Source organism: Xiphophorus maculatus, chromosome 15, assembly GCF_002775205.1.
Source record: "Xiphophorus maculatus strain JP 163 A chromosome 15, X_maculatus-5.0-male, whole genome shotgun sequence".
Taxonomy (NCBI): domain Eukaryota; kingdom Metazoa; phylum Chordata; class Actinopteri; order Cyprinodontiformes; family Poeciliidae; genus Xiphophorus; species Xiphophorus maculatus.
Window position 1 is genome coordinate 7,607,551 of NC_036457.1, and position 139,855 is coordinate 7,747,405.

General features: G+C 38.2%; 13 protein-coding genes across 18 annotated transcripts in view; 6 read left to right on the forward strand and 7 right to left on the reverse strand.

Moving 5' to 3' along the window:
• Positions 1-4,109: 4,109 nt before the first annotated feature.
• On the forward strand, positions 4,110-21,456 carry mpp5 (membrane palmitoylated protein 5). Its single transcript, XM_005803147.2, has 14 exons — positions 4,110-4,385; positions 7,107-7,576; positions 8,654-8,862; positions 12,183-12,260; positions 13,689-13,808; positions 13,981-14,142; positions 14,577-14,654; positions 14,745-14,928; positions 17,299-17,367; positions 17,443-17,514; positions 18,069-18,230; positions 18,789-18,991; positions 19,115-19,225; positions 19,361-21,456. The coding sequence occupies exons 2-14, from the start codon at positions 7,249-7,251 to the stop codon at positions 19,535-19,537; spliced, it is 1,953 nt and encodes a 650-aa protein (XP_005803204.1). The 5' UTR covers positions 4,110-4,385; positions 7,107-7,248; the 3' UTR covers positions 19,538-21,456.
• atp6v1d (ATPase H+ transporting V1 subunit D) lies at positions 21,270-25,486 on the reverse strand. Its single transcript, XM_005803115.2, has 9 exons — positions 25,237-25,486; positions 23,452-23,569; positions 23,285-23,364; positions 23,141-23,208; positions 23,018-23,062; positions 22,834-22,937; positions 22,645-22,711; positions 22,479-22,557; positions 21,270-21,927 (listed from the first exon to the last, which is right to left on the reverse strand). The coding sequence occupies exons 1-9, from the start codon at positions 25,275-25,277 to the stop codon at positions 21,783-21,785; spliced, it is 747 nt and encodes a 248-aa protein (XP_005803172.1). The 5' UTR covers positions 25,278-25,486; the 3' UTR covers positions 21,270-21,782.
• A 34-nt stretch (positions 25,487-25,520) lies between these two features.
• On the forward strand, positions 25,521-31,142 carry eif2s1 (eukaryotic translation initiation factor 2 subunit alpha). Its single transcript, XM_005803116.2, has 8 exons — positions 25,521-25,689; positions 26,939-27,181; positions 28,318-28,397; positions 28,504-28,655; positions 28,740-28,846; positions 28,916-29,013; positions 29,093-29,236; positions 30,597-31,142. Exons 2-8 carry the CDS (start codon positions 26,941-26,943, stop codon positions 30,720-30,722), a joined length of 948 nt encoding a protein of 315 aa, XP_005803173.1. The 5' UTR covers positions 25,521-25,689; positions 26,939-26,940; the 3' UTR covers positions 30,723-31,142.
• Positions 31,143-32,035: 893 nt separating this feature from the next.
• Positions 32,036-42,931, reverse strand: LOC102219056 (RNA-binding protein 25-like). 2 transcript variants are annotated; one of them, XM_023347977.1, is made up of 17 exons: positions 42,790-42,931; positions 42,197-42,293; positions 41,077-41,291; positions 40,892-40,949; positions 40,133-40,293; positions 39,757-39,945; positions 39,577-39,660; positions 36,543-36,814; positions 35,858-35,999; positions 35,531-35,620; positions 35,253-35,326; positions 34,230-34,380; positions 33,605-34,040; positions 33,030-33,328; positions 32,804-32,902; positions 32,244-32,291; positions 32,036-32,165 (listed from the first exon to the last, which is right to left on the reverse strand). In XM_023347977.1, the coding sequence occupies exons 2-17, from the start codon at positions 42,273-42,275 to the stop codon at positions 32,073-32,075; spliced, it is 2,490 nt and encodes an 829-aa protein (XP_023203745.1). In that variant the 5' UTR covers positions 42,276-42,293; positions 42,790-42,931; the 3' UTR covers positions 32,036-32,072. The 2 variants fall into 2 exon arrangements, with proteins under 2 accessions (XP_023203745.1, XP_014325759.1); XM_014470273.2 differs by having other exon boundaries at positions 32,073-32,165; positions 33,030-33,325.
• A 1,695-nt stretch (positions 42,932-44,626) lies between these two features.
• On the forward strand, positions 44,627-50,048 carry LOC102219317 (heat shock protein HSP 90-beta). Its single transcript, XM_005803118.2, has 12 exons — positions 44,627-44,734; positions 46,570-46,713; positions 46,835-47,041; positions 47,132-47,291; positions 47,373-47,506; positions 47,587-47,892; positions 47,971-48,136; positions 48,235-48,425; positions 48,541-48,688; positions 48,776-49,044; positions 49,129-49,462; positions 49,546-50,048. The coding sequence occupies exons 2-12, from the start codon at positions 46,570-46,572 to the stop codon at positions 49,656-49,658; spliced, it is 2,172 nt and encodes a 723-aa protein (XP_005803175.1). The 5' UTR covers positions 44,627-44,734; the 3' UTR covers positions 49,659-50,048.
• Positions 50,049-58,925: 8,877 nt separating this feature from the next.
• On the reverse strand, positions 58,926-64,334 carry slc35b2 (solute carrier family 35 member B2). Its single transcript, XM_005803119.2, has 4 exons — positions 64,095-64,334; positions 61,364-61,551; positions 61,113-61,273; positions 58,926-60,796 (listed from the first exon to the last, which is right to left on the reverse strand). Exons 1-4 carry the CDS (start codon positions 64,112-64,114, stop codon positions 59,870-59,872), a joined length of 1,296 nt encoding a protein of 431 aa, XP_005803176.1. The 5' UTR covers positions 64,115-64,334; the 3' UTR covers positions 58,926-59,869.
• Positions 64,335-67,212: 2,878 nt separating this feature from the next.
• nfkbie (NFKB inhibitor epsilon) lies at positions 67,213-76,202 on the reverse strand. The gene is made up of 6 exons (XM_005803148.3): positions 75,442-76,202; positions 72,637-72,739; positions 70,735-70,945; positions 69,968-70,056; positions 69,071-69,319; positions 67,213-67,978 (listed from the first exon to the last, which is right to left on the reverse strand). The coding sequence occupies exons 1-6, from the start codon at positions 75,756-75,758 to the stop codon at positions 67,916-67,918; spliced, it is 1,032 nt and encodes a 343-aa protein (XP_005803205.1). The 5' UTR covers positions 75,759-76,202; the 3' UTR covers positions 67,213-67,915.
• A 3,799-nt stretch (positions 76,203-80,001) lies between these two features.
• tmem151b (transmembrane protein 151B) lies at positions 80,002-92,822 on the forward strand. Its single transcript, XM_005803149.2, has 2 exons — positions 80,002-80,567; positions 87,228-92,822. Exons 1-2 carry the CDS (start codon positions 80,484-80,486, stop codon positions 88,668-88,670), a joined length of 1,527 nt encoding a protein of 508 aa, XP_005803206.1. The 5' UTR covers positions 80,002-80,483; the 3' UTR covers positions 88,671-92,822.
• A 435-nt stretch (positions 92,823-93,257) lies between these two features.
• On the reverse strand, positions 93,258-97,392 carry tcte1 (t-complex-associated-testis-expressed 1). Its single transcript, XM_005803150.2, has 4 exons — positions 97,266-97,392; positions 96,558-97,135; positions 95,377-95,826; positions 93,258-93,972 (listed from the first exon to the last, which is right to left on the reverse strand). The coding sequence occupies exons 1-4, from the start codon at positions 97,360-97,362 to the stop codon at positions 93,790-93,792; spliced, it is 1,308 nt and encodes a 435-aa protein (XP_005803207.1). The 5' UTR covers positions 97,363-97,392; the 3' UTR covers positions 93,258-93,789.
• A 4,764-nt stretch (positions 97,393-102,156) lies between these two features.
• rnf8 (ring finger protein 8) lies at positions 102,157-108,139 on the reverse strand. 4 transcript variants are annotated; one of them, XM_023347197.1, is made up of 9 exons: positions 107,883-108,139; positions 107,528-107,656; positions 106,189-106,640; positions 104,971-105,178; positions 104,682-104,744; positions 104,408-104,497; positions 104,227-104,334; positions 103,825-104,029; positions 102,157-102,540 (listed from the first exon to the last, which is right to left on the reverse strand). In XM_023347197.1, the coding sequence occupies exons 1-9, from the start codon at positions 108,003-108,005 to the stop codon at positions 102,377-102,379; spliced, it is 1,542 nt and encodes a 513-aa protein (XP_023202965.1). In that variant the 5' UTR covers positions 108,006-108,139; the 3' UTR covers positions 102,157-102,376. The 4 variants fall into 4 exon arrangements, with proteins under 4 accessions (XP_023202965.1, XP_005803177.1, XP_023202967.1 ...); XM_005803120.3 differs by having other exon boundaries at positions 102,157-102,543; XM_023347199.1 differs by having other exon boundaries at positions 102,264-102,540; positions 103,818-104,029.
• A 1,094-nt stretch (positions 108,140-109,233) lies between these two features.
• aida (axin interactor, dorsalization associated) lies at positions 109,234-116,838 on the forward strand. The gene is made up of 10 exons (XM_023347379.1): positions 109,234-109,589; positions 110,972-111,038; positions 111,140-111,193; positions 112,517-112,571; positions 112,652-112,715; positions 113,246-113,349; positions 113,799-113,921; positions 114,048-114,170; positions 114,896-115,013; positions 115,104-116,838. The coding sequence occupies exons 1-10, from the start codon at positions 109,483-109,485 to the stop codon at positions 115,201-115,203; spliced, it is 915 nt and encodes a 304-aa protein (XP_023203147.1). The 5' UTR covers positions 109,234-109,482; the 3' UTR covers positions 115,204-116,838.
• A 99-nt stretch (positions 116,839-116,937) lies between these two features.
• mia3 (MIA family member 3, ER export factor) lies at positions 116,938-133,540 on the reverse strand. Of its 2 annotated transcripts, XM_023347377.1 has the most exons (28): positions 133,223-133,540; positions 131,510-131,643; positions 131,345-131,431; positions 129,154-131,248; positions 128,342-128,629; positions 128,037-128,167; positions 125,297-125,428; positions 125,079-125,100; positions 124,908-124,996; positions 124,749-124,826; positions 124,429-124,539; positions 124,254-124,325; positions 124,064-124,168; positions 123,859-123,981; positions 123,681-123,768; positions 123,500-123,555; positions 123,311-123,401; positions 123,067-123,205; positions 122,754-122,916; positions 122,622-122,657; positions 122,174-122,241; positions 121,866-121,951; positions 121,546-121,659; positions 120,307-120,369; positions 120,180-120,226; positions 120,012-120,080; positions 119,237-119,633; positions 116,938-117,661 (listed from the first exon to the last, which is right to left on the reverse strand). In XM_023347377.1, the coding sequence occupies exons 1-28, from the start codon at positions 133,392-133,394 to the stop codon at positions 117,405-117,407; spliced, it is 5,313 nt and encodes a 1,770-aa protein (XP_023203145.1). In that variant the 5' UTR covers positions 133,395-133,540; the 3' UTR covers positions 116,938-117,404. The 2 variants fall into 2 exon arrangements, with proteins under 2 accessions (XP_023203145.1, XP_023203146.1); XM_023347378.1 differs by lacking the exon at positions 120,012-120,080.
• A 1,441-nt stretch (positions 133,541-134,981) lies between these two features.
• taf1a (TATA-box binding protein associated factor, RNA polymerase I subunit A) overlaps positions 134,982-139,855 on the forward strand; it is a 5,450-nt gene continuing 576 nt past the window's right edge. The window contains exons 1-10 of the mRNA XM_014475060.2: positions 134,982-135,206; positions 136,196-136,340; positions 137,075-137,238; positions 137,344-137,457; positions 137,540-137,738; positions 137,937-138,055; positions 138,412-138,570; positions 138,672-138,738; positions 138,892-139,015; positions 139,103-139,257. Coding sequence (XP_014330546.1) covers positions 136,217-136,340; positions 137,075-137,238; positions 137,344-137,457; positions 137,540-137,738; positions 137,937-138,055; positions 138,412-138,570; positions 138,672-138,738; positions 138,892-139,015; positions 139,103-139,257 — 1,225 coding nt within the window. The 5' untranslated portion in view covers positions 134,982-135,206; positions 136,196-136,216. The remainder of the gene's footprint in view (positions 135,207-136,195; positions 136,341-137,074; positions 137,239-137,343; positions 137,458-137,539; positions 137,739-137,936; positions 138,056-138,411; positions 138,571-138,671; positions 138,739-138,891; positions 139,016-139,102; positions 139,258-139,855) is intronic.

The window sequence follows — 139,855 nt, forward strand, 5'->3', positions numbered from 1 at the left end:
AATTATTATTTTCTCATCTTTAGTGGAAAAAAAAATCAGTTTTTTGAAAGTGAAGAAAACATGGAAAGCTCCAGATTTCCTACGGTGCTCAGTTTAGAGGAAAGAGGCTGCATATCAAGGCCACCTCCTCCTCTGAGGGCCCATCAAGGTGACACTTCTGTTTTTTCCCTCATTAGTATGCATCATAATGGCTTCACAAAGAGCTTTGCTTGTTGTTTATCTTGTGAGTCTTGTTTATGTGCGCAGTGCCAAATGCCTGGACAGGAAGGAGGCGATATCGGGAGGGTGAGGTGTGTGAGTGTGTGTGGGGTGGGTAGGAGGGTGGAGGGTGGTTTGGGGGTATTAGGGGCACACCCACGCCAGCCAGGCCCAGACCCTGAAGCTTCCTTATATTCACTTAAACTCCAAACCCCACCAAGGTGACAAGCTGAGCCGGGGAGAAATTATCATTTTTGTTTTGTTTTTCGTTTTCTTTTTGATCAACTATTTAAGAAAAAGATTAAAGAAAAGAAACAGCTTCTTTAAGTGCTGACAGCCTTTTTAACCAACTTCACAAGAAATGTACAGAAAAAAAATAACCATATTGTACAGATATATGTGACCAGCACTCCTAAGGAAATTATTAAGCAATGAGGAGACATTGATCAACGCTGTACAATAACATTTTCTGTAATGATATGAAACTGATGAAAGAGACTAAGATAATAAATCCTTGATCATTATGTAAAAAAGGGTTCTTGTTGGCTTTCGTTTTTTAATAAAATATATCTATGGAAAAAGTGGGAGGTTTTGTCATTGGTGCTGAAGGTTTTACAGCTGATAAATCAGAGTCTGTGAAGAGTCTTTGTTAGACTCTTCAACAGGAAGAGTCTAACAAAGACGCAATTGATCTGTAATGAAACTGGTAAAAAGTTTACCAGTTTGAGAAAGCATATCTGACTGCAATAAGTGGTTGATTTTGAAGCAATTCTTCATGCTAACTATTTTGCTCTATCAAAGAAAGAATGACAGTGCAAGGAGTACTTTCGATGGGAAATTAAAACCAAAGATAACACAAAGTTAATGACATGAACAGCTTGGTCAATGATTCCAAGAAAGAGATGCAGAATCACTGGCTAATAGTACTTTCTACGGGAAAGAAAAGCAAACAGAACACAGAGATAATGGCATCAATAACTTGATCATATAGGAAAGATACAGTTGAGCACCAAAGCATTGAGTCTTGGCTACTTTATATGAAAAAGAAATACCAAGAGACATAGTACGAATAACTACGTCCATAACTACAACCAGGAAAGCTGCTACTGGACCAAGAGTACTTTCTTTGCTTTTTTTGAAAGAAAATCAAAACGGAGAACATGGCCAGTGACTCCATCCCAGAAAGAAACACAGCTAAACACAGAAGCACCTAGCTAAGAGAACATCCAGGAAAGAGTAACGTTAAACATAGTGACACTGGATACAGAGTAATTTCTCTGTGGAAGCTTGAGCAATGATTCCTTTCAAGAAAGTGACACAGTTTAGAAATCCTATGCCAAAATTACTTTCTATGGTGGGATAAGAGAAAAGAGCATAGATTTAATGGGAGACATCGTTCATTCATTGGCTAAACCCCCTATTCCTGCAGAGACCTTTTTGGTTCTATGTTGCAGAATTCAGCATGAAACCAAACAGGTCCCCAAGGGACAGAAGCAAAGGGCCGGGCACACAAATGCATCAGAAAGCACTTCAGATCTGTGGAGACCCTAACTGGAGGCATCCTGAATTTCAAGGAAACACTCAATTCAGTCCACAGACGGAGAAATGAAAACGCAGAAGAACACTGAGTGGCTGCAGTATCTGAGAAATTAAAAAGGATACCTTCTAAGCATAATGTCCCAGTGCATTTTAACTAGTTTGAAGACAGCAATGTGCACATTTTGGACTGGGCTGCAGGATGGTTTGAGATAGGAGTGTTAATATCTGTTTTTGAACTGTTAGAGGACGTCAAAGCGCCAGGAAAACATCCTTGTAGGGAGAACATACAACCTCTTAGCTTAAAGTGTCAGCCAATATTTAAACCAGATGTAAACCTTTTTACTTTAAGATAAGAATCCTCTTTGGCTAAACTCTTAAGCTGAGATAATACTAGAGTGTTGATCCTGGTGTGAGCAAGTTGTGGCTGTGTGAAGGAATGTGTGTGAAAGGGACATTTTCTGTCACTGCTCCCCAAGTCAGGAAGGTATTTTATGTGTTTGCCATTAATGTGGTTGTTGTTTTGAAGGCTGCCTTATCAGAATTAATTATGTAATATACATATTAATAAGGAAGGCATACAAAAATGAGGGCTAGGAATAGTTTCAAGGCTTTTTAAAGTCAGCAAAAAGTGAAGGGACACAGTTTTCAGTCTGATGACTCCACCCGTAACATGAGGTCAGCACTAGATTGTAGACAGTAAGAACGTAGTAATCAGATGGCCCACAAACAGTCATTTGTAGCTTCACTGTCCCAATTATATGTTCTTAGAACTGAATGGCTTACTTTTTAAGACAAGTTAATGGTACTGGCAGGATCAGACAGGTAGCCACCTGTACGTGGAAAGGGTCTGTCAAAGGTAATGAACATGCAGCTAGGCCGTGTGTCTCGTCAGCTTCTTGAGAAACATTGTACTGCCGACTTTTGAGAAAAGGATTTCACTGGAAGCCAGTAAGGGCAAATCTATATTGACCATAAGGAATGGAGCTGTGGAAATTAATACTAGGGACCATCTTAGACCTTCCAACAGCAAAGCACCCACAAAAGTAGTTCATAATTGTTTAGTTAAAAGAAAGTTATGCATCGTTTTAAGTCAATAGTTGGTGGACTGTCCCTTTTAATTCTATAAAATTCTATTTTTAATGCCATTTTGTAAAATATTGTCTATTAAAGGAAGCCTAGCCAATTGCATTGAGCTTTCTATGTGATAAAATTCTCACTGTAGATAAGATTGTCAGTTCAGTGTTGTTTATGGTTGGTGTCCTGCTGGAAGGTGAACCTCTCCTCCAATTTAAAGTCTTCATCAGCTGTTCTCTCAGAACTGCACTGTATTTTCTGGATACATTCTCCCATCTACTCAGACCAAGCTCTTTGTTCCTAGTAGGGTCTCCACATTTTGCTATTGTTTTGATTACTGCAGTGCAGTCTTAGCTTTCATCTACAGGTAATGTTAGCCAGAAAGTTTTATTTTTTTCTCAGATAATGAGAGCACCTTTCCAATGTGTTTTGCTGTGTTTTACACATGCCTGATGCCAAACGTAAGAGGTTCTGTGAATATTTTTGCAAGTCATTTTCTTAAACATTGACTAAATTACCTTTTTGTCATCTTTTTTTGTGCTGTATAGCAGCATAATTGAGCTGCACTGAAATCAATAGCTACAAACCACATGAACCTTTTCAGGAAAGAAAGTATTTAAGAATCAAAAACTGGCAAGAATGAATCTCACAAGGAAACGAGGTTGAAAGCAGGGCTGTCAGAAAAGATTACTCTAACAACAAAATGCAACTGGGGAAAAAGGCAGCTCTGGTCTTCTTCCGTTTTCTTTTTTTTTTTTCTCCAAGAAGTGGCCTAAGATTAGATTATTTCACCTCACCTCTTCCTTGCAAGATGAAATGAAAGCACATCCTATTAGGTGGAGATTGTTAATGTCATGACAAGAAAGCAGACATTTGACTATGATGATGAATAAAAATGGGGTAAATGTAAGAGGATCAATAAGATAATGACAGTCAGAAATGAAGAGTAATTCTTTTACACTACCAAATGAACCAAGTCTTTATGTATTATAGGAAACCATGTGTGTCTAATATTCTTGAATATACTGAGCAATTGAGATAAAAAAGATAAATGAAGTGATGTGACTAGTTAAAGCAGGCCTGTGAATATATGCATGCATATATTCGCTTTTAATAAAAACTATGTGCCATGCCATGTATATATTCAGCAGTGTTTGCTTTATCTAACCATTTGCAATATAACTACCATATTATTTATTTTTGTTTATGTTTAATTTTCTTCTCATATTTTTCAAAAGCGAAATTTTATGGTCTGGCGTATTTGTCATTTAAATTGTAATCTCAATTTTTTTTTTTTTTAACAAAGCGGGGTTATTACGTGGTTGACCTGTAGGAGGCGCTGTGGTGCTATGGTGTTGCCAAGGAAACGACTCACAACAACCGGCGCAGCTCCACCAACGGCAGCAGCAGCCACAAATGTCCTGTCTGCGCTCGTAGCTGTTGGACGCGTCGCGTTCAGACTGAGTTAGGAAGTTGAGGAAGTTTTTCAGTTTGTTTCTGCATGAACAGAGCTGGACAATTAAACAACGACTTTGTCTTACTACAAGCTCAAGAAGCTCGCTGGTATTCGGGAGGTGAGTAACCCAATCTTAACCATCTTTACGGGACAATTGCCGTCCTGTCGAGCAGAGTTAGCGGGACAATGCTAGGTCTCCTCCGCTATGCTAGGTCCCACGTTGGCGCAGAAAAGTAAAAAATAAATCTAAACATACGTTTAGAATAACAGCTTGTTCTCAGCGTCTTTCAGTGAGTGTTTTTATATGCTTCCCAAAATACAAGTTTACCTCAGGTCGTATTTTATAACAATTACTCCAACAAGCAACTAGTTGTTAAAGCACAGAACAATTTCAGATGAAGCAATATTACAAGAACAGAAAGTTTGTCACAAGAACTCGAAGGGTAAACAAGAGTATAAAAAACAGAAAATTATTGTGATGTCAAAGTTTAGTTTCTTCTCTCATAGTAATGATTGTTTACACAGCCTACCTTTAATATAATTAATAACAATATTATAGATGGTGTCAGTTATCTTTTTATTACTACTATTTTTTTCCATCGATTTTAATTTCTAACGTCTCTCTGCTGGTATGTCATTACGTTTCTTATTTACTTTATTTATTATTTATTTACTTTACTTACTTTATTTATTTGTTAATCTCTTTTTTACTAAGAGATTATCATTATTTAATAAATCAATCAAAACGTATAACAGTTTTTTACAGAGATTGAAAGCAGACGGAAAGAAAAACTGGAGATGATCAAACTAAGATAAATAGAACAGTAACATAAAACAGATGAGTACACAATTCTGTGTTTTAGGAGGAAAACATTGGAAATTAGTATTCTAAAAAAACTTTATAAAAAGAGTAAGGTTAACAATTCCAAAATAATCTAAAGTAATCACAAATATGATCAAATTAAGTATTTGCTCTTCTTGTGCATGTAAATAAGGTGAATAAAAACAGTGGTTTGTATTAGGAATTTAAATGTTTGTCATTTGATTCTGGTCTCATATAATGAGAGCACCTTTTCCCATGTGTTTTGCTGTGTTTCCCACATGCCTGATGCCAAGGGCATGTGGAAAACGTGCCTTGATATGATATTTTAGTCTCATACAAGACTAAAATGTGTAGTCTTGTATGAGCTCATGCAAACAGATTTTATTTACATTTTTATTAGCTTTTGTTATTTCATTCCATACACTTTGTGATACTAGTTGGCCACTTCACATATGTCATGACAATTTCTTATTGTATTTCACAAACATTTATTATAATTTCTGAAATTCTGCACAGGACTCATTGTTTCTGGCCCAAATCTTTCTTCGCAGTGTGTGTTTTTTGCCTGTGTCACATGTGCTACTTTTCTACCTTGGCAGATTTCTCTCTCTCTCCCTTCGCAGCATCCCTCCCAGTCCTTCTGTGGCCACCGAAATCCCAAGCTTAATTAAGCCCACGAGAACAGATGGCCTCCTGGCAGTCTCTGCTGTTTGTCAGCAGTACCTGGCCACACTAACTACTGCTAAATGCCTCTGTAGGGGAGAGATTTAGTAGATGCGGTGACAGACGTACCCGACGTTATTAGCTCTAAAGACTTGGTGTAAAATGAAGCCATTTAATTTTGGGGAATGTCAGCAATTTTGGCAAATGAGCTAACCAGTCACAAGATAATTCTGGTTTCTTCTTCTTTGCACAAATTGACCTAAGAGACGCCTCACATCAACGTGCCTTAGTCAGACTCTCAAATCCAGATTTGTGTGTAGTATCCCTCAAAATAGGCCCTAATCTATAAAAGTCACAACAGTGGTCAGTCAAGTACTGATAACTACAATGTGATGGAAAGTTGGGAACAAGCATGGTAAAACAAATGGCTGGATAAGGTTACATAGGAGAGAATTAAATGTGATGGAGGCCAGAAAGCACTGTCTGTTCTTACCTTGATTAGTGGACAGATAAGAGCAAATAGGAGTAAGACTTGATCTTACTTAGTTGTGGGACTTTATTCAAATTTTTAATCAAGGTAATAAGAGGGTCTGTAATGTAACCCCTACAGGGCCAAAAGGAGCACCATTTTGTTTATTGCTGTTGTGGATGTTGCTTGTGTGCCACAGGCATACTATAAACACATAAATGCAAAGATTTGGCTCAAGACTTTTGCAGGTATATAAAAATGTGACTAATTGCATTTAAAAAATGATTTACTTGTTAAAATTGAATCAAAATTAACAACTGCCCTTTTTAGGACACCAACAGCACTCTAGACAACATTATATTTTTTATATATATTTCCTTTATTTAACCAGGTAAACCCCGTTGAGATCTAGAGCTCATTTTCAAGAGGGACCTGGGCAAAAAAATTTGCAATACATAGCAACCTGGTTACAAGATAAAAACAATAATACATACATTGAATCCTCTTCAAACACAGCCGATATCTGCCCAACCATTTCTGTTTTTAAAAGTCTTCAATCTGACCGATCCTTGCATTAGGCCCGCCTCACTTTTTAAATATGCTTCCATCAAACCTTTTCTTAAAAAGCTTCGACTCCTCTCAGCCAAATAAAGAAAATATAGAAAAATTTGTGGCTTACTGTCTGAGTTTCAACATAAAACATTTAATGAATACCAATCTGATTTTCTCTTGCCCTCATGCTTAAGTTGGAGAGAGAAAGTTGTAGCAGCCTTTTATAAATAAACCTTAGATACTTACTTAGTAATGTATTCCTGAAGTTTCAGTCGGAATATGTTGTGTAAACTGTGTTAAAGCAAAAATCTTTTTCTGTGTTTGTATACCAGGATATCACAGGAACAGAACAAAAGGACAATATTCCACAATGGGGGTCTTGTGACTCTTAAGTTCAGCAGCAGTTCCTCATAAAGCTCCAGCAGACCTCAGGAAAGGCTGGGGTGGTTTGAACTGTACCCTGGTGCAACAGGGATGATTGCATCCCGTACAAATGGTTATGTGCAAGAAGCCTCCGCTCTGGCCGTGAGCCACAGGGAGCGGGCTGTGGACTGTCCGGGGCAGGAAGGTAGCCTCAACAAATCTCCACACTGCAGCTCCCACATGGAGAGGATCCAGCATTACCAGGAGGAGCTGAGGAAGCGGAAGGAGGAGGATGGAAAGGGGAGGCATGACATCGATCCCAACGCTTCGCTGAGGCTCAAGAAGCTGTCACAGAACCCAAAGATCGGCATTGACAATCCCACCTTTGAGGGGAAGGAAAAGGCTACCAATAAAGTGACGTGCCTAGATCCTGTGTTGGGTGAGTACCGTAAGTTAGAGCAGCAGGGATTGTTGAGATGTTTTCAAGAGGATTGTAGAAGTTAAATGGAGGAAGGAAGGGTTGAAAGGAAAAGAGACACGCAGGTCAGGGAAGAAAAGAGGCTTTACAAAAAATCTGGGAATACAAAAGGAGTCAAAACAATAACCAGTGAAAAGGCAGAGCAGAGGCGGGGGAGGGGGTCTGTGTTTTATTGGCTATCTGAGATTCCCACTCTTTTTTTAAACCACGTTGTTCTAGGACAATAAAGGATGGAGGAGTCATATATTTAGGAATAACCTTTTAGGCTGAGCCACTCCAATGGTTTTTTTCATGAATATCTCTTTCTTTGGTTTAATATGACGATAATTTGATGAGAAGCAGCTTAGATTCTCACTGAATAATCAAGTCATTTAACAGCTAAACTTGGTTTTTTCAATCTAACAAATAAAAAAAAGTTTAGAAAGAATCTGGTGTAAATTCTTAAATTTATTTTAAAAACTTGAAGAATATTCAACATATATTCAACTGTGTAAAGCAGTGGTGCCCAAAGTCAGTCCTCGAGGGCCGGCTTCCTGCACGATGTCACACATGTTTTAGTTCTCGCCCTGGTGGTAATAACAACTTTTTCAGCATGTCAATGTGTTTCTTAGGGCTTCTAATGAGCTATCATTTGATCCAGGTGTGTTAAACCAGGGAGAGAACTAAAGCATGCAGGATGCCGGACCTCGAAGACAGACAGTGTAACGTCTTTTAAGCTTCTGAACTGGAAATACTGATATAACCATCTAACTTTCTAGAAAACCCCTTTCTTTGGAGATACACAGATCAGGGTTTTTTTTTTTACTGATTTACGGGCTTTTCCTAACATGCTGCTCAAAATTGTGAAAAATCTCAGGTTTTGTAAATAACAGTTTTAGAATCAAAGTCAACTAGCCCCCTGATAAAATTAAACTGGTTGTCACTCTATTATTTTACTTGTAGAAAATATTTTTATAGATACCTTGTTATTTCTGATTTTTGTTATTATTCTGTCTCTCCAAACATCATCTGGTTCCTTTCTCTGTACCTGTTTGTCAGAACTGGATGAACTACTACAGGTTCTGAAGTGGGTCCAGCACAGCTTGAGTGACTCTCAGAGCCAGCAGGATGTGGAAGTGACAATGCAACTCCTTGCTAAGGAGGAATTCAGGAATGCCTACACAATCTACAGCGTTCTGTCCCAGCAGACAAGCAGGATCAGTCCCACCTCACCTCTGACAGTACAAGCACAGGATCTCTGCCAGGAGGTATTCAACTATCCATGTTGCAGATTTATTTAGGCTTTGCAATTCAATGTAACTGGGTCCAAAATATTGAATCCAGAACTTTTTGTAGATTATAAAAAGTTCTGGGTCTCAGCTGATGAGACAATTTTGCATCTGGTCTGGTACCTGTTAGTTTGACTTTGAAGCTTTTTTGTTAGTGTGTCTGCTGGCAAAAAAGTGACGCAAAAGAAGGAAAATAGGCAGAAAATTGGAGCCACATGGCAAGAATGAAGATATGTTTCACTGTGATTGCTGTCAGTTGCTGTTTTCTTTTCGGATCCCATCATTAGCACAGAAAATGACAATGAAGTGAGCCATGCTGTATGGGAGTTGTTCAAAAATAACCACAGCACAGTTATAGTTGAAAAACAGAAATTATGATGTGAATTGTTAGGAGTAACACAGTAGATCCATTATATGCTCCAGCTACGTATGGCTATTTTAACACACCAGGCAAATGCCAAACAAATCCGATTTTTTTTGTTTTGCCCATATGCTTAATCTGACTTTTTATGACAATTTGAACTTCCCAATTAATATGTTTTTCACCTAGAAAAAATCCGATGTGATACTAAAACGGATACGTGTCTGATTGTTTTCAAAGAGTCGGCAGTCTGAACGGTCATATCAAGTTTTATTTGACTTTTACGTCACTGACATGACTTTGGTACAAAATTATGGTACAAAATCATAATTTTGTACCAGGAGAAGCCAGATCGGACATAAATAATTCCATAATTATGGAATTATGAATGACGTCTATTCCACTGAAGCACGTCGTATTACATATTGCACCACTCCCGATTCTAACATCACATCCAAACAAACTTCTCTACAGAACGTTGCTGTCAACGCTTTACAAAATGGCACCGCTTTCTTTCTATCTATTAATTTTGTTGGTCTTGTTATGATTGTGTGACAATCCCGTCGGCTGCCATTGCTGAATAAAATTTAAAAGTGATCCATAGACGGCAGTATTCATTATTACTTTTGTAAACAGTACGCTGCCATGTGATGTCAGAATTCTACTTCTGCACATGTGGTATGTTTGGGGACTTTCACACAGAAGTGTGATTATGATTACATCATTCAGTAGTATGAGGGACCACGCAAAAAAAAAAAATCGATTTCAGCAAAAAGATCAGATTTTTTTACTTTCAATCTCTGTTTTTTACAGGTTCTTTTTTTAATGTAAGACTTCTGTAGAAAAATCTGAATTAAAATAAAACTGGACTTATGTTTACATTTTAAAAATAGGCTAAAAATCTGAATTAAAATAAAAGTGAAATTTTGTTTACATTTTAAAAATAGGCTAAAAATCTGTAAATCTGGAGGAAAAGTCTGGCATTTCGACATGAAAAATATGAATGACCAGTGGTAATACAGAGTCTTCAATGCAGCCAGCTTGTTGCAGTTTATTTCCAGTTTCCAGCTAGACTTGTAGTAATTTTGACTCATTTTGACTTTCAGCCAGAGCAGTCAGCAGTGGTACATGACTGTTAGCTCAGTCATCACAGGACTGATTTCAAGATAAACAGCCTGCACACCCATGCAGAGACTAAGCATGAACTCACACATCAGACACAGAGTGTTTCAGCTGCAGTGAAACTAAACTAACTGCCTGCGTTCTGTGATACTCACACTGACCATTATGTAAACTAATCTCCCAGCAGCCCTCTGTGTTGGCTGAGCAATGGAGCACAACGCAGGATGAGGGCCAGGATCTGCGCAGCCAGAAAAAGAAACTCCAGCAGCTTACAGCAGGCTGGGCTGAGGTGCAGCTCTGCTGCTGGGGGAGGGGGAAGTGCGTCACCTTGTTAGTGAGAGCTTTGATTAGTGTAATGGATGAACTAAGCTCTGAACAGGAGATGAAGAGGCCGAAGGGCAGAGTAAGAAAAGACCAATTTGCCTGACGACACAAAAACCGTATGATCTAAAATAGAAACACACAGCATAGTGGACAAATAAAAAAACATCCCAGATCCACTGGACAGACTTTTAAAGCTAAAAATGGTAAATAATATAATTCAGAAGGGATTGTAACATTAACATTTGCAGCATTGTTCATGAACACACATGAACAACAAGAATTGATACATCTTTTTTGTTTTGTTTTGTTTTGTTTTGTTTTGTTTATTCAAGAGAAAGATCCAGCTTTGGTGCAGCTGGAATGTGGAAATCCTACTGTGAACTATTAGAGTGTAGCCAAGTGAATAATCTGTGACTGCACATGTTCTTACAAAGCAGTGAGACAGACCTGTTTCCCACAAACGTTACCGGCACATGGCTAAAATGGCCAGGAATGGATGTTTTTATTTTTAATTTTTAATTTTGAATATTTATCAGTAGAGTCAAGAATGTTAGGCAGGACCAATCAAATTAAACAAATGATGTGAGATCAATAGTTGGTGAAAAAAAATCATATTTAGGCGGTGTGTATGGAAGACTTCTCCTGCCAAAATTTGCAATAAGTAACAGTTGATAAAATAATTAATGTGTCAGATATTGTATCCAAATAAAATAATTTTCCCAACTTATTTGATTGTACATTGAGGCATTAATTACTATTTGTTTATCATACTCAACAGTATTAATTTTACATTACTACATTTATTATCCATTTTATTGCTAAATAAAAGGACAACGGAGAAAACAGGAGAGGAGAAAATGCAAAGATTAAATATTAAAGAGAATAAATCAATTTCTGCTAAAAAAAAAAAAAGCCATACACAGTGCTGTATACAGTGTATGAAAAACTCAGAAAAAAAATAAATGATAAAATAAAAATGAAACTAATAAATAAAATTAAACATTGGACATGAAATGGAAGACTAAATAGTAGGGATAATGTAAAAATAAATATAAAATTAAGTCACACTGAATAATCAAACATGCTGGAAAAGTTATTCTTTTCTGGATTAAATGTTTGTCACGTTAACTACTTTAACAAGCCATATTTTAATTTTAATTTTATATTTATTATGATCATTATTGTCGGCAAACTATGTTTTCCCACCTCTGCTTTCAGATCTTCTTACATTTCAAAAATGTAATGATTTCAATCTCATTAAATACAGAGATTTTAGAGCTGTATGTAATTATATTTTTACATTTAAACCATCTTAGACTTAAATCTGAACGAAACAAAAGAAAAATGTTTAGAGCTTCCTTTTTTCATTTTTTTGGTAAGACCTAAGTAATACATGGAAGCAGTTTAAAATAGTAGTTTATTATTTTCTGTGATCTGCATGTTTACACGTCTCAGTGGCAGATTTATCTGACTGTACTGTGTCTTTGCTCAGGTCCAAAAGATCCTCCAGACAAGTCAACAAAAGGAAGGTTTGGAGCTCAGCGCGCTGCTCACCAATCCCCATCTCCAGGTCAGAGATCAGCGACCCTTTCTTGACATATAATATGATTAAAAGGCAACATAAGTGTGTCTGCAGAGCCTCTTAGGCCAGCTCATTTATTTAGTTAATATTCTAATAATTAAACTGCTGGAAATATAATTAATGTTATACACGGCTGTCTCCAAAAGGGTAATTGTTTCTCCTGCACCTTCCACTGGGAAGGCAAAGGTCAGGGTTTAGCAAATTAACATTTTGATGCCTGAAAGGCAGCTGTGAAGTTTTAAATGTTCTCCTCTCCTTTCTTGTTCTTGACAAGGAGAGTGATGAGGTAATATTACTTATCATCGTTTGGATGAAATTCATTCATATGCTCCAGAACATTTAAACATACAGAATAATTATTTTGTATATTTGTATTACTTGACTTGTATAGGCGCAGTTGGCAGCACTGTTGCCTTGCAGCAAGTAGGTCCTGGGTTCGATTCCCGGCCCGGGGTCTTTCTGCACGGAGTTTGTATGTTCTCCCTGGGTTCTCTCCGGGTACTCCAGCTTCCTCCCACAGTCCAAAATTCTTCCTAGGTGTGAGTGTGTGTGTGTGTGTGCATGGTTGTTTGTCCTATGTCTGTTTCTGTGTTGCCCTGCGACAGACTGGCAACCTGTCCAGGGTGTACCTGGACATTCCAGACAGCTAACATTCTCGTCTGGAATGTTAGCTGGAGATAGGCACCAGCACCCCTCTGGACCCCGCAAGGGACAACAGTGTTAGAAAATGGATGATTTGATTGTAGTTGGTTTTAGAAAAGGCAGGTTCTGCATAAGATGTTTTGTTAAACATCTTTTACTACTTTTACTACTACTAAACAGTGAGCTCTGGTGAGGTGTGAAACCCTCTCATTGTGTTGAAATTAGAACACATTATGTCAATTTCTTCAGGAAGCAGAAGATTTTATGAACAGCGTCACATCTAAAATAGTTTAGGCATCTAGTGAAGGATGGAGGTTCTGGCTAGACCACTTCTCTTCTTTCCTTTGGTTTCTAAATCTGAAGCACCTTGTTTTTAAGCATATGAAATCACCAGTGTTCATTGATGTCTGATGTTGCCTTTTGACACCTAAATGCTGCGGGTAATTAAGACGAATTGTGCGTACGCCTAAACTGCATCTGCTCTCTCTGTGTCCCTCTGCTGCAAGACAAAGAAACTGCGTAATTTTCTGTGATGTATATTAATTGTGGTGCATAAAAAAGTGTGTCACATTAAATAACCTAAAAGCGCAATCTCTGTCCTGATCTTGGCTTGGAAAGCTCTGCATAAAAAGGATGGCAAGGGTTGAAGTAGAATTGAATCACTCCTTTAAACTTCCTGCAGCTTGTGTGATGACTGCTTTTAAAGCTAGCTTATGACTTTTCTTGTATTTTAAAGGGAACCTTTCATTGTCTCTCTGTGTGTTCATATGGCAGGCACTGATGCAAGCTCATGACAGCGTAGCGGTGCAGGAAATTGCAGAGGAAAGCGTGACCCAGTACCTCGGAGAGACAGTTAAATTAGTGCGGCTGCAGAAGGCCAGAGACACTCCACTGGTGAGATATGATGTGTTTGAGTTCCTGTTACTGTCTGACTTTTGATCTTTTATTTCCTTATTGCCCTGTACTGTATCTGTCAAACGTTTACTGTGCGTCCATTCTGTTTAGAATGGAGTAATCATTTAGTGTCCTCTAACAGCACTTATGTGATTGGATGTGTTGCTATCAGGGTGCAACAGTGCGTAATGACATGGACAATGTGGTGGTGAGTCGTGTAGTGAAAGGCGGCGCAGCAGAACGGAGCGGACTCCTCAGTGAGGGAGACGAGATCCTGGAGATCAACGGTATTCCTATTCGTGGAAAACACATCAACGAAGTGCACGACTTACTGGTAACCATTACTGTCAGAATGATGTCAAGCAACAAGCACTTTTCACTTACTTCAATCCATGGTATCATTAAAAGCACTCACAAGTTAAGACAAGTTTATTCATTTATCACATGTCAGCAACAAGATGACTAAAGATAAACGAATGGATGAGTTTTTCTAGATCTTTCTAAGACATTAGTCCTTTAATTCTGGAAATGTTCTTCACGTGATAGAGGACCGACTTTGTAATTGTCTTTATGTGTCTTTGAACGTTTAAGTCTTGAGTCCATCACTATACCCAGATCATTCACACATTACAATTCCATTTCTTAACCCACCTAAAAATATACAACCACTAACCTCTCTATCACATCAACATGACAAATGTGAAAGGTTTTTGGGGTGTGAGTACTATAAAGTTGTGCTTTACTCAATCATTTGTATGCTTTCAACAGCAAGAAATGCAGGGAACTCTGACCTTCCTCCTCATCCCGAGCTCTCACAATAAACCTGCTCCCCACAGACAAACTGTGGTAAGTCTATTAAGATGAGAGAGTGTGCGTGAGAACTGTCGCTAGCATGCAAACAAACACTAAACTTGTTGTTGTAAACCATCTCCTCAGATGCATGTGCGCGCTTACTTTGACTACGATCCCTCTGATGACCCCTTCATGCCGTGTCGGGAGCTGGGTCTGTCCTTCCAGAAAGGAGATATACTCCATGTCATTAGCCAGGATGACCCCAACTGGTGGCAGGCCTACAGGGATGGAGACGAGGACAACCAGCCTCTGGCTGGCCTCATTCCTGGTAATCTCTCTGTGGCATTCTTTATAAAAATAAAAATAAAAAACATGTTTTTTTTCCAGTTAACAAGGTCATATTCATTGTTTAGTATTTCAGTAACAACAAATTTAAATTCTCATGATAAAAAGACACACATAATTAGTTTACAAGTAACTTTTCAGCAAGACATAGGAGTTTGTTTTTATTGAATAATTCCATAATTTTGGTGAAAAAATGTTAGTTCCACTGGCACTTTATTTCACTTATAGCAAGATATTTTTCCCAAGTTATAAGTGCTATAATCTGCCAGTAGAACTAGAACTTTATGAATACTGAGAAATTATTTACTTAAAACAAGCAAAGTTACTCATAAGTTTAGTCTTCCTTCAAGTGTGCTAAGATATTTGCACTAGAAACTAGACCAAAAATACTTGGTATAAAAAAAAAAGGTTTAATTGTTTTTTGCAATGGAGAGTGCTTGAAAATCATGACAACCATCTGGCAGTGTGAGTGCTGCTTTGACATTGATCCTCCAACCAGATGATGAAACGGTTGTATGGAATTATGACAAGTTAGCTTGACACTAGTGCCAAAGTAAAAAGAGGAATAACATCACATCTAACTCTCGCGCAGTAAACTAGGGTACCGAAAAAAGCTCTTTTGGATGCTAATAAGCTATACATTTTTGCATGTTTTCATATTTATCCTCCAACTCGTGTAAATATGCTAATAAAGCACAGAGGGAAAAACAGAGATCATTCAAGAGAGTGTATTTAGCAGAGAGAAATACATGAAACATGATTAGCTTTTATTAGATCAGTGTCGCACAGGTGGCTTGCTGTGAACCTAATAGGATAGTGGAGATCTCTCTGTCTGTAGGCGTGTAAAGACAAGATGTTAACTTAGGGCACCTTTAGCAGCACAGGATAATATGTTCAGTGAAAAACTGGTCTTTGCCTTCTTGTCAGGGAACCATGTTGGTTAGAATGTCGCTGTTTGTAAAGTACTAGTACAAATTACTGGAGTAAACTTGCCTTTTAAAAGTTGTGTTTAAGTTGGCGGTTTCTAAAGTACCACAACTTACTTGAAATAAAATAAACATGATATCTGCAAATGCATTCTAATAGCTCAATACCTGAGCTGCAAATGACATATTATTTTAGTGTATTGATTATTCACTCCTCCTTCTCTCACTTGAAATTCAGTCACAAATGAGTTTGAAGAGACAAATGGTTAACCTGGCTCTGCTTTACTGGAAAGATTTGTCTACCATCTGTTGCATCCAGCAGATTAAAACAAACACCTAGGAATTCATTGTAATTACACTCTGACCTAGAGACTGTTGGGGGTCTAAGTAAACAAAGCTTAGTGCTAAAAATGGAAAGTTAGCCATCTTTTGTTTTTGTTTCTTTACTTGGACGTTTAGAAAGTACAAATCCGAGCCTTCCAAACAACTTCTAATGTTAGCTTGTTCACTTTCAGTGCAATGTTTTCCAAAGTTATTTATACCTCTTCACTTTTTCACATTTTTTCACATTACAGCCACAAACTTTCATTGGGATTTTATGTAGTAGATCAGAATAAATTTTGTGCGTAATTGTGAAGAGAAAGAGAAATATTCATTGTTCAAAATATAAAACATGCCACTGCTGGTTGCTGCACCTAACAATTATTTTAGTATTCAATGATTATATTGATTAATCAGTTTTGTTTTGTTTTTATTGGTTGCAAATTTCTGAAGATTTTTCATTTAACCATGTAAGCCTTTTTATGTAATATTAGAAATGTGTTAAAACAAATAATTCAATTGCTTTTTAAAATAAGCAAATAAAAATTTTAATGCCTAAAATGCAATAATATAACATTCCTTTAGTGAATTTGAACCAGGTGAAGCAAAAACTATGCCACTTGAGGAGCATTGGGTAGAACATTCAAAAACACTATGACTATAGTAAACATAGTGGTGTCAGCATCATGATGTAAGGTTGTTTATCTTCAGCAGAAACGTGGAAGCTGGCCCCAGTTGATGGGAAGATGGGCAATCCTATTACAAACTCTGTTAGAGGGTGCAATAAGCTTGGGACTGGGCAACAGTTCACCATTAACAACCCTAAATGGGTTAGAATGGACCAGTCAAAGTTTACAGATTTACAGACCTGAATCTTAACTGGGAATCTTTTTTAGGACTTGATTAATGCTCAATGTATGTCCAGTTTGAGGTTCTTTTTTTTTTTTAGCAAAAGCTTCACTTTCCAGACAGTTAAAGCTGGAAGAGATACAGTATGTTTTTGATTATTGGTAACAAACATAATAATAATAATGTATATATATGAATACTTTTCCAAATTCACTGGATATTTAATTTCTGTGGATTTCTTTCTTGTCTTACTTCAGGTAAAAGTTTCCAGCAACAGAGAGAGAGTTTAAAGAAAACGACACCAGACAAAAGTCGAGAGCAGCAAGGTAACAACTGCAAACTTAAACATTTCCAGCAATCTACCAATGTGAAATGAAAATGTGTATTTATATCCGAATTAGGGAAGATTTGGTGTTCAAAGAAAAGCAAGAAACTGAGAAGAAGGAACACATCAACCTTGAACAGAAACACTGGTAAGACTTTATTTCTTTTAGCGGTTTGAGGTGTGAACTTGTTTTGGACCGAGCGCTGTCTGCACACTTAGCTCCCTATCAGTCCTCATTAAGCACGTATAAAAGAGGGTTTCAGCGCTGGCCAGCAGCCAAACATCCACCGCTGTTAGCATTACGCCCACACATAAGCTGAAGTTGACACACCTCGTCTTTCTTACAGCAGCTTGTCCAGACTTGTCGTGTCACAAGTCAGATTAGACTTGCCTTCACAGACCGGATCAGCGGGAGCTTAAATGGCTTTGAGGGACGTGCAGTTTTAGGGTTCACACATACAGCAGAGACACCTTTAAAACAAGGAAACACACACCTGAAGTTGCTCATCTTTAAATAAAACACTTTCATTGAACAACAATATTGTAAACAATGTGATCTTTTACCTTTACTCTCTGTTTTTCCCGCCATCGGCAAGATTTCAAGGTTGAAAGTAGTTGCAGAGCAGGGGGTTAAAAGCACAAGGTGCATGTTGGGTCAGTGTTGCTTCTGACCCAACATGCCTTCCTGAACTGTCTCCTCAGACTATGATGATGTCCTGACCTACGAGGAAATGTCCCTGTACCACCAGCCCGCTAATCGGAAACGCCCCGTAGCTCTGGTTGGCCCGGCCAACAGCGGCCATGACGAGCTGCGGCGGAGACTTTTATCCATCGAGCCGGATAAGTTTGCCGTTGCTGTTCCACGTAAGTCCACACTCAGACAGACAGTTTTTTCTGATTTCAGAGGATAAACACAACACACAAGCAAGAAAAAAAACAAAAACAAGATTTACTATCGAAGCTTATTGTGTTCCTATAAAGTTTGGAAACATCTGGAATATATGGGATTAGATTTCAGTATTTTCCAGGTCTGGATAAGTATGAAAAAAGAAAATATTCCCTTTCTGGTTTTTGTTTCCTCTCATCCTCCTTGCTTCTTTCCTTCCTTCCTTCACTCTTTCTTTCTTTATTCCCTTCTTAGTTCTTTTCTTCCTTCTAACTTTATATCTCTCCTTAGATCTGTTCTTATGTCCTCATTTCCTTATTTCATCTCCTTCTTTATGTCCTTCCTTTCTCTTTTTTTCTCCTGTATCCTTTCTTCCTTCCAGTTGTTTGTTTTTTCATGTTTCATACTGAAAGCCTACCAATAGTATCAACTATAAATTGCCTTTAAGACTTTAGGACAGAGATCTGAAAAGCTGAACCTGGAAAAGTCTGGAACCAGTTTTAATTTTAACAGATCTCTCACTTTTTAACTCTTAGACACAACCAGAAGCCCAAGGATACATGAGCGAAATGGACGCGAGTACCACTTTGTCAGTCGCTCGTCCTTCGAGGCTGACTTGGCTGCAGGGAAGTTCATTGAGTCAGGGGAGTATGAGAAGAACCTGTACGGCACCAGCACTGACTCTGTCCGACACGTCGTCAACTCCGGACGCATCTGTTTGCTCTGCCTTCACACAAGGGTGAAAATTTGTTTCTAATGTATAAATCACCGTAGAGTGTTACAATAGCTTCATATATTTCAAATTTGTGTATTTTAGTAAGATCTAATTTAATATTCTCTGCCCTTCATTTTTCCCTCCCAGTCTTTGCAAGTACTGAGGTCGTCCAACCTCAAGCCATATGTCGTCTTCATTGCTCCTCCTTCTCAAGAACGACTACGCACCCTGCTGGCCACAGAGGGGAAAACACTAAAAGTAAGCTGACCTTCACACACTTCTGCCTGGTTGCCTCTGGAGTCCATTATCAGAGCAGAAAAAGTGAAAATCTCATGCACACTTTCAACTTTCACACCAGTTGTTTTAAGTGTCAGTTCTGACATCTTTTCCCAGCCGGAGGAGCTAAAGGAGGTCACTGAAAAAGCCCGAGAGATGGAGCTGAATTACAGCCACTTCTTCGACGCGACCATCGTTAACTTTGATCCAGACCAGGCGTTCCAGGAGTTTCGGAGATTAGTAGATAAACTGGACACTGAGCCGCAGTGGGTGCCGTCGTCTTGGCTCTGCTAGAGGTGGCCGTGTCCAGACACAAAGAATCTCAGTGAACGAGAAGGTAAAGAGGAGACGGACAGTATTACAGTGACACTGAATTTTCACTTGCACATTTTTATTTTTTATTTTTTGGAGCTTAATTGCTACAGGATGCTGCAGAGACAGACACTGTTGTATTTGATTGTCTTTTGTAGATTGTTTTCTTCTATTTTTGTGATGGCTGTTCAAGGTCTTAGTTTTATGCAGAATCTTTTGTTTTCCAGATAGACACATTTCTATGCTATTTCTTTGACTTATTTATAATTGTAAATATATATTCTTTAGACAGAGAGGTGAAATATTTTATTGTTACGCCAGAAATTGCGCATTTGACACATTTTTAAAGACATTCTGGTGAAACATCGAGCCAAAACATCATCAGGCAAAGAACTGAGTAGAAATAGATTCATTGGATTTAGTGTGAAGTCTCCCATCTGCTGTTGATGTCTCAGTGTCAGTATTGTCTCATATGCCTTACAAAGGTACTTATACTTATCAAACTTTTTACCATTTTGTCACATTTCACGTTAAATGTCAAATAACTTCCTTGGATTTCTTGAGACAGATAAACACGAATTAGAAAATAACCATGAAGTAGATGAAAAGAGTTATTTATCATTTGCCAAAAAAAAAAATCAAATCAATAGGAGATTCTCTGTGAATATGAATTTTAAAGTCTTGCCGCAGATTCTGAAATGTATTTAGGTCTGCATACGTTAAATTAAAGTAAGGCTGCAACAAACAATTGTTTTAGTAATTGATTATTCTATCAATTATGCTGATGATTAATCTAATAAAAAAATTGGCATATTCTGCAGATTTTTCATGTAACCACTTAAACCTTTTTATACAATATTAGAAATTTTATTGCAAAAAAAAAAAAAAAGAAACTAAGAATTTTAAAATAAGAAAATAAACATTTTATTGCCTAAAATACAGCATTCCTTCATGAGAATGTGAACCGGGCGAAACTAAGCCTATGCCATTCAAAGAGTTCTGGGTAAAACATATTTATAGACAAAGATGTTTTTATCTTAATTGCAAAATCTATATTTCTTTTATATAATTTTGGCTTAATTACTGCTCTGAATAAGTTGTTTTTTCCCCTAGCTAATAGCATTTAAGTCTGTACATTCCAGTTAACAATTAATCAATTACTGAATTAGTTGACAATTATTTCAATAAAGGATTTATCACAATTATTCCCATTAATGGATTCACTCCCACATCATAATGCTACCACAATCATGGTTACCATAACAACAGTGTTTTCTACCAGATGCAGCATTTCCTCTGTAGCGCAGAAACTTCTGTTTTGGTCTGATCTGACCAGCGAAAAGTCTTCTGGCAAATTTAAAACAAGAGTTCCTTTTATGATACATAAAATCTAAATGACACACAGTGACGTGTGTGGTAACGTGACAAAATATAAAGTTTAATTAGTATAAATGCATTTGCACGGCACCATATACTTTAGTAGTGCCCAACTACATTATCTGTGTAATGCTGCGTAATATTGTTGAGATGGTCTTCATCAGTATTGTACAATTGTGACTTATTATTGAATCTTTAAAAATTTGGGTAATTCTTAAGCACAACTTTTCAAAAGTGTTAATAAATTAAGATTTGAAAAGATATTTTGTTGTATTTTTATTCTACTAAGCGATTTGTTTTTTTCCTTTTTTGTTCATGTTGACGCAGAACTCAGATGGACTGTTTAGAACATCTTTAATTATATGAAGTGCCTGGCTTTGTTGACTCACGCACATTTTACAGTGTTACATTACAGGGAATCTGTGTGATGATAAACACCCTGATATGAGGTCAGGAGCTCAACAGACTCTGACACTCTGAAGTCTTCAACCACCTCAAGACTTACGGCATGCAGCGGTTCAAAACATATCTACAGCTGATCCAGTCACAAGGATTGCTTCTTGCCTCATGTAAACATACTTAATATTTTCTTCGGCTGTTAGACTCTCTGTTGGATAAGGATTTTTTATTTTTTTGGAGAGGGGGGAAGGGGGCAACACTTGGGCTCCTGTACAGAGACACACGTGGAAACGTCTCATATTTTCCAACACAAAAACAGCAGAACATATAATCACAGACGTGAACACACACAAAAAAAACTTTCATCACTTGTCTGAGAAGACATAAACACGGCCAGAGAGGCACAGAATAAATAGCATGATGATGAGTGTCGGACTGCAGAGGGGGGGCTTCACTCGAACAGCAGGTCTTCGTCCGTCTCCTCCGTCAGCATGTTGGAGGGCTCGGCGATGGGTCCGAGGGCGGCCAGCCGGGCGGCGATCTCCAGCTCCGTCCTTTCCCTCAGCTGCTTCTTCTTCTCTTGGATTTTCTTCAGCCTGTCGGGTAAGAAGAGTCAGGTGCAGGTTGGTAGTAAGCTGGGGCATAAATCTGATAGAAAAGGGAAATACCTGGCAACACAACCACCACAACCTTTAATGTACTTATGAGATAGACTAACAAAGGCGTGTATAACTGAACTGAAAGAAAGGGATACATGGTTTTCAAAATAAAATGAAATATTTGGCAAGAACAAGGGGCAAAAAAATTTGTAGACTTGCCCCATAAAACTGGCAGCTATGAAATGTAGAAAGGTGGTTTTAAAAAGTATGAATCCAACTCCACGCCATACTTCTCAGATTTTTATCTTTAATGCTTTTGGAAACCATGTATCGTTTTTCTTCCACTTAACAATTATCCACTACTTTGTGTTATTTTATTATATAAAATCCCAATAAAACATGTTCATGTTTGTGGTTCTAACATAATATTTGAAAATTTCAAGAGACATGTACAGTTTGCGTGTCTCAGGTCTGACCAAACTGATTTTCCACTTTTGCAATGCTTTAATTAATATTTAAAAACATGTTAGACTATGACATGGTTTCACCTGTAGAACTCCTCTCTTTCTCGCTCATCCAGCTCTGTGATGATGTAAGTGAGAGTGCGGTCAATCCTCGGAATAATCACTGCAGAGTGGAAATAAAATCACACAAGCAATAAATAATCTGATATTCTTCTGAAGTCCCTGATGCGACCATTGGGTTTGAGCTTACCATGCTCGATAGCATTCACACGGCGGTTGGTGATCTTTATGGCTTCATCCAGAGTGACAAAAGATGTCTGCAAACACAAATATGGACATGTGTCTTTGTTTTCTTAAAATGCAGCTGGAATTTAACGATATTGCAGAAATGGAAGAAACCCAGGCAATATGATTCTATATTTGCAACAGCGCCCTCTACCTGTAAGGATGCTAACTCCACCAGCAGCTCCACCGCTCTGGCATAGTTCCTCTTCAGCCTGGACAGCTGCTCTCCACCCCTGGCCAGACCGGTGAGTTCATAACCTGACAGAGACACGCAGGAAGGAACAGTGTCCAAAAGCTGATCGTGACAAACCCGAACTGACAAACTGGACTCCACTTACTGTCTCCGCCTTCTTGGTAGTGTTCAAAAACAGGAAGGGTGACACCTGGGAGGATAAAATCAGAACGGATGAGTGTGTCCCAGCTCACAGCGACGATTTAAATGAAACACTTCTGAAGCTAACCTGCCACGTTGTCCTTTTTGGCTCGGACCTTCACCTGGGCTTTGTTGACATTCTGGATGACGGTTGTGCTGCGAACAGGTGACACTTTCTCAACACATCTGCTCCGAACTGAGCACAACCGTGAAATCTCGTAGCACTCCTTACCTGAAGTCTCCAGCTGTAAATTTGGCCTCAGCCAAGGAGAAAGCCGCCTCTCTCATCACTTCTCCCATCTTGGTTTTGGTCTAAAGGAAGCGACAAAAAGAATTTTAGGAACTGGAGGCTCTTTACCCGAAAGAAGCAAATATACTGGAATCTGAGACACGACTGACTTCAATAATTTTACGGAGGATCTGACGGAAGCGCATGGAGAGGGCGTCGGATTTCTTCTTGAGCAGGCTGCGGCCAGTCTGCGCTCCTTTCAGCCGGGCCTTCATGATGGTCTGAGCCCTGCACGCACAACGACAACACACACCTATAATGATGGACTGGCTGATAAATTGCTGATTTTAGCCACTGCAGCTGCTGAAGACAAATAGTTTCTTTGTCAAATTTATACCAGACTGATGCCATGTTGAACGTAGCTCAATCATTTCCTATTTTTAGTAATTTTATAATTTTTCCCACAGATTTTGAACAAAAATTTGATGGAAAACTAGGATGAGAACAGAAAGTTTAGTTTGGATTTTAATGAGCTTTTCCGGTCTCAGCCTTATGGATGTTCTGTACTTGTGTGCTGTCTAAATAAAGTGTATTTTAGTGTGAATCCATACAACTTGGAACATAGTTTCTAGAAAGTCTTCTGAGATGTTAATATTGTCGAAGCTTTGTATACCCCTTCAGCCTGTCGCAATATTTATGCTACGATAAATGAAAATGAGCTTGATCATTTCTAAAGATTAATATTTTTTTAAGGGCAATTTTGTTTAGAGACACCACCATAATCAATTTCATTTATGGTTATGAGTTTTTTCCACTGCTTTATTTATGTGTTTTATTTTGGATATTTAAAATGTCTTCCAGTTCCAGTAAGTGTTCTTCGCAAAATCGAAGTTTATTGGTCTTTGGGAGGAAAAATATGCATAATTCTGCCTTTATCAATATATTACTTGAAAATTGTCTCAAAAATAACAATACTATTGTTTATTGCAATGATTAATTCATCATCCAGCAAAATTTGCTAACATGACAGTCCTTGTAGCTCTTCTTGAAACACACCTAAACATTTAAATTATTACATATATTTGCCTTCCTTTTTGAGGGAGGGTAAGATAAAAAAAAGTCTAAATATGAACAGAGATTAGTGGTCCATACAGACAACATTAAACATGGACTTCTACGTGTCTTTGAAGCAAGTCTGACGATTATCCATCCAAGAATTGAGATACATCTTCCAATAGTTGTAAGATTTGCTCTTTTTTTCTTGAAATCTTATTTGGAGAGAACACCAACACTCCCATGCCGAATCAAATGTGCCAATTTAATATTTCCATTTACCCCCAGTATTACAATATCTTCCTAAAGTATTTGTGTCTTAAACCTTTTGACATTTTGTCAGATCACAGTAACAACCTTCAGTGTATTTTATGCATAGTGGTGGAGTGAAAGGAAAAGGTGAGTCTCACTTTTTTCTCTTTTTTACACATAGAAATCCTAAGTGTCATACTCATATTTATTTATCTATTTATATAAGATAACTGTGGAGTAGGTGCAGAACTCCACAGCTCAGGACCAGAGTCAGGGTGAAATGAAAATATGGAAGAAAAAGACAGTTATGTGCTGATCTGTGTTCATCTTTCACATAAAATACATTGACGTTTGAAGCTGCAGGGTGACACTGTAGTCCAGACGGAAATCTCAGATGGACACTTCACACTTAGACGCTTTGTTAGAAACATCACATGACCACAGAAGGACTCTTCCTCTTTCAAACAGCTATCTGAATCGTATATAAACTATGACTGCATTTGAGTCACCGTGCAAAACAAAATGTCCTCCCGTTTTAGGAGAAACGTGCAGATAATCACCAATCTCGGTTGAGCAGAAGCAAAACAAAAACAAAGAATTAAATCATTTAGTTTACGTTGTAATGACAAGCTACGAAACGGGTAGCTTACATTCTGGAGGGGAATATGTCGATCCTGTCCTTTCCAGACATCTTCTCGTCTTTTAGTCGACTACGGCTGTCTTCTGTTTACTTCCTCGGTTTGAACTCGATCCTGTCGATGTACTTTTAGTATCTATTTACAATTCTACTAGTAAATTATGACAAAAACGCGTTCATGTAGGATTAAGTGCACAGATGAAAGCTAATGGTCGTGATCTTGTCCGTCCGTGATGATCAGCTGGCCCCTGGTCATGTGACTACACCACAACTCGCTCTGCACATGCGCGCGTCGTGAAGCTCCACGAATCCTTTCCGGGTCGCAAGAAGCTAAGCACATCCATGAACGTGAGCTAGCGGGCCCGATTTGTCGTCTCAAAAACACAAGAAAGCGTCTTCAACGACACATTTGAACGCGTCCAGCGCAGAAATTCCCAGTTTATCGTCGTGTAACCACATGACACCGGTGAGTTTCTATTGATGGCTAAGATGTTCGGAGCCGTTCGGAGACGTGTGCCGCTAACAGCTAGCCCGGGCAGGAGGCGCATGTGATTTGGGAACCGGGTTGTTAGCATCGCAGCTAACAGATGTTAAAGTAGCCCTTTTCCCCCCACTTTAGTAAGCCATCAGTGTTCTTTTCGCTTTGGCGCTACAGATTTAATCACAAAATCTGCTTGAGTGAACTCTCCCCGGAATTGATAGAATCATTTTGAAATGCTGTTTTTTTTTTCGTCCAAGTAAATGTTCATGTCAGTTACTTTAAACGATTTGCCAGCGTTGCATCATCCCATTCAAACACAAAACTGCGTATAAAATAAAATATTTGAGCCTGAGCGTCAAAGTAGGCAATTATTCCGATAACCGTCTTTACATGTGAATGCATCACATGTAAAGACGGGGATCATTTTTGTCTATGTTAGATTGCAGAGATGACTGTCTTCTGTAGCCACAAATACTGGTTCCATACGCCCCCCATGGATTTTGGTGGATATTTTATAGTATTTCTAATTGTAGGGACAAACACACACTTCTTTTTGCTGCTTAATGCAAATCTACTAATATGTGGCTTTTTACTGCATCACACTAGCTGTAAACGTCTCATATTTACAGCTCAAAAACATCTTTCTGTAAGGTATTGGTTGCTGGTTCTCGCCACTTATTTTTGTAGCACAATTGAAGCAGTAATTAAGTCAGTAACTTAACTTACTTATGTCCAGGTAACCCAATTAAAAGTAAATGGTAAATTGTAGTACTGAACTAGAATTTTAAGCCAATGAATGAAATGTGTTCTGTTCCAAAGATGTCTCCACTAACAGTCTGGTGGCGCAACCAAGAAACCTATAAACGGTTTAAACTGGATGCTGAAATCAGCGAGATGCCTGCACAAGTGTAATTATATCTTTAAGCTAATTTAATCCCCATACCTGCTTGTAGATCTCAGACGTTACTGTGAGGCCTTAAGGGGATCATAACAGTTTCCTGAGGTGGATTTAAAGGAAACAAGTGTTTTGACACAAAGTTAAGTATTACATATCAAGAAGATGGAGCCTAAGTTGTCTTTTCCTGTTTTTTAAGCAACTGTTCAGCTCAGATAAGAATTACTGCCGCCTTTAACTACTTTGTGCATCCATTCAGATATACTTTCTACTGTTTTTTTTTTTTTTTTTGCTGTAGCAACCTAATTGTGAACATTTCTTCCGTTTCTTTCCTCGCAGCGATGCCGGGTCTAAGCTGTAGGTTTTACCAGCACCGGTTCCCAGAGGTGGAGGACGTCGTCATGGTGAACGTGCGGTCAATCGCCGAGATGGGGGCCTACGTCAGCCTCCTGGAGTACAACAACATCGAGGGCATGATCCTCCTGAGCGAGTTGTCGCGGCGACGTATCCGCTCCATCAACAAGCTCATCCGCATCGGCCGCAACGAGTGCGTCGTCGTCATCCGAGTCGACAAAGAGAAAGGTGAGCGCGGACGGGCGGAGAGAAATGAAAATTAAGAGCATTTTAAATGCACAAATAATCACATGGACGCTAATCGTACTGACCTTTGACATCATCAACTGACCATTTAATTAATCCTATTAATCTCTTGTTCCACCTCTGAATCTTCTTCAGAGCATTTTGGTTACTGTACTCCAAAGAAGTTTTGTCCAAATGTATTTATTTGTCAACATATATTTTATTTTAATAATTCGATGTTGCCTTTCAGCCAATCTTTGATCAGTTAAATAGTTTTGTCAGTGTGTTTAGCTCTGAAATGCAAGCAAGTCTGAGAGATAAGTTTACTTCGATGGTGATTTTCCAACCTTGGTAGTTTTAAATAACGTAGCAGAAAAAATTGATGAAATCCTTTTTGTATTTGTTGTATAACATGACATTGCCTCTTATTTTTATGGTTGGCTGATTAGCATCGCACTAGTATAACCGCCCTGCCAAATATTTGCTATTATGACTCAAAATAATATTTAAGTTGATCCTATAATTAACTCATATTATTTTGTGCATTGTTCAAATGCTCAAAATAAACTACTTAGTTGTTTATGTAGTGTATAATCAGTGCTAGACTTTTGTTTTAAGCTGCTTTTGTCTTTTATTCAATAAAATCAGCAGGTAATTGCCTCCAATGTGAATAAAACATCTAATCCTGGACTTTCAGTTGTTTTTTTAAACGATGATAAATGTTAATTTTGTTAACCACCCACACTCTGCTTTCCTTTCCTGTCTAATGGAATCGTTCCCAGATTTTTGGGAGGTTTTTTATTTCTATTTTAGCATTCATCTTTGTTTTATTTTTTTTTGGTTGTTTGCCTATAAGCCTGCAGGTTGAAATTTATGTTGACTTACATCAGTCATCCATTCACATCTTGCTGTTGGTCTGTTGACAGGACCTAGAGAACAGGAAATGTAAAACTCCAGTTCTGGCTTCACTAAACTGAATGTTGTTTATGTATTTACTTTTTAAATATTGCTACTGGTTTCTACAGTTTATGCACACTAATAAATCACTTCAAAATTTAGCAGATTTGCTCTATGAAAATGAAGGATAAAGGTTTCTCTGTAAGAGTGACCCTGCGCTTTTGTCAACGTTTCCTGTCCAGGATACATCGACTTATCAAAAAGAAGAGTTTCACCAGAGGAGGCCATCAAGTGTGAAGATAAATTTACCAAATCTAAAACTGTGAGTTGTATAATTTATCCTCGTTGTCCTGCTTTAAATTATTTCTTTACTTGTGCGAGGAGGATTAGGGAGTCAGCTGACGTTTGCACTGCGCCGATTCCTGCAGGTTTACAGCATCCTGCGGCACGTGGCGGAGGTTCTGGAGTACACCAAGGACGAGCAGCTAGAAAGCTTGTACCAGCGCACCGCCTGGGTCTTCGACGAGAAATACAAGCGTCCAGGATACGGCGCTTACGACGTCTTCAAACAGGCCGTGTCGTGAGTCCCACGCAAGATTCCACCCAGAGTCTGAATTCAATCAGCTTCCTGTTGGTTTTTACAGCAAATGCTCCACTTTAACAGAGATCCCACCATCCTGGACGGTTTGGATTTAACGGAGGAGGAGCGCAGCGTGCTGATCGATAACATCAACAGGCGGCTAACGCCACAGGCTGTCAAAATCAGAGCAGGTTTGTTAATTCTCGGATGAATCGCGCAGGACGCAGAAGAACGGATGAGTAGTTTATTTTCCTCTGCAGATATTGAAGTTGCATGCTATGGCTATGAGGGCATTGATGCAGTGAAAGAAGCTCTGAGGGCCGGACTCGCCTGCTCCACAGAGGTCATGCCCATCAAGGTGATACCTCCGCCGTCTTTTCTATTATTAATGTTTAATTACCACCACCGTAGCTAACTGTGGTTTCTGTTTGTTTTAGATCAACCTGATCGCCCCCCCTCGATACGTGATGACCACGACCACCCTGGAGCGGACAGAAGGCCTGTCTGTCCTCAACCAGGCCATGGCTGCTATCAAGGAGAAGATAGAAGAGAAGAGAGGCGTCTTTAACATCCAGATGGAGGTGAGGAATTCCCACTGCCTCTAGGAACCAAATATTTTATCAAAGTTTCCACAATGTTCTCTTTAAGTTACTGCAGTATGGAGGGAAAATGCTACCTTTGATTTTTCTCTAAAGCAGATAATCCACCCCTGTAAAGAAACGTCATCAAAACAGCCGATTGTAGGAAATCAAAGATGAGTTTACATACATTTGGTTGAGACATCCACCAAGTCTTTTAGTGGATCTCTGTACCCAATGTAAACACCGTGAGACTAAATTATACATTCTTGTTGCGAATGAAGCTCAACCTGAGTTGGATTTGATGGAGAGCATCTATAGAACATTAGGCCATTCTAGCGCATGAATAGCTTGGATCTAAGCCATTTCATTGTTTCTAGCGTTGTGACTTTTGTTCTGCTGGAAGATAAATCTCTGTTAAAGTAGTTTTTGGAGCCTCAAAATGGTTTTCTCTTTGGATTGCCCTGTAATTGGCTCCATTATTTTTCCCATAAAGCTTGACAATCTTTGGTTTTGCTACTGAAAAAACATTTTTTCTCAACAAAGGTTTGCATATAGGGCAGAAAGTTCAATTGACCAGATCATCTTGTTCCACATGCTTGCTGTGTCCCCCTACCCGGCTTATAGTAAACTAGAAAAATGGATCTTTTATGGACTTTTTTTTTTCTCACCTTACTTCTATAAAGTAAGGCGAGAACATAACTCTACTCCTTAACAACCAATCCTGACTAGTTACCATGGGCCTCTTGGCCGCTTCTCTGATTAAAGATCTACTAACCAACTGCGATTTTCTCCACTTTGTTCATCTCCTGTGCTCTTCATGTTCTCTAATAAACCTCTGATTCCTCCTGAGGCATCAGCAGAACGGGGGATGAATATAAATGCACACCGCACTTACCAGATTTTTATTTTTGTAAAATCCCTTTCTTTTAACTTCCCAATAACATATTACTTTGGGTTGGTCCATTAAACTAAGTAATGAATAAAAATACTAGAAGTTTGTGGACCTGTAAAACTATAATTTAAGGATACCCTGATAAGACAAAATTATGAACTCCAGTCATGTGGGTTTTTATTATCCATGACATCTGGACATTTCTAAAGATGTGGCTAAGCAGCCTGAATTTTATAGTTTTTTTACACACATGCTCTGCACAACTTTAGGATTGCTGCAAAATAAATGTGTTTTACCCCATTAATAGTTGAAGTACCTTTGGGAAAAGAAAAAAAAATCAGGCTTTGTGTCAAATTTCTTCCTGAACCCAACTGCCTTTCTCTTCATATTTAATGTTGTTACGTTACATGTTCAAAGGTTTACATGTTGTGCACTTGAATAAGACGTTATTATTTTTGTTCCTGACAGCCCAAGGTGGTGACAGACACGGATGAGACTGAGCTCGCCCGGCAGCTGGAGAGGTTAGAAAGGGAGAACGCTGAGGTGGACGGAGACGACGACGCTGAAGAGATGGAGGCCAAAACTGAGGACTAAAGAGACGAAGAATCAAAGGAAAAGTCGTGGACAGGCCTGCTAGTCAGTTTCAACTTTCAGGTTGCAAACATTTAAGTCATTATATTACTCGATTGGCAAAAGAAAAGGATCTTCTCAACCCCACACGAACACAAGGATGGCTAAGCAAGTTTAACAGCAGGATAGTTTCAGTCTGAATAAACAGAAGCTGCTCAGTGGCCTTCACTTACCTTTTGCTTCAGAGCTCTGCCTCTTCAGTATCTATGGCTCCAAATCTCCGTGTGGTCAGTGAACGCGACTGACCGAAGGGACAGAAGAAGCTCATGTATCGACCGCATTCAGTTGTGATATTATTTTCCAGTTCCAAGGTGTTTTACCAGCAAGATCTGCTCTGTGTGTAGCTCACATGACATCAATAAATTTCTGGAAATTTTCTTCTCAGTGTGTCTTGTTCAGTGAAAAGCCCAAACAGGGTGTTCGAGCTTCCGCTAACTCATCTTTACTAGCTGGCTAGCTCTTTGCATCTGGTGGATAATAGCAAATATATTGCCTATTGGCTAATGTGTCTTTAAAAATCTTAGGTCTTAATTAGACCTGCCTAAATGCTGTAATCAAGCAGACCAATCCCAAAGAAACATTTGAATTAAATCATTTAAAACTAAACATAGCCTGTAATTACCGTAAACATTAACGGCAACAATTTGAGTGAAAATGAAAACTGCACATGCATAAAAAAAAAGTTTTAATCAAATGTTCACCATTACAAAAAAATAAATTTTCACAACTCCAAAAAGACATTTTTCCTGTTCTTAGCTCCATTTCTTATAGTGGTTGTGATGTGTGCTTTCTCCTCGAGATTGTTGCCACCCATAATTCTGTTCTGCTGAGGTGGTTTGTTGACAAAGACGGATCTAATTATCAGGAATGTGGTAAAACAGAAAAAGGCTCAAGTTGTCAATCCCCTAATAAATACGCCCCTGTAAAACAAAAAAAAAAAAAGGAAAAGTGCACTCTTTGCAGAACGCATACATCAAAGTCCAGGTATGCAAACAAGCCATTTTCTTCAACTTAAAACCATGTTTGGAAAATTGTAGCTTAACTGCATGTGTGGAAGTAAAAGCACAGGACCAATGGAGACCGGTAGAACTCGACTCTATGGAGCCTTTCATTACAGCCAAATGATTCTATATATACAGAAGCAACATGGACGTCAGCACCTGCACGGAGCCCGAGTGTGTTTTACAGGAAAAAACAAACACATTTAATGTCAATGTTGCAGTTTGTTCTGGATGACACAATTTCACAACACTTCTATTAACAGTTTGGGGGGGGGGGGGGGGGGGGGGGGGGATATCTTCATTCAGTGGTTTCTTATTTCACCAGTCCAATTTTCTTTGCTTCAGTTTCATAAATGAGCAACCGCCACATTTTCACAATGAAGACTTCGGCCTCTTCATCAAGTACCTGAGCAGGAGAGGAAAAACATTGGTTTTAATGGTAAACTTTGATTAAAGGTATCAATGTGAACAGAATATTGCTCACCATGGCAACATCATCCAAGATACTTTGGGGCATACTGTGAGCCATCACCTGAAAGCAGACACAAATATCAGCACAAATATTTCCAGCAGCAGACTCTGTAGTTAAAACAATACAAATAAACTAAAGAAAAATATTATAAATAACTTATGATGATATTCATTACTGTCAATATCTTATAATAGTATCCTACAGCAGCGACGAGGTAAACAAAAAATATATATATATATATTGAAAGGTTTTTCTTACATCCTATACAGCTGACTGATCTGAGAAAGTTATAAAAAAATATTTAAAAAATTTTCTCCCCAGGTTTTCTAGGATTTGGCAAATAGAAATAATTTTGGTGATTCTAATTTACCTAAAGCAAAGAGATGTTTGGTCTGAATTAACTTTAGATTGTGATGGAAAAAAGTCTTTTTATTGTGTTTAAATACCTGATTTCAACTATAACTCTTTTCAAATGTTACATTGCACTTTCTAAACATTGAAAAGCACTCATAGAAACTCTTACGTATCACTTTTTCTCAAAAATCAGAAACATTTTCTTTCTTTTTTTTTACCTTTGAGCACACAAAGTCCACTAATGTCGGCTCTTCCTCGCCGATGTACTCGATGATTTTTTTATTGATCCAGGGTCGAACACGTCGCTCCATTAACGTCTGCGAAACGAGATCACAACACAGAAACTGGAATAAGACGTGAACACACCATGTCATTTACCAAAGTAAAATAAAAGGTGATCTTGGTCATTAGAAGAAAAGAAAATGTGAAGAAAAACTTTGTTACCGTGTCGACCATGGACCAGTCCAGAGAGTAGGAGAACAATTCTGGTTTGGCTGTCGGTATCTTCTCTATCAGACTCTTGATGTGTTTGCGTTTCTCCTCTGTGTTGGCTCCTTTTATGCTGGACAGTCCGGCGCCGTCGACGCCCAGGCTCTTGTCGTCGTCATAATCCAGGGGCACCAGCTTCCTCTTGCGTGGCTGTTCATCTGCCTCCTCATCGTCGAACTTGTTGAAAACGCTGTCCACTGGAAGCTTCTTCCTCTTGACGGCATTATGCTGGCTGGGGCTCCCAGTAGCACCTGCTGTGGACAGAGGTTAATCACTTAGTCCCCCCAGCTGAAAACATCTGGTTCTGGTTACTGCGGGACAATCTGGAAATCTGTCACCATCTCATTTTTTTGTTTTTTCTGTTTAGAGGTTTATTTGAGCAAATCATCTATATGAACTTGGAATATAAATTATTGATTGAGTTAATCTAAAGTTGATTGATTTTAGTGCTTGATAGTTGATTGATTAGTTTCCATTCATCAGACGAGGCTTATTTACTCTAAAGCAAAAGAAACATCTTTTCCACTCACCCAGTTTTAGGCTCAGGCCGATCTTGGGCCGGTTCTCATCCTGTGGCAGAGCGTCTGGCGGTGAGTTTTCGTGCGGGATGATGATGCCACACGGCGACTCCTCTCCGGGGGTGTTGGGAGACACATTGCCACTCGCTGACGATACCGAAGGAGCGGCTGTGATGGGCCGCATCATGGGCTTCAGCTGTGGTTTTGCTTCAACGTTGTCTTCATCATTGTCATAATCTTCCTCCTCGCCTTCTTCTACCTCCTGGTCGGACTGATGAGGATGAGGATGAGGATGAGGACGAGGCCGTGCGCTGGGTTTGGCCTTTTCCGGCTCTTGTCTACGTTCCCTGTGATCTCTGGACCCTCTGTGGCGTTCTCGCTGCTCCTCGGGTTCGGGCTCTTGGAGGATGGGCGGCTGTCTCAGACGCTCCTCCTCCTCTTCTTCCATCTAGACCAATCAGAAGCAGGTAAGAGGAAAGCAGTATCCAATGGCAGAATAAACAAGGAAAGCTGAATATGAAAGCTAATGTGCAGAGAGAGACTCTGAGGAGAAAGTGACCTTCAACAACAGACAGCATGCCTCCTCACCACCGCTCCACAGAAACACAGTGAACCTGAGTTAAAGAGACAACGATACCCTGCGCAGTTCTGCGTCCGGGTCTGGATGTCCCTCGTCCAACAGCCTCTGTCTGATCTCCTCCAGCTCCTCCTTCTCCCTCTTCCTGTCACGCTCGTCCGCCTCCATCTCCTTCTCTCTGTCTCTGAGACGCTTCTGCAGCGCACTCCCCCTAGTGGTCGCGGTGAAAAACAGCAGCTCTCAGAACAATGACCACAGCTGCAGTATTGCATGATCGGTTGAGGTAGATCTGGGTCACGCATGCTCAGACTTTCTACACATTTGTCATGTTATAAGAACTGTTTTCAATCATGTTCTCCCATTTTAATAGAAATGAAAAGAGAGATAAAGGTATTTCTGGTAAATGGGCCTTAAATTTGACACCTAATTTCACAGAGAGAAGAGAAGGAATGACAAAAGGAAGAATATCCAAGGATGAAAGTGAGGAAGGAATGGCAAGGAAGGTCAGAACAGAAAGATGACAGGAAGGAAAACAAAAAACAAAGTGAATAAGGACAAGAAAGACAAAAAATGACAAGGAATTGAAGAAGCAAGGGCAGAAGGACACTAAGAACAAATGTGGGACAAGGAAGAAACTGATGAAAGAAAGAAAAAGAACAAAGAAAGAGGTAAGAAGGAACAAAGGTAGATAAAAGGAAAGAAGAGACGAGCAATGAATGAAAGAAACAGGAAATGACAATGAAGAAAGAAGGACAATGAAGGACAGATGATGGAAAAATAAGAAAAACAAGGAATGCTGAAGGGAGAAAAAGACTTAAACTGAGGAAAGTACAAGTGAGGACAAACAGAAACAGAGGATGGTGAAAATAGACATATTTCATGTTTTCTCCCCCCGTACTTATCTAGACCAGGGTTGGAAAATAGGAACTGTGCAGAATAATTAGGTGACAAGCTAAAGGTTAATCTATATTTGTTATGAGTTGGAAATTTTCAGGTCATTAACATTAATATTTGTGCAATCATTTCTGTATAATCTATCTTAAGTTCAGACATCTGCAGCTTTGCTCTGGTGTTCTTGCTCACCTGTAGTATTTGGGGTCATCTCTGTCATCATCGTAGTCTTCAAGAAACTCCTTCAGTCGTTTGCCTTCTTTGACCTAATTTTAAAAAATGTAGAAACTATGATCCACGTACGCGTAATACCGACAGTTCCTCTAACAAAAGAAGCTTTTTAAAGTTCATAAATACTTTGTTGGACAATCAAGTGCTAATTGACTTTGCAAGTGAAAAAAGTGTGAATTTTAATCCTGAAAAATGCATTCAAAGCCGGAGAGTTCTGCACATGTTCATCCTGCTCTCACCATTTCTCGTCTGCGCTCATCTTCTCTTTCCGACTCCTTGGCATAATCCCGAGCCTTTTTCCGCTCCCTCAGCTCCCAGTTTTTCAGACGCTATAACAAACAATTAGGGTTAAATACAGACACAAGAAATTTGATATTTTAGAGAAAAATTATAGGTAAAAACATTTCAATTTTACTGGGAAAAAAACCCTTTTCTGTAGTGGTCCTTTTGCAGGTCACTAGATCTTGATGTAATTACAATCAGAAAACTAAATTCTAACAGATTGAACACCTTTTGATATACAATCTTTAATCATGCATTCTTTATTTTTTACTAAATTGTTTTACCTCCTGATATGCCGCCTCCTTATCTCTGAGTTTTCGTTCCAGCTTCCTACGTTCATAAGCGTCCTCTTCATCTTCTTGGTCACGCTTCTTGTCCCTCTCCCGTTCTCTTTCTCTCTCCCTCTCTCTGTCTCGGCTCAATTCCCTATAAAAAAAAAGGTTTTGATACATTAGATTTTAATATCCCCTTAGATGAACATGGGTAATAAACAAGTTAAAAAAAGTTTAAATCTTCAGAAAATGAATTGTCTGCACTGACTTAATGGTTTACTTGATAGTATGTTAGCTCATCATCTCTGAAAAGACTGTATAAAAGCCATTAAATAATGAGATAGGCAGGTTTAAGCAGAAACACAATTGTACTTTAAAATGGCACAAAACATATTTACACAGGTAATTAGACTATTAGATGCAGACTACAATCTGAGGACACAGTTTTACCGTTTTTGTTAGTTTGACGACTCCACTCTGAGTAAACAAGCAGAAAATGTAAAACTACTAACACAATCTGGTCTTCAGATTGTGGGAACTTAAAATAGCTTAGCAGTGAATTCCTGAAATTGGCCCATTTTCTGAGTTATATCAGACTGTTTAAAATAAGAATCTCAACATATTCAAGGTTCATACTGAACGTTTTACTTCACAAATGTGTTCTTGGCTGCAACAGGTGCACATCTATTTACGTCACCTTGATCGGCTGCGCTCGGCGCTCCGGTCACGGCTACGGTTTCTCTCCCAGTCTCGCTCTCGTTCTATCTCCCTGTTCTTGCGGTCACGTTCTTTATCGCGGTCTCTCTCCCTCTCCTGTTCCCGTTCCCTCTTCCTTTCTCTCTCGCGCTCCTTCTCCCTTTCGCGATCCCGCCGTTCTCTTTCCCGCTCTCGTTCTTTTTCTCGCTCCCTCCTTTCGCGCTCGAACTCCTGCCGCTCCTTCTCCCGCTTGTCTTTCTCCTCTTCGAGTTTCTGCAGAGCAAAACACACACAGGCTCAGGATTTGCCACTTGACATCCAAGAGGAATCTGCAGTAAGCTTTCATATGTACACAGATCAAGTGGTTTCCAGAGTTTGAGAGGTTTCCAAGGAACATGCCCTAATAACTATGAAGCCACAATCCTATCTGATGGCACAGAATACTCCCAGTCACAGAGAGACTTCATGTATCTAAAGCAACATGGTGTGCTTTGTTGCTTCAAAAGGTGAAGGCTAAAACTAGATTTTAGCAAGAATGTAACTGGAAACCACTCAAATAGCGGGATCTGTGGAACACATTTGACTTTTGGCATTCATAACAACAAAATGCAGCAAATGAAAAATACTTTTTCTTCCTTAAGATCCCTTCTTTCAGGAAAAAAAGGAAAACAAAAAAACAAGAAACAGGCATCAGTCTTTGGTTGAACTAGTTGTTTGTGACTTACAGGTGTTGAACTATGGACTCAGGCCTTCGCTGCCCCTACAAGCCTTTTAAGTTAGGCCTGGGAGGAAAGCAGGTCACACGGTATATAAAGGAAAAACATTATGGGATTTTTGTCTTGCTTAAGCATCAACATAATCATCAACAATAGCCTTTCATTTAGTGGCTAACACCGCATTTGGAGTAACTCTACATCAACAAATGAACATTAGTTACATTTCTGCACAGATATATGAAATTGTAGAAGCAGTCTTACCCCTGCAGAAGTCTTCAGCTGCTCTTCTTGACTAGTCACACACACACACACACAACCCAACCATACAATTTAGCTGAATTACACACAAGGCTTTGAATGCACTTCAGGAAAAACATTTCTTTTACTTTGTGTTATAGAAAGAAAACTGACAAACTGCAACAAACAGACTAACAGAAAGCCTTGGGTGTAATACAAGTTGAAAAAGAAAATGTGACAAAATTGTGACCTTAACATCTAGAGGTGTTGTTTTTAAAGTGCATTACTTTACTATCCTGACATTAATTTGCATCTTTCATTGACTCATCCCGTGCTCTACTCTCCATCTAGACATGAAACTGGTCTATTCTCTATATACAATTTGTTACCAAAGAACCATGACTTTCTGGACGTCTCTGTCCAGTTTTGATGCTTCCCAAACACCCATACCTACAGCAATACACAATCATGTCTCCAAAATCCTTTAAAAAATGCATAAAGTCCTAAATGATTCTTGCATTCCTGCCAGATAACAGCAAAATAAAAGTTATGACTAAAGATGCACATAGAAATTGGCTGGTTACTCTAATCCTACTCATAAGATGATAGACTACATAACATTTCAACTCATGTCATTTTTTATTTAGAAACATTAGTTAAAACCTGTTGAACTGCAGAGCTGTGTAACGTTGACTGCTCACCATCTATGTCTCAGATGCATAGTATTTTGCCTTTGGTCTTCATAGAAATGATAAAAAACTTAAAGTTTGGTCATAAATAGTTAATTGAGCAAAAACATTAGCCATCTGGCCTGTTTTCACCAAACTAGAACAACTACTAATGATTCCAAATGCAACATCGCTTATCTAACTAAATACTGAACAAAAAGAAGAGGTAAAATAATATTTAAAACAATATTTTCAGGAAAAAATGAAAAACTTATTGCAGTGTTGAGTTTTTTTTTTTTAACTAATGACACTGTTATTGCTCTTTAGGACACAAATGCTCAACAATGCCATGTTCCATAATAAAAGCCTATTTTTCTTACTTACCTCTGTAAGACGTACACTGATGTCCAGGTCTTTTGTTTTTATTTTTATTACATAAACATTTTAGTTGAAAAAATTATTCTTTAACTTCTATTGATAAAATCATCCTGTAATTAAAGAGCTTGGCTTTTATTCATTTATTTATATGAAGAACCATGTGCTTCTTTAAATCCTTTGCTCATAAATCTAACATTTATTTGGTGTGAGGAAAGAGAACAGATTATATGATGAGTAGGTGAGAGAAAGGAGAGATTTCATGACACACACACTCACTCTCACACACATAGAGCACGTACCTCGTCAGTCTTCAGATCATCATACTGCTGTGGAGAGGGCGCCCCCACCTCACACGAGCATAATAAAGGTTACAGCAAAAGTCACTGCAGTGGTTACTGAGTCCTTGTGCTTCAACATGAACACCATTAAGACAGACCATCATTTATGGAGAACTTGCACAGGTTCACTGACTCTGGACATTTCCAGGAACCCGCCAATGCATTCATGATTACGTAGCCAATATGTCAATATGTTATTACCGTATATGATAGACTAAATTAAACAATTTTAGCCCTGGTCACAAAGGAAGTGTGCAGTTGCCCCGATGCAAGTCCTCAAGAGGGGGACGCCCAGTATATGTATAAAGGAAAAGAAGGCTGATACTTACATCCTATCCTGGCAACTTTTTCCAAAGCTCTGAGATTCATCTTGCTTTAGTCACCATATGATCACTATCATAATGGTGGGGTTTAATGAATAGATTAGCTTTAATGTAACTTTACATTGTCTCCATGCATTTTTGTGTGATGAATGAAGAAATGGATCTAGAAAAGGTCACAATTTCACTAAGGATTTTTTTTTCTAAGCTAAATGTGCAGTAATGCATATGGTGTAAATGTTTGGTGGAGCCAATTTGTGGATGTGTGTTACAGACATCAGTTCTAATTAAAATATGCCAACTCTAGAAGTGAACTACGTGAGAAACTGTTGTCCAAAACCTGTAATGTCAATTGCAAAATAAATGAAGCCACTTTACCTTGTGAGTGTCGCGAAATTTACTAATCTCTCTGGAAATCAGGTCCCGCTTGTCCTCCTCGATGTCAATGGTGTTAATGTCGTCCTATTGGAAGGGGGAAAAAAACAAAATCTCAATTCCTAAACTGATTCATTAATTAATTTCATAATTCATGCCAAACAGAGTAGAGTTTGGGTTTACCTCTTCTTTCTTTTCCTTTTTTCTCTTTCGTCTCTGAGCGTCATCATCCTGCGAAGGCGCGTTGAGTTCTGCGGCGTATTCTCGCATCAATCCATCAATGGCGTCTTTCACTACCTGATCTCTTTTCTTCGTCTCCTCATCAAGTACCTCCACATCGTCACCTCCTCCATCTTCTTCATTCTTATTTTGCTAAAACACAAATCATTCAAGCTTTATTATCCAGTCCGCCTCCAATTAAGACACTACAGTAACAGACTATTTTATTTTTAGTGTGTATGCATACATTTAAAAATTAAATATGAAGCCATGTGCATGATACATTCTTGGAGTAAAGAATGGCTTTTATTATTATTAATATGTCAAAACTAATTCACACCCCATTTGCTGTCTTCTTCTTGGCCTTCCACTCATCCAGCTGAGCTTTAGTCTTTGCATCCACCTTCACCAGCAGGTTTTTGTCTCCAATCTGCAGGTCATGAAGCAGCCGGAGAGCTCGCAAGGTGGACTCCGGCTCTTTGTATTCACAAAAACCAAACGCTGCAATAGATAAGTTAATGAAACGAGACGTGAAAGCCTGATCAGACACAAGAGGCTAAGGAGTTGAAAGCAAAATCATAACGGAGAAACAAGCAACACCAAAGGCAGGTTAGTTGTACTGTGGGGAAAATTTGTTCAGGAAACAAAGACATTCTTTAAAGAAAGCCTTTAACTACAGATTTTAATGTTAATTGTACTGAACCTAAACTGGTTGCAGCAAATTTTTACATTTTACTGTTTCTGGTGTAAAACTCCTTTGGGAAAACTTTCCTTAGGGAAAGTTTTGGGACAACCAGGCGTTCAGGAATACATGTTGTAAACTACAACAAGCAACAGCTTAACCCACGGTTCCTACAGATCTTTGCCAGATTTCATATTTATCTAGAATCAAATTTCTAGAATATCTTTTGGACATTTGAGTACTAAATATTCACGCCTTGTGTTGCCAAAAGGAGAATTGGAATTTGGACTTGGAAAACATGTGTATCTTACACTTTCAGAAGGCATGTTATATACAGTGCGATAAAATAAGGCTGAGCTACTCAACAAAAAAAAAAAAAAAAAAGTGTTTTCCAAGACATAATGATGCTTGAACTACCTTGAAGTTTCCCAGAAGCTCCTTGAACTCGTTTCCAGCTCAAAACAATACCACATTTCTGTAAAAGGAAAAATCCGTTCACAAAATAAGAAATATTGTATGTATATAAATACTACCATTTATTGTAAAGATTAAATAAAATACTGAGCTCATCTTAAATGTTTCATTTCTTTTCTTCGTCTTACCGCCAGCAATTGTCTGATCAGCATGTCTGAAGCTTTCTCCGATATGTTCCCTACAAACACTGTGGTTGTGGGCCCGCTGCTCTCCTCGTCCTTGGCTCGCATCGCAGAAAGGTCTTTCTTTGGAACAGGAGGCTTACTGACCACCGGAACAGAAGGAACCATAACTGCAGGGGCCGGCGCCATGATGCCCATGTGAACTGGGATCATTGGAGTTCCTAAAACAGAGGAAATGCATAAATAAAGCAGAAACAAGGCTGCAAGAACAAAATATATGTTAAGATAAGCCATGAGAACATGCAAATCCTACAACACCCACCAGTATGCAAGTTCTTTGCTATCAGGAAGGGCAGTAAAACAATTAATTCTGTGATAAAACTCTCAGTCTCATGACTACACTCAAAATGCTGTTTTTTAATTGCCTTTTAAAACTGTTCTATTTCTTAAATTATTGTGTGTGTATGTGTTTGCATCATTTAAAGTAATGAAAACTGGAAAAACATTTATTGACCTCCTAGGATTCCTTTAAAGGTAGGTAAAATTTTAAATTAGCCTGAGTGAAGAGTCTCATAGTTATCATAGCATGTAAAAATGATATTTTTATTGTTTATTTGATAACCTTCCCAATAAATTGAGAAAATAAATTGGGTGCTGATCATTTTGTTCCTTCACAACAACCTTGTAGTTTCTGTGATTTGAAGTAGTTTGCTCTAGTCTACTGTAAAGAAATTAAACTGATATGTGAAATTAATAATACATGAAATTGGTGAAAACAAGGAAGAACTGTTTCAAGTCAATTTAACTCCAGTGTTCCTACAGAAAAATGAATTTAGACACTTAAGTTTAAGTACATTGCTATAAACTGGAAGTAGAAAGAAACATGATTGAGTTATAAGTTGGTGAAGGATTAATATTTCATCAGGGGTGACCATTGTGATTCAACTAAGCAAAAATGCAAATAATTGGCATAATCATTTTTTTGTTTGTTATTTGTACCATACAAGAGGAGAGGAGGTCGACAATTATTTTTTGCGTTTTCCAGTAGCACCAGTCTGTTGTATATAACAAATTTTAAAAGAATTACACAAAAAACAATGTTACATACATAAAGGTAGCTGATTACCTGAGGGGAAGCCAGCATACTGATGAGGTATCCCAGGAGGGGGCAACAACGGCCGGTTTAAATGAGGGGGGAAGGACATTCTGAATGTGGTTATGACCTAATAAGCACAAACAAACACCTTTAATCATGTTATCAATTGTGATTATTTAGACTTTGTATATTAATATATTAATATATCAATATTGTACAATAATTGTGTGTAAATTAGTTTTAACGTTTAGGGCACACAAAAAGAAACAAAAAAGAAACACTTCCTGCTATATTATCTCAATGTTTAACCAGAAATCGGCAATGATTTTTACTCGACTCAATTGGAAAGTTACTTAAAAATAGGTAAGTTTATCTGGAGGGCATCAACTAATTTAATGTCGTGAAGTCCAAAGCTTCATAAACTGCTAAGTAAATTTGAGCGTGATAACTAAAAACAAGCAGCTAAGTTGGCTAAAGCTAGCACTGAGCACGTTCCTACACCCGGCACAACCAAATAATGCTAACCTGACATTAGCCCCAGCCGCTCTTACCTAATATACAAAACTGGCTTTTAATCGGCTAAAAATACGTTTTAAAAAACTCAAATGTAAATGTATACATACCACAAACCCAAGTGGCGCACAGTAAGATAAAATCCACTATACAGAGTTTAATTATGGTGATAATTCCGCTAACGTTTAGGACGTTAGATTAGCACTGCAACTAGCCGCGGCCTTCAAATAACACTTTCGCGCAAGCGCTCTACGCACCGGGGTAAGGGCGTTTGTTTTGTGTATCAGGACGTGGCTGTTCAGGCGGAGGGTAACCCACGTCCCACCATGGTGGACAACATTATGTTCCCAGTTTGGTAAAGTCATCAAAAGGTCACCCACACACGTAATTTTTTTATTTTTTTTTAACAAACAATTTTACAAAGAGAGCTTACCAAATTGCGGATGACACTTACAAGCAGCGGCCCCAACCCTTCTTGGCCCTCAGCGCGCAACGCGTAAAAATAAATAAAAAATCCCAAATTTACGGGCCACCGTATAAAATAATAGAATCCCAGGTTAATTTAAAGTCGGTAAAGCTAATTCCAATACAATTCAAACAATCATAATCAGATTCAATACATTCCATGTAATTTCATATAATAACACAATGCTGTTAAAGTAGGGCTGGTTAAGTAATTTATCAGAGGCAACTAACTTGGTAACAAAGCAGTCGTTTACGTTGCAAATAAAAAAAAATTTGTAGCACATGTTATATCTTGAGATATCAAACAGAATGTGTGTGAACTGTCGCTTGTGATAATCATATATTCAACTAAGATCAAGGTGGGAAAATGTCACATTTTCTATTTCCATTCTTTCTGCTCAAGCGTTGACCTTGACTTAGCGAATAAAAAGTATTTTTATCTTTAAACTTCAGCTTTAGAAATCTAAATTAATTAGTAAACAATCTGGTTTTCACTGATCTACCTTGTTTTATTTTTACATACAAACGTTCAGAGTTAGAAGTTTTGAATATACTAGTTTCTCTCCCCTTATTAACAAACAGGAAAGTCCTATAATCTTTTATTCCAGATGTCAGTAATAACATATTCACTTTCTTTCCAGACAAAAAGTAGTACATATCATTTAAAAATAAGAAATAATATAAATCATTAAGCGAAGAAGACCACATATACAGCCCAAATACTACTACTACTACTACTAATAATAATAATAATATATATATATTTTATTAATAATAATAATAATAATAATAATAATAATAATAATAATAACGGCTTTCTATTACTCATTTTCGTTTCCCCTTTGCAACTTCGTGACGTCACGCACGGGCGGGTTTTTGATGGAAAGCGCTAGAACAAACGAAGCACACCCTCCATGTTTCGAAATATCCATCCATCACATTAAAAAGATCTGTGTTCTTTGTCAAATTACACGGTAAGCAATGGCGTTCTCTGAATGTCGACTTTGTGACCTCTTTTGTCATATGCAGATTGCCTTGCACCTCTATTTCAAGACATAATCTTTAATGTCCAGAAATGTCGTCTCTTTTAATAAATGTTTAGCTGTTCCTCAAACTGCCACATGATGGAGACAATTGCACACCGAGATCAGAAGGTTTAATTTACTGAATTATTAAAGCACACTTTGTTTATTAGAATGTTTGGAGGTTTGTTTGTTAATGAGTGTGTTTTTGTTGTTCGTACTTCAGCAGTATAATTTCATTACAGCTAACTGAATTTACTTAACTCATTGTACATTATATAGTTAATAAAATATTTATAATGTAAATTTCATCATTTTAAAATCCCAATTTATCTCACTTTAAGTATAAACTTCGTTTAATTCCATGTCCAGCTGTATTTACATTTGCCTTTACTTGAAAGTCCGGCTGCAGTAAACGAGGTGCCGCGGATGGATACACTAGAACCCACGTGTATAAAGACTCCCTGTGCTGTAACATAAAGTTCCTTTCCTTTTTCTCCCATCAGTGAGCGCAGGGGGCTACGCTTTTGTTGCATTTTATTCAAGAAAAGTCAACTAAATTAACAAGGTACGCACACCAGTTTTTCCGACTTTTAACGCAGACAATATATATGTAAATATTTTTTAAACTAGCTATCTAGTTATGTAGTATTACATCGCTGATTTAAGAGTTCATGAGTCATGTCAACCGTTAAACGCAGTTTTTCGTTGGAAGCCGCTATAGGCCTTCGTACGAGCTAACTGTATACCCATGGAGTTAATGATCGATGTTTAATTCGCTTAAACTCGTGTTTGTCCTGTAAACATACAGTCTGTTGAGCCGTGATGCTGGGCAACGTGAATGCGGCACTGCTGCACCGTGATGTCAGGCAGGTGGGGTGGAGGTTACGTCTCTGAGTCAATGGACTTCAGCGGGCTTGCAGTTAAACTATTAACGGTCACAATGTCTTGACGTGGTCACAAAAATGGGAGGGGGGAGATTCTACGTTAAATGTATTAAGAAAATTTCAGTATTTACGAAGCACGCATAAATTTCAGTTACGTAATCGAAGAATGCGTTTTGAACACCGACCGTGATTCAAGCTTAAACTACGCTGCAATTTTCTTACATTTTAAACTATTCTAATACTTGGTGGACAAATGACGTGATTGAGGACTCTACGTAGATTTTGAGCTGGAAACTAATCAAACGTCGAGTGTACCAACGGTTTTTGAAACGGCCGTTTGTCCAACTGTCGATTGTTACGCCAACCGCTGGGATTTGGGAGCTTTTGCTGTCCGAGTTGATGGGTCCTGGTTTTAGTCATTATGTTTATGGAGTTGCGTTGGCTTGTTTCAGGCAGTCCCGACTCCGTTTTTACAGTAAAGTGGAATAACTTTGCCGTTTTGCCGCTCCTAAGCACGTGTTTTCGGTTTCATTGTCTAGGCACAGACGCCATGTTTGTTAATGGACACTTCCGCTAATGTGTAGTAAGATGCTGGAAACGGTCCCAACTTAATAAAGTGGGGACAGTTATAAAAAACACATTATAATCCGCGATTGACTTTACTTGTCTGTTCCTTCAGAAAACTGAAGTGCCATATTATTAAAGATGATGGACCATGTGTTTTTATAAATTTAGTTTTAGCTTTGAAGTTTTAAATTAAATAAATTCAATATGGTATGATTTGAGAGGAATTATGTTTGATGGATGTTATCCATCCTTACTGTTCTTAAACCACTTGGTATTCCAAATGTTTACCCCTTTAAAATATACACTTTTTTTATATAAATTTGGTCTTGTGGAATACATTGTTTTTTTTGTTTTGTTTTTATTCCTTCCGAGTTCATTTTTGATCTGATTTTGAAACAATTGTAGACTATAAGCACATAATGGGTGCATAATTAAGCTGTACTACAACATAGAATTTTAAAGGTGGAAATTTAATGACTTTCTTAGGAATGTTGTCTTCTGAACCACCTAAAAGTAGTCAATCTTGTTTTTATACTACAAAAAATTGAGTTTAGTAGAATTACTCGTTGCCTCAGCAAAACTGTGTGGCGGTATTGAAGAGCAGCAAAGGGCTTAAAGTTTGTTGATGTTTGTTTGTTTATCATAACTTACTATTGACAGTTTGCTCCATCCTCACTGTACTCAGGTCCTGTTCTAGATACCTGTATGTTGCAGTCATTAATGAAGTAAACTTGACTGCTTTCTTTTTTCCAAGTCACTTATTACTTGGAATCATCAATCATGATTGATGATTGATAAAAATCATCAATCATGATTGATGATTGATAAAAATCATCAATCATGATTTTTATCACCCAACTCAGATACTTGTGGAACATCACTAGTAACCTTCACTAAATCAGTCTATTTGCAATTATTTGAATTACTCACATCAGAATCTTCTGTGCAGATGCCTGAAGAAATGCACCAAGAGGAGGAGGTTGAGACCTTTGCCTTCCAGGCAGAGATTGCTCAGCTGATGTCCCTGATCATCAACACCTTCTATTCCAACAAAGAGATCTTCCTCAGGGAGTTGATCTCTAACTCATCTGATGTACGTGAGCAAGGTCTTCTGTTCTCACTGTACAACCTTGAGTGAGAGTATCAGCTTTTTAGGTCGGTGAATACGCAGTATACACGCTTTGCATGACAAATCTGACTTTCTGCATCCTCAGGCTCTGGACAAAATCCGCTATGAAAGCTTGACCGACCCGACAAAGCTGGACAGCGGCAAGGATCTGAAAATCGAAATCATCCCAAACAAAGCAGACCGAACCCTGACCCTGATCGACACTGGAATTGGTATGACCAAGGCCGACCTCATTAACAACCTGGGAACGATCGCAAAGTCAGGAACAAAGGCCTTCATGGAGGCCCTGCAGGTACTCAAACAAAGTTTAGCTATTAAATTTTATTAAAAACCTGATGGGTGTAATTGATTCAACTAATTCTGAATTTATTTATTTTCCTAGGCTGGTGCTGACATCTCCATGATCGGGCAGTTTGGTGTGGGTTTCTACTCTGCCTATCTTGTTGCTGAGAAAGTGGTCGTCATTACAAAGCACAATGATGATGAGCAGTATGCCTGGGAGTCGTCTGCTGGCGGTTCTTTCACAGTCAAGGTTGACAGTGGTGTGTGTCCTGAATAAGGTTTTGTAGTTTTAAAATCTGCAGATGCTTTTTGTCTCCCTCTCAATAAATCTGTGCTTCCAGGTGAGCCCATTGGCCGTGGAACAAAGATCATCCTGTACCTAAAGGAGGACCAGACTGAGTACATTGAAGAAAAGAGGGTCAAGGAGATCGTCAAGAAGCACTCTCAGTTCATCGGCTACCCCATCACTCTGTTTGTAAGTGCTGAAAATGCTCCCCTCTGATTGGTGGAAACTGTTAATTGGCAAGCATTTTAAACTGACTTTGCGTTTTGCAGGTGGAGAAAGAACGTGACAAGGAGATCAGCGACGACGAGGCAGAGGAGGAAAAAGCTGAAAAGGAGGAGAAGGAAGAAGGTGAGGACAAACCCAAGATCGAGGATGTAGGGTCAGATGATGAAGAGGATTCTAAAGACAAGGACAAGAAGAAGAAAAAGAAGATCAAGGAGAAGTACATAGATCAGGAGGAGCTGAACAAGACCAAGCCCATCTGGACCAGAAACCCTGATGACATCACAAATGAGGAATACGGCGAGTTCTACAAGAGTCTGACCAACGACTGGGAGGATCACCTGGCTGTCAAGGTATGTAGAACCTCTTGAAGATGGCAGACTCTGAATCAGACTAAACTGGAATGAAAATGAACTTTGACTCTTTTTCAGCACTTCTCAGTGGAAGGCCAGCTGGAGTTCCGGGCCCTGCTCTTCATTCCCCGCCGTGCACCTTTTGACCTCTTTGAGAACAAGAAAAAGAAGAATAACATCAAGCTGTATGTGAGGAGAGTCTTCATCATGGACAATTGCGAGGAGCTCATCCCAGAGTACCTGAGTAAGTTCTAGGTCTCCTTTTAATAGTCCTGGCTGTAAACCAAAGCAGTGACGACATTAAAGGACAAAATGATAGAGCTATTACTTTTGTCCCATCAGACTTTGTCCGTGGTGTGGTGGACTCTGAGGACCTGCCCCTAAACATCTCCAGAGAAATGCTGCAGCAGAGCAAAATCCTGAAGGTCATCCGCAAGAACATTGTGAAGAAATGTCTGGAGCTGTTTGCTGAACTGGCAGAGGACAAAGACAACTACAAGAAGTTCTACGAGGGCTTCTCCAAGAACATCAAGGTACCAAACGCTGCATCAAAAATGACTTCTAGACTCTGCAAACAATACTTGGTATTTCATGTTTAGATAGTTGAGGGAGGTAATTAATTTTTTTCTCTTTCACATCTTTGTTTAGCTGGGAATCCACGAAGACTCACAGAATCGCAAGAAGCTTTCAGAGCTGCTGCGCTACCACAGCTCCCAGTCTGGAGATGAGATGACCTCCTTGACAGAGTACCTCACCCGCATGAAGGAGAACCAAAAGTCAATCTACTACATCACAGGTAAACTTCAGTCATGAACAAAGTCTTTGATGTTTAGACTTTATTTTTAAAATGTCTCAGCTGATTATATCTTCATTCTGTCTTCAGGCGAGAGCAAAGATCAGGTGGCAAACTCTGCTTTCGTTGAGCGTGTCCGCAAGCGTGGCTTCGAGGTGCTGTACATGACTGAGCCCATCGATGAGTACTGTGTGCAGCAGCTGAAGGAGTTTGACGGAAAGACCCTGGTCTCCGTTACCAAAGAGGGTCTGGAACTGCCAGAGGATGAGGAAGAGAAGAAAAAGATGGAGGAGGACAAGGCCAAATACGAGAACTTGTGCAAGCTCATGAAGGAGATCCTGGACAAGAAAGTGGAGAAGGTTGGCGACTTGAAGGCTTGATTAGACTGAGTGTGTTGGGATTGTTTAACTTCATCCTTTAACGCTCCATCCTGCTTTCTTTAGGTCACCGTGTCCAACAGGTTGGTGTCGTCACCCTGCTGCATCGTCACAAGCACCTACGGCTGGACGGCAAACATGGAGCGGATCATGAAGGCCCAGGCGCTCAGGGACAACTCCACCATGGGCTACATGATGGCCAAGAAGCACTTGGAGATCAACCCAGACCACCCAATCATGGAGACCCTGAGGCAGAAGGCTGAGGCTGACAAGAACGACAAAGCTGTCAAAGACCTCGTGGTTCTGCTGTTTGAAACAGCCCTGCTGTCCTCTGGATTCTCTCTGGATGATCCACAGACCCACTCAAACAGAATCTACAGAATGATCAAACTTGGCCTGGGTAAGGGCACACTTAAATTAATTTATCTAGCTTTATTTATCTCTCGTATTTCAAAGATGATTCAACAACTGCTCGTCTTCTAGGTATCGACGATGAGGATATTCCCACAGAGGAGGCCACTTCCACATCTGTCCCAGAAGAGATGCCTCCTCTAGAAGGAGACGACGATGCTTCACGCATGGAAGAAGTTGATTAAGCCGACCCTTCACTCAGATTCCAAACACTTTAGCCCCACTTTTGCCGTTGTTCATCCTTCTAAAGTGCAGTACCTGCAAATTATTAAACATTCCTGTAGTGTAGGTCCGGTGTTGCTGGAGCCATACACTGCAAGACCTTTAAAGAGAAGCAGTTTTCATTTTTGCTGTGAAAGTTTAAGGTGACCTTTGTTTTTTTTAAGTAATGTTCCAACTTAAATGTTAATGGTAAATGTTCTAATATGGGACTGTTTCATTCCATGATCAAAGTCCAGAGTCTCTTGGGGAGGGGTAATGTTATGTGCAATGCTGCATGGAGAGAAGACTGTATGATTCCTTTGCCTGACTGCAGGTTCAACTGTATTCCAAGTCTTGTTTTTTGCAAAAAAAAATAAAGATGTAATACCTTACTTTGCATCTCTTCCTTCATTAGCAAGGTGCATGTCTGCATACAATTATTTTGAAACTATAAATTCATATTCAGTTACATTGACTGTTAACCCCACATCTCTCCACTAGGGGGAGATGCAGCTCTAGGATGTACATCTCTTAGGTGGTCCCACCCCTTCAGCTGTTTACAAAAGCTGTTTCCATAACAACTTGCACATCTCAGAACAAACTGCTCAGCTATTGAGAAGATTTAATACAGAAATTGAAGTGACTTGTGTTTTGTTTTTGTTTTTTGTCCTGAAGTGTTTCTACCTCAACCCACACAAATGTTTGACAAATCAACTTGCTGAAAAGTGCTCCATCTGCACCTCAAGCCTGCCTTTCCTCAGTTCTCTTCAGTGGTCCTTTTAACTGAATTGGGGAAAGGTGATTGAGAACAGCATACCCACATGGTTTCTTAAAACCATTGGGACCTGGATGACATGTAATTGGAACCATGATTTATACTTGCACATAAAATCTAAGATAAAAAGACCAGTTTGTTCTCAATCACAGTTGTTATGCAGCAGGACAGCCCCAAACTGTATTTTTCTCCTTTTTTTGTAGAAGAAAACACATGATCTGCTTTGTAACTGTTTGAAAAGAAGTTAAAGGACATGAATGCTTTCTGGTAGCTAATACTGGTAAATTTGTAAATAAATGCACTGGTTAGCTTATTTTCACACCTTTGTACTTGTATAACATGGCAACATTTCTCTTCACCTTATAATGGGGAAAAAATCAGTTATGATTTTAGAGAAATCTGAAAAAGCAAAGCATAAAAAGGTACACTAAGCACATATCTTGAAAGTATGAGACATACGCTGCGTTTTTGAGGGGGAAATGTATCACCTACAGGTTTCCTGGAAGTCATGTGCTTAAAAGTGTGAGGGGGTGGCATCGGCAGCTTTTCTGCTACTGTCAGTAAAACTGACATGTGGGTGTCTCTCCCTCCTCAACACTGCAGCTCACATGTGCCACAGTCAGAGTAGCTGCGGGGAACTTCAGCTGTGTCATTTAAGGAAAAAAGGACTATTTTTACACTTCCTCAAGCTAAGATTTTAGCTGCATGTGACTGGCATTAAATTTCACAGCTATTGTTTTAAAAGACTATTGGGGAAAATATATTGGAGCCTATAAAAAAGTTAATGTACAGCTGCACTGAAGCAAAAAGAAAACTCTAATCCTCTTGAGTTTAATTTGACCTCAGGAAAATTAGATCTCCTCTGTGAAGCCTTCAGAGGTTCGTTAGAGAACAAGCAGCGTCACGAAGACTGAGAAACAAAGAAGATATCTCATGGATAAAGTTAAGAAAAAGTTAAAAACAGAGTTAAAATATAAAATAATATTCAAAGTTTGCACTTTATAGAGTTTAGATGAAATAAATCAGAATGGCCCAGTCAAAGTCCAGATCTCAATCCTACTGAGAATTAGCGGCAATACTTATAAATTTCCTCAACCTGTTTCAGTCTGAGCTGGTTTGTGAATAATTGAAAAAATATTTCAGTGTCTAGATGTGCAAAGCTCTGAAAAGATGGGCAGTGGTAACTGCAGCAAAATGTTACAAAGTATTGATTCACAGCGACTGAATACACATGTAGGCAACACTTTAGAAGTTACCGAAAACAAATATTTATTTTAAAAAGTTCATAATAATCCATGATTTTCCTCCATTTTACAGTTATGCATTGCTTTTCTATCAATTAAATTCCCATTTAAAATGTTAATGGGTATAGTATTAATACCAGAGGTGGTTAGTAACTAGCTATATTTACCTGAGCAAGTACTTTTAGGAGTAGTTTTACTGCACCTTCCTTTTTACTATTACTTTAGTAAAGTTATTATGAAGTATCATTAAGCCTATTTGAGTATAATTTCTGGATACTCTCCCCACTGTGAGTAACTTCACTGAATGAAGAACAAACATACTTGGACCAAAAATGCTTTCACTTTAGTTTTCAGAATAACCAGAATTTGAGCATCATTTTATATTTTTTAGTTTGTCTGATGACATTATGAAATATTAAATCTGATTTTACTTTTTCTTTTATTTTGGTAAAAGTAAAAAGCTCCTGCAAGGGTCCACCCTGGGGAGAGACCCAGTTTAATAAAATGCCTCTCAATTGTACATTCTCTAAAGATTTTTCACAATGTCCTTCAGGTAACTATTGAGGAATGTCCCCACAATTTATCTGAATCGGTTCTACTTACAAATATCTATTTAAAGAAATTCCCAAAAGCTTCCAGGTCAGCTGGAAGTCCTAGGGTTTTACAAATTAGGCATTTGGGAACCTTTACAGTACTTTCTGTGAAGCTTTCCCAACATTGCATGTAACAAACAACTTTACAGAAAGTTCTTTGAAGGCTGCTAAATCTAAGATCTCAGGGGAAACATGTATGTATCATTACCTGAATGTTTTCTTTTACAGGAAATGAGCTTTAAAGTAACCTACTTTAAAAAAAAAAACGGGCGGCTTACTGGATGACATATAAGCAACACTCATTTAAACCTGTGCTTTGAACTTTAACAGGTTTAAAATCAATACAAGCCGATGACACACAGTGAGGGTTTTGTTGGTATCTGTCCGTATATGTGGTCTCAACATTTCCGGAAAAGAAAAAAAAAAAACAGATCAGTGGATCTGTTTTTTTTTTTCATTGCATCTCACATTATCAGTTTTTGTTTGGTGACAAATATGAAGAAGTCTTTCTGTTCTTGGCAGTGGGTCAAGATTGAAAACGATGAATCACGCAACATGAAAGGGACATTTTATCAGATCTCTCTGCTGAAGTCGAGTGCTACTGGAAACAATCTCAGTGAAAGTCATCACGAGTCAGCATGTACTTCCATTTTCATTCAGTTCAAAGGTGAAATGCTCAGACCTGATTTTCCCTCCATCACTCCCCCTTTCAAAACGGAAGACTTCCTGTGGAAATATTTGAGTCTCTTGTGTAAATCTGTTCTCAACCACAAATGCAAATTTAAATATTTCAGAGTGGGGGGGCTCCTGGTGTGTCAGTGGGCTTTGAGGTATAAATGCATCTTGTGACCTTTGCAGTTCTACGTGTCTGGTAATGCAGCTAAGTCACCTTTAAATGTGGCAACCATCAAACTAAATGCCTCTCGTTGGCGAGTCTTTCAGTCTCTATGATTAATTTCTGACATATTTTGCTTAGCGTCTCTGTGTGCCTTTGGCGTGTGTCATGGTGCCATCGATTACTAGTTGCCTCTATTTCACAATCAACGATAACTCAACCGCAGAGAGTTACAGTCATGAACAGAGTTACAAATACAGTCTCAAGAAGATAAGGTGAAATTTGACATCATATCCGGCATGCCAGCGTGCTATCAGGTTTCAATGACATTTAAAAGGCTCAATGTGAGCGTAAACACAGAACTACTACTCATGATCTGAAACATTTCTGCTACGTCAGGAGGTAGTGGGTTTGACTGAACCTCGTAAACACTCGACAGGAACAAGATTGACGCCCACATCAAGAAGACATGAGCTAGATGAGATGATAAAAATGGCCTGCAGAAGAGAATTTAAGCCCTGCATCATGAGGTATAAAATGCAAACACCCACAGTAACCTTTACGATGAGCTGAAAGCGGGTGAACAATAACATGTGGTCTGTCACTCAGTGTTTATTCTCCACTTTTACTCTACAGCGTTGCGTGACGGTGTTGGAAATGCTGTGGTTCAACTGCTGCTAAAAGAACCAGTGTGTAGGAATCTTTCAGCATTCACGACCAATAACACTTCCACTTTCCGTGTGGGGAGAAAAGTTACACATGTGGAAGTGAGAAAATCAGTGTGCAATATCAAAAATGGAAAGTAGCACCATTATGGTTGGGGTAACACACCTGCTAGCACTGGTGTGAAATATTCAAAAATGGCTTGTTCAAAGACTTTACCTGACAACAACAAAACTACAGTGGATATGAAAACTCTACACACCCTTGTTGAAATGCCAGGTATTTGCAAAGTAGAAAATATAAAACCAGAAAAAAGTATCTGAAAATGTTTCCCACATATAGTGTGGCATACATGTACAATTCAACAGAAAAATAAAGAAATCTGACAAAACGTAAAAACTAATCATTTGAGTCATTTGTTTATTTAATTCCATGTTATTTTCTCAATCATTCATTTACGTTTTGCAGTTGTTTACAAATGATGGAAATAATCCTGATGTGAAAAAGTGAGATTTGCATCTTATAAACATTTTCATGAGTGATAGAAGTTCAGTAGCAGAGAGTCCTGATAACTGTAGCTAAGAGAGACAATGGCAAAGATGAACATTGTGCAGTTAGTTAGTGAAAAAAAACTAAAAGCTCTTACCAATTATGGAAGTAAAAAGCTAGCTAGCTAGCAAGGGTATGTTAGCAGTTAGCTAGCAGTAGCTGCAGCCGCCTCGATTCGCAGAGTGCAGATGTCAGCTTGTGACTCAAACTTTCATGTAATAATAAAGTCCAGCGAGAAAAAAGAAGACTACATAAAATATACAAGATTAAATAGATGTGCCAGAAAAAAAAAAGACGTACAATTAACGTAACAAAAGCTAACTTATTTTTTAAATTAATTGAAAACAGTTTAAGACCTGAAGTTTAGATACATTAATTTAAGGCTTTTTAAGGATGTGCGGACACTCTTGGAGCAAATCATGTCTAATTTAAGAAGCTAAGTCATAATTGTAAATATGTACAATTCACAGTAATTTATCTTAGTTGTCGTCTTGAAGCATATTAAATATATTATAAATTAAAAACACAGTATATCATAGAAAAATGTAAAATGTACAAATCTATTGTGGCACAGTATTTTGTTTAAGATACTGTGAGTGTGACATTCTGTACATATTTGGCCATTGTGCACAGTTCCTATCTTGTTTGTTGATCATTTTTAAAACTGTACCTTGATAGCTCAACCATTAAGAAACAAGACCAACTTGATTTCTTTCCACACATTCAGTGAGCAAGTATATCGACAAAACTGGAAACTGGTCCAACTGGTTTAAAAATCCCTATTCAAACTCTAAGCGAATGTAATTTTTTTTGTTTAGCACTCAAATTGGGTTTCTTTTCATGTAGCAGATGACTAAAATAAATTCCTGATTAATTTAGGTTGCTCTTTGTGACTGTGGTCTTACAAAAGCCTTGGAGGGCAGATTTCTTAAAATAGTGAAATACAGTCAAACCACAACAGTCTTTTTATTGCTCTTAAAGCAGTTAAAATATTTTAAAATGCACAGAAATAGCCTTTAAAGCCACACCCGTCTGAAGCAAAACGTTCACTACCATATACAGCAGTGAAAAATTACAGATTTGATCTGTTTTGACTTTTGTTTGTATAACTGACATGTTTTAGAGAATTAAACACATTTTAAAATCAGAAGACAAGCAAGAATGTTCTGAGTACATTAAAAAAAAAGTTGTGAAGCTATGATTTTGTCATCTAAGAGGAAGAAAATGTATCCAAACCAACTTCTCCATATGTGAAAACTATTAACCACTCTTGTTAAATCATGAACTAACTTGTAATTAACCACAATTTTGGGCTGGATTCATTTCACAACCCACACCCTGGCCCAATTTCTGAGGAGAGAAACAAAGTCGCTGGCATCTATCGGTCTGGAAAGGGTTGGAAACTGATTTCTAAGGCTGAGGAACTTCAGTGAACCACAGTGAGAGCCATTATCTACAAATGGAGAAAACAGAACTAAGCATAACAAAAGAACCACGGGTAACATCTAAAGCACTGCATGACTAATTTGCCTTGATTATAATCCAGCAATACAACAAAAAAACTGGACAGAAATGAAGCCCAGTTGCAAGATGAAAACCACAGCTGACCAATAAGAAAACAAAAGCTTGTCTCATAATTACCAAAAACATAACGATGATTCCCACAGCCTAGTCAAAGTCTGGATTTTAAATACAATTGAGATGCACTGGCATGATCTTAAATAGGTCGCTCCTCTTTGAAACCCTCTAATGTGGCGAAATTAAACAAAATGTCTTCACGGTGGTGCAAAGACTTGTGGGAAATTAGCACAAACGCTTGGTGGAAGTCTTGTTTGTATTACACTTGGAATGAAAAGGGTTTCTTACATTTCATTTTTCTCCTGTCCACCAGGCTAAAGTGGAAGGAGTTACTGTATATCTCCTACTTGTAAATGTTCCACTTCTACCTTTATTAGCTGCTTCAGTGCTTGGGATTTTTTTCCAGTGTCTGAGCCAAATGAACAACAGTTTGTGCATCACTACATTTACTTTGTTCTAAACAGGATTAGGATATTTTAGGAGAAAAAAGGTACAGTGGAAGAAAAGAGATTTACAGATTGGCTGGTTTGACTGGACAGCCAGTCAGAATATTCTGACAGGGTCCTCAGAATAACGTTTTGACAGCTACATTACTGTAGAGCAGCTAAGTCAAAAGAAACACAGATAATCTAGAAAAGAAGCTCCCCATATAAATAGTTCATTCTCCTTTTACTCTGTTCTTTCCTGGCTAAAATACCATGTTTTTCATTTGTTTACATCATAAAAACTAACTTGGGGGAGACAAGTTATTCCATAGGGCCCTTAAAATATCCAATTTTCACCTTCTTCCAGGCACTGCTGCTTATTTTTTACACAACCACAGCAAGGCGAAAGGTACTAGATAGTTAAATCAAATGAGCAAAGCTGCTCAGACCAGACAGAAAGGTATGACGATCAGCTGCATTGTGCTTGAATTTTATTATTTTTCCAGTCATTTGGCTCCGTAGTAAATTAAAGGATAACTGGGCTCAGCAGGGAGGGCTTTTAAATCCCTAGGTAGGGTGCCATTCCATCTGGTCTCCAAGCTACTGCTTTCTAACAACCTCTCTCTCTTTACCGTCTCTTCTCCTCACTGAACACATCTCTATATATTTACCTCATGCTCACATTCAAGCTGGAGACATTAATAATAAAACTTCTTTCTTGGACGACCACTCTACATAATATCACTCTCCAGTGACATTTTTATTTTTATTTTACATCATTTTCAACTTTCAGAAATGGAAATGAATGTAACTATCTTCAGATGCAAGCCTTGAGACAACTGAAAGGGAAAAGTGGTAAAGATGATGATGTGTGACCTCTAACCTCTCCTCCAGAGAAGGCACTGTTGAAGATGAAAAGATTATTTCGGGAATCTCCGGATTAATTTAAGACAGCTGTATAATTCATGGTGGCCAATAAAGAGTCAGAGTTCTTGGTTTGGTTGTCCCTGCAGTCAAAGCGAGAGTTCAAAGTGACTGGTCCACCAGGGGCTGAAATCAGAGGGCAATGTGTCTGTGGTTTCTCTTCCATCTGACCTTTCTTGTCTTTTGGTAACTCATTTGAATTATTGAAAAGAGCACTGGAAATGCTGTGACGATGATGCAGCGTTACATTAAACCTTCTGAAACAAGAGGAGCTGGGGGATTTCCCCGCTAGCATCTTCAGATTAATGAACAAGGGGGAAACGCTTTCTCACACTTCACAGTCAAACCCGGTCTTCAGTTTGATTTTCGGTGAATCATAAGAACGGATTGGTTAATGCATCCGTGCAACATGCAAAGAGCACTTCAGACGTATTTCGAAAACAACTCTGGTTGGCGTCGCTTCGAATAAGAAAGAGTGGAATGAGTACAAAAAATATTGCCATGTGGAAAAGGAATTAAATTACTAATTTAAAGTGTCCTGAAGTCAAAATACAAATGAAGTGAAGTGTTTAATGAAAGTGTTGGGTCACCAATAGAATAATTGTACCTTTGATTATGGGTTTAAGCTAGCGGTTCTTCATCTGGTTGAGACTACAGTGATGCTTGTTGGGAGAGAACGTCACCAACAAATCATGAAGTACAAACTAACCAATCTGGGGGGGTTTGCATTGATTTGGTGTGACCATCCAACCCCTGCAAACTAAACTCCCACCACATCATGACAGCACATACAGAGACAGATACAGTGCCAAACATCGTCCTTTTCTTGCCACACAAGTCATCTGTATGAAGGGGAAATCATCTCAAAATGTTAATTTACACGTGCTCAATGAGATCTCAAGTCTTTTAACAGTCTCAACCAGGTCTTCTTCCAGGCTTTTCCTGCTGCGCTTGAAGAAAAGTATGACCCTGCCACCACCACGTTTTACTGTAAATCTGGTGTGTTTTCAAAAAGCTGAAATTTAGTCTCATCTGACTAGAGAACCTTCCTTCATATTTGTTGTGCCTGTTGTGCCCTCTACGTCAAATTTGTCTTTGGGGAATAAAAGTCAAAAGTGCTTGCCGGCCAAAAAAAAAACAAAACATTTTTTAATTAAAATGTATTTAAGAAAAATATATTGTATATTTATGATCCTCTTGATCTAAAAGAACAAAGACTGGAAGAGGAGAAAACTTGGAAAATCTCAAAATTCCCATGGGTTATCTATCAAATTTTCAACTTTTTAAGTTCAGAAAATTTCTAGTTTTTTTCCTAGAAAATTTCTGATAATAATCTCAAAATTTCTGAGTTTTTTTTCCTAGAATATGTACTTCTTTTTCCTCCTATCAACAATGGCCCAACTACACCATCACAGACTTCTGACAGTAACTGTTGGTTACATTAGTACAGGGAGGACAGTAAAAATGTACCCCAAATGTTTTCTGATTTGTAAAATACTTCACAGTTACAATCTATAACATAAAAATTCTTATGAAACACATTCAAATGTTTGGTTGTAAAGTGACAAAAGGGATCTGAATACTTTTGTGAGGCGCTGTGTTTGTCAGCGGTGTGGTTCTCAAGTCTGTGTTCCCTTTAAAAAAACAACCCTTCACCAGATAATGTCACGTTAATTTAACAGGTTTTATTATTAATCCATTTACCAAAGAAAAGTAGTAGAATGATAAAAACCAAGTACAAGTAACATTGCATTTCCCTTGTGTGCATTCTGACCTGAAAACTACAGTAACCTCACATCTTTGTGACAGTGTTCATCCAAATATTCACATAAAAACAAACCAATCAGTCATTTAGAAAAGAAAAAAAACAGACAAGCTCATTGGAAAGAAAATAAGACATATTTACATGTTTTTTTTTTGTTTTTTTGACCAGATGTTTTAAACTTAAAACCAAACTAAAAATAAAAATGCAATCGGTGCTATGATGTCTAATTAAAATTATGTACTTTTTACAGTCCATTTGTTATTTCCCCCAAATATGATAATGGAAGCTGCTGAAATATTGGACAAGTTAACAGAACTGCACCTAATGTGTTTACAAAACTGTGGATCCAGTTTTAAAGTATAAAATTTTACATAAAGACACAGACGTTTATTCTCAGCATGAAACTGTTTATATGGTATTTCTGTAACCCGGAGATAAATAAAGCCTCTTTAAGAAAACATTGACCCATTTAATGTTTTTTGGATAGCGTTGATTAATGCTGAGGCATACAGTTACCTTAAATTGGCTGCAAAAGCCACATATGGTGGTTAAAAGTAAAAAAACAAACACGTAATTCAAGAGGGATAGAGCTTCAGAGGCTGTTTGAAATGTAAGACAATCATATAGGCACTCGAAGCCTCTGACCATTTATGCTTTGTTGGCCCCTTAGGGGCATCTGTGACAGTCAAAGCTCCCTTTTTTGTACCGATATCAACAAAAGCAAAACAAAACATCGAAAGTAAAAGCATAAAAGAACTAGGAAACAAAATGCAAACAAACAAAAAGACAAATAGCACCACAGAAAACGTGGTCGTACTTCGTAGTTTGGTGCGCCTCAGGAGCGCTACACCTTCTGCGGCAGTGACGACTGCCGGCTCGACTTCATGCGGCTGCGCGCGTAAACCCGCAGGAAAAGCGCGACGAAAACCACGGCGACGCCGAAGCCCCCGACGATGGTGACGGAGTGGCCGTAGAGGAAACAGGAGAGAAGGATGGCAAAGGCCTGGCGCAGCGTCATGATGATGGTGAAGACGGCCGCTCCAAATTGGTTGATGGTGTAGAAGATGAAGAGCTGTCCGCACGCCGAGCACACAGACAGCAGCACGGCGTGGAACGCAAACTCTGAGTGGCGCGTCATGAAGGCCAGCGACTCGAAGAAGGCACCCTGCTCCAGCAGCGAGCCGACGGTGAAGAGGCAGGAGAACAGGTTGACCCCAAACATCATCTGCACGGATGACATCTTGTACTTGAACAGATTGTCCTGCCAGTTGGACGTGAAGCTGTCGAAGACGATGTAGCCGACGAGGATGATGACGCCGCTGAAGGTGGTGACGGTGGACGGGTGCTTGCTCGTCGTGCTGGACAGCAGGAACATGCTGACGCCGACGGAGATCAGCACGGCGGTGAAGTACTCCCAGTACTCGTAGCTTTTACGAGAAATGAGCTTCCCCATGAGCATGACGGGAATGACCTTGGAGGCCTTGGCCAGGACTTGCGTGGGGAAGCTGATGAACTTCAGGGCCTCGTACTGACACCAGCTGCTCAGGATGTTGGAGAGCGAAGCAAAAGAGTATTTGTACATGGGCGCGCCGTGGCGAGGCTGCTTGAACAACACACAACAGAGTCCAGACACGGTCAGCGCCAGGATGCGGTTCATGAAGACTAAAAACTGGGAATCCTTGAACTTCTCGCCGTCGTGGTCTGGAGCTACGGCTCCATAGGAGCGAGTCATCACTCTCTCCTGGAGGACTCCCCACGTCAGATAAGAAGCCTAAGAAGAAGATGGCAAACTTTAGCTCATCAGATCTAGACCCAAATGTTAATTAGAAAAGAATGGATAAGTGTGGCGAATTTGATGCTTAGTCTAACGAAATTTGTATGAAACTTGAATGCATATTTATTCTGAAAAGTGCTCTGATTGTTTGGACAATTTAGTTTTAGTGATTAAGAATTATTTTTCACATAGTGCAGCTTAGAAAGTCTGTGAATCCATTTCTTGCCCGTACACTGTGTGAGAAGAAATATGACGCAGTTTCAATGTTAGCTCCATGTTTACAGTGACTGTTGGTTCTGGGAGGTTCCCCTACCTGAAGTCCGGCTGCGCAAAACATTAACTTTATAGCCTGCTTGACTGATGAGCCTGAATCAGGCTCATTCCTGCTTGAGACAGACACATCGTCCAACAGGCCGCTCTTGTCCTCGCCGCCAAACACACAGGTCTTTATGAGCGGATAACAAAGTCCACTACCTGAACGTTAAGGGAGAGAAAACAAAGACATATTTCAAGGAAGGAATTAGGTGAAAAACAGTCTGTTCAGAGAAACCAAACGTCTCAAACCTCTGTCCAGGTAATTGGAGCGTTTGAAGTAACTAATGAGGAAATATCCCGGGACGATGATGGTGGCGTATCCCAGCATGTTGACGAGGAAACGGAAGAACCAGACATCGTGCCAGCTGTTCAGCAACGAGGGATCTTCTGCAATTACTGCGCAGGGGAAAAACAGGTGTACAAGTGCAGGCCAAACCCTAAAGGGGTGAAGGAAAGTGTTGTGGTTTAACAGAAGAATATATTATCCCAAACATCAACCGTGTAACTGACCATTTGTAAAATATATATCAGATTTTAAAATGAACATGTAAGCATTCTGTTTGTTTCATTCCCTGGGAGAACAAGTTGCAGTTTACCAGCTCATCATACCAACTGTTGAGCATAGTGGTGGCAGTATTATGCTGCAGGGCTATTTCAACACTACCGGATTGTGCAAATCAACAGCTACATAGGTGTCCTAATCGACAGTGATCACAAATGGATATCAGATAGATAGCAAAATATTTAGTCTACGAATAAAAATCAGGATCAAGTAAGAAAAGGAAGTAATTTAAAACAATTTAAAAATTCTGCCAAGAAATTTAAATTAAATTAAATTCATCCCTTAGTTGCATGTATTTAAACTTTTCTCACTGATAACTGCAAGTTATAAAAAGCCAGTAATCATAGAAATAACAACCTCAACATTTAATAAGGCAATGAGAAAAGCATTCACATTTTTGGTGGAAAAGCAGAATTAATTTTAGATACACTGGTAACAGGAAACAGTACTGAGCTTTAGGAAATGCTACGTCTTCACCTCAACTTCAGCCTCTGGATTCGTTGTTGACGCAACTCACTACGTCAAAAACCTCCTTCTGTGTACACTGTAATTCACAGGTGCGGTGGAATGAAGTAAAACCACGCTTAGCATGTGCGTAAGCCGACTACAGTATAGTCTGTTTAATCAGAATATCACAAGCTTTCAAGCTAGTCACAAGAGAAAACAACTCCGTCCTACATAAAGGTGATACTCTCGCTGCTGAGTGTAGAGTATCCTCTTCAGAAAGAGGCGGGCCCTCGCCTCCCAGGGGCCTGACCTGAACACAAGATCTCTTTGTGCACTGTGCTCTGGTCAACCAACAGCCCACTGCACCACGACCCGGCCTCTGAACAAGAAGTCCATTACATGGAGGAATGCAGCTCACAAGCTGCTGCACTCCAGAGAAAACACAGCCGAATTTCACCTGAGAGGGGAAGGAGTGTTAGATGTGTCCTGTGAGGGATGCACGACAGGAGACACGCAATGAAATACGAGATGCGAGACGTAACTCTAATTTCTTGGCTCCCGAGGGAGAGGAATTAAAGAGATTTTCTGTGAAATCAAAAGAGCTTCACTTATTTAGAGCAATATCTAAAAGTCTTTTTTTATTTCAATGTAAATCATTATTTCATGAGTATAAAACTTTCGGAAAATACATTTCCATACAGCTCTGGAGAAATCACACACTGCACTAGGCAAATGACTGAAGCTCTTGACTACATCCATTTGTATTTGTTTTCATCTATTTGCCTGTTTTCAAATTAAATTACCCCATCTTAGGCGTTTACTTGAGATCTGCATGGCTGCAGAAAAACATCTGAGCTGAATGTGGGAACACCAGATGGATCACAGGAAAATTTGGCACCAATAAAACACATAGAAGCTGTTTGAGAAGAGAAGCCGAGCAGACTGCAATGACCTGATTCTCTTATTGAAGATCTCCTGCAATTTATTTAGGTCAAGTTGTGCTAAAACTCATGTAGTCTGACTGATGAATTTAATAAGGAAGATGTTGACGTTCGATGTTGAGCTGAAATAGGAAAAGATTAATTGGAATCAGTATTTGATAGGATCTTATAGTAGGATTTACTAACTTCTCTTCTTGTTTATACTTAATATTCCAGTGAGCTGTGATAATATAACTCTCAATGACTTGTTGGCAAATTGTGTAGCAGTAAAACACACAACATGTCACAAAATTCAGGTTACTCATTGCAATTTTCAGCAAGATTTGCACAATTACATAATGTGGAGCCTATATGATGCATTGAAATCTTGGATTTTATCTTAACGTTATAGTTCCCATAAAATATATCATGGACAAATACCTAATAGGACCCCTTGCAACTCAAAAACTTCATAATCTTCGTCACAATTTATTAAAATTGCTAAATTATGCAAAACTTTAGCTAAAGCCAATTGAGCAGCTCAATTATTGGGCCTCTTGTGATGTCACCGACCCAAATAGACGAATAAAAATTTTTCCATGTTTCTGCTTAGAAAAAGTTTACATTTTGCAAAACCCTGCAGTGGAAAGCCATACCTTAATTGCTTAGCCGTGAATTTATTGTCAGTGTACACTTGTTAGTGAGAAAAACACAAAAGCTGAATAACATCTTTAATACGTTTTTTCCACGTTTTTCATTTGCAAGTGCAAGCTTTTCAACGTGTGTAAATGTTTTCCCACATATTTGGAGGCTCCAACATTCACCTAAACAACATCTATTATCTCGAACACCATAAATACAGTAATTAATGATAAAATATTTAACCAAAAATATGCACAACATCGTTAAACAGCGTACATGTTACGACGCCTCCTTATTTATTCATATTTGTTGTTGAAAAACACATCCTTAACTTGAGACAGCTCAACTTATCCACACCTAAAACACAGCTCAGCAGGTCTTGCGCGTCTGAAATAAAAAAAGAGGTTACCTCCACGAGAAAGAAGGCATTTTTTCCCCACTCTCAGTGGCCCCACACCCGGCTCTCAAACGTCTTCGCGGTGACGCAGCATGAAGCCACTCCGGTGGGATAAGACGAGATGTTTTAAAATGTTAGGACCTGTGTCACTGCTCCCTGAATATCCGCCTTTAAGCCAGTTTTTTCCACTTATCATCTGAAGATGATGTGTACACTTCAACAGGAAAGCCTCCCTTCTTTTTTTTTTTAATGTACACCAGTAGGATGCCGGAGGTTGAAAACGTCCCCATCCCGCCGACACTGCATCCTGTTGGCCGGGAGAAGGTACTGCAAGCCAAACTCATGTATTCAACAATAGTAATGTCAGAAAAACTGTAAATGTAAGGAGTACAAGAAGGTTAATAATAAATAAATAATAAATAAATATATATATATTATTATATACATTTTTTTAAATAATATTTTAATGTGTACTTTTGTAATTTTAGGTTTTTGGTCCATTTTCTAGGAAAAACGTTTACTGTATTACTGTAGCTATTAAGTATTCCTGGAGCTAACTGTTAAAATTAGAAATTTTAGTGTCGGTTACTGGGACTTCATATGGTACATAAGTACCAAGTACCAAATGGGTGCAGCCTTTTTTTGAATGTTTGCTTACAATAACCAATCTGAAAAGTTCAGAGTATGTAGGTACTCCTCTCACTTAATACATTTTTAGAAATGTGTTTTGCTGAAATTATAGTTGCAAGTCATTGAGGGGATAACTGTAAGCTTTTCATGTCTAGTAATTCAAAATGCTGTTCCTTATTCTCTGTGAAATAGCCCAAGTTCAATAAGATTGGGTGGATAGTAAGGGATAGATAGACAACAATTTTGAAGTCTCGCCACACTTTTACTGAAGAATTTTAAAATGTCAAGATGCTTTGATTTAAACTGTTCCATTGTAGCCATGGTTGTGTGCTTGATGTTGTCATACAGGAAGATGAACTTATGCCCCAGTTTCAAGTCTATGCAGCCTCTAACGGGTTTTACAGTATTGCGTTGCTCCATTCATCTTATTTTTAGATTTTGTTTACCTTTGTTTTCTTTAACACACTGATTTGACTTTTTTTTTTAAATTCTTTATCCACAATTTACAGAATTGGGAAAACACTGTAATGTCATTAAATCCAACCTTTCAGACTAATTTAACACGATACATCACCTTTGTTTATATTACATATTCTGTCTATTCATGAGTGAAGAGATCTATAAGATCTTCATATCTTATTTATCTTCTTGTAACTCACGCACTCTCTTCCTGTCTGACTTTTCTGTTATGCTCAGCAGGGGTTTTACACCTCCTAAGGTTAGAGCTTAATGTAAGACTGCATACACCTCAGTAGAGCTCACAGCGGAACATTTTCCATGGAGCAAATTAAAAGAGAATATTGAGGGTGGTGCGCAGAAGGTAGAGAGGTCAAACAGTAGGAGGAGATAAAGAAGGGTAGGTATGATTACTCAACCATGACCTAGTGAAGTGCCAGATTTTTCCACTGCAAATCAGAAAGCCTCACTGAGCTAACCTAGAATATCAAATACAAAGAGCCAGACTCATGCGCTACTAAACTGTGTAAACAATTTCATTCTTATGTCAAAGTGAAAGATGTGGGAACCTTTTGTATCACAGTTTGCAGAAAACTCATACTGTGGCATTTCTGCCAGTCAAAAGTTATTTTGCGCAGTAAAACTGATCCCTTGGTTCTTTTCTAACAAATGGTGACATCAGCAGTAATGTACAAGATACCAAAGAGTAATTTCAAGTTTAAGGTCCCTTCCAAAAAGTATTCACAACCCTTTATATCTTTCACATTTTTGCACAATCAACAAGTCCTTCTCTCCTTCATCTTTGTTTTTATACTTCAAAATTGTGCACTATTTTGTGCTGGCATATCACAAAAAATACATTAAAATTCAAGACTGAAATCTAATAAAATGTGAAAAAGAACAAAATTGTGAATAATTTAGCAAAAAATTGTTAAAAAGGCATATTTTTAATCAGCATTTTCCCCATAGTTGAATTCTCTGCATATTTTAATATGGCTTTATTTTATCTAAAATATCTTTAGAGCTTTGAAAGTTCTGCACAATATAACTATTAGCTCCAGTGGCATGCAATGCAGCATTAAATGATGTGTGGCTTGTTCGTAGAAACAAATTACACACTAAATTAATTATTTGTGGAGATTTTTAGTGTAAATATTTGAGAATTGGTCAAACATCCTCTCACGTCAGTAGCTGTATGAACTGAAGCGTTTAGTGCAGTAAGCAAAATATTTTCTAACAAAATTCCTGAACTTCTGAGTAAAGCTAGTTTTTTTAAAATGTTTTTTTTTGCTATGCTTTCTATAGAAAACCACACAATGCTTAGAGCCTCTTTCCTGCAGGTCTTTACCAGAATGACCAACAAAGACACAAAACACAAATAGCTTTAGTTTCCCAGGTCACAGTTGAATAGGGAAGTAGGTACAGTTGCATAACAGTGTGTTCCAGCTGTTTACACAAGTATAATCATTTTGTACTGGTCTGAATTTACCAGAATTTCTGCACACGAGCCTGCTTGCAACGCAGATTACCTGGGTATCATCACATGCAAGAGAGTCTTTGTGTCAAAAAGCCCTCCATGTGAACCAGTTTTGCTGCTGGCGTGTTTACAAATGAGATCCAGTGGGGTGGAATTTCCAACCGCCCTGTGTTCATTGTATTGTAAATGCAATAAGGAAGAAGACACTTACAGTAAAACAAAAGTTACACCTTGCAGGGGCAGGTGACAGGAAACGAAAAAAGAACTTTGTCATGAGGGTAAACCGTGCAAACTGAATACAATCATAAATGTTGACCTAAAGTGAATGTTTTATATAATTAAAAATGAGCTTTGGTCTTTAAATCATCTCCACTCAAATTATTTCTATTTTTCAAACAGGCTCTTGCGTGCATGCCTGAATTGGTTTTAAGGATACTTGAGTAAACCTGGACTTTCCACCGTAGAGCAGCTAATTCGAGTTAGGGTGTGCACCAACAAAAGCGGTGCCAAAACACATTAATGAGAATCAAAACTTCCTTTTCCCAGAAAAAGAACACACACATGAAATGTTGTTTTAACTTTTATTACAAAATAAATGAACTGCTCGTTGCAGCAAGAGAGGCCAGTGTAATTACATGCAAAAGAACATCTGCGGCTTTCTGCAGACAAAGAGTACAAGAAGAGATAAATAGATACTTTGTCCTACATCACAAAGCAGCAAACCTTAAAAAAAAAAAAAGAAACATTAAGCTGCGTTTTATTTTTTAATATATTACATTTTTTATACTGGCTATCAGTTTGCTGTCATAAGCAGGGGTGCAATTAGTTTGCAGAAAGGTAAATTTTGCAATTTAAAGGAAACCAAAATATCATCTGCTTACGAATGCATTCTCTAAAAACCAAACATGAAACATGAACACAGACTGCCTTTAAAATGAACTAAAACAATTTCCATTTGTAGAAGAGGTAGCATTTTTGGGGTCACCTACGTTGATAGTTTGGCACTTGCATCGGGGCACATTTTGAAGTTGAGAACAACACATCCTGATCCTGTTTTTGTAAATCAGTGTTCAGTTTAAGCGGAATCGCTCCATTTCCCATCAGAAGAGCAGACTAATATGGTGCACATTTCTCACTAGATATTAGAGTCAACTACGTATAAAGCCACTATTTTATAAACAACTTAGTTAAAAAACTTTAATTATTTAAATCAAAAAGTTCCAGCTGCATTCAGGCTCCAGGTGTGCTATACTCCATCATCTGGCAGTGTTCAAAACGTCACCACCGACCTTCCGGAGATATGGATGTCATCAAATGGAAACAGCGCCAGAATCTAGAAGAAAAACAGAAATAAGTGTCAAAATAACCTCAACTGAGATTAAATGCATTTTTTTCTTCCTAAAGACATGTAGTTTGACAAAAAGTAAAAACACAGAAGTACTAAGTCTTCAGTACATAAAGTTGCTAAAATGTTTTAGACTGTATACATTTCAGCTGCCTGTTTAATCAGCCTTTTCTCGTAATAGTAGATGCACGCGATGCTGGGATCAGATATCTGCGGGAGTCGGTTAGCGGACTCTTCATTTTTCTTGACACTGTGTGTAGTTTTTATGACTCTGACTTTGTTTTCAGGTTTGCTTGAAAGCTTGTCTGCAAACCAGCTCACTCATCACCCTGTGCAAACACAGAGACATTTCTTCTGTCTTCTGTCAATTTAAAGGCTTTGAAAAGTTGTGCAATATTCAAAAAACCCGAGATGAAGTAACTTACAATGATATATAAAAACTGCTTTGCTAGAGTGACTGAGGCTTTCAGATTTAAAGACAAAGAGAATTAAACTGTTGAATGAAAACAAATATGTGAACAAATAAAGAATTGAAAAGTAAACTGGGAATTTTACAAATTACAAGTACAATGATCCTGGGATTTAAGAGGAATATTTTTCATTCAATAATAAATCATCTTAGGGCTTCAGAGTTACCATGGAAAAACTGCACCAGATTCAGAGATGTACAGTACCCTAAACAATTATTTTTGAAAAATCTGCAAATAGCTGATTTAAATATATGTAGAAATTTCCAACCAATTAAGGAAGTCATGAAATACAAATGAAAAGTTTTTTGACGATTTAAAGAAAGAAAAGTTAAATTGAAAAAAAGCAATCAAGCTACATTTATTTTATAAGAATTGAAAGGACTATCAATAAAATGATTTCCCTCCATCAAATTAAAAGGTTTAATTTAAAAACAACTTGTTTTTGGGAATTTTAACCACTAGATTAAATATCCCAAAAAAGTGTTCTTGTCACCTGGTGAGTGTTTTTAGACAAATCTCTGACATATGTCGCATAAACAAAACCTAGATTTTAAATTCTGGTACCTATTATTTCTAACATTACCAAAAACAATCAACACCAGCTGCTTACATCATTGTTTCCGTCGGCCAGATCCAGCGCCGTCTCGTCTTCCATGTTTCGCAGCATTTTGTCGGCGCCGTACTGGCAGAGGAGGTCGGCGATTCGCGCGTCTTGTCTGCCTACGGCGAGGTGCAGCGGCGTGCAGCCGTTAAACATGGGAGCGTCCACGTTGGCCCCCTCCTTAAGCAGCAGCTTCACCGATGTCATGTCGTGCAGCTCGACGGCGAGGTGGAGAGCTGTTTTGCCGGCAGTTCCCTCCTGCGTGGGGTGAAATTAGCAAACTAAATCAAAACAGTGATTTAAAGTGTAAAAAGCTTTAAACGTGTTTGCTTGAAATTAAGAAGGACGAGTCTAGAAATTACAGCGTATGTAACAGTTTTAGTTAGTTTCTGAATGTGAGGCAGAGCGGCATATTGGGACGGTGATTTAAACTGAGAGGAATGTCTGTGGTGGTTCTAAGATCAACAGCCATGTTCCCTTCCATCAATAGAAAGTTAAGAGCGGCAGGCGGCCAGCCTAATCATATCTCAAATCTAATTATGTCTCCCTGAATCCTGCAGGAAGCCCTGAGCTCAGCTCGTATCACTATCAACATAGGACAGGTGCAGCAGATTTATAAACGGGAACACAAAGTACGCTAACATGCAGTAAACAAGGCGGGAGAAACCGACAAATGGGACAAATATTATCAGGAGAATTCATGGTTTTAAAACGGCTGCAAAAGCCATTCTTTCACCTAGTTTACTGTTCATGTACAATATTTGCAAACATCAGGGAGGATTTGGTGTCAGTTTCCTGCAGGTGGACAATTAATTAATTAATTAATAATTTGTTAGTTTCAAACCAACTTTAAATACTGAATTGCAGAAAAACACCACAAGTTGCATCACAAATTCGCAGACTAACCTGGATGTTAAGATCTGCTTTTTTTTTCATCAGGAGCTTCATGATATGATGCTGCTTGTTCAGTGCTGCCAGGTGAAGACAGGTAAGACCTGCCAGGAGGAAACCCACTTATTTAAAGCTTTCAGTATGAGGCATAAAAACAACAATAAGTGATGACTAACAAGAAAATGAATTGATTTTATTTTGGATTGATTACATGTTTAAAATATTGCGCTAAAATTTCTTGAAGCTACTCCCAAATATGATCCCCATTAAAAAACAAAACATGCAGTTTTCAGAGGAGGAGACATGATAACAGCTTTTGTCTAGGAGTTGGTATTTATCTTATCGCTTATCATTTATTGTGAATAATTTTTTATTTTTGATCTAATCTTGTCATGATAACATTCAATTATTGATGGTAAATAAACATTTTTTTTTAAAACTCAGTGTGATCGCTCTGTTTCTCAGTTCCACGAGAGCATCAATAAATTAAAAAAAAATCACAAAATGGAGTTACTGTGTGATATAAATCCCAATTTAAGAAAAAAATTCAATGTTTCTCAAGAACAATATTTATGTTTGTGGTGCTATGAATGCTGTGCGATGCAGGGACAGCCATAGAGTTACCTAAAAAATAAGTAACAAATCGTTATCTTTATCATTAACAAAATAGTACCACAAAATATCACAATAAAATTCTGAGTCCATATTGCCCACCCCTACTTTTGTCTCCATTTTACACACACACAAAAATTACACATTAACAGCACAATAATCTGTCTTACCTCTCCAGTTCTGGGTCTGCAGAACAGGCGTCAGTGAGCTCGGAGGAAGGTCTCTGGTCATTTCTGTTACACACTCTTGTTGCCCGTGCTGGCACGCCACGTGGAGCGGCGTGTTCCCGTCCTGGTCCTGCAGCTCCAGGCTGGCCCCCTTCTTCATCAGGGTCGACACAACTTGCGTCAGGTCCAGGTAGGTGGCCAGGTGCAGCGGGCTCTGAGCGTCACCAGCAAATAAGGATGGAGTTAAAAACACATTTGTCTCTTAATACCTTACATTTATTAGTGATGCTATAAGGTATCAACTTTGATCAGTGAATGCACCATAGCCAGAGGTGGGCAGAGTAGCCAAAAAATTTTACTCAAGTAAGAGTAGCTCTACTGCAACATATTTTTACTTAAGTAAAAGTAAAAATACTTAAGTAATGGATGCTCTACTCAAAGTGGGTAGAGCATCCAGACATTTTACTCAAATAGGAGTAGCAATACTTCAAGACAACACTCAAGTTAAAGCAAAATGTGCAATGTAGTAAAACTACTTAGAAAGGTAATTATTTTTCAAAAAACTACAAGAAAAAGCAACTAGTTACTACCCAACTCCAACAGTAAAGACACGTTTGTGGCTGCTTGAGAGAGGGAGAGAGCAAGACTTTCCGCAAATAACAGGAAGGCTAAAAGCAGTGCAGGGAATTCTGTTCAATTCTTTTGAGCTTTCATCACATTTTAAAGCATGGTGGGTTTGGTACTGTTAGCAGTCTTTTGGGAATCTTAAAGTTTTCAGCAGTACACATATTGAGATGGCAGTAACACTCTGTTCTTTGTTTTAAAGTAATAAAACTCTGTGCAGCAATTACTCTCCCATGCACACAACATGTTATCTGTTCCTAATAAAAATTAACTAAAGCATGAAATGCTAGAAAATACTTTTTCCAATGCTGTCCTTATATATATATTTTTTATAAAATAGTGTTTAGAAAAAGTTAGGAAATCAGCATTTGTTTGGCACATCTCTATTTTTTTTCATCCACAAAGAACAAAAACAGAATATTTCCTGGTTGCATCTTCTCAAATATCAGGTCTGTTGATTTCTAACATTTAAATTTAAACAACTCGAGTGTGTCTGCTACCAAGATTTCAAAAGAATGCCTTTAACCAACTACAGAGAGCAGGCCTGTACCTGTTTACACACCTCATCAAAGACAACCACAAAAAAAAGCAGCTCCAGCTGAGAAAGTGAGAGTGTAGCTTTCGTTCCAAATCAAACAAGAATTCCTGCTGTGCAGCTTTCTGGCCCACGGAAGTTAAAGCAAATGCAGTAAATGATTAGCCTGCCTCCATTGAATTTACACAGAATTTGCAGAAAACCTTAGGTTCGCATAAACTTCAAAAACAAGACCTTTTGTACGTGGATCTCTGCATGTCAACTCAAGCATAATTTTTATCTGTCTTATAATGACTGTTGAGAGGAAATTATGCAACTGAGGAGTGCAGCGCAAACTGAGTCAACATATGAAGTGCTGACTCTTTATTTTCAAATGTTTCCAACTGACAGCTCTTGTCAGCCTGCTCCGCGTTTGAGGCTCTAGATCCGACTTCCTGAAGGCCTGGAACAATTCCTCCACCCACATCCACACAAGGATACACTCCAACCAGCTCCCTGTGGTTCTATTTCTACACAAGGTAGAGGAGGGGAGTTTCCATTCAAAGTCCCTTATGAGCTAACGCTGGAGCCACCCACAGTGACGTCCCCAAGAGGGGACGGGCTGTGCATAAGGAGGAAGAAAACTTCTCTGGAAGTACACGGGATATAAATATTACCTCTGCTTCTGCATTCAAGGTACTGGAAATGAGGAAGTAACATTGGGGAGAAAATTCCTAGCGGAAGCTGCCATTTGCTGATCGACCAACCTGATATAAATTGTTCTGGATGTCCAGGGCTTCTTTAGGGAACAGCTGTATCAACTCTTGAGAGATGAATATATCCTCATGGATGATCGCTAGGTGGAGGATTCTAAAGGAGAGACACAAAGACGAACATATTTACATTTATGTTACAATGAAAATGTCACATTTAGCAATATTTCGCTATAATTGGGTAGACAAAAAGTCAGCACTTCAACAAAATGTTGCATCACAATTTTCCTCAGTACTCATCTCAAGACAGTAACACTTTGTGGGCCGTATGGCAAAACTGAGTGATCGGGATGTTGTGCAACACAGAGAAAATTCTCAAGAACATCTTGCATCAGGTTGATACTGCAAAAGGAGGATAGTGATTTCAACCTGCAAGACTAGGGTATGATTTTGGGAAATGTTTCCGTCAATGTGAACGGCAAAACAAAGCAAAAGCACTCTAACCTCAAGGCCTGCGTGGGAAGTTGTAGCAAACAAATGCAAGCACAAAGCAGGAAATGGAACAGAGCTTTGGTGCTTAATTTAGACCGACTGAGAACAACACAACGAGGGCCTCGGAGAAACATCTCAGCATATTCAGAGGAAGGCCTGACTTCCACGTTTTACGTGTGCAAATGTGCAAATTCAAGAAAACGCACACTAATTCAGAGCCACCAAAACATTACGCTCTGAGATGAAGTGTTACCACAGTGTGATGTCAAAGTCTGACAGTTCTCGCTGCAGACTAAATGTCAAGCAACCAACCAGAAGTCGGACACCGATTCAGAGGCAGACAGAGTGGGATCAAAAGTTCCCACAATATGTCGCTGCACAGACTTCTCATTCAGCTTTCTGCGCTGAAAGAGGCATGCAAAAATGTCAACTTTGTCAAGTTACCCATCAGACAACGTGGTGAGACGTAAAGAAGACACTAAACTAAAGCACTAATCCTTTTCCACAAATTACAAAAAATAATCAGAGAAAAATTTTTCAGAAAATTAACAACTGTATGTTTATTTTACATTTAATATATGCTACTAGTGTATTATTCCAAGTTGAATGAAAAAGTATTTTATGAGATTGTACAAAAACATAGCTTAGTTTGTTTTACGATTCAAAATATTTCTTAAAATGTTGCAAAGTGTTCAAACCTTTAATAAAGTTAATTACTCTATATAGTGTGTGTTCTAATGCATTTTGATATTCAATATTTTTCCAATAAGACCCCTTTAACACACCCAGTCTTGTATAATTGGTTACAAAACATTTTTTGAAACAAGCAAAAGTAATTTTTTTACTCAGATTTTTCTGTTTTTAACCAGAGATGCTAAATTTGAGATAGTTCAGGCTGAGGTTTATTAACTTTTGTCTTGAACTGAATTGCAATAATCTAATAAATACTATTAAAAAATATATTTTCTGAGATAATTATGGTAAGTTGCTGGATAATTTGGGGAAAATACGCAAATGTGAAAGCAAAACTCTGAAAACAAACTAAAAGTTACCTTGGAAAATTAAATGTTTCCAAACCTGTTTTTGCACATTTGCAATAAAACATTAATGCCGACAGATAAATGTGGGATTATCTGAAAGTACCTTTGAATGAACTGACTCATTCAAATGTTTGCAGACTAGTCAATGTGCCTCAAATAGAGCTCTATTAGCAATTTGGCATGAAAGGGACTTCCTGGTTTGGGTAAATCTTGAATGAATAAGACCTTAAAGAATCACACAGGGAAAAGCTAGAGTTTGCATGCTTCACTATCAGTGTAAATAGCCCAGTGTGGTGCGTTTCAGGTGTTTTTCCCTGTTCCCAGCAGGTATCTAAAGTTAGGGTGCGAGAATGAAACCATATGGCTCTGGCAATCAGCAAACGGAAATCAAAAGAGGTCAGAGACACAACAACAGTTTCCGCAATTCTGCGACTGCATCACTCACTGGGCTGCATTGGTTGCAGGACTCGTTTGACACACTCTGTAGTCGAAACACACCTGAGTGGCAAAGGCAACACCGGTCTACTGAGGCTATATATGGAGGCTGAGGTGTCTAGATTTGGTGAAAAAAAGGTGAGGTTTCGCCAAGTCAAACTGAGAACTTAAAAACGCTGCTCTGTCAAAACTGAGTTTTCTTTCTTTAAAGAAACATGCTCTGGTTAAAAATACACAAAAAGGTGTGATTTATGAGGAAAAATAATATCACATGCACATACTGTAGATACTGTCCTGTCAAACAAGTTTTCTCTGATCTAAACCAAGACTTTCAGCGACCTCTGCAACATGTGCTCTGCCTGTGATGCAGGGGAAGTCCAGGGCTATGTGTTTCACTTCTGTTTTCTGACTGACGCCTCCTAGCAGACTGTCCACATTCATGACATGGACAAAGTTCAATAAAAGCCTCCATGTTCACACTTTGAAATCCCCTTCAATACCAGTTATCATGGGAAAACCAAGCTTTTAGATTCACAGTAGTGAAAGAAATGCCACTTACCCTTAGATGGGTGTTTCAGGTTCTCAGATGAAATAAAAGCATCTACTCTGATATTCTACTTCTATAGGGACTTTTTGCTCCAGCAAAAAAAAAAAAAAGGCAAATTAGAATAAATTAGTTCTAAGTGAAAAAATGTAAGATGGGAGTAACTGTTTTTTTAACATAAGAAAATATTTCCAATGCATACTCAAAACTGCATTTCTCAAGATATAAAGAGTTTGATTTTACTATTAGTAAAATAATTATTTTAGATAAATATAATCTAATTTGACCATTTTAAGAGTACTTCTACAGAAAGTGGAGATATTGATTGTAAAAGGAAAGAAAACCTACGTGTCTCCATCTTCTGTAATAGTTGTGAGTAAATTCTCTTGTTCAGAAAGTTCAGGCATCTTTGCTTGCATATCCTCGGCGTTGGAGATAGTGCAACCCTCTACGATGTCCGACAGGCTCTCCACCGTGAGGGACGAGGACGTGTAGGCTGAGTCCAGGCGCTCCTCCCCGGTGGAAAACTTGTCCCTCGGCCCGCTGAAATCGCTGCTCGGTTCCCGGGGCTCCTCCGAAGTTAGTATGGAGCCGTAAGACTCAATGCCCGAGTCCATGCGGATGTCCTCTTGCAGGTCCTCTTTGCCACAACCGTCGCTCGCCATGGTGAACTCTGGTGGCCTCCCTGGGTTTCCCCCGCTACAGCCTCCTTCCGTCCCGGATGATTTACAGTTTTCTAGCGGGTGTTGTAGCCGCTGGCTGCTCGGTGGTGAAACCCGTACAGGCTACCTCCGCTCCTTTATAAGAACAGAGAAACGAGCCGCTAAGTCTCATTCCACTAACCGATATAAAGTACTTCCCCTTGGAGTAACAAACCCTCAAAACTAAGAGATTGTTTGCTTTTGTAACATAAAAATAAGAAGTATTAAACCATGACACGTTACTCTAAACTCGACGAAGACGGGTTTTAAAAAAAAACAAAAAACAAGCGAATAGTGGTGAAACGGCTCTGCTGCCGACTAGATATCCGGTAACAGCGTGAGCTCGAGGCGGAGAGCATATGAGCAATGAAAGGCGAGAATTGGAAGAGCTGTTTTTGTCAACCGGGGGAATCCCCAGTGCGCGTGCGGCAATAAACACTCTGTCTAACGCTTGCGCGCATGCGCACGCAGATACAACAGGCGCGCGCGCATAGGAACAGAAAGGGCCAGCTTTCTCAAGGCGGAAATGCGAAGGAATTTCAAAATTAAAGCTGGGAGAGTTGAAGCTTTCAACTATGAACGGTATCAAGTAACGGGTGTTTTCAGTAGCAGCTCAGTCTAATTCCTGTCTGCCGCTCTAGAGATCATATAGAATAAAACAATTACCAGACACAGCTACTAAACAAGCAACGGGGAAATGTGACTTTTGTTTTCAATCAATTCAAGAGACAGTGGGACCATGTTTTATTGTTCTGAGAGAAGGGGACTGGTACAAATTGCAACAAATTACAACAAATTTCAGCTGGACATACAAGAGGTTTTAGATCAGATCTCTAACTTGGAATTTTATTCTTTTTTGTTGTTTTAAATTACACTAATATAGTTTGTTTTTGTGTTATAGTTTATAAATACAGCTGACCCCCATCTATTTGCATATTTTCTTGTGGAGCCTAACCAGTGGCCCCTCAGAAATTTTTTTGTGATGGGACCCTACTGACTCGTGTATTTTTGCTAATTTTTTGTGTGCAAACTAAACTATTTGAAACAAAATGCAACTTGTAAAGGTAGGAGCAATGCTACTTGACGCACTATTGGCTGGCATTTGCAAAGGCAACCAATTCAGGAGTGCTACTTATTTTGATTAGCTGTAGCTGATGGACAAGGGTGGCACGAAGGAAGACTGTACATAATAGTTTCATTGGTGCACTGTGCACAATAATGTATATTGAAGTATACTTGATGTTTGTACTATTAAAATAAGCAATTATACACATTTGGATATTTTCTTTTTTACATCTCAAGCAGGCCTATTTGCAGATTTTAACATATGTAGCAATTTAGTATCGCGATTCAGATGGGCATAGGTAAAGGTTTCGCTCAAACTCCTTAGCTAAAAGAAACGAAAGTGTCACAGGATAACTTAAGCCTCTCCCCGTGTGGGCAGTGTGGTTGACAGCAAACACATCGTGATCATTCTATTCTGAGCAGCAAACAGGAGGCACCCACTCAGCACATGGGTGCATCTACTCTCCATTGACAACATGTGTATAAAAGCATTAGAAAAATGTGTTTCAGTAAATAAAATGATAGTTTTAACATCCTGTTTCCAATGCCGCCCTAGGCGCTGCCTATAATTCATATCATGAACTGACCTACATGATGTGGAAGGACGCCATAGTCGCTAAAGGGTAGTCTTTGGTTGTTTGTTTACTGTAGAGCTATAATTTGTAAGCGGGAATAAGCGACTATTTGCACTGACACTGGAAGAGCACATTTTCTCAGGAGAAAACCAGTTTGCTTTTGCTAGTTAATTCTGGTGGCCAAGTCAGGCTCCACCACTTCTGGTGTTCAAATGTTTCAACAAAAGTTACTAAACAGAGTAAAACACCTCCCAGTGGAGGAACATCTTAAATCATATTCTTAAATGTGGCAAAGAGTGTAAGAAATATCCTCAATAAGCCTGCAGCAAAGACAAATAATGTGAAAACACACTCACCCTTATTCCATGGAAATTGCTGACTAAACTCCTTCTAGTGATGTTCCTGTTTTTGTTCCTGACCTTCAGGAATTTAATTCCTGATGCAGTGTAATTATAACACCTCTTTATGAAAATCTGTTTTATTTTTAAAAGCAAAAAACAGGAAGTAGACCTTTGGCTGTCACTGGTTGCTGCAAAGCCACAGATACACTATCCATTAAAGGCAAAGTTGTTTTCTACAAACAAGCAAAAACTGAGCATTTCAATGTAAATATCACCATGTTGTATTGGAAAAAGATGCAAGTCAACAATGTGGTAATTTTACCTACCACGATCTTGTAGTTATTTAACAGGATCGTGAAGTGTACATTTCACTTCACGATGTTTCTGTGCAAATCTGCATGGAGAAACTAATAATTTTTTCATGTCAGAGCACTCATATCTGACACCACAAACATTAAGCGAATTGTAGAATTGTAGCCTATCTCATCTTGCTTCTTTTCTTTTTTGTTGCTGTGGCTCGACCTTTAAAGGGCCCACATCCACAGCTGCTGCTCTGCTCTCAGAGGACCAGATTAACCATAAATGCAGTCCATGAAACAATCTGACTGCCGGAAATTTTTTTTTGCCAACTGCTTTCATGTCATCCACTGTCATGTTTACTTGCTCCACCTTGTATCAGCCGTCCGGTCCAATGTCCAAACTGTGGGTGTTGCGAAAGAAACGGGGCTGTGTGCCGTGCATGACTGTGGTGAAAGGATTTTTATGTAAACAGAAGGAAGAAAATATTTTTTCATATGTGCTTAATCTCCCTATTGTCGTTTTTCTCCTTCTCACATGGCAAAAACAGATTATGGTGTCTCTATTGTCGCGGTGTTACATAAAACCAAAAGAAATATGAATTTTTTTCAGCTCAAGCTGCAGTGGTTTTATATGGATAATTCAGTTTTTGGAGCAAGCTGTAAAGAATGGGGAGATAATACTAGTTGGCAATGTTTTAATCAAAATACATAAACATTTTTTAGAATAAGAGTCAAAGTAGTTCTGAGAAACTGAATTTTTTTCTGGCATATTTTATGTGAAGTGTACAAACACTAAAATAAATGTGGCTAAGCTTGTTGTCATTTCAGGAGTATAAAGTACTACGTTTATGAAAAATAAAGAAAAAAGTGTTTGCTTTTTCCCTATAAAACTACTGTTACAATAAATGCAACCATTCTTTAATTTTGGTATAAGCAACATTCTCACAGTAAAACTACTAGATTATCAGCAAATCTAAAGTGGAAAATCTGTTTATACCATGCTACTGTATATGTTTAGCAAAAATTAAAATCGACTGCATTTTAATTTGCAGTATAACAACAGAACACACTAGCAAATAATGAAATAGGTTGCCGCTTCCAATTTATTTTTGGGATTTTCACTCCGTTTCCATTATTTGTGCTTGTTTTCTATGAGATGTTTCAGCCTCCTCCTAGTTGAAACAGAGAGACTCATACAGCAAAGCTTGTGTTTGTGCCCAGTGGAACATCAACATGTGGCAGGAGGTAAGTATAATCAAACCCACAGCTTTTGGATTACAAAACAACTACTCTTCCCACTGAGCCGCAGTCAACCACATGTAACGTTAAGTTTCATTCTCAGTTTTTCAGCATTTTTCAGCAATAAGAACACCAGGAAGCATCAATTATCGTTTTTGGCAGCTTACTCTGCATTTTTAACACCATCCTGGAGATTTAAGATTGTTCAACTGTTGCTGTAGATACATTTTAGCTTTAACCTTTATTTTATTTACAAAAAGCTAATGAATTGTTGTTGCCAGCAAGCCACCTTTGTGACAGATTATATAGATTATAGATGGTGAATAAGAAGGTTTTTAGGGTTTTGAATGTATTGCAAAACTTTACATGTCAGGTACTGTTTAACCTCTTGCAACTCATTTGCAAATGGATTAACTCAAAAATCTTTGTAGAAATCTGTCAAGAGTTGCTGTATTTCTCTTCCTCTTCTGACGTCAAGCAAAAAAAAGTGCATTATTTCTCTTTCAATGCACGTTTTGAACACAATGTAACTAGTGATCTTGCAGGAGAAATCAACATGTCATAACCCAGCTTTGTATGTTTTTGTCAGCGCACTTTTTTTTTTAGTGCGAAAAAAAAAGACAACAAAAAAACGACACTACTGGGTTTAATCTTTAAGCCTATAAGGTTGTTATCTGTACCTCGCAGCCAGAGCGCGTCTTCAGTGGTGTGCAGAGGGTGGTTCCCTGTGCAGCAGCGCCTCTCCGCGCTCCTACGTGTATTATTTACATTGTACTGTCGGGCTGGCTGCTCACACGTGTCCCACCGTCTCGCCTCTTTGTCCTGCATCACACTTTCACTGACTCCACCGTCAGCGACGGAGAGAAGCTGACTGCATGCCGCGTTTGCGCTTTCCTTGCACTGCTTATCGTGCAGCGGACTGCTCAGCCTTTTGATTGGATTCCTTTTCAATAAAGCGGAACGCTTCCCACCTGAAAGAAGGAAAGAAAGCAGGAAAAACAGAGGCAGGGATGCTGCATCTCTCCAGCCCTTGTCCTCTGGTTCCGGACGGACTGGGACGGGTCAGATGACGTGCGGAGGGGGTTCTCCGGGTATTTATGTTTCGCCCTGCGCTGAAAAAGACCCATCCCACCGGGAGATCCATGCTCCGGCTTTTGTGTCGCTGTCATCATGTCCCCAGCATCGGCTCCAGAGGCCAGTGAGAGCAGCACAACCACGGTCCAAGAGGAGGCAGCGGCCAGTCCCAGGGAGGAGGTAAGAAGCTGTTCGCAGTGTTTAGATCACTCCAGATCAATGAGAGGAATAAATGAATACAGCCTTTAATCGGTTTGACTGATTTAATTAATAGGCTACCGGGATAGGTCTCTGCAGGCTAATGAAAACAACCTGATTAGGGTTTAAGTGGAGTCAGTGACTGTACAAAGGCCATTGCTGTGCATCTTTCAAAATGAGGCTCAGTGAGCCTCATTGGGGATCCTGAAGTGGATCCCAACAGGCAATCAAAGGTGTGAAAAGAAGAAAAACAAAGAAAGGGCCACACAAGAGCAAAATATACTCTGGCAGCGAAATATTTGATTTCCTCACTATAAAAACACGCAATTACTCATATGATTGCATGTAACTAAACTTGTTATTGATGAGTTGGCTGCATTTTTAAAATGCAGCCAACTATAATATCACATCTTTCTTGGAGACTGCTGGATAAGTTACACATCCATTACACAAGAGGCTTTTTATGTAACCTAGCTGTTCTTATTATGTCAAGAAAAAGTATCCTTGAATGTGTGAGACATTTATTTAAAGGCACAATGAAGGGGTTTTTTTTTTCCACTCAGGAAGACTGCTGTCCTGATTTGAACTGAGCGCATAAAGTATCATCTCAAACTGTGGAGGCTTTTGTAGAATATACCGTAAGCTGGTGAGATACACAAGAAAATTCAAAATGTAAGTTTTCTGTCTATTTCTGTTTTCTTTATATTTGGCTGTAAAATGAATGCAAGGGCTAATCAATGACTAAAAAAGGCAAATTGAAATAATGTCATGAAATACATTTTCCTTAAAAATTGGAGATTTCTGAATTATTACAAATATTATTATAATGTCTAGAGAAGCTGGTTACTCACAGGGTGTTGTATTCAAGCACATTAGTAGAATGTTTAGTGGAAGGAAAAAGTGTGGTTGCAAAAAAAAAAGAAAGTTTCAACAGCTAACACACACTGAAGTATCCAGGACATGGAATGCCAGTGTTGGATTTATTGTGTTAATCTACTTCTGAACCAGATACAACATATAAAAGTAAATTTTAGCATTTTAGTTGGAAAACAAGATGTCTCCAGACATCCCAGAGTCTGGAGACAGAGTGGAGAAAAACATAACCCAAGGTGCTTGAAATCAAGTGTGAAGTTTCCAGTCAGTGAGAGTTTAAGAATCCATGTCATCTGCTGTTGTTGGTCCGTCTGCGTTTTATCAAATCCAGAGTCAGTGCAGAAGCCTACCTGGACATTTTAGAACAGTTCACATGTCCCTCCTCTGAAAAGTTTTAAAGAGACGGTGGTTTGTTTTTCCATCAGGACTTGGCACCTCCCCACACTAAATAATGATTCCAACACTGTGACTGATTAACTAGCTAACCAACCTGAGACAAACCTCATAGTGAATCTATTTTTGAACTGAATTTCAGAAATAAGCACATTGTTGATGATATTCTGAGATTCAGTCCTCCAGACTCTTGAATGCAAAGCATCGACAGAATACCAGTATGATGTAAATGTTGATGATGAGGGCAAATGTTTCTGAAATCTGTAGTGAGTTTAACCCGTTTAACCCTTCGAGGCATTCTTGTGTAGCAGTTTGGTGTTATTTACTAAGTGCAGGGTTTTTTCTTTGTTATTGTAACAGAAATGTCTGCCCTACAGTGTTTATAATGCTGAGTCATTTCCTTTCCTTCGCCTCTATCGGCTCTAATGACCAGCTCTTTCATGTTTTCAGGCTGTGGATATTTAATTGGCATCTCATTTGTTGCGACTAAAATTTCTGTGTAATGTTCCTTTCACATCAGACCTGATCAGTTTCATCTAGAAAACAATCTTTTACTGCACACAGGTGCATTTATTTCCAAATTTCTTACACTCCAGAATAAAGTACGCATAAACATCATTGCCTTTGGTGTTTGAACAGAGCTTGTAAAATGTAACATGAGCCTAAAAGTATGTCATGTTGCATTGATTATTATCAGTGGAGTAAGAGCAGGGTTCTGTTGAGTAAATAGTCTTCCTGCAACTGGTTTATCTCAGTAGGGAGTTTCACTGTTTATCCCCTTTCCCCTGCAGGATGTTGCCTTATAGGTTGGCAAGACACTTGGGGATCATGTGACCAGGGTGGGGAGGATAACGGTTGGAGTGAAAAAACATCTATTATTTATGTTTGTCTGTCACTCAGAGAGCACAGAACCAATATGTCGGATTCATTATGAAACTAATGCATTAAACATGTAGAGTGCAAAAGTATTAGTCACGACCTGATTTAACAAGTCTAATGTAAATTATTTTGCTAGTGTCTCGCCTTCCTGAGGCTTTTGAATCTCAGTAGCTCTTCAGATTGGCTGTTAATGCTGCCGTTGTGACCCGCTTTTCTCTGGGGTGATGAATGATGCCATCGGCTTCATGCTACAGAAGCCAAATAAATGTTTGGCTTTATAGCTGAACCCTGCCACTGGCACCGCTGGTTGCTAACTATTTTACTGAATTGTAAGTACACTTATTACTTATTCTACTGCAGTAATTTAATCTCAAAGTAAAGAATAAATAAAAACCCAGTCTTTCTTTTTGAAACAGTTATTTTACAAAATCACATATGCCTTGAATAATTCATGTAAAATACATGTAGCTGAAGCCTTTTTAACATTTATAATATTTATATAGAACAGCTTTTTCTGAAGTATAGGTCTGAGGTGAAATAACAGATGAAGATATCCTACTGTTAGATACAGTGGATAACCTGTAATGCTACAACCCCTGGCAAAAAGTATGGAATCACCAGTCTTGGATGAGCACTCATTCAGACATTTCATGCTGTAAAACAAACTCAGATCAAAAACATGATACAATATTAAGGTCGTTCCAAAGTGCAACGTGTTGGCCTTCAGGAACACTCAAAGAAATGAAGAGAAAACATTGTGGAAGTCAGTGAATGATACTTTTATTGACCAAACACAGGGAAATAAATATGGAATCACTCAATTCTGAGGAAAAAAGTATGGAATCATGAAAAACGCATAAACAAAAGACCATTCAAAATACATCACTAGTATTTAGTTGCACCACCTTTGGCTTTTATAACAGCTTTCAGTCTGTGAGGCATGGACTTGATGAGTGACAAACAGTATTCTGCATCAATTTGGTGCCAACTCTCTTTGATAGCAGTTGCCAGATCAGCTTTGCTGGTTGGACCCTTCTTGTGGACCATTTTTTTCAATCTCCACCACAGGTTTTCAATTGGGTTGAGATCTGGACTATTTGCAGGCCATGACATCGACTGAATGTGTCTTTCTTCAAGGAATGCCTTCACTGTTTTTGCCCGATGGCACGATGCATTGTCATCTTGGAAAATTATTTCATCATCACCAAACATCTGTTCAATTGAAGGGATGAGAAAACTGTCCAAAATGTCAATGTAAACTTGTGCATTGATAGAAGAATTAACCACAGTCATCTCCCCAGTGCCTTTGCCTGACATGCAGCCCCATATCATCAAGGACTGTGGAAATTTGGTTGTTTTCTTCAGGCAGGCCTCTTCATAAATCTCACTGGAACGGCACCAAACAAAAGTTCCAGCATCATCACCTTGTCCAATGCAGATTCTTGACTCATCACTGAAGACAACTTTCATCCAGTCATCCACAGTCCATGATTGCCTCTCCTTAGCCCATTGGAGTCTCGTTCTTTTATGTTTAGGTGTCAATGCTGGTTTTCGTTTAGCTTTCCTGTATTGAAATCCCATCTCCTTTAGGCGATTTCTTACGGTTCGGTCACATACATTGACTCCAACTTCCTCCCATTTATGCTTCATCTGTTTAGTTGTACTTTTTCGGTTTTCAAGACAAATGGCCTTAAGTTGTTTGTCTTGACGCTTTGATGTCTGTCTTGGTCTACCAGTACGCTTGGCTTTAACAACCATTCCATGCTGTTTGTATTTGGTCCATATCTTGGATACAGCTGACTGTGAACAGCCCACATCTTTAGCAACCATGCGTGAAGGGTTACCTTCTTCAAGACGTTTCACAATCCTCTCTTTTGTTTCAAGGGACATTTCTCTTGTTGGAGCCATGGTTCTCACCACTCCACTTCGTCCAGCAGCCCTCCAAGGTGTCATGACTGCAGGTGTTTTGAACTGCACACTAACGGGCACATCTAATCTGGGGCAGGTGTCCATTTAGGGAAAGGAAATAGACTGGGTGTGTCCTTTTTTTTCTACCTCCAATTTGAGTGATTCCACACTTTTTTCCTCAGAATTGAGTGATTCCATATTTATTTCCCTGTGCTTGGTCAATAAAAGTATCATTCACTGACTTCCACAATATTTTCTCTTCATTTCTTTGAGTGTTCCTGAAGACCAACACGTTGCACTTTGGAACGACCTTAATATTGTATCATGTTTTTGATCTGAGTTTGTTTTACAGCATGAAATGTCTGAATGAGTGCTCATCCAAGACTGGTGATTCCATACTTTTTGCCAGGGGTTGTACTTTTCTTGCAATCTTGTAAAATCCACATTATAATGGACTATTTAAAACATAAAGACATTTTAAATGAAAATCTGAGCATCTGAAAGAAACTTTTAAACGGATTTTCGTAGGCGTTTTAGCTGGATAATAATCTAAAACTTATATGGGTAAATCAACCCAGAATAGGATGAAAAGGAACACATTCAGCTTTCTTTCTTTCTTAGCTATTTCAGTACTCATACCTAAATCCCAGGACTACGATAGAGATATTCAGCAGCAAACACTCAAGGTGGATTTGGGATACAACATATAATAAATATTTATATGTTTTTTCACTTAAAAAAAAGAGACTGCCATAACAAAAATATTAATCTAGATATTGAGTGTTTTTGGACACTGTTCATATCATCTAAGATGGCAAGATTTCAACCAGTCAACCCATTGCAGATCAAAGCAGGCTTATATGAGACACGGTTCATGCTAAAATAACAAAAATAAAACAACAATGTACTGGTTTTGCTGTTTTTATGGTAATTTTCACCAAGACCTACAGAAAAATCCACACAACTGCAGTAGTTGTTTTGATTGTTGTGAAATCTTACTTTTGTGTAGGTATGGACTGGTAAGAGATAATTACTGTATTATAACCTTCAATAAAAGTGGTTTCACTGTATGATAGTGTTTACAAAGATATTTAAATTAAACATGATCTAATTTCTTTTATTTAAAAAAAGAAAAACAAGCTGATATTTCTGCTGCAACTCACAAAATAACATTAATTAAGACAGTTATTATATCTTTTCTTTATAATTTATGTATTGCTATTTTGATATTATGCAAAAACATAGAAAAATGCAGTTTACTTCACACATGTCTGCTAATAGCTTCCAAATTAAAGCTTTACTAATAATAACTGTGGTGCATGGCATCCCTGCAACATTGCCATGTTTTTTTAGCAACCACACAGTAATTATCTGTGTTCTTTTACAAATGAGACATTTATAGACAAATGTTTCCTTTTTGTGAGCAAGAAAAAAAGTGTAGTAGCCTCCTTTTAGTCAGCTGACTGGCATTGCAGATCAGCAGAGAAAAAATTATGGGTTTTGGGACAGCAGTCTTCAAAACGATCTACCGAAAACCACCCCTTGCATACTTTTATGAAAAAACTGAGCCAAGAAACACATCACCTAAAAATGTGAGACAGTATCTCAGTTGATTGGACCAGAACAAATAGATAAAAATGCTGAGCAGAACAAACTTGGACACCAGGGTCCCCAACTCTTTTACCAAATGTATGTAAACCGATAGAAATGACAGCTGCTGATAATAAGCTTTTAGACTTGTCAGAAATATTTCCATTGCCAGTGTGTGAATCAGGTAATTGTTTATTGACTTGGACAGTTCAAAACATCAGGTAGGTTGATAGAACTCATGCATAAACTATACAAAAGCACTTATGAAGCAGAGGATTTTTATAAATATTTTAGTTGCATGAGCCACTACCTTTAACTTTTGTACTTACATGTTAGTTCATGTCAAGTCTTGTTATATTTTCTGTATTTAAAAGAAAATTCAAGTTTTGTATGATCTTGATGTTTCTACTGCTTTTATAAAAGCAAGTGCTTAAAAAAGCCACACAGCTTATTGCTATTTTTTATTTTTTAGCAATAAGTTAATGTCTTTTGATGTCTGGGAAATGAGCCATTTCAAAAACTTCCAGAATCTACCTTTACAAATCAGCAGGCACTGCCCATCACCTAGCAACCCCAGCAAAGCCCAGCCGGTCACCTGGCAACCCAAGTGGAGGTCCAGGACGTTTGGCCAGCTGATTTTGCAGCTGTATGCGCTGTACAACAGCTGCTTTTAAAGAAAAACAAGTAGTTTGTTGTTCACTTACCATCTAGAAGTCACTTGCTGCTGCTCTACTTCTGCTTTTCAGACAGATGTGTATTATTGCAAAACTGTTTGCAGCCATTTTCAAATTGAGCTGGGGGGTGTGGCCAGCAGCAGCTAATTTGGATTTAAAGTGACAAGAGGCTCTAAAACAGCTCATTCTGAAAGGGGCTCAAAATGGAGAGCAAAAAATGTAATGAACATGTTAGACCACAGACCTACCCTAACCTCTTTAAGGAAGCATAACACGTCACCTTTACTATTACTGCTGACTTCTGTTTGCCCTTCTTTTCTTGCAGCAGCATCCTCAGAAACAATCTCTGACCAAGTCTTTGTGCCAGGAGTCTCACTGGAAATGCCTACTGCTGTCCCTGTTGATGTATGGCTGCGTAGGAGTGATAGCCTGGTGCCAGGTGACCAAGGTCACGCGTCTCTCCTTCGACAGCGCCTACAAGGGAAAGTCCATGATGTTTCACGACAGTCCCTGCTCCAACGGCTACATTTACATCCCCCTGGCTTTCCTGGTCATGCTCTATGTGGTCTACCTTGTAGAGTGCTGGCATTGCTACGCCAGGAACGACCTGCTGTACAAGGTGGACGTGGACAGCGTGGCAGAGCGCATACAGAGAATGCAGCAGGCCACGCCCTGCATCTGGTGGAAGGCCATCAGCTACCACTATGTCAGGAGGACGCGGCAGGTGACGCGTTACCGCAACGGAGATGCATACACCACCACTCAGGTTTACCACGAGAGAGTGAACACGCATGTGGCTGAGACAGAGTTTGACTATGGGAACTGTGGTGTTAAGGACATCTCGAAGCAGCTGCTAGGTTTGGAGGGATTCCCCATTAGCAGGCTCAGGTTCACGAAGTGTTTTAGCTTTGCCAATGTGGAGTCAGAAAACACCTACCTGACGCAGCGGGCTCGCTTCTTTACAGAAAACGAGGGCCTGGATGATTACATGGAGGCCCGCGAGGGGATGCACTTAAAGAATGTGGACTTTAAGGAGCACATGATTGCCTTTTCTGACCTGAACCATCCTCCCTGGTATGCTTCCAACTCTGCTTTCTGGGTGGCAGCTGCGTTCACTTTCTCTTGGCCGTTGCGAGTGCTGACGGAGTACCGTACAGCCTGCGTGCACTACCACGTGGAGAAGCTATTCGGCTTTGACTATGTGCCAGCAACGCCATCCGAGGAGCGTCCGTATTGCCGACACATCCCACGGGTCAACACCATCGACAGCACGGAGCTAGAGTGGCACATCCGCTCCAACCAGCAGCTGGTGCCCAGCTACTCGGAGGCAGTCCTGATGGATCTAGCCCAGCTTTCTGGGAGCTGCAACAGCTACTCCACAAGTGGACGGTACGGCAGCTTCAGGCAGAATTGTGAACGCTGCCACCGCGCCATCAGCAGCTCCTCCATCTTCTCCCGCAGCGCCCTGAGCATTTGCAACACAGCAAGCCCTCGTATCCCCTTCAGCGCCAGTCGCTTCTCCCTAGGCCGGCTGTATGGGTCCAGGCGGAGCTGCCTGTGGAGGAGCAGCGGGAGCCTGAATGAGCAGTCCTGTCCCACCGAGAGCACTCGCTGTCTGTCAGGTCAGCAGACTAATGAGGAGAACCCTCCGGCCTATCAGGATGCTCTGTGCTTTCCTGTGCTCATTGTGCATCGCAACGAAGGGTGTCTCAATCACGACCACCGCTCTTTGCACAGGAATGGCTCCTGTGTGGAGACGTCCCTTTGACTCACAGCTAGCCCAATGTGATGACACAAACTGAGGGTGAGAAACATCTTTAACCCTGGCTTGCGAGGGTGTGTACATTTACAATGCTTTGTGAGTATGCTAAGTGAGTACTTACATTTTGGTCAAAATGTGACCAAAATGTGGTCATATTCTGGCCACATTACAATCCAAAACTTCAGCACAACACAAGTTAGTCCATGACAGTGAAGTGGAAGGAAAATCCTCCATCCACCATTTTGTACAGGCAGAGTACAGCGAGGACAATCCAGTCCGTCTCAGGGCATCATGACAGATTCATGCATACACAGACTCACGGCCATTCTAAGAGCACTTTGATAATTTAACCTAATTTGCATGTTTTCATACAGAGGGAGGAAGCAGGAGTACCTGAAGAGAACCCAAGGACATGCAAATTATATGCAAAAAGGCTCCAGACTGGATTTGAACACCTGCACATAGACAGGTCAGAAAAAAACATTGTGGAGAATTTTAATGTAGGATTAGGCCCCAAACTTTGAACATCACTTTAAGCAATCATCAATTCATCATAAGAGTAGTAAATATACAGCCAAAGCTATATGGAAATTGATTAAATCATAGCATATTTATGGCCTAAGTCCCATTGAGAAACTATGGCAAGACTAGAAGATTTATGTTCGCCAACACTAACCATTCAGTCTGACTGTGAATGAGCAAAAATGTCAGTCTCTAAGTTTGCAAAGCTGGTAGAGAGATATTCCCAAATGACTTAGCTGTAATCACAGCATTCACTTAGGAGGACTGGATCCTTGCATACCACACTTTTAATACTTTACTTGTAGAAAAAAATTATCATTTTCCTTCCACTTCAAAATTATGCACTAATTTGTCTTGGTCTATAGCAAAAAATCCCAATAAAAACACTGAAGTTTTCAAGTTTGTAATGTAAAAAAATGTGAAGCATTCAAGTGATATGAATACCTCCTTAGCAGTCTGTATGTCTTTACCATAAGATTAACCTGCAGGTTATAACAAGATTTGTTCAGACCTTTACTGGTACAGATAAAAAAGAAAAAATTCTGATAAGTTTGGCACAGATAACCATTAGAAGGCTTTAATCAACCAAGCTGTTCTCAGCACTCTATCGAGTGTCTACTTTGAAATGTCACATTGGTGAATGAGTGTCTTGGTAATCTTTCTTCAATTCGGACAAATTAGGAGTTTGATAAGAAGTGAAAAATTTGCAATACGTTACTGATGCACAAGTGAAACAACAAACACACTGAGATATTAATAGAGACATACACATTGCATGAGTCATGTGACTCACGAGGAAAAATACAGACATGAACGAAACTCAGCAGTTTCCTTATAAAATGCACCTCTGATGAGCTCATCAGTCAAGCCTACATAGAAAATCGAAATAAAACTCAAATTGTGGACATATTCATTCAAGGTCAGCACAGATAAAAAAAAAACTTTTAAGTGTCTGGTAGAGATAAAGCATCTAGTGAACGGAAATCAGCATGTTTGCAATGACATTATACTCCCTTCCATGCCAAATACAGAACAGGAGGAGGATGAATAATTTAGTGGATGAAGGACATGAGAACTCTAAACAGAATCATCAATTCAAACTGTGTCTTTTTTTATTTCACATTTGACAGTTCTACTCAGGCTACCTCTTCGTTTAAGTGCCTAACATCAACCATTTCCAAGAAACATCCGCTTTCGCAATCTGAACCATCTCATCTCAGCTTCTACCCAATAAAACTACAGAACAACAGCCTGTGGTATGTCACAGACACGTTGGTCTTCTGATGTCATCGTTGTTGAAAATGGCATCTTCCTATAAGTCGGGTCAAACGCTCTTTCTCGTGTTTTTCAAAAGACGATGAATAAATCAAAAATGACTTTCAAGATAATGTAACACAGATATTGTTTTGTGAGCTCTGCGCTGCTGCTGATGCATATCAGAGAGGCAGCCAGAAAGCTTGTCATGTAACTCTAAAAACAGGCCTGGACTTGACACTGTTAGTGACACATTCAATAAGATGACAGGATTACATGAAAACAAGACTTAGATGTACTTCCTTTTATCCCTAAGGACAACCAAAACATATATGATATAGCATAGACCTAAAATAAGAGCACAGGCCTGTAATGTGAAGATTTCCTTTCTAAATGTAAAATATAAAGAATAACATTGCAATTGCTAAAGGTTTTCAGCGACATTGAGTGTAAACGTAGTGTAGTTTGCCTTTTTTATCCTTCTTCAGTAGCTGTGAGTTGTAACACACAAAAGTAGTAAAATATCAAAAAGATATTTATAGTTTGTCAATAACTTTGAATACAAAGGGGTTTCTTATTCATTTAAATCAGTTTGCTGTCAGTGACACTGTCCTTCTCATCACGTACTAATCCATTAACGGTATTTGTCTGTGCTCAATCTGTCACTGACTGTATTCCACATGAGGTGTTATGTTTGGAACTAGCTTAATAGCAATACCTAAAATACATAAAAAATAAGAACTGAGGCTGGATTAAAGATTCTTTCAAACCTCAATTGTATTAATAGCACCTATGCAAGTCCCGCCAACCTCAGGATAGTGTGAGACAATGAGTTTGCTTGCAACAACATTCCTGCTGATATTTCTTTCTCTTTTCATTGTGATGCGAGTGAAGTTGTGCAGAAGTTGTGTTTTTCTAGTTCCAAGATGGAAGAATCAAATCAAACATCCCCTGAAGTCTAAATTGAAACTCCATAAGTCAAAGGCAGTGTCCAATTTCAATACCCGATATGGCTGCCATACAGATAACAACATTGTGGCTAACAGAGAGACTGTACAAACGCTATTTGTGAACTATCTTATTTAGCTTTAGGACATTTAAAAGGGAAAGAAATACAGTTTTATTGGCTTAAATAACAGCTAGTTGTTAGCACTTTTAATGTATTTAGGGTATTTTTTTTATAGGAGCAATCATTGGGAATGTAAAACCCAAATGTCCCACAATTAAAGGGTGACAGCATGCCATCTATGTAATTGTTGCAAGTTACCATCTTCAGCTAATGCAAAATAAAAATATTTGATGTAGATTAATATTATTTTAATTTTCAACAAAAATGTCTGAGTGGTGAAGGGTTGGGTCATGTCTCAGCATGAATTATGCTAAAACCAATTAAATTTGATGACCACTACATAAATTATCCAATCCCATTTTCTAATTTATTATCATTCGGCCAAGCCAACAATAATGATCGCGATGTCTGATTATGGTTATTTGTAAAAAATAAAAATTATTTGAGGAGATTTGTTTACGGGTGCATTGTTTACATTAAATGTGACAAACAAAATCTGCTTGGTGCATAAGCCAGCCTGAAAGGCCAATAGCTTCCCTCTGTTAGAATAAAAGATTTTGTCATGCAAAGCACTAAACCCTTTATTGTGTCTGGCAAGCATATTAGTTTGTAGCAATAGATTGTACTGTTTCTGTCCAGAATGCTTTGGGGCTCATCTTTTTATATCTGTATAAATTGCTGTATGTAGGGCAGAGAGGCTTTGTACTGTAAATAAGATAGAGTTGAGAATAATGACTGTTCTTGTGGATCTTTAGCTGAATGTTTCGCTCACACACAGAAACACTGAGGCAAAGGCAGCAGGAGAAACTTTTGACATCCAGGTGTTTAATCTTGACAAGCTATTCTATCCTTAGTGCAACACAGCTGATACCAACTTCATGTGAACTTTAATTAATCTTCTGAGTAGTTTTTGTTCCTTTAACCACACTTATGAATCACTTGAATGCACTCCTTCAGCTAGGTAAGCTGCCATGTTTGAAATGGCGGCAAAAGATGGTGCATTCACACTTGAACACATACAGCACGGTCTTTTTGTTAGCCTCAAACGACCTCAAAAGGTTAGGAGTCATTGAGGTTATATTTCTTTTACCTTTGATTTTTTTTTTTTTTTTTGGGAAGGTTAAAATAATTTATGTTTATTTACTGTCATGAATCGCACTACTTGATTTACTACCTGTTGAAAATGTTGAGTGAAGACATTTTTGTGTATTTCAGTATCACCACAAAGCTGCCTTGATGTTACATGAGGACTAAATACCAAATATCTGTTCAAAACTGGATAAAAATTTCAATAAATGAAAATGCTCACTAAATCTGTTCTGTTTTTATCTGTATCGTAACGAGGAGAGGGTGACTCGATGTTATTTCATAATGCTTTTGTTATTATCCTTCCCATCAAGTCTGACAGACGCCACATCATGATTCTGCCACCACCATGTTTCACTGCAGGGATTCTCTGCAGAGTTAGTTTTCAGGACTTTCTGTTTTTTTGTAGATAGCCATATTTTTGTAGCTTTGCAGTTTTGAACAGTTCATTTTAGTATGAATTGTTAAAAAATTCTGCTAGAAACATGATAAGCAGGACTCATACCTGACTTTCTGGTGTGTTTGTCACAAAAGTGCTGCATCCATACTGAGATTAAATTACATAACTTTATAGAGGGGCGTCAGAAATGACAATGAATGCCACATTTTTCAGGCTTTTTATTTGTAAAATATATTGAAAATTCTGTATCACTTTTCTTCCATTTAAAAATCATGAGCTTTTTGTTGTCTCAGTTGCAATACATTGAAATGTGTGTGTCAAAATGTAATGGTGAGTTAATAGTGGCTTTTTTTCTAAGGTACTATAACTTTTTCTTGTTTATTAGGCCTCATAACAAAGTATCAAACATTTCCAGATTTTGTTACTTGTTCCTGCACAGCATGATGCATGTTCATGGTGCTGTGGTGATATAGCCTCTTTTTCAAAGCTGTGGCTCACTTTTTCAAGTTACTTTGCCTTAAATTGTCACCATTTTCAATGTTAATGTGAACACATGCTTACAACATTAGAAATCCTGCAGAATGGTTTGTTTGGTTCATAAATTTATATGCTAAAAATATTTTTTAACCACAAATATGCTACATTTTAAAAAACATCTAACAAACAAACCTAAAATTCAGAAAGGTAGGTAAATCCTTAAAATTAAAGTTAAAAGTGTATGAAGTAGTGTTTGAAAGAAGGTTTAAGATACAGATATGGAGTAAGACTCTGTATCTGATAAATGCAGGTTTGTATTAAAGATAGATGGTACTTTTTCTCCTCTGCTGAACTTCCTTATCCCAGTCTGCACACTGATTGTCCCAAATTGCCTTGTTAATGGAGGCAGAATTAGTCTCATCAATGTCTGTCTGGCGGATATCACATTCTGTTAGAGTGCTGTTGTGAACCATCGCCTCTGCCAAAGCTTTACCTCCGATCTGCACAAACACAAGACACAGACGCACATGTACTGTTGGTGATGTAACAAAGAAACACAATGTTTGTGATACATCCCAGAATGTAACAGCTTTAAAGACACATTTGACAAACTTGTATAATCACCACTCCCTGCTCACACTTTCAGAACTGCATATTGCTGCTGCCACCAGTGACAAATAGTTGGTTTTCTTACACAGAAGCAGCCATTTCTATTTTTACAAAGATTGAACCAAGGACACAGATACTGATGGTATTACATTTCTGCTGTGTGGGTGACTTTTGATCCTCTGCAGTGTTTTCCAGACAGAGATACAGTATGCCATGAAATCTTTGAGAGGAGAGAGCGTGAGAGAGATAAAAAGTCAGAAATGTGTCCCATGGGAAAATACTTAACTCTGCTCTCCATTACTACATGTTTTCCACACGTGTCTATGAATAATTGAAAACCCGTGTACTTCACAGCCATTCTGGTTACTTCCAGCAGACATGCCTGTGCAGGCTGCACCAGTCATCAAGTGAAAACAAAGGAAGCTACTTTTCTACACTTTAGCTGCATAAACCAAGTTTTTAATGAGAAAGGTGTTTTCCAGCTACTTACAGTGCATCTGGAACGTATTCACAGCACTTCACTTTTTCCACATTTTGTTATGTTATGGCCTTAATCCAAATTGTATTTCTACATTCTCTTTCCTCAAAAATCTATGCACAAATACCTCATTATGACAATTTGGGAAAAAATCATCAGAACTGCCATTTCTTGGTTTTCTATTTTTAATAAATTTGCCAAACACTCAATAACTTTTCCTCAATTTGTTACTGATATGCGTGGAAAAAGAAAAGTATGGAAAAATATTTGAAATTGCATCCATCCATGTTTCTATAGTTAGAGCCTGAACACCATAAAAAAATAGCTGGTAAACCTCAGTATTAAGGGTTTTAAAATGTGTAAAGAAACAGCTTTGAGAACTTAAAAATTCTGTGAGAACATTTCTGGCTAAATTTTCACATGAAACATGTAGAATCACAGTTCTATAAAATATACTGCTCAAAAAAATAAAGGGAACACTTTAAGTGTTAAACACCTGTTTAAGTGTTCCCTTTATTTTTTTGAGCAGTGTACATCAATTAAATTGAAGTAGTACATCAGAGAAAGATTAACATGCATGACATTTCTGCTATTGGTGATCCAGGAAGTACTTTAGTATATTTCACACACCTTTCTGCTAAATTTGTCCTGATGTAGTAGTATTTAGCAAAGCCTTGAGACATGAATATTATGGTTAAATAGAACAGGTTTAAAAATTATTTTAACCCTTTTAAGAGGTACAAGTTTGCTTCAATTCACAAAAGAGCAAAAATAAAGTAGCTTTAAAGAGATAAATAATAACGATTTGTTAACTTACCTCTCCAAGGTTGTTGCAGGAGAGATTAAGGGTCTTCAGTGTTTCATTCTTTTGCAGCACTTTTGACAGCACAACAGCAGTTATGGAGGTCATATCATTACCTCCCAGGTGCAGGTATCTCAGAGTCGTGTTGTTCTGCAAGGCCTCGGCAATGGCCTCCCCACCTTCATCCTTCACCTGGTTCAGACGCAGGTTTAGGTACTGTAGAGTGGAATTGTTTGACAGAGCCTGAGCTAAGGCTTTGGCTCCATGGATGTCGATTTCATTGTTGCAAATGTTGAGTTTCTCCAGTTGGCCCTTGGAGAGCAACTCAGCAACAGACCTGGCACCAGCATCTCTGATGATGTTGTGGGATAAGTCGAGCTCTATCAGGGAAGGATGGTCCATAAGGCATCTCAGCAGCGGGCGACACTTTTTATCGTCAATTTGACTTTGACGAATCCTCAGAACCTGCAGACACATAATACCATACTATGAGGCTTTAAATAGTCAGCATAACTGCTGATTGAATGGTAATATTAAAGAAGAAATAAAAAAGCTAACTTATACTGAGCAACAGCTGTGTAAACCTTACACAAAAAAGTGACTAGAAATCTGGGAAACAGCTGGAAATGTCACGGAATTTGTAAATCTTAATTTTATCCTTTCAGACTGAGCCTAAAGTAAATGTTCTGTCCAGAAACTTTAAAAATTTTAACCACAAAAGCTGTGTAAATACCAAAAAAGGAGCTTGTAGACATGCCATTCACAGATATCTTCACTTTTTATACTTTTCTCACTTAAATGCTTCAGATCATCAAACTAATTTTACAATTAGACAAACAAATTACAGTTTTCATTAAGGGAAAAAAAGTAATTTAAGCAAACCTGACTTATGTGAAAAAGCAATTACCCTTAAACATGAAATATGGTGTTGCCACCTTTGAAGTCTCAATCATCTTTGCTAAAGTGAGCTTAAATGACCTGCTTAGAGAGCAGAAAGTTCAGGTTTAAGTCCGAACTGTGACAAGACCTCTCCAGAGGCAACAATTTTTATTTATTTTTGTGTGTGTGTGCGCCATGCAAGAATACCACAAAAAATGTGTAAATGAAAAGATACTTTTTTTCTTTTTTTTTACAGAACTGCAAATAAAATAAATGGCAATCTATTGTGTATAAACTGATGAGAGAAATGCGTTTACCTTTAGAGTTTTGCAGGCTTTAAAAGCTGTGGTGAGGGCTCTACAGTCCCTGTCGGTTATTTGGAACATTGACCATTCAAAGTTCATCCCACATTGTTTGATTTTATACGCCAAATGGAACTCTTCCAGGTGTATCAGCTCAGTCAACACAATCCCAAAGTCAAAATGACTAGCTGCCATATCATCTTCCTCCTCATTAGTAAGCATTACTACTTCATGCTGATCATCATCTCTCCCCTTCACAAACTTCCTTGAAGGCAGCAGCAGCTGTGTGATGTTCAACCTCTTGATATAATTTTTACAGAGAGGGAGCACATCAAGAATGACCTTAAACTCTGTTTCCTCTGGGACAAAAAGTTCGATCAAGTTCTCCAAGTGCCTTTCGAAGAACATTCGTTTCCAGCTGTGGCCATAGTGAGAAATGTCACAGATGTTCCACCGCTGCTGGCAGCACCGCTTCCAGAACACACCGTCAGGGACCAGGTTGGCAGTCACATGCAGAGGCAGGGAAAGAGACAACCTCGGCTGAATTGAATCTTTCAGCTGGGGTGTGAGTTTTTCAAATAAATGCTGATGATCTGTAACAGGCACAAATTTAAATTTAAGGTTAGTTCATAAAAAGAGGCACAAAAAGAGCAACACAATTCTAATATAGTGCAGGCTATGTAGTTCAGGTTGCTGTTCTTTAATAGGGTACAACAAAAATACCTTCAATTGTGTCTGCAATGCATCGTTGACATAGGTTGGACAAACTGGGAACCAAATCCAGGGACCAGTTTGGATCTTCGGCAATTATAATTCTCATTTTTATTTTGTTTTCCAATGGTTTGGATGGTTTCTGGAAAATTACAATGATATGGAACAAATTGAGGGTGTTTTAACATACTGTATATTCGATGTAAATTTTAACAAGCTGATATATATGAAAAATATATATAAATAATACAAATAAATCGAAATTTGTCATATTGAGCAGAAAAGTTTTGCAGTTCAAAACACTTTTGTAGATATCTTAAGAAATAAAACTAAATTACTGCTGTTAATGATTTCTTAATAAAGACCAAAGTGTCCACATTTTGGATATATCTCTATTCGCAGAAGAAGTAAAAAAAAAACACTTGCTAATGACATAAAAGCGCTCATCTAAATGAATTGCTAGACGTTTTACACGTAGATTAAAAGCTGCTAACTTGAGGATGTCTCTTTAAGTTTTCCATTAAAGCAGCTAACGTTAGCCAAACTGCGGCCAGCGGAAAATAAACTCATTATAAACATTTTTCACTTTTCAGACTTTAACACTATCATTCTTTCCGTTTAAACCCGAGACAACAATTCACTCTGCATAAAGATACATGGTACTGATAAATTTATATGAGGCCTTCGTAGCAAACCTGGTGTGTGCTGGTTTCGGGACTAGACTGTTTCTATGGAAACGAAACGCTTTCAGTTTAGTTTACGGTTTCAGGAAATTGCAGCTACTATTGTTGATCTCGAGCGTTTGACATAGTTACGCTAACTATATGTCAAACGTTCGAGGTAGCTAAGTTAGAGAAATTCATACTCGATTTGGGGTTTTGTTCGCTGTTCAAACTATTTTAGAAAAACACGTACTCTCCCAATTTTAAAGCACCAGGTCTTATTTATGAGTTCTCAAAAAATGACATTCCCGAACTTTATGTAACCCCCCCCCCTAAATCAGGAGGAAATGAAAGTCAAAATCACCGTCATATCTAGGTAAGTGAATTATTGAATAATCTATGTTAATCGACTGTCAATATATTTTCCGACGGGTTACTGTTGTACTTCATATAAAGAAAGTCAACAACATAGGGATAATCCGACAACTAAAATAATACAAAGCAGCAGTATTTTGGATTATATTCCAGATAGATTAAAAACTAAGAACCTTCATGACAGTAAAGTCTCTTTGTGTTTAGTTTATTTATTTTATCAGGCAGTGTGGAAGAGCAAGGTCATGCTGAGAACCACACTCACATTCTACAAAACAGCCAGATGGACCTGGGATACGGATCGCGGGTCTTTTGGATGAGAAAACACTGGATGGAGTGAATCCATCTGTCCAATAAACAACAACATGAGGTGCCCAGACACTGTGTAAGAGGAGGAGGTGGGAGAAAGGGAAGGATCTCCTTACAAGAATTATGACTCACATTCGCATTGTTTATTTTCTGAGACACCAATGAAAAATGTAAACCATGTTTCTTGTAAAGTACTTCACAACACCAATATAAATATAAGATTTTTTTCTTAAGTGCCGTGTACACCTATTTTCCACATTCTGTCGCACACGTTTTGTAATTTACTTTTTTATTAAGATTCTAAGTCATAGACTTAACTTACAGTAGCACAAAACTGTGATAATACATTTCTTCAATTTCTTTTCTAAATTGAAATCTGAAAAAGGTAGAATGCCTTTGTAGTTTTATTTATCTTTGACATCCCTAGATAAAATCCATCTCTTCAGATATTTTAATTTGTGACTTACATAAACAGTCAGTACATTTTTTCTATTTTCTTGACTGACAAAGTCAGAAAATTGGGAAGGAATTGATTTTATAAACCCGTTATAACCATGTTTCCCATATGTGCCACACAGATTGTGTCAGGGAGAGAATAATGGCTATTACGGGTATCAGGAGCTTCCTCCGTGCATCTGACGTTCAGTTGGACTGGAAGATGAAAGGCTCCAACTGAACTCCCCAGGCAGTCCATCAGTCCTGTGTTTGTGTAATTCAGCCTGACGGACACACGCTGCCCTTGTAGTTCGGCTTTAATGGAGTGGCATGACATCAGCCAACGCAGAAGGCGAATTTACTCCATGTACTGCTGTCCATGTGTACTCTAGGTGACTCCGCTTGTGAATGACAAGGCACCACACAGATATCAGTCTGCATATCTATTGCGTTGGGATGAAACAACATAATTCAGCTGCAAATATCTATAGTTTCAGATCTGTATAAATCAAATGGCATATTCTTGGAAATCTTCAGATTACACACACAAGGTGGTCATGAGTCCAGAAAGTTATATTATTTATTTATTTATTTATTTTTATCTGCTTCAGACAAATATTACCTCTGTTTATGCAAAAAGCAGTTTTTAACTGATTTTATGGAAAAATAAAAACTTTTCAAATCAGCAAGTTCCAAGTAAAAAAAGTATATGTCGCGTAAACCAAGAAACTGATCACAACACATCATACCGTATTCACTTTAGTTATGTTTAGCTGATAAATTTTTATATTACAGTTTGTTCAAGGAATGGAAATATTTGACAAAAACAGAAGAAATCAGCTGTTTAGCACCACTGAACTGCCCTCAAATGTCTGGAGAACTACTTTAACACATGGAGAAACACCTTTGTCCTTCCACAGCACCATGTGACAACAGTGTGCTTTAAAAATATTGCACCACTTGTGCCATCACACATCCGTTTGCTCTCATAACACCAAGAGGTGTTGCATTAGTTCCTAAGCAACGTAGCGTTTAATTTCGGAAAAACAGGAGACAGAAGGGCTTGACCGACCAACATTTCTTTAGAAATAGAAATCTTTTTGTAGAATTGACACCCACACCCAAAGCTACTGATAAATTTATGTGTGATACTGTTAAATGGGAAAGCCACATGTTTGCTTTAAAGTAAAAGTGCTATTAATAGATACAGTGGTGTGAAAAAGTGTTTTCTCCCCGTCTTGGGTTTCTGTTTTTTTCTTGGATGTTTTTCACACTTCAGTGTTTCAGAACATCAAACCAATTTAAATATTGTAGGTTTGGGTTTTTCTCTCTCTTAATAATAAACGCCTTCGTTTAATAACTTCATTTGTGTTTGACTAATATAATCAGGAAACACTTCACTTTACTATCTGAGGGTTTCAGCAGAAACAAACGAGGATTTTTTTCTTGAGTTTAAGCCCAAGTAAGCGCTTTCTTTCACACAAGAACCTGTATTAAATGTCTGAATTAACTATGTAATATATAAAAGCTTTTTTTATACTGGTTGAAAATTGCGTTTTGGTTGAGCGAAAGCAGAGAAAGCTGAGGTAAAATCTAAGATGCAGCCAGAGGGAGTGATTGGTGCTCTCTCATTATCTGCTAACACGTACTTTCAGCTCAGCTGGTTTGCAAGGCAAGCGATTCCCAGAAGGCAGAGAAACTCTGCACCAAAACAACGTTTGTCTTTTTATCATTCATCATATGCAAATGCAGAATAATTTCTACCAATCAACAAGAATGTTCTGATTTATTTTAGCTCTTATCTGGATTTTAACCCTTTCATGCATAGTGGTCACTACAGTGGACAGCTAACTTAAATCCATTTTCTTGTGCTTCCTGTGGATTTTTATGTTATAAATGCACACAGACCACTGAAGTGGACACTAATGCATCATAAAATATACCATCAACTACTGGCCATCAGCTGCAAATGCAAGAAATTATTTTTGTTAAATACAATATGGCCGACAGACAAAAAAGCATGAGAACCGACCTGGTCCCTGTAGACGACTCTTGCAAGTAAAAAAAATATTGTGACATCAGATAACCCCTAAGGAACAATACTACTGATGTATTTTTCAAATAACAACTTTGTATTTGGACAAAATTACAATTGATCACATAAAAATAAAAAAAAAATTATTTTTACCAAAAAAATGTCCTACCTTTTTAATGCCTTAAGAAAAAATTTTTAAAAATGGAAAAAAAATTCTGACACAAAGGATCATAATTCACGCATGAAAGGGTTAAATTACAGCTTTATATATATTTTTTAATATTTCATGGTAACGCCTTGCAAAAATATTCAAATCAGTTAAAGGTTCTCAGATTTTGTCACTTTACAACCACAAACCTTAACTTGTAGTGATAGGCCAACATACTTACATACTTATGGAGGAATAATAAAGAATGATTTTATATTTGAAGTGTGACATATTTTTCAGTCTTTTCCAGCCTGAAACATGCTTCTTTCAGTATTGCTTTGTATTTTTGCATCATCTATTTCTCCCATCAAATCTGACCCGCTACTATGTTTTTGCTTAAGCATCCTACATAATGCTTTTCAAAACTAATTTATTCAAAAAAAGGGAACTAAATCAAAAGTGGTTGTAATGTGAGAAATTTCTGATAATGTAAAATGGCTCAGGGGATTGCATTGCTTTTGCAAATTATTGTACACAAGTGATGCTGAAAAGTGATCATGATTCATCAACCCACACAAAGAACATCATGCTTCATAATTTGTTTCAGATTTATAGGAAAGTTGGTGTTTTTGACATCTAATAATTAATAATCTTAGGCAATATCTTTAAAACATTATTTTTTGAGCTGATGTATGGTGCTTGTATTTATTCTAAACATTGATAAATCTTTTCAGGTGGATAAATGATGATGACACAAAATAGACAATCTGTGGGCTGAACATGAATTAGACCACATAACATAATCTTGCATAAAATTATAAAAAATTACTTTTTATCTAATAAAGAAACACTTTGTTTATCATCTGTTGTAAAAGACGTTTTAAATATTATAAGATGTCAGTGTATGAAAAGCTAAAACACAAAAAAGAACATGTGCAGGAATGATAGTGAAAATGCATAGGAAGAAACTTTATTCCCGTCGCTGAAAATCCACAGAAACACTCAAAATGGCCTCATTACAAAAACAGGAACATTTTGTGGACTCGTGGTGAGACCAAAACGTTTTGTACAATATCCTAAACCTCCCCAGAACATTCCAGGGAATTCTAAAACTCTACAGAGTCCTGTTCACATTTAAGAAAAAAAACAAAAACAAAAAGGACTAATCCTCCAATTCATCAAAACTGTCCCCAGAGTCCACATGGATGCTGCTGTACGTCTCCACAGAGACCACAGAGCTGAGACTGCTGTTTATGGACACCATGCTACTGTCACTGGTCCTGCTACTGTCGTCATCGTGGATCACCATCACCTCGGCGATGGCGGCTGCTGGAGAGCATGGAGATAAGCACAGTGTGAGTCTGGTCCATTTTTGTCTCTTACAAATGAATATCTAGTTTCATGGGTTATCTTTAGCTTTTTGACTGTGTTCTCAAAAATACCCAGCACAAAAAGTTAAATCACCATGCTCTATAGTACTGCCATCTTGTGTCTGAAATATTTATTTCCTTCCACAAGCCCCTCTGCTGTTGATGTACAGTGCCTCTCTTACTGCCTTAAAAACGTGCAACCAGATTTGTAACCTACAATTATAATTTTGTCTTTTACTTAAATATTATTTCCATTATTTGATTTCAGATGCCCAACGTTTTGGCCAAGAAACGTGTTTTCAGGAGTCAGAATGAGGGTTTTATTCTTAAAAACGCTACCAAGTGTCAAGCATGGTGGTGGCAGCATCATGATAACAGTGTGTTGCTGATGGTGATTCTAGCACATTTCAAAGTGGGTGGAATAACGAAGATTTAGGACTACCCTCAAAGTTCTTCGACATATTGTCAAATCAACAATTAGATGGTTGCAATTTGGACACAACTGGATGTTTAAAAAGAAAAAAACGCCCCAAACACGTCCATCTGGGATCGATAATATTAACTTTATACTAGGGGTTGCACCGACTGTTCTGTTCCGGCCAATCACCAATCTTTAAAAAGGTTGACCTGCTGTTCTTGATTTTGGGTAATACATTTGATTTTATAACTGACACTGATGTTAATGTCTCCAATAATACAGAACCAAATTTTCTATTTTAGTCGCTAGATGCTATTTTGAAATAAAAAATAAAAAAAAGAGAGAGCTTTCTGAAAATTTACAAATTATAGTAAGTTGACAACACCGGGGAGATGATTGCTAATAATCCACTTGGGCAATTTTCAGACCTTAGCAGAGGCAGATAAGATCAGTTTCACAAGCAATTATCGGCTGATAACCAAACGTTAAGGAAATCGCTGCACTCTTACTTCCTACAAGCTCCCTGATTTCAAGACAACTAAAAATGTATCGGCTCTGCTTCAAAGCCGTCTATACCATGAAACATTAATGGTGTTTGTTGCAAGGTTTCAACAAAATACTCTTTAAGAAAAGAATGAACTAAATAAGTTTATGACAAATGACACACTGATGGCATTCATGCCCATCATGAGTGAATACAACTTTCTGGCTGGAACTGAAATTCATGGCAACAAATATTTTATTGCAAAATGAAAATGTATGAAAATGTGCAGGTGTATGAGTGCCTATGACTACAGACGGCCATCAGAACGCACCTCATACCTTTCCTCTCAGTGATGAGGGTCTGCCGCCGGGCCTTCATGTCCAGGCTCAGGTTCTCCACCATGCGGTCGATGCAGTTATCCAAAGCCAGACAGCGGGTTTGGGACTGGATGGCCTGGCGGCAGATGGGACACTCGTCTTTTTTATTGCGCCACTGCTTGATGCAGTAACAGCAGAAACTGTGGGCACAGTTCAGGATGACAGCCTGGAACAGGAGCGAGTGGAGATGTTAAAAATCAAAATAACTATTCAATACAGGACTTTTTTTTTTTTTTTAGCCAGTTTCGTGTTTGTTTTGAGTTGTACTATTTAGACAGCTAATTATTAGATCTGATTTGAGGCGCCCCCTAGTGGTTTCATAAAACATTAGAAAGAGTAGAGATGAAATGGTTATAAACCAACCTCAATGAAGAGCTCTGAGCAGATGATGCATTGAAGCTCGTTCTCTAGGACTTCAGTAACTTGAGTGACTACCTCTTCTTTCTGCGCTCTCGCCTTTTCTTTCTCCTCCTGCACAAACAGAAAGATTTAGAAGTTGATAGTCATGAAGAAAATAAATAAAACATTATAAATTAAAGCATACCTTCGTTACTTCTAGCTCTTTGTTTTTAGCCAATATAATTTCCTCAAAGCCTTTACGAGAGAGGGCGAGTTCATCTATCACTTTTTTTTGCTGTTGAAAATAAATATCAAATTGAAGTTACACATACACACAACATAGGCAAACAGAGCAGAAAAAACTGCTTGCTTTAGTTTGTCAGTGATGATCTTGTTATACACAAAATCACTATAAATGGGTTCATATAACAGTTATTTGTTATAAACAGTTATTAAGAAGCTTTTTTTGAGTTTCTCACCTCTTGTAAGGCCTCTTCAAGCTGTTTTTTCATTAACTCCTCTTGCTGTTGGGTTTTCTGCTCCTGATTAAGTAGGAATGCAACTTGATCAATAACGTATTTGAGTTTAACAATGAATACAGTTTCGTTGAGAATAAATATGAAACATAGAAGCACTGTGAAGTATGAATACTTTTTCAAAGTTCTGTAAGTGATAGTTATACAGGAGTTTTGTCTTTTAAATGCATAAAAGCTTAATATTTTGAATTTATACCATGTTGTAAGAACAAAAAAAAGAAAAACAGTGCACCTCTAACTGCCTCTTTGTTTCACTGAAGGATTTCTCTAACGTCTCCATGCGGTGCATCTTGGCTCTGAGCGCCTCCAGCTGACCCTGCAGCTCCCGGACCTGCTCTCCCCGCAGAGGGTCCGCCTGCCTGGGCTCGCCTTCCAGAGACTCGACCTGCCTCTGCGTGTCGCTAACCTGCTCCCTCAGGAGCAGGATATTCTGGCTGTACCTGCAGAGACAAAAAGATAACATGTCTTTTCCTCTTCTACCTTTTAATTTTAACAGGAAAACCTGTTTGTAAAGAAATTACACATAAACAGAAAGCAAATATTTAACACGGTGTGCTCCTTAACACTTAAAATCCCTCCAAAAAACAAGAAATAAGGAGAAACTCCAAACTGTGCAGCTGGCAAAACAACTGTCCATCTAGTAAGGTTGTTATAGTTCACTAAAACTAACAAAATAACAAAACCTGAAATTGAGAAAACATTTTTGTTAACTGTAATGAATAAAAATGGTAATTAGTGGCTAAAAACTATAACTTACTGGAATTACATTGTGCGTTATAAAACTAAAACATACGGAAATGATCATTGTAATATTCATATTTTGTGTTCATGAATCAACTTAGCCTTTCAAACAAATGTGAAATCCCCCCCCCCCACACACACACACACACACACACACAATCTGTTTATATCGTCTGCAAATTACGGCACTCTGTAATCTTCTGGTGGCACTTTACCTAATCCACAAAATGGCCACAGCAATTTTGTGGAGAAAACGTCAGAGTAGGTTAGCTAATCAACAATAATTAAATTGATTTTTTGAAAATTGTATCTTCTGTTAAATATTCTTTACCCAATCTGTGTATAAATAATCACAATACTTTCATTTTTAGGTGAATTCTGCACCTAAAAATTAACCAAAGTATGAAAAAACTACAATAACTAATAAAAAAACATACTAAAACTAAGCTATATTTAGCCAATGATAACTGATAAAAACTAGCAAATGCACCCTGAACTCTAAATAAAACTGATATACTCCAACAAACGAGTTGGATAGACAACCCATGTCAATCCAGATAGACATGGGTGTTAATTAAGTAAATAAAGCTGAAGCAAAAATAGTTAATCAATCAATAAAATTATCAAGTCAAATATCCTCCATTAATAACAGGAAACTAACTGACCAAACGTAACCAAGACAACCAATTGGAGAAGCTTTCTGCCTTACATTTGCAGGTTGTCGAGGTCCCAGACAGAACTGGATCCATCGGAAGGAGGCAGCTCTCCTTCATGCTCCTTTCTGCCGGTTACTGTCTCCTCTGGCTGTGTGTGACTGAGCTGCCGCCTCGCCTTCACAGGAGACAGAGGACAGGGCTTTGCGAACGATTTATCTGCAGAAGAGCAGCGGTAGAGCTTGTGCTTGGAGGTAGAAGGCTCGACCTCTTCTACGCCCAACTTCCTCTTGAACTTTCTGGGTGTGTGGGCTGCTTTGGTATCCTCTCTATGTTCCTTTACCAGGTAGGGCTTAATGTCTTTGAGGGGCCGCTGGATGAGGATATAGTCAAATTCCACTTTGGTCCCTAATAAAGGAACTCCAAGCTGGATGGAGTCTCCGAGTTGGAGCAGATGGGGTTGCTCAGCAGGTATCCGCTCTCCATTTACCCACACACCGTTGAGACTCTGGGAAGGAAAGTAACACAGGATATAAAAGCTGCTGTAGTACATGAAGCGCAAAATAATAGAAAACAGAAGAGTTAAAGAACATAGTTTATGTTGTTACAAGCAGCATTACCTGTTTCTGTTAGTCTCTCTGTATCACCTGATTTGCATTTTAGAGTCGTCTCTAACAAGCTATAAAGTTAGGGATGGAAATTTGAGATCTAAGAAAGGTGAAAACTGTACACAACTTTTGTCTTCTCGGGATGACACCTCCCATTATTTACTGAAAAGAAAGTTTAGCTCTTCCATTACTCATTTGCATCATTTTGCTAAAGCCATAGTTTCTTATAGATGTTATAAAGGATAGAATAGAATTTGACTGTAATAGAAGAAGAGAACAGGACAGTGACAACAGTCAACAGGAATCGAAGGAAATCTATGCATTTAGAACAATGTAATTACATGAGAACCAGTTACTAATTCAGGTTAAACAGTGGACTGAGATATAAGGTTCAAAAGGCCCACACGAGTCAAAAAAAACAACGAAAAAACACCAGCCGGGCATACAAAAGGTATTTCGCAGAGGTGTCTTTAGTATACAAGTGCAAAAAATTTTCAAAACAGACTATATATAATTTATAATACAAAACAGTGAGAAAAAATGAATGGACTTGAGACTGAACCTTGCGGAACTCCAAAGATTATATTGGGGCAATGAGAGAACTGGCTAGCACTAACAGGAATAGCATTTTAATACATTTTAATATAAAACATAAATGCACGTATCGAGTCAAAAAGAAATGAGTTTCATTAAGCATCAGTTAGACTTTAACTACATATGTTTGAGGAGAAAAGAGGCAACTACGTAAAGACGTATTGAGTATTTAGCTCAAAAGAAACCTGGTCACCTTCTTGTCCGTCACTGTCCACTGGCCGTCTTCCTTTTGCCTGAAGGAACAGTGCAGCCTGGAGATCATAAGAGGGCAGGTTGAAGATAACAGCTGGTGGGTTACCTCTACACCCCGTCCAACAGTGACCTGCACAGTCAAAAATAAACATGAAACCCAGTCTTCCTCTGCAGCGCTTTACTTTGATATAAAAAAATGTGAATTACGTCACACTGAATGCCAAACACACAAATAACACACAATAGATAAATAGATATATTTACGTATTTAAAGAGGCAACCAGTCACTTATGTATAAACTTTAAAACTTCACAGTCATTAAGTTTTGCTTGTTAGCTAACATTAGCCAACTGCACCTCTGCGTTTTCGAACAAACGGAGCCAGTCCGAGGTTTCTCCGACTCTCATGAGACATAAAACCTCCGAGTCTGAGCAGTCATCCTCCTCAGCCGAGCAGCAATCCGTTGTTACGCCCTCCATGTTATCTCATGTCGGTAGGGGGCCACTTCGACCTAAAACACCCTACCAACGTTATAATTCTCTGCCATATCGCTGCTGCAACTGCCTGCTGTGCTAGCGTTGAAGCTCTGCAACGCTACCAGAGAAGCCGGAAACGGTTAGTTTATTTTCAAAATAAAAGCGCCACAGATAAATTATTATTATTATTATTATTATTATTATTATTATTATTATTATTATTATTATTATTATTATTATTATTATTATTATTGCTAATTGTATTGTCATTATTTATTGTTTGATTATTCAAGCAAGAGCATTTTTATTGTAAATAAATAAAAGTAATTCATTATTTGCAGACAACCAAACAATGTATAATTCATCCTCATATTTTAAACACATTTTTTTCCTTTACGTATACATTAAATATCACTGAATGATCTATTAATTTATGTATTTTCCATTTGAAAAATAATAATAATATAATAAAATAATAAAGTCTCTTTTTTGTTGTTGTTGTTGTTGAAAAAGTGATCTTATCAAAAACAAATAAAGTCCCCCTCTTTTTTCTCCTTTTTTCCCAGAGATGATGTTAGGGGGGGAAACTAGGGAAAAAATAAAAGCTTATCAAATTTTACAGACTGCAAAATTTGCAGTCTGTAAAAGAAAGCCAGAAAAAAAAGCGGTCTGAACACCAGGTACTGCAGGCCTCACTTGCCCGAGTTAAGGTCAATGTAGCAGAACATAGAGTTCGTTATTCAAAAATAAGAAAGAATAAGATAAGATAAGAGATAAGATAAGATAAGATAAGATAAATCTTTATTGTCATTATCACAAGGACAACGAAATTCAAAGGGTGCCATCAGTCGGTGCACATGCCCAAAAACAAAAAATAACTGTCTCACAATTCACACACAACGCAAGAATCAACAAACAACTGGCAAAAAAAAAAAAGTAAGAACAGCCACATACATCATTTATGATGATTAATGGTTGTTTTTGATTGCATTTAGTTTTGTTATTGCTATCGGGTAGAAACTGTCTCTGAGACGGTTGGTTCTTGTTCTGGTTGCTCTGTATCTTCTGCCTGAATATACCGTTAACATATATTCTTCAAATGTTTTTGAATTTAATAAACTTTTTTATGTGTCCAGGTAGCAATTTACTACAGCAGTAGCTAAATATGACTGGAACTTCAACCATATTGTGTGTCATTATGTAACTGACGTCCACTCGGGCGACCCCGCATCCCGAAACAGGCGCACCCCGAGCTCCAGGCGGGACTTCCTCTCTCCTGCGGATGCGACATCAGGGCTGAAGCAGGCAGAAAGGGCTTGGTCGGGGTGTCACCGGGTCCCGATCCGTGCGTCTCTCTCCGGACGGCAGATATCCCAGCCGAACTGGACGCCGCTGTCGCCGCAGCTGGAAGCCCCCCGTAGAGGAGCCTCCTCCTCGGCTATGCTGCCCTGAGAACGCCGCGACCACCCGCCCCGCCAAAATGTCTGATGTCAACAAGACTGTTCAGAAATGGCACGCCAGTTTTAAGAAAGGCACAGACTTTGACTCGTGGGGGCAATTAGTGGAGGCGATAGACGAGTACCAAATGTAAGTTCAGCATGTGTGTCCTGTCTGTCCCCGGTGGTTTATCCAGAAAGCAGCGCTGCTTCCTTTTATTTTGTTTAAAAAAATGTTTACAGCTGCATGTCCAGAAACCTGCAGGGCAGATAACGGGTTCATAAGAAGTTGGGCTGGGAGCTGTCAATGCGCTCTCACAGCAGTAAATAAACCCTTCCCATCCATGACGTGATGTGGCATTTGTTGCAGAAGGAGTGGGTTGCGCGCGCGTGTGTGTGTGCGCGTGTGTTGCATCCCTGCTTCATCCAGAGCAGCAGCAGCTCCAGCTGTTTGATGGAGAGTTCGGGTCATGGAAAACCATACAGAGCTGCGTGTTGTGCAGGGCAGAAAGAGAGGGAGAAAAGAGCCAATATTCCTCAGAGTATTGAGAAATAGTCAGCCACACCCTCTCATTGTTATGGGTGGGTTTCATATGAGAGGAAAAGCTTTGTCCTTCTCGGAGAAAATCCCGCTCACTGCAAGTTATTTCGGGCTGTGACTCTTGTCAAAATATTCATTTGCAACAAATGTTTTCGATAATAAAAATAAACATCAAGACCACCTGATAATTCACTTTCTTTATCACCAGGGGGCGCCAGAGTCCCTGCTCGGTCTCGAAAAGTATCATTTTCCATGTCTGGAAAAACATGAAAAAAAAAAATAAATAAATAAATAATAATGTAGATTTTATTCAATTTTTATAAAAAAATTTAAAATGCGTATTTCTAAAAACAATCAGATGTTTGCATCGGTATCTTTTTTGAGCTAAATTCATACTCAATAACATTTTCGTCACAAAATCGCATACATTTTCAGACCTCAGAGTCCTATAACCAGTTAAAGTCTGGTTAGTTGCGTGCATAAGTTATTAGCTTTCAACCTTCTTAAAATCCTAGTCAAGTCATATTACCAATAGGTTCAATAAACTAAAACGACACAGTTCTGAATTCAAGTATGGCATTGGACCACCTCTTGTGCGTTAGCTTGACTAACTTGGATCATCTTAATTTCCAAATCGGTGACTCCTGGATTTAGCAAATTAGAAGAGAGTATCCTGGATTAAACAGAGATTATTTGTGGATTTTTTCACCTTTTCATGTTTGTAAAAATTACAGATTTAGGGGTTTAATTGGTATTTTAGATGTAGTTTAGGCCTGAATTGAAAGTTGCTTGGAGACCAAAAAGTTAAAGCCCTTTTTTTAAATTATTGGATTAGTAGGAATTCAGTAAGTTAGCAAAATTCATAATAATGTTATACTCAGATCACCATAACTGTTTGGAAAAAAATGTCTAGGATCTTTAAAATGATGAGAGTTGATGTCTGATCATTTAAAGTGTTTGATTACATCATCTGTTTGTGTCACTTCATCCAGTCTAGCCAGACAACTACAAAAGGAGGTCCAGTCTACAAATTCTTCAGATTTCACAGAGGAGCAGAAGGTAATCCTTTCATTTTTATCTCCTGCTTTTTCTCTAAATCACTCACCTGCTGCAGTCAGGCTAACAACTGTTTGTGTTTCTTTTTTTAATATCATTTATAGAAAAACTTAGGAAAGATTGCAACATGCCTAGAGATGAGAAGTGCCAGTTTGCAGGTCTGTATTCCTACTGCTGCTAAAATAATGTGTCGCTAATTTGATACAAAATATTGAACGAAAAGTACTTTTTTTTTTTGTAGTTTTCAAGTGCTTCATCTGTTCAACATTATATATTGATACTCTACTAACGAGTATCACAGGCATAACCAATTCATCATATCGGTTTGTATCGAGACTGGATTTTTATTATAAACCTTTGTTGGGATAAATTTTGAAATTGTTCAGTTCAGAAAAATATATATTGCCATATATTGCAGAACTGCACACTTTTGATAAAAGTGATGGGTGCCGCAACCAGCTGAACATCACTGGGTTAACAATTTGAATTTAAAGACAGAATATTATGTCCTAGCAGGTGTTTATAAAATGAAAACATTAACAGGCCTAGGGGGCTTGGTGCTTGGTCACTAAGAAGACGTTCAGAGGAGTATTCACTACTGTTAAGTATAATGCTATGGTTAAAATTATTTAATGCTGCACAAGCACAAAATAATTCTTAGGAGTGCATTTATTATACTCCTAAGTCGCAACTTAATAGCACCTTAAATTGTATCCTGATATATGAAATGAAATCAGATTTTAATCCGAGCGAATCCACATGTTGGTGTCTGGTGGGCTGAATCCCTGAGCATGCTCAGTTACACAGTGAAAGTGTTTTTTTCCTCTCTTATCTCTGCAGCAACAGTAAGTTTCCTCCCATTTTTTTTTATCTTTCACTCAGAAGTGACACGTATGTGTGCAAATGAGGATGTAAACTTATTAAAAATGTTTAATAGGACTTATGTAGAGGTCACATTGTGAATATTTATGGAGCATGGGGTTGAATTTTGCAGTTACCTGACATGCAAAAAGACTGGTACCTCTACATGCCCCAAATGATGGAGTAACAATATTCTTTTTCGTATGGAAGTATTTTTTCATTCCTGATTTCTTCTAAGGAAGCAAAAAAAAAGGATCTTTACATACTTTATTGCACACACCTTGAACCTTCTCATATTTTTTATGTTAAAATAACAATTATCTGCAAAACTGCTCAAGCTTATTGAGCCTGGATGAAGCACATCTGTGAATGTCAATTTTCAAGTCTTGCCAGAAACTCTGAATTTGATTTTCCATCATTACTTTGACTAGGGCATTCAGCTAAGTTCATCTTTTGATCAACTTTAACTAACTTGTCACTACTGAATGACAAAATCCTCACAGCACAATGCTGCCACCACCCTGCATCGTCACGTAGCTCGGGTTAGCAAGTTTCTGCACTGGCACACGTTAGCCATATTCTTCAGAATATTATATAATAATTTGTCTGTTTGTCTCCAGTGCACCCAGTCAAAGGAGGAGTTCAAGTTAGAGGACTTGAAGAAACTGGAGCTCAGTGAGTGACTGAATGTGAATGACCTCTAATTTATAAGAGCGGCTGTTAAAATGTGGCCATCGTTTCCCTTTTCTCAACAGTAATCAAGAACATACTCACCTATAACAAAGAATTTCCCTTCGATGTCCAGCCAGTGCCATTAAGGTGAGTTTCCATCACTGAATGCCTTATCTATTTGCTGAAATATTTTGGATTTCTTTGTTTTTCCTAAAGATATTTTTTGAAAAGTGTTCAAATGAAATAAAAGCATGTATTGCTGATGACCGCTAACAGCATAGTCAGCTGGAAAGCAAATATTTATATACCACTAGAAGCATAATATCTATGTTCAGGTTCAGAAAAACTACCGTACTTATTTTTTATATCTGTTGTTATTGTCATGATAAGGGAATCCTTGGTGGTTTTTGTGTATGTAACAAACTTAAGAAAGTTTTTAAAATACAATTTTATGCTTATCTTGGATTATGTTTCTATTTAAAAATGATCAGCTTGCACATTTAGCATTGAAGGAATAACAACAGAACCTTTACAGTATTTCTGATGCATACATTTTAAGCATTTCTACCCATCCAGGTTAAGTTTAGTTAGTGGAGAAACTGTAATATAGCAGGTTTCTGTGAGGTTTTATCTTGAGGAAAAAAATAAGTTTGTTTTTTTTTCTTACTCTCTGTTAGGAAAATTCTGGCTCCGGGTGAGGAGGAGAACTTGGAGCTGGAGGCAGAGGACGATGCTGCTGCAGGAGCAGGATCGACAGAAACATTCCCACCAAGAGCTCCCGGTGCGATTTCTCACAGAGAAATTGAACAAACAGAGGAGAAAATAGTAAAGCTAACAATCCTGACAATGTGGACAGTTTTGGGGGGCTTTAAACATCCTTAATTGGAATTATTCATGACAACGATAAATCAAAATTCTCACCGTAATAAGAAATTTATCATGATAAATGATAAACCATATAGTAAATGCCCACCACTAAGTTGTTTTTAAATTAACTTTTCTCAAACAGAATACTCTTTTCAGTTCAAAAATACTTTTCTACTCCCAAAGGACAATAACATTTTGTTGTAACTCATATTATTTTTAGTATTAGTGTGCCAAAAATCTCTATGGAAATGTCCTATTAGAATTATTTTAAAATGAAAACTTAAACACAACCTTCAAGTCTCCATAATCACAGCTAGTCGCTCTTTTGTACTGGAAAACCCTGTGTCACATCTTATGTTACAGGTACTCTGTTGCCGCGGTTACCGTCAGAACCTGGGATGACGCTACTCACACTAAGAATAGAGAAAATTGGGCTGAAGGACGCCGGCCAGTGCATCGACCCGTACATGAGCATCAGCGTCAAAGGTAAGGATTCGGCTGCCATCTTCTTTAACTCAAGGAAACCTCTCCATGGCTTTGAAAGTGAACCGTCTTCCAGTCCTGAAAACATCCGTTTGTCTCCGTGTGTGTATGTGTGTGTTCTGCCTTCAGATGTGAATGGAGTTGATCTGAACCCAATGCAGGACACTCCTGTGGCCACCATGAAGGAAGACACGTACATTCACTTCAGCGTGGACATAGAAATTCAGAGGCATGTGGAGAAATTACCAAAAGGTAACGACTGTCATCGTCCATTTGCTATTTACAGCTGATTCAGTGGCGGTTCTGTTCTTTTTTTGGGTTCGTCACCTGGCAGCAGTGTTGACATAGAAATTCAGAGCCATGATGGTAGAAATGGGTGATATGGAACATTTTGTGTTAATGGTGTGATAATGATTCAAATTATGATTTAAAAAAACTATTTATTACTTCTTCTTTATGTAACCTTATGGCTGTGACTGCATTCATAGCACCACAAACACAAATGTTGCTCTTGAAATACAAGAAAAAACTAGAAATTCTTTCAAACACCACTTACTGAAAGAAGTGTGAATTATATCATCGATTTGCACACGGTAGCTTCAAATGTAATCATATTTTCAAATTTAGTGATGTTCATTGATGCTCTTGTGAAACAAACAATGGGGGAAACACTAAAAGTAACATTTCAAATAATACTGCCAATCTTTTTTATGTTTATTTAGCATTACTAATCGGAATTTATCAAGACAACGATCAATCAAAATTCTTATTACGACAAGACATTTTTCACAATAAATCACAAGCGATGCAATAAATGAACAATTTACATGCATTAAAATCTTTAGTGTATCAACCTTCCAGTCCAATCAATTTACTTTAGAAGTCAATTAAAAGAGAAAGCTTCTTGTGTTTAATTGGATGAATGTTTTAAACCTCTTATATTTATTTCATTGATATAAAATTCTAACTTCCCCCAGGAGCAGCTATCTTCTTTGAATTCAAGCACTACAAGCCCAAAAAGAGGTTCACCAGCACAAAATGCTTCGCCTTCATGGAAATGGACGAGATCAAACCCGGACCGATTGTCATTGAACTGTGAGTTTGGTTTTCTTTTTCACTCGTCTTTTTTTTTTTTTTTTCTTCTCTAACTTTCCAGAGAGCGATTACGATTTCAAAATTTTTCAGGTACAAGAAGCCAACGGACTTTAAGAGGAAGAAACTGCAGCTGCTCACAAAGAAGCCACTTTATCTCCACCTCCATCAGACGCTGCACAAGGACAGCTAAGCCCCGTCTCGCCGTTTAATCTCACTGCATATCCAGGGAAACGTGGTGTTCCTCCTCATCGCCACATTCAGCAATACCAAATGAAGGCTGAGGTGTGAAGAAAGTAAAAGGATCCGATCTCCTCACACGGATTTTATGAATTTAAGTGCTTTTTTTTTGCTTCTGTTACAGAGTCCTATTAATATACTTTAAACCAGCAGAAACATTTTAAAGCAGTTTAAGACGCCTCATGTTCAGTCTTCCACATGTAGCTCTCTGATTTTTCTTTTCAGATGGAGTCACTGCAGGTACTTCTGGTTTGTTTTGTTACGTCACAAAACTCTGGACTTTAAAACACAACCCCCCCCCCCAGCAAAACATTAACTCCTTAATCCAACCACTGTTTTGGGAAAACTTTCATCCTCTTCCTGGAATATTTAGTTTGTTCAATTTAGTGTTTATTCTTTGACTGCTGCTGAATGTGTCTGGAGAAGGGGTTCAAACGGAGGCATTTAATCGGGATTGACACCACTGAAAACACAGTACTGGGTTTACAAGAAGTCAGCAACAACAGATGATTGTGAAGCTGTCAAAGTTTAAGCAGATATGGCACAATTCCCTTAAATAATTAGAAAACAAAAGCTGCCGAAAGTGGGCAAAACTGTACTTAACTGACAGGATTTGCTGTAGCATCCTAGAATTGTATAAAACTCCACAATATGTTGGTATTTTTAACTTCTCAAATGGAGATAGACACCTAAAATTATAAAACTTCTCACTATACTAACAGTATGATGTGAAAAAGTATTTCTCCCCTTATAGATTTTCTCAAACTAATTTTCAAGCAAAGATGAATAAAAACAAAAAGCATTTTTTTTTTTGAAAAAGAGGCTTATTTTATGAAAGGAACAACACATTTCCAAATCAACTAACCATTGGTAGCATCAACTACCAATGGTTAGAAATATTTGGTGATGAGCAAATTAGCCCCACTATGGCTGGACTGCCAGTCTCTGAATTCTAAAAACTTTTAAACGAATAAAGAACAAAAAAAAATAAAGTTCTTGTTTTGGACAACAAACCCAAACTATTTGTTCAGATTGTACTGGTTTAAAATATTTTTTATTTTAAACATACAATGCAATATTTTTTAAGCTAATTTGCAAAGGGAAACATGAAAACAGAAGGTATTTAAATTAGAGATTTGCTTAATTCAGTATTAAAGCTTCAAGATGGATTCAGTTCAGTTTTACATCTGAGAAGGAAATCAAATGCTTAAAAAAATTGTGAAGCAGAAAAAGTGTTTTTTCCATTTTTTTTTATTTAAATCCAGTGGTTTTGTTTGTGCAGTTTTACTTAAAACATGAAGGCTAAATGAAGCTGTGATTAGATGCATCTCTACACTTGGATGGAGAACAAATTGTTCAAATATAATCCATTACTTTGTAATGCTATTTAACTTCACTTTCTGTCACATGTACGTAGTTAAAATCTGCTTGTAGACTTTATTTTTGTAACATCTCTAAAACAAGGACAAACAAACTGTAAGATAGACTAACTGATGGATTAACTGTAAATGTGCATCGGGAACCGTTTGCAATTTTTTTGTTCGAACGTTTGCAATTATTTTTGATTTCTAATAAACTATAACCGAGGCAGTTTGTAATTGGTTGCAATTCTTTGAAAATGTATTTTGTGATCAAAGTCCTCTTGAACCCAGAAAAGTTTATTTACTTCACTGATTGACAACACGGACAGAGTTTCCATTCTTTATTATTAAATGTTCTAGCCAACATAGTAAAATAAGTTATACATCTGGCCATCGATTTACACATTTCCTTAATACGGTTTGTAATGAACCAACATGTTTGGGGAAGATAAAGGGATTCCTGAAATGTTAAAACTAAAACCTCTCATCTTCTGCTGTTTTTTTTATATATAATTTCCACAGGAAACATTAAAAAATATGTCCCTCTAAATCACTTATTTTTTAAAAAAACAAATCAACACAACTTGTATTGCATAATAACCTGCAAAGAAAAATTCTTAACTCATAAATTTCAGACACATAATTTATGATGACTTTTTTAAAGACCTTATATTTTAATAAACATCATTGCAATTTTATATGACAGAAAACTGAAAGCCATCATGACCTAATGTTTGGACTTGATTTGTTATGGTGTTACTACAGTGAAGCTCCGTTCCTTAGCGTTTTAAGGCTAGACCATTCCAGGTCTGACTGAATCCTGAGGAGCCTCCTGCTTCAGGTGCGTGTCCGGAGCGGGGCCGCTCTGGGGGCCCGCTGAGTTCTGGGGGTTACTGGGCAGCCCCTGACCAGGATGTGCAGGAAGGGGCGGGCCTCCGGGTGGCGGCACGCCTGGCGGCAGGTCCATGAGTGGGCTGATGTGGTCTCTCGGTCCTGGGAAGCGCATGTCATGAGGGATAAGTGGACGGGGCCCCAAAGGTCTGCGGACACCTGCATGGACAGAACGAGGGATGAAAAAGAATGAGAAACAGCAGAGAAATGAGATATGAATTTTTTTTAAACATTTTCTTATGGAGGAATCTGCTTCAACCAGCTAGAGACTTTTTTTCCCCCTCGTTTACAAAAGTTTAGATCAGGGGTGTCAAACTCCAGTCCTCAAGGGTCGGTGTCCTACAACTTTTAGATGTGCCTCTGCTGCACCACACCTGAATAGAATAATTAGGTCATTAGCAAGGCTCTGGAGAACTGATCTACACAAGGAGGAGATAATTAAGCCATTTCATTCCAGTGTTTGGTACCTGTGGCACATCTAACAACTGCAGGAGACTGGACCTTGAGGACTGGAGTGTGACACCTGTGGTTTAGATGCTCAGTCAGACTGGAAGGAGAGCATCTATCAGATCTTCCCACAGTTTCTCGTTTGCATTCAGTTCTAGGCTTTGACTGGACCAGTCTACAGGATTTCTGCAGGTTTCACCAACTCAAAATTAAGACCTTTTTTTTTTTACAACAAAATATCTGTACAAAAGAAAATAGCATATTTTATATAGTAGTGCCATGATTTTTTTTCTCTTCATAAAAATGTGTGTAGCATTGTATGGGTGGATTTTTCATTTGCCGAATTAAAAAAAACAAATACACAATTATATTTTAGTAAATTCTTGTCAGCTCAGGGTATGATAAGCCTGGCAGGCCACCAGACTTTTTTTAAGACCTTATAGTTGGTGATCAGGTATTAATCTTTCAATAACACATTATTGTCAAGTGATATTTTCAAATTTCCTATCAACTTAAACATTTGTTTTTAACTCAAAAACGTGACAGGCTGCTGGAGAAATGACTGTCCTTGCGCCCAACCACTGGCCTTAGCAGGTTTTCTGGGGGAAACCTTGGAGCTGTATTAAATACTGACCGAAAATTGTGGTTCTCACATTATTAAACAAAACAGGAACCTGTCAGGTTGCTAAATAGAAAAATAAAAGATAAAAAACACAAAAGATGTGAAACACTTAATCAAGAACTGCGGACTCTGTGTCAAAGAAGTGGACAAAATCTGATCTAGCTTTCCAGATGGGACGATTGCCAGATACGCAGTTATACAACTGTACATTTTTGAAAGGCATGAGTAGAGCCTTCTGCACAAGCAACAAGAATGCAACAAGTGGCTTCTGTCTTTTCCAGCAGCCATTGTACAACGCATACAGCGGTAAAACAAACTGACAAAATGTCCTGGATCTCCGCTTGGGCTGCTAGGTGACAGGCTATGCTCAGCTGGGGTTACTAAGTAACGGCACAGTGCATGTGGATTGTGACTTAATCAAACGGCTCATTTTTCAGACACCAAAAACTGACTTTGTGATTTTTTTTCAGCGCTTGGGTTGTGTTTGAAATATAAAAACCTGCAAAATGTTAATTTTGATTGAAATCAATTTTAATCTAATGGTACCATTAATCAATAAATTGTTAGCATTCCCAGTATGTACTGTCTGTTGTTGCCAGAAAATGATGGCATCCCCTTTAGAAAAAAAGCAAAGTGCTAAAAGCTGAAGTAATACGTAAACCTACCGAGCGGTGGAGGCATCGGTCCAAAATTAGGCGGTAGAGAGGGACGGAAGTGTGGTGGTGGCGGGCCTCTTGAATCAGGGCCCAGTCTGGGTTGGAATAAATGTCCATTGGCAGGTCGAGGGCCAAACTCCCCGCCCATGGGTCCAGGCAGGGGCATACCTGGGTGTCCATTGGCCGGCAGAGGAGGGCCATGGAGTGGGGGGACATTTGGAGGAAGAGGCCCTGGTGGGAGTGAGTACGGGCCTGGTCTTGGATGGCCGTAAGGTCCGGGTGGAGGGAGACGGACGTTGGGTCCAAGAGGGAGAAAAGGGTCATGTGGTCCCGGGCCTGGAGGAGGCCTTTGGACCATTGAACCGGGCGAGTCTCTGATTGGAGAGGCCATGAAGGATCCAGGTCCCTGTAAACGACGGGAGGAAAAACGAGATCTAATGTGTGCAGTGAGAAACTTCCAGTGAGATCAGACAGAGTAAAATGTTAGTCGTGCAGAAAAGAGATCCACAGTTATATCCACAAACAAGAGGTGCAGTCAGCTGTTAACCATATACCACCATCTGGATCAATCAGAACCCCTGTGAAACATCGAGTGCAATTTGGTGCATCATCTGTGAGTGAAACCACAAACGTAGAAAAAAGAAATCTTTAAATGGCCCAAAAAGAAAACCAATTCCTTTATTCTCCTCCCGTTCCCAAACCCAGTTTTAGAGAGGAGGAGGAGGAGTTGGCGTGCTTGCATTCACCTTCACACCAAGCACCTGGACTGAACCTTTATACTCACTGGCTCTGGACTCTCTGTGGAAGCCACAGCCTGACTTTCTGTTTTTATCTGTGGATCTATCACTTCAGTCTGTTTTAGAACAAGGACATTCACAGCTGAAACTTCTTTAAGAGCCTTTTATAACGGAGAAGAAATGTAGTTGTTATATCTGAATAATAAATAACTTACAGATCCGTCCGGGTTGGCGGGAGAGGAGCTTCTTGGGCCCATCATGTCTGAAAGATGAACAACTGAGTCTCAAGCAGATTTAAAGCAAACATGATCGATGTGACGTTAAAGCTTTCAGAACACACACCCATCCCCGGGACGTGTTTGTTTTCAGGGTACATGCCGTGTGGATCGGATGGAGGTCGAGGGGCTAAATGGAGAAAAACAAAAAAAGAGAATGAATAAAGAAGGTGAAGCATCTGCCATGTAACCAACAAGTTTCACAACATGGAAAAAGGAAAGAAGGTTAGGATCAATGTCTTTCATTTCACATCAAAATCTTCTGCAACACATTTGTGCCAAAATGTAACATTGTTCCAGACTTGAATTTCCAGATGAATGAACAAACTGATGAATGGATGGAGAACAATATCAATGGTGGGATGGACTTATTTACAAATTGGTGGTTGGATATGTTTTTCCCTCCAGGAATTTGGAACTATTAAGACAAAATCACTCATCGGTCACAAACCTGACCAATCATCTTAACATTTTCTGTATTTCTGACCAATCACTGTAACTCAGTGATATTTTGACCAATGCCAGTACATCATGTTAAGTTTAACTAATATTCAAATCCTCCTTAATTTCTGAACAGAAGTTGTGCTCACTGTTGCTTTCCACATTTTTAAAAGGAATCTTTGACACAACTGAAAGTGGAAAAAGTCAGTTTGTAAAAAGTGTTGCAAAATCAGTAAATTTAGGATGCAACAACATAAGAAAAAAAATCTTGCAACATCCTCGAGGGACTGAAATACAAATAGATAAATAAATGGATGGACAGACTGCAAAGAGGAAGGAGAAATAAAGAGATGGATAAAAACATTTAAGACAGAAACAAGATAGAAAACAGTTTGGAAAAAACTAACATTTTTCAAATCTTTGTCACCATACTTCTCTATACATTGAAAATCCTTCAATTTCAAGTTTTATCACACCAGATAGGAACCATGTTACCTTCATTTTAAAGAAAAAAAGTCTAAAAATTTAACACGGAGCGATAATCTTCTTTTGTCCCCCGCTGATAATGAGAAATGCATTGTTTGAGAGCTATAAAGATGCAATAAAATCAACTGCAACACTCATAAAAAAAACACTGTTACAGGGAAATTTTCTGATGGTTTAGCCAAAATGAACAAAAATAAAAGGCAGGAACCAGGAAGGAAATAAGTGCAGGATGCAACGCAAACAAGAAGGAAAGTAAAGTAAGAAGGTGAAAGCTGAAAAGAAAAAAGTAAAATGTGAAAAAGGAGAGAGTTTGTTGTGAAGAGATGTAGTCCAGCTTTGGTGCAAATTAAAGTAGGTGAAGAGATCCACTTGGACTCACCATACGGGTCAATTCTTCGCCCTACGGGGGCAGAAGGAGGGCGCCTCGGACCCTCGATCATTATAGGAGGGGACGGAGCACCCCCACTCACAGGAGAGGGTCCATATGAATCACCTGTTATGACCAAACCATCAGCTTACTGAAAGAAGAGAAACTGCTGACAATACACCTCAATAAGTGTTGATATTCCAGGAACTCCCAGACAACATGGAGTCCACTTATTTAGACAAAAAAAAAACAACAGGAAATGGCATCCTCTCGTTTTGTTTCTGTGGAATAAAAGTGTTGTGGAGAATTAACAACAGGAAGGTTGGATGTACCTTGACGAGGACCTGGAGGCTGACCGGAGTTCGGCCTGAACAGGGGCGCACGGCGCTCATTAAGCTGCGACGTAAGTATGGCCAATCTGTCAAATTAGATAAGAAATTATCAACTGCAGGTTGGATTAAAATAATTGTTTCAAACTAATTTATGTTATGGAAGAAGAAAAAAAAAATACAAGTGTGCTAAACCAAATTAACTTGATCATCTTAACTCCTCACTCATTGATTTTTCTAGCTTTCTGTCTACAAACCAGATCAAATTCACATTATTCCCAATAACTGAATTCAATTCATTCAATACTCACTTTTCGCGCAGCTTTGAGGATTCTACCTTTTCTTGACTCAGAGCTCGCTCAGCATTGCGAGCATTCACCTGCAGACAACACTGAGAATTACTGTGGAGCCAAATTACAATGAATCGCTTTTTACAAACACTAGCAATCTAGAATACATGGCAAAAGTTGTAACACATTTCTACATATTTTCTGGTATAACGCAGTCTTTTAATGTGAAGCTTGGACTTGCACAGCTGATTGTTTAAAACATGGTCAATAAATACAATCCTTCACAAAATCACAGAATTAAAACAGGGTGAGGATTTAACAATAAACCAATGAGATGTTTAATAACGATGTGGCTCGCTAAAATTTTTAGTTGTAAGCTGACAAAATGTGAAAGTTTAAGTGGTATGAAAACATTTCTAGTTTTCTCTAATTTCACTATGAATCAGTAGGTGAATTCTCTGCAACTTACCCAGTTGGAATGAGTTTTATTTTCCTGCTCTTTTATCTGAAAACGACATAACAAAATAAAACACGGTTTATTAATAACCATGTTATGGCTTCTTTTTTCCAAGCATTACTTTCATTACACATTAACAACTACCTGCTCTTTATAGACCTCCTCTGTCTTCTTCATCTGCTCCTCCATCTCATTAATGCGCTGCCTTAAAAGCTTCACCTGCTCCTCGGCTTCCACAGCTTTCCCTCCCACCTCAGACAGCAGATTTTCTTTGCTGCGCCGCTCCAGCTCCTCCTTTGTCAACCTCCTGTGCAGCAACAGATTCGCGGTCCCATCAGCAAACTATAACTGCTTCACATCTCAAACCATAGTTTCCAAAGAAGAAACTGACATATTCACATATTTCGGGCAGCTTGGTTTAATAACCGGACAAAAGACTGCAGCAGGTTTTACTTACTGCTGCAAAGCATTTTCCTTCTGCTGATACATTTCAACCATGATTTCATTTTTCTGCTGCAGGATCTTGTACTGGTTTTCAATCTGACTCTTCTCACTTTTGAGGGCTCCGATTGAATGTTCCAGCTCCTGGTGTTTTTCTGTTTGCAAAACAAAGCTGCGTTATTCAATGTAAAGCATTTATGCCGTTATGCCAACAATAATAACACAAAATGACACTTTAGAGAACTTATTTTAGGACTGACCCTCAAGATCCTTTCTAGATTTTTCTTCATTGAGGAGTTTTGCCATGAAGCGGTCGCGCTCTTCTTCGATAACTGTGAGAGTTGTCTGGACCTTTTAGGGAATGAAGAAATTAAAAGTGTTCAATCCTTAAAGCAGAACGTCTGCTAAAGCTACAATGACATGTGAAAGTGTTGGCTCTTAAATCTTACCCTGGTAACATCCATCATTTGCTTGATTCTGTTTTTTATGGCCGTTTTCTTATCAGCTGATGGCATTAAAAAAAAACAAAAAAAGCACAATTAGTATGTAATGCAAGTAAAAACTGAAACATATCTGAAGAATTTGACTTAAAAACTTATAAAACAATTTTTTTAAAAGTGACATGCTCACCAGGTGCCACTTCACCATTTGCCAATACACTGGTTTCACCTTTCTGCAAATCGCAAGCATCTAGGTCTGCCAGAAGTTCAGACAGAACCTAACGGAAACATATTTTTGCCTGGGGTTAGTTGTTTTTTTTATTATTATTATTTGTAATGTACAGAAAGATTTTGGTCAGCTGACAAACCTCCACATTGTGATCTTTGAGCACCACAGAATCCTCCAGTTCTTTATGGGACTTTTGATAAACTTTTATCTTCTCATTCAGCTCCTTATGTTTTTCCTCCCAGGCCTTAATACTTGTTTTAAGCTGCAGGAATGAGAAACGTCAGGGGAGAGCTTAGAAAAATCTGCTCTACAAACTGATTTGAAGTGTGTTCATCGTGTCTCACAGTTTTATTCTCTTCCTTTAAAGCTGCAAACTCTTTCTGGAAACATTTGTGTTGAGCATTTCGTGCATCTTCTCGAATCTTGGCTTCATCCAAAAGAATAGTGGACTATGACAAAACAAATATATGGATTTAAAACATGTCTGAAGTAAGAAGCTGTTCAGATATAAAAAGCATGACGTAAGGATCATACCTTAGCTAGAGCTTCTTGTATCTTTTTCCGGCTGACCTGCAACTTTTCATTTGCCTTCTCTAATTTTTCTAGCTGTTGTATAAAAAACAGATTGCATCGTTTTCAATTTGTGTGTGGCACAAATTCATTGTTTTAATTAATTACAGTAATAAGATGAAAAAGAAGGATAAGCTACCCTGCTGTCATTCTGGAGAGAGATGGCTCGCTCTTCCTCTAGTAGCTTCAAGAATTTGTTCTTCTCTTCTGCCATCTGTTCATTCATCTTGTCAGCTTTCACAACTTTACTCTGTAAAAGGCAACAAGAGAACGTTGAATGGCCTACAAATTTTTTATTTTAACAGCTGTAACAGCGCAACAATCTGTGGAAAAGGTTACTTTGTTTCATCAAATAAGCCAGTTTCTAAAAAGCAAAGAAAAAAAAAATCAGACTCCTAAAACATTAAACTAATCTCACCCAAATTTTAAAGGCAAAATAATAGACCCAATTTCCCTTACCTCCAATGCTTGCATCCTTTTCATGGTGCAGCTCACAGTTTCCTTTGACTGTTTCTGATTTTCTTTCAGTTGTTCAGTCTTTAAAGATGAGAAATTATAATTAATACAATTCTTCCAAGTAGTTTTATGATACCAGATGACAAATATGATGTAGCTCACCTGCTTTTGGAGTTCAGATATCTTAGCAAGAGCATCACTCTTATCTTTTATGAGTGTCTGGATTTTATCCTGGAACTTTTTCTCGTCCACTTGTTTCCACATAAAGTATAAAATCAATAACGTTTAAACAAATGAATTGTGGTATAAAAATTGATAACATCCCAGACTTACCAAGGTATTTACTCTTCTTCACCTAAAAGAAATGTGAAGATATACATGAAAAGTCTTAATTATTATTATGTGAGCACTATTGCGTAAATCACCATAAACTGGGTAAGAAGATCCTGTTTTTGTATTATTTATGAATATTTTACCATGCATATGTAAGTCATATTTTTGATGTTATCAAATTAAGCAGACATAGGAGAAAAACGTATTCAATCACTTACTGCCAATACTGTTCTCCAGAAGAAGATGGTGAAGGTAAGAACTCCAATCAAAGCTGTGACAATGACAGCTTGCCAAGGACAGCCAAACAACGTTTCCCCTGGCTTCCACTCCTCTGGCAGCAAAGAAATCATCTGAAGCACAAAAACAAAGACAGAAAGGCGAAAATTAAGCTTGGAAAAGGATAATTTAGGAAAGAAAAACAAAGCTGTGTAAGGAGGAAAACAGTTCTATAATGAGTTACATTTGAATCATAATAGGAAAACCAGTGTCTCACTTTTTCTGCCCTACCTGATGTGTGATGCTTCAGACTCACTTTGACAACTGAATATTTGAAGTACTTTTTCTCAGCCTACTGTAAGGAATTTAGTTTTATGAGATGCCAATAAAAATCTGCCAGCACAAGACCAATTTAGAGTTACACTGATTTTAAGACTCAAATTTCCACAGCAAAAATCCAAGCCTAAAACTAACAGAAAAGGGGCATTATACAAAGCTCCTGGAGAATAAAATCAAATGAAATAAAATTATATGTGGGATTTGAGAAGGTTTAATGATCTTAATTTCTAAAAATACTTAATTACAAAGAAAATGAAACTGATGTAAAATAGTTAAAGTACATGAGTATGAAATTGTTTGTTTACAGGAACAAAATGGCATGAAATGTAATGAGAATTAATGGAGGCACCATTTGGTGAACAGGAGAACTGACCCAGAGCCTAGAAAAACAACATACAGAACATCTTTATGAAAAAACTTTAAATCCACTTCTTAATGTTTACAGCTAATCTTAGACTAAGATTTTATTTATAAAGTTTAATTAACAAAATAGAGTTCAATAGAGGTGGATATAGTAGAGGCCTACTGATAATTAATAGCATTATCACACTATTAAGAGTCAATATTTGGCTAATTGGATAAAGCTTCACTGCCTTAAATTTCCAAATCTATTACAGATTTTAATGAATGAGCCACTGAAAGCTTGATGATAATACAGGTTAAACTAAAAATTGCAATTGCATGTTTAATATTTTGTGCAGCCTTAATAACAAAAGTAAAACTACTATTAAAGTATTTCTTAAAGCATTTTTGTGCAGAGATTAAATTTAAGCCAAAAACAATCAGACTTAGTTACTTTAATGTAATGCAACTCGTTTCCTAATAGGTCCAACATCCTGTATTCAGCCCGCTTTATCTAAAAGCAATCGTTTAATGTTGAAATTGTTCTAATGGGGAGCTGAATTACCCTCAAGAGGAAACTGATCCAAATGAAACATGATAAGAGCCAAGACAAACAACGTCTAAAATTGAGGTCAAACTCGGCGAGTAAATTCATCTGCAGAAAAACACCCACCTCCTCAATTAGCAGCGAGCTAGAACAGCATTTTAATTACCTTATATCTTTGGTCAATTCAACACAGTCACTTACATGTTGCAGCTCCTTAAGTAGAAACACGTATATGTGATCTTGTTCCGTTACAGGTGGTCTCGGTATTGTATCACCCTCCATGGCCATGTCGAAACAAAACGGGAACTAGCCAAACACTGTTTGACAGACACCGGCTAGCTTGTTAGCTACAGCTAAAGTAATCTGTTTAACCAAGATAGCCCTTAGCTTTCAAGCTCAGTTCGCCCGAGAAAAAAAAAATATGATAAAGCCTAAAAATATATTGAAGACCCTAAAAAGGTAAAGACAGGTGAGGAACAAGCCCGCAACAACAGCCTGCTAACGGTGTGAATCAGCTGTCATTCAGCTATTTAAAAACAACACAATGGTTAGCTTAGCTGGGAGCAAGAACACGGCTAAGAGTTTAACTAAAAACGGATTAAGTGAGCTAAAATAATCCGACAGAAGGGAGTCTACAACACAGCGGTATTTAATAAGGACTGTATTCCAAAACGAGGCCCGTCGGTGCTGCTCTGAGAGCCAGCTCAGCATCGGCTGTGTTGAACTTCAGCCTACACCGCGACACACGAAGGGGAGGGCCGTGCGGCGTTCAGGGGAAATCGGAGTTCCAAATTTTAATAAGTTTTCTGCGTGAACTGAAGCTTACAACAACACGGTTCTATAAAATAAAATGAAATCTGTAGCAAAAGTTTGGAATGTAATGCTTTGAGGGAACATATACAAACGACAGTTTCCATAATAACTATTAAATGCAAGTAGAATCTTTTGGAAATATGACAACTTCTGAACTAAACACCACAATGACTAGACAACAGCTTTAGATTATTTTCATTTAAAGTATTTAACTGATTTTGTTTGGATAAAATTCAAAGATAAATGGCAATTATTTTTTAACATTTCTAGTAGGTTAATTCTTTGTCAAGCTGTGTAAGAAAAGTTTTTAATTATAAGCGCAATAAAGAATATGGTTTTAATAATAGTTCTCGTGTTTGTCTGCTAGATCTGCTTAGGACATCTACAACAGAATAGCACCAATGGTACAAAGTTTTTTTTAGCTTGAAACTGAGTACTTTATATTTACTGTTAATGGAAAGGGCTCGTTCAGCTGCCCTAATTCTACAAAACTGTATTTCCCTTCTTATAAAAGTTAAGTCTCTCTCCAGAATATTGCAATAGAAATGCATTTTAGTTTAAGTTTCAGAGTTTGAGTTAGAACTCCAAATAGATTGTTTTTAGCCTTCCAGATCAGCTCCAAACGCATTCAGGAAACCCAAGAAACCTTACAGATGTAGCTTAAATATAACATGTAACACTCGCAACATATATGAACTTACCACAGTGGTCCACTCCACAGTTTTATTCTTGATTACTGAGAAGATGCAGCACATGTAAACAGTTCCAGTTGTAAACAATCCCAATTCTTCCTCAGGCATTTCTGTCACTGTCTCCATAGAGTCCACGGATCCTGACGGAAATTAGCATTAAGTTGCATCAGGTTATCTGTTTCATGAACTGATTAGGTGCACCTGTTAGATCACTTAGAAGTTTGGTCAAATTTGAGTTTATGGCTGTAGTAGAATGAAGAATTATCAAGCCTTAATAGCACATACTGAGTTTATTATTTCAAGAGACTACTAACCGGAGGGATAATGTTCAACTTCAGCCTTAACATCCAACTGATATTCAGGGGTGGGTTGAGGGACCTTTTCCTCTTCGTCTGACACAGTGAGGCTCGACTGGTCTTTGTTTTTATCAGAGTCTTCAGCATCCTTCTCCGGGATCATGTTTTCCTTATTCCAAACCACCTGCTCCTCTTTAATCTTAGTCGACTCTTCTTCCGGATCTACTCTATCAGTTTCTGGCACATTGTCAAACTTTTCTTCAACAATGGGGGGAGTCTCTTCTGCAACATTGGAAGGAGGTTGGTCTGTAGAGCAGAAATGGACAAACATTCGTTCAGATTTGTCTTCGCGACTCACAACTGATGCTCCAGCAATCATTTAGGCATTTATTTATGTAAATTTGAGTACATTATTGACTTAAATCTAACAGTTTTTCAGTTTGGTTTGGTAATAAAAGGAAAAACATCACTGCAGGTGCTCTTTTTTTCTTTGGACCTCAGTAGTTCAAAGTCTTAACAGTTTTGATTCCAGCACATAAAAAAAACAAACTCTCTTTTCCATTCCTGAGGTGAACTGTGCACCCAATAAAAAAAGAAACACCATGTTGGCAGGAAAGTGGCATTCTAGTTGGATGAGTTTTTGAAATATCTGGCTGCCTGCTGTAGACCATAATTGCTTTTAGCTGTGTAAAAATTAACTCAAGATGGAACAGGATATTGGTCTCAATGGTTTTAGAAAGATGACTCTATAATCTCCCATCTGACTTTATTGATCACAGAGAAGATTATGTTGCAACAACAGATTAAAAAAAGCTAAAAATCAAACCTACCATGTGTGCTCTCCAATGGTGTTACTGGTGTTGCTAAGGGTGCACTGTCACTGGACGTCGAGTACTTTTGGCGTAGACTAAAAGCAAGTTCCTGAAAGTCATCAAGCATTTCAGTTTCCTCATCCAAAATACTCGTGTCCGCATGGTGCTCCTCGTCTTGTTTTTTTTCCCGGCTGTCGAGCATCTTCTCAATCTCGTCGAGGATAGTGTTCTCCGAAGCCTCCAGGATGTTCTCGAGAGTACTTTCAACATTTTGCGTGGCATCTGTGTGTGACAAGCGAGTAGCCTTTAACTCTGTGTCCAGATCAGCGAACATGGCTTCCACTTTGAAGAGATTTTTTAGACCCAAAAGCTTTTGGATGTGGTCCATTTTCTCCTCTGTGAAGTGCTCTCTAAGCAGAGACAGCCTCAGTATATTTTCGCTGTATTCTGGCTCTTCAGCCGACTCGGCTAACTGAGTTGTTTCCTCCGTGGGTTTTTCAGCGATAACATCATCTGATTGAGCAGATAAAAGTGCATTTTCATCCTCAAGTAACTCCTCTTTTTCTTCATTAATCTCTTCTTCAGTCTCTGCAACTTTTTCATCTTCATCCTCCTCTGCATGTGGTTGCTCATGAATCTCTTCTTCCACAGATACTAATGTCTGACTTGTATTACTTTGAACATCTGTCACTATGTTGTCATTTGTCTGATCTGGTTTCTCATCGGTTATTAAATGCTGGTCAACAGTGACATCTGAATCACTAGATTGCTTTAGCTCAAAAGATTGGTCTGGGACTTTTTCACTTTCAGTAATACCTAATTCCTGCTCGGACGTAGTTCTGCTTTCATCCGGCACACTGGCTAAAAGTTGTTCTTCCACAACAGTCTTCTCCTGTATGTTATCATCTGTTTTGCCAATTTCTGGATCCTCCAACTCATCTTCATCTTCTTCATCATCTGATTTATCATTATCAGGAGTGCTTATAAGATCACCCTCTAATACCGGCTCTTCTGACAAACTACTCTCCTTTGTTTCATGGGGTTCTGGCTCACTGGGGGAGTTTGATGCTTCATCCCCCTGTACCATTTCATCCTTGTGTTCACTCACTTCTTGATCACCCACATTTCCATCAATGGAAAGCGTCTCAGGATTGTTTTTCGTTTCGTTAATTTCTTGCTCCACAGAGTTGGATTGATGAGGATCTAGAGGAAGTGGCTCCATGTCCTCTGGATGTTTTTGATTGTCTGGTAAAAGGGGTTCCGTCTCACTTTTCTCAAAACTCTTCTCAGATTCTGCAGCAGCTTCCTCTGTCTCATCCTCATCCTCGTCGTCTGAACTAACATCCTCTCCTGTGGTTTCTCCTCCCGTGACAACTGAAAATACTGCATCTCCAAGTGATGTCCACAAGTTTTTCTCCTCTGTGGCGTTTGGTTCTTTTTTTTGTGCTGGTGGAAGTTTCTCTTGCTCTTTTGAAGAATCCATTTCCAGAGTGTCTGTGGGTTCCTCCAAGAAGGAAAGCAGTGGAACCTCCTCTTTACGTTCTTCTGAATGGTCTTGTAGATCTTCACTGTCCTCCTCTTCATACGGAGTAACTTTAGTGGTGATTTTTTCTTCTGTGACGACAGCATCAAAGGTCGTTCCAAGGGTGGGTTTCAACTGTGGGATCTGCACTCCTTCAGAAACCGTCACTGGAGCAGTCTCCACATCAGATTCATCTGTGGTTTCACTACTGTCTGGCATAATTTGCACAGGAGACTCTGTTAAATTCTGTTGCCGAACTTCCTCGTTCTCTGTTACAGGCACAGTGGCTGTATTAGACCCTTCGTCTTTCAACAAAGATGAATCTGTTGAAGTGTTTATTTCAAGTATAGGCAAAGAGGCACTTTGGTCTTCATGAAGCTCCTCTAACTTATCAACATGTTCAGTTTGTGTTTCAATCTCAGTCACTTCCTCTACTGATGGCTTAGTTTCTTCCTCAATGCTCTCTGTGTCTTCTCCTGTTGTTCCATTATTCTCACCATCATTCTCCTCGACAGACAGGCCTAAGAGTAGGTCTATGTCGTAAGAGTCAAACTTGTCATATCCAGTGTCAAAACAGACAAAATCTGTATCCTAAGAACAAGCATGAATGAAAATTACAATACATACTATGCTTTACATTATTAGATATTCATTCAGTAATTTAACATGCACAATATCTTCACATACCTCTGCTTTAATTTCAAGTTCTTTTTCTGTATAAAGGTGGTTTACAGCTAGAAGGTCCTTTGGGAAATATCCAAAGTTGCTTCCGACCTTTCAGGAAGAAATGGTTTTCTTTATTAGAACAATTTAGGCAAGAAAGTGATTATAAATTAAACACAGTATACTCACACTTCCTGCCCATAGGTCAGCCCTTTTTCCGGACAGCTTATAGTATACATATATAGTTTCAGATTTCTTAAATGAAAGGAACCGACAATCAGGTCCTGAGAAATCTTTTACAGCTTTTCCCCGGCAAAGAAGCACTGGAAAAAAAAACATATTTCAAGGATGCATATATTACTCTACTGACATAAACAATAACAGTCCATCTATTTCCAGATGTGCCATTTAGGAAACTGCAATTCTTAATAAATTAAAAAATAAATCTGCAAAGCCAGATCGTAATGAACTGGCAAGACATTTAATCAACTCCACCATCCCATTTAAAATTTAAAGTAGAAATGAGCCGGAAAAATGAGATTTGATGTTTTGTGAGACGAACTAGTATTCTGTTGTGATAAGCCACCAATCAAAAGATTACCAATACATTGATTGCCACCAATCAAAAGATTACAAATACATTGATTGCCACCAATCAAAAGATTACTAATCCTTTGGTGCCTTAACAAAACTAGTGTCTAATTTTCCTCTAAACAAAATCACATATAAACTGCAAGGGAATTTGTTGGCCAGTCAAATACAGCAATTTCTTGGTAGAGAATTGTACTTTTGGTAGAGTGGGCACATGTAAAGTCCTGCAGGAAAAAGAAATCAGGATCTCCGTAAAGCTCATCAGCAAAGGGTAATGAAGTGCATTAAAATTCCCAGATAAACTGCTGTGCCGACTTTGGATAAAACATAGCAGGAATAACAGCAGCAGCAGATGGCACGGCTTCTAACATCATCACTGAACTTGGAGACTTCACACAACACTTCAAAACAACTTGGGACTCTGTGCCTTTCCATTCATTCTACAGGATCTTTCTTTCCAAATGAAATGCAAAATTTGTTTCATCTAATAAAAGGACTTCTGACCCAGTAAAACACTTCTTATCTAATGACTGCAATCAATTTCCACTGTGCACCTGTGTGGTGACTCTTGAGGCACTAACTCCAGGTGTTTTGAATCTTCTCGACTAGATTTTGGTTCACAATCCTCTCAAGGATGCAGCTATTTTTTCTTTCAAAGCTTTCCATTAAAACAACTTGGACATGGCATTATATGAAGAGCTAACATTTTATTGACAAACTTTAATGTGTTGCTAGTATTGTACAATCTATGAATAAGATTGCATTGAAAATCCTTTTTTAAGCAGTTGTTACATAATATTCTAACCTTTGTATATTTATAAGCCAGAATTTTTTCAAATGAACAGCAATAAACACTAATATTCATACGTTTAACTCCTTATATTTAATTATTTAAAATAAATCTAAATTTAATTTATACTCTAATGTTTCGAGACGCAACTGCATAAATTTAACAGTGAAGTCAAACGCCTGTTAGGACCGAGTATGGCACTAACGTGAGGTTGTCAAGCCGGCCGGTGGCTAATTTTTGAGCTAACGTTAGCGAGGCAGGCCGAAGCCACCAGAAAGACAGCCAACACAACCCGAGTCCGCCCAAACTGTCCGTATTAAGCTGCTTTTAATGTCTATCATATTCGCTTTCCCCGGTATATGTCACAGCTAAACTGAATAACCGCAAGAGGCCGTCAAGGTCGCAAAAATCGATGGGCAACAAGTGAAGAGATAAGGCTCCGTTTATGGCTAACTGTAGTATCGGGATGAAGGGGAGGCGACAGGACTCATCCGTGAATTTCTCCAAGACAGCAAACTTACTGCTGCACTCCTCGTCGGCGCATCTTTTAAAGTCGGAGAACCTCTTCTCCAAAGCTGCGGTTGAAATAAAGTTGAATAAAAGTAGCAAAAAGCCCTGTCGGTAAAAGTGTTTTGCTGCCATGTTGGCAGTTTTGTTTGCCTGGCTTCTTGATTCCTCCGCTCGCCGGAGCATGAGCACTGGCTGGGCAGCAGGAGCCGACACGTCAGCAGATCAGATCCGGCTGGGTGTAGGCAAGGGTGGGCTTTCACAGGATCTGCGGGTGGATGTGTGGCTGCCCCAGGTGACTCCAGGAAAAACGGTGCAGGTGGAGATCAGAGTCAGCACATGAGAAGTGCAGGCTGCTCTACAAGTTTTAAAACGGGAACTTCTTGTTTTTTCGCCTCTCATTCAGATGTAATGCATTTCTTGGATCCTCCTCATTAAATTTGTTTAATTGCCTTTGAATAGATCTTGGATCATTCCAGTAACTTCATCTTTGTAGGGGAGATATTTGTATCCTGGTGCTACACAAATAAAATCGTAAAAAAAAGAAAACAGCCTTCATGAATTATACCTTCTAACACTTGAGAGTGGAAATTATTAATCATTTATTACAAAAGCATTGAATCTTTCCATTTTTTTTGGATGCATCAAAAACTTTAATGTATTTTATTGGGTTGTATGCAAGTTTATTTTTTATGCAAGTCAAAAACCCAAAAGGTGTGGCATGCGTTTGTTAAAACATCCAGGGGCCGCCACTTTACGACTACCATTTGAGGTGCGTTGCTTCCCAAAAGTGTCCACACCGCTGTTAAAATGACAGATTTGGGAGACTTAAACATTCACATTCAAGGCATGATGGATACTGCAAATGTTTCTACCTTTAATGGGACACCTTGCACAATTCAACACACAAAAAAACCCTGTAAAATAGAGAGTTCAAAAAGTGCAATAACCTGGTTGCATGATTCATCGTTCAGACATTAGCTAAGCCTTTCCAAAATTCTACCTTTTTTTGGTGAAATCATTCTTTGGTTATTGTAGATGTACTTGAACTCACTGGGACACTGTTTGTATGAAGTCATTTAGGTGATATTGTGTGCTGTTTTTGTGACTAAAAGTACATTTTGACTTTGTGAGCTACAACCTCTATTTTGGTATCATAAGACCATAACAGTTTTCCAAAAAACCTTTGGGAGATTTTAGTCAAGTCTGGATGTTTTCTTAGGAAAAAATGCTTTTGTCTTGCAGTTGCAAAAAAACTTATACAAACAAGGCTAAAGTCAGAGTGAAATCAATATCCAAAGGCAGGAGCAAGATGTAACCTGATATCCAGGAAGCTAAACCAAAAAAAATCTGGCTAAGTTACAACTAAAACAAACAATATTGAATAAAAGCTGGATAATCTTATCTTACCACAGAAAAAGTAAAACAAAATTAGAAAATATGGGGGAAAAAATAAGAGCTAGACGATTCATAAAGGAGTATGTTATTGTAAAATCAAACGCTACCCTTAACACCACCTCTTCCGGGTCATTGAGGAGCCAATAGAAGTACAGATTTTGATTTTACTTCCTTGGCTACCCTGGAAGTGAAGTTGTTTAAGTTACAACTAAAACAACCAATATTGAATGAAAGCTGAATAATCTTATCTTACCACAGAAAAAGCAAAAATAAAACAAAGTTAGAAAATATTTGGGGAAAAAAATAAGAGCTAGACGATTCATAAGGGAGTAAAATCAAACGCTACCCTTAACCTCTTCCGGGTTATTGAGGAGCCAATAGAAGTACAGATTTTTATTTTACTTCCTTGCCCAACCTGGAAGCATGGCAGCTACAAAACAACAGTTAATTTAAGTTTTTTTTTTAAAAATTCATTTTAGTAAAGTAAGACCGATTAGCCTCTTAGAATTAGGCGATAAATTAACGATGTAAAATGCTAATAGCATAAGCTAACGAATTAGCTATTCTCTGGAATATTCAAACATGAATTAATTCTAAAAGGTAAGTGTGATCAAACTTTGTGTTTCATGAACTTGGCTGTCTATTTCTCTGTTAAATTATATTACTGATGTAGGAAGGTTACTACCAATTCGTCAAGAATATGTGAAAGATTTACTAAAACAGCTAAATGGAACTCCTGAGTTAGCATCTCATTAGCATCTCTCTGCACTTCAGTTCGTTTATTTTTTAAAACAAACTATTGAGCACTTGTAGAAACAAAACAAAAGCACAATTTTTGAGAGATGTTCGAAACAAAAACAAAAAACCTACACATGTTTAATGATTTAAAAGATTATAGTATGTTTTAGATCAGACTACATCAGTCATAAACAAAAATAAATCTACCTGAAATTTTCTCAAAAATTTGATAAATTAGAGAATAAATACAAGCCAATTTCTACAACGTCTTTAAGTAAAAGGGTGCTTTGCAGCCTTTAAAGGACGGATCCACCTAAAAGAATCGTGATTGGGTCAGTGTGATTGGTCTATAAAAATGCATGTTGTCTGAAATGTTGGAAGAGGTTAGAAAAACATCATTGTGACAGGAATTACATTCAGGTTTTGGCAAGTACATAGTCCACTTAAATAAGTAAAAAAGGTTTTTATATTTTATACAGTGCTCACTAAAACATTGAACAACTATACATGAAATGGAACGTGTAAAAGTACGCATAAGAAAGCAGCAAGACCGAAGCCTTAAAAGAATAAAAAGCAAGAGTTATCCTTCAGTTTACCAATCAGTATAGCCAATCAGATGATCAGGACCTTTTTTTTTGTCCCTTTATGTCAGTGTAAGAATATTTTTACAATATTTTGAGTACATTATTTAAACAGTATTCACACATTTTCTTGGTGGTAAAATAGCTTTTGTTCGATATTAATAGAAGTTTCTTAAGTCGTCTTGTTCACTTGGAAATTTGTGGTGATAGAAAGAAACACTTCTAGTAAAAGGTATCTTGGTTCACATATATACCCATCTTACGTTTCAGAGTGTCCCTGGTGAGCTGATTATGGAAGCCTTAGACGAATATTTGGGCCCTCCTGTTGTCCTGGAGGATGAAAGCGACTCCTCAGACTGCAGCTCCAGAAAAAGACACAAATCAAAACTCCCACTGGCCAAATCTATGTGTGTAGGTGAGAAATTTAGCATCCAGTTTAGCATGCTACATAATTTCCAGTGTGCATAATGTTTCATATCCAAGAGTCAAAATTAGCAACAGATGCATAACAATGAAATACAATATCAAAAAGTCAGATTGTTTTGGTAATTTAGGTAGAACACTGATAGACTCATATAGATGAGTGATGTTTATTTCTGTACATTTTAATGATTAGGACTTACTTACAAATATACTTAAATGTAGAATTGTAAAATTCTAGGCTAGGGTTGCACAATATATTGCAAATTTATTTATCACTGTACACAGTATGCATATTGTAAAAAGAACTGCTTGCACAGATATAGGTATTGGTTAACTATTTAGGTAAAATGCTTCCAGCCTCTATGTTTCTGAAATAAATTTTGGTGACACTTCCTTTTGTTAAGAGACATTATAAGGAGGTAAAATCATTAGGAAATAACTAACTTATTTCATCACCGTCAGATCTTGGCAAGAAAGCATTTTTTTTCAATAAAACATTTAATAAATTTTTTTTTCCCATGGCTGGTTAGACTGCTAATTATCTGAAACAAAAGTTATTGCTAAAGAGTGTTCAGAGAAAAACAAATACCGGTACATAAATTATAATGATGTCTGAAATTAATTTATATAATTCTTTGTAAAAATAATATTTTTAGCTGCTAATATCAGAAAAAAAGTTCTGGCAGTAGTGCATACCTTGATTTGTGTCCTTCCTGAAATTCTCAGAGGCACGCGTTGAAAGTGGCTTTCACAAGACGTGCAGGATTTGTCTTGAGCACGTCCGAGAAGCAATGCTGCACCACAGATGGCAGGAGGCTGCAGAGTACATGGCCAGTTACACCCAGATATTAGAGGACAGAAATAAAATCAAGGCACAGCCACATAAAGAGGTAGGTTGGTTGGTTTTTAATTATTCCAACATTTTAAAGATCTTCTTCATGCAAGTTTTACTTCTGTTTGGGATTTGTATTGATTCCTTTCACACTGTGTTGCAGCTTGTTTGGAGAATCAGCACCGAGATCCTTCACCATCTCCCCAACGCAACAGTGAAAGACTACAACATCATATATGAACAAATGAAACACTCAGGAGTTAAACATTATCTGATGGTGTGTGTGCTAGCAAACCTCAGTGCAGACTTTTCATTTTGTGCTGCGGTTTTATGACTTATTTATGTATTTGTTGTATTAGATTTGCCTGGAACATTCTTTCCACCTGATGCTCCACGGCGACATCCAAGCTGCAAAGCGTCAGCTCTCCATCGCTGAGAGCTGGAGGCACGGGAAAGAGTCGGTTTCTCAGCTTCCTCGCATTAAACTGATCCAGGCCTACAGGAGTTTGCTGGATTACATAATGTGGTGTGACAAAAAGTCAACGCTCTCCATAAACAGTAAGGCCACACTTGACCTCACACCATTAAAGCATCCATTATTAATCAGATTCCTCTCAGAGACTTTTCCAAGTCTTTATGTAGTGTTACACTGCCCCCTAAGGGGCAAACAGAAATACTGCATGTCTATGGGAGACCTAACTTTGGAAAAACTATTTATGTGGCAACTTCATTTATTTCCTAATGTATGTTTTTTAGACTCTTTTGAATCAGACAACCAAGGAATGCACACCTTCTTCAGACTTGCCGCTACGAATCTTCAAGACATTTTGAAAAATCCAGGAGTTTGGGATCCCTTCATTCTTTGTTATGTTGAGGTCAGCACTGATTCAAACACTCTGAAAGGAAGGAGAAGGCATGTGTTTGGAAATATGGACATTTTCTGAAGGCATATCATATATTGTTAAACCAATAATCCTTTTTTTTTAGTTTCATGTAAAATCTTCCATCTTTATTTAGTTTAATCATGGTATGCTATGCCTATATGCAGTGAAATAATGCAATGCACAAAATATCTGATTAGTTAGGACTCAAATCCATTTATCTTTTAAATGGAGGCATATATATCTTGTTTCTTTAGGTGTGTACACAACTTTTTAAACATATTTTAGAATATGCTCAGTGTTAATCAGTATAAAGAAACGTAGCAGCCTCCTATCTTTTACATTCCCAGATGCTGGAGTATTATGGAGACAACGAAGAGGCTCAGAAAGTCCTGAACGACTACGCGTACGACAACAGCTTTCCCCCAAATCCCAACGCGCATGTCTACTTGTACCAGTTCTTAAAGCGACACGATGCTCCTGACAAAAAGCTGATGAAAGTGTTGAAGGTATAATGCATCGTTAAATAATAACAATATTCTCCATATAATTTTTTCCCCTCTGTTTAATAAGAACAAAAACAATTGAATATTTTTGTATTTTATTGTAGCACCTGCATCTGTTAGTGCCAAGCCATGAACTGATGTTGGCCTACAGTTGCCTCTTGCTTCAGTCAGGTAAAAGCAGATTGTTTTTCCAATAAATGTGGAATAAATAACAAAACGGATGAAATCACTGAAATATCTGTCATCTTTCAATGACTTCTTTCAAAATTTGTCTGCTTAAGTATAAAGTCATGTCCTTGTTTTTGTGTTTTCTATTTTTTAAAGAGAAACAAAGTCATACCCAGAAGGCTTTAGGAGTCCTCCTTGAGATGCTCGACTTCCAATGCTGGAGGAGCAACCTGGACGTTTGGAAGTGTTTACATGCCGTCATTCACCAACTGCTGCAACAGTACGCACACATCCTTGGACGGAAATTAGATTTCTAATTAGAAATTTCCTACACTGCACCTGATTTACTTGTGTTAAATAACACCAGGGAAGAATGGGCGACTTCAGTCCAGGGGCAGATGGCTTTAAGGAACGACTGGTGGCCCGCTCTGCATTTCACGAGCTTCCATGCAAAGAAAGACTTGGAGGAGAACAGCGAGCTTTTCAAGGTGAAGGCATCACTGGCAGAAATCCTCTGTCCAGGTTAGTGGGTCACTGTTTCAAGTTTACTTTACTTGTTCTGACACTTTTTTTATAGTTGTTAAAACACCTGGAACATTTATTTATTATAAACCTTATATAAGAGCTAGTCTACTTAATATATAACTTATTTGTTGGTTCTTTAGAACATGTTTTTAATTACACATTTCTGGTAATTAGTGAGTTGGTAAGTAATATATTTCAATAAATTGAGATTAGATAAGTGTTCACTTCTTCCTACACCTTTTCAAACAGAGAAATAGTGGGAAGGTAATTATTTTGTTCTTGGTTACGTATGCATATGTTTTCTCTTGTCCTACTAGTTTTCTTTGTTTTTAAAATCTGTTTGAAATAAACAAATAAATAAACACTTAAATTTACTTGAAAAGAAAACCTTAAAGTGTGAAATTTACTTTTATTCATTTTCTAATTCTGATAAAGTATAGAAAAAAAGAAGACTTATCTACTTTAGCGTTTATCTATTTGTCAATGTAGCTTTTTTTTTTACACCGATTTATGTTAAATGTACATGCTTTGTCTTTTAATTTGCCACCACTTGTTTTACCCATCATTACTGATTGAATTCAGAGTTTGGAAAATG

Bases quoted from the DNA above. Each gene is read 5' to 3' on its own strand.
- mpp5 (XM_005803147.2), top strand. From the start codon at position 7,249: ATGATTGCATCCCGTACAAATGGTTATGTGCAAGAAGCCTCCGCTCTG. The intron at 14,143-14,576 runs GTAACCATTACT...TGCTTTCAACAG, and splicing joins ACGAAGTGCACGACTTACTG to CAAGAAATGCAGGGAACTCT. The intron at 18,992-19,114 runs GTGAAAATTTGT...TTTCCCTCCCAG, and splicing joins TGCTCTGCCTTCACACAAGG to TCTTTGCAAGTACTGAGGTC.
- atp6v1d (XM_005803115.2), bottom strand. From the start codon at position 25,277: ATGTCTGGAAAGGACAGGATCGACATATTCCCCTCCAGAAT. The intron at 22,938-23,017 runs GTAAGTGGAGTC...TGTCTCTGTCAG, and splicing joins CTACCAAGAAGGCGGAGACA to GTTATGAACTCACCGGTCTG. The intron at 22,558-22,644 runs GTAAGCTCAAAC...TCCACTCTGCAG, and splicing joins TGTGAATGCTATCGAGCATG to TGATTATTCCGAGGATTGAC.
- eif2s1 (XM_005803116.2), top strand. From the start codon at position 26,941: ATGCCGGGTCTAAGCTGTAGGTTTTACCAGCACCGGTTCCCAGAGGTG. The intron at 28,398-28,503 runs GTGAGTTGTATA...CGATTCCTGCAG, and splicing joins AATTTACCAAATCTAAAACT to GTTTACAGCATCCTGCGGCA. The intron at 29,014-29,092 runs GTGATACCTCCG...TGTTTGTTTTAG, and splicing joins CAGAGGTCATGCCCATCAAG to ATCAACCTGATCGCCCCCCC.
- LOC102219056 (XM_023347977.1), bottom strand. From the start codon at position 42,275: ATGTCCTTCCCCCCTCATTTAAACCGGCCGTTGTTGCCCCCTCCTGGG. The intron at 32,903-33,029 runs GTAACAAAGTTT...CTCGTTTCGCAG, and splicing joins ACTGGTCCATGGTCGACACG to ACGTTAATGGAGCGACGTGT. The intron at 32,292-32,803 runs GTAAAAAAAAAG...GTCTGCTTTCAG, and splicing joins TGGACTTTGTGTGCTCAAAG to GTGATGGCTCACAGTATGCC.
- LOC102219317 (XM_005803118.2), top strand. From the start codon at position 46,570: ATGCCTGAAGAAATGCACCAAGAGGAGGAGGTTGAGACCTTTGCCTTC. The intron at 47,507-47,586 runs GTAAGTGCTGAA...TGCGTTTTGCAG, and splicing joins GCTACCCCATCACTCTGTTT to GTGGAGAAAGAACGTGACAA. The intron at 48,137-48,234 runs GTAAGTTCTAGG...TTGTCCCATCAG, and splicing joins GCTCATCCCAGAGTACCTGA to ACTTTGTCCGTGGTGTGGTG.
- slc35b2 (XM_005803119.2), bottom strand. From the start codon at position 64,114: ATGCCTTCTTTCTCGTGGAG. The intron at 61,552-64,094 runs GTAACCTCTTTT...TCACCCCTTTAG, and splicing joins ATGCCTTCTTTCTCGTGGAG to GGTTTGGCCTGCACTTGTAC. The intron at 61,274-61,363 runs GTTTGAGACGTT...CTTAACGTTCAG, and splicing joins CTCCAATTACCTGGACAGAG to GTAGTGGACTTTGTTATCCG.
- nfkbie (XM_005803148.3), bottom strand. From the start codon at position 75,758: ATGGCGAGCGACGGTTGTGGCAAAGAGGACCTGCAAGAGGACATCCGC. The intron at 72,740-75,441 runs GTAGGTTTTCTT...TCTCTCCTTTAG, and splicing joins ATTACAGAAGATGGAGACAC to AATCCTCCACCTAGCGATCA. The intron at 70,946-72,636 runs GTTGGTCGATCA...GGTGACGCTCAG, and splicing joins TCCAGAACAATTTATATCAG to AGCCCGCTGCACCTGGCCAC.
- tmem151b (XM_005803149.2), top strand. From the start codon at position 80,484: ATGTCCCCAGCATCGGCTCCAGAGGCCAGTGAGAGCAGCACAACCACG. The intron at 80,568-87,227 runs GTAAGAAGCTGT...CTTTTCTTGCAG, and splicing joins CGGCCAGTCCCAGGGAGGAG to CAGCATCCTCAGAAACAATC.
- tcte1 (XM_005803150.2), bottom strand. From the start codon at position 97,362: ATGAGAATTATAATTGCCGAAGATCCAAACTGGTCCCTGGATTTGGTT. The intron at 97,136-97,265 runs GTATTTTTGTTG...TGCCTGTTACAG, and splicing joins CATTGCAGACACAATTGAAG to ATCATCAGCATTTATTTGAA. The intron at 93,973-95,376 runs GTAAGTTAACAA...GTGTTTGTGCAG, and splicing joins CCTGCAACAACCTTGGAGAG to ATCGGAGGTAAAGCTTTGGC.
- rnf8 (XM_005803120.3), bottom strand. From the start codon at position 108,005: ATGGAGGGCGTAACAACGGATTGCTGCTCGGCTGAGGAGGATGACTGC. The intron at 104,335-104,407 runs GTATGCTTTAAT...CTGTTTGTGCAG, and splicing joins AAGAGCTAGAAGTAACGAAG to GAGGAGAAAGAAAAGGCGAG. The intron at 102,544-103,824 runs GTATGAGGTGCG...CATGCTCTCCAG, and splicing joins CCTCATCACTGAGAGGAAAG to CAGCCGCCATCGCCGAGGTG.
- aida (XM_023347379.1), top strand. From the start codon at position 109,483: ATGTCTGATGTCAACAAGACTGTTCAGAAATGGCACGCCAGTTTTAAG. The intron at 111,194-112,516 runs GTCTGTATTCCT...GTTTGTCTCCAG, and splicing joins TGAGAAGTGCCAGTTTGCAG to TGCACCCAGTCAAAGGAGGA. The intron at 112,716-113,245 runs GTGAGTTTCCAT...ACTCTCTGTTAG, and splicing joins GTCCAGCCAGTGCCATTAAG to GAAAATTCTGGCTCCGGGTG.
- mia3 (XM_023347377.1), bottom strand. From the start codon at position 133,394: ATGCTCCGGCGAGCGGAGGAATCAAGAAGCCAGGCAAACAAAACTGCC. The intron at 124,326-124,428 runs GTAGCTTATCCT...TTTATACAACAG, and splicing joins CTCTCCAGAATGACAGCAGG to CTAGAAAAATTAGAGAAGGC. The intron at 123,769-123,858 runs GTTTGTCAGCTG...TGTTTCCGTTAG, and splicing joins TCAAAGATCACAATGTGGAG to GTTCTGTCTGAACTTCTGGC.